Source organism: Geotrypetes seraphini, chromosome 18, assembly GCF_902459505.1.
Source record: "Geotrypetes seraphini chromosome 18, aGeoSer1.1, whole genome shotgun sequence".
Taxonomy (NCBI): Eukaryota; Metazoa; Chordata; class Amphibia; order Gymnophiona; family Dermophiidae; genus Geotrypetes; species Geotrypetes seraphini.
In genome coordinates, this window is record NC_047101.1 from 21690651 (window position 1) to 21830320 (window position 139670).

Here is a 139670-nt window from a genome sequence, read left to right on the forward strand (position 1 = left end):
TGTATCCAACAGGGGTCAACGCAGGTTCCAAGTACCTGGCAGATACCCAAATAGTAGCAACATTCCAGAGCTCAAATTGTGAGCTCATAATGACTCATTCCACCCGTGCCTAAGAGCCAACCTCATCAGTGATGTCACAATGCCTTGATTGTCCTATACTTGGCTCACATAAGAACACAAGAATTACTGAAGGTCCATCAAGGTCAGTATCCTGTATCCAACAGCGGCCAATCCAGGTCCCAAGTACCTAGCAAAATCCCAAAAGTAAAACAGATTTTATGCTGTTTATCCTAGGAATAAGCAGTTCCCAAGCCATCTCAATAATGGCCTATAGACTTCTCTTTTAGGAAGCACTCTCGTGGTTTATCCAAGACAATCAAATTCATCACTTGTAATATTTATTTTTCATAAAATACTATCTATATAGAATGACAAGGCAAAAATGTGTAGCTTCTACCCTATCTCGTTGAGCCCCACCAAGGCCTAGCTTATGATCAAGAGACCCAACAGCCACATGAAGTAGACTGTGATACAGGGTTCAGTGTACTTTGGTCATGTTTTGGTCATGACACGCTTGATTTATTTCTTTTGTACAGAATTTTTTTTTTTTTTAATGATGCATTGCAATTATCCCATAATTTTGTCATATTTGTAGAAAATACAAAACTACTTTGTAGAACTAAAGATAAACATTGAATCCAAAGATTCAATGGTCTCTTTCACCGTATAGTTAGTATTAAATTTCAAATATGCATATTTCAGTTTGTTAAATATTTTACATTATACACCCCTCTAAGCATAATCTGCATAATTATACACCCCGCCATAATTTCCAGAATCTACTTGTTCATAGCTGCTTGTAAGAAGCAAAAACCGGACCGAAATGAAGAAAAAGAGAGGAAAGAACAACCTTAAGGAGGAAAAACATTAACCCCCTCTTCTATGAAACCGCGAAAGCGGTTTCTAGTGCAGAGAGAGCACAGAGAGCCACGCTGAATGGCCCGCGCTGCTCCCGACGCTCATTGAATTCCTATGAGCATCGGGAGCAGCGCGGGCCATTAAGCGTGGCTCCCCGTGCTAGAAACTGCAAGCGCAGTTTCGTCGAAGAGGCCCTAAAAATGTCACACAGTAAATAGGATACCCAAGACTTTGACTAAAGCAAGCAGAAATACCACTGCGATGATTCAAAGTCAAAATAGAATATTAACATTACACAAACTCCCCCCTTTTACAAAAGCGTAGCACAGTTTTGAGTGCCTGCCGACGCTCATAGAATTAAGAACATAAGAAGTTGCCTCCGCTGGGTCAGACCAGAGGTCCATCTCGCCCAGCGGTCCGCTCCCGCGGCGGCCCACCAGGCCTGAGCAGTGGTCCCTGACTATTTCTTTAACCTACCTCTACTTCTATCTGTACCCCTCAATCCCTTTGTCCTCTAGGAACCTATCCAAACCTTCTTTGAAGCCCTGTAACGTGCTCCTGCCTATCACAGCCTCCGGAAGCGCATTCCAAGTATCCACCACCCTCTGGGTGAAAAAGAACTTCCTAGCGTTTGTCCTAAACCTGTCCCCTTTCAATTTCTCCGAGTGCCCCCTTGTACTTGTGGCTCCCCATAATTTGAAAAATCTGTCCCTGTCTACTTTTTCTATGCCCTTCAGGATCTTGAAGGTTTCTATCATGTCTTCTCTAAGTCTCCGCTTCTCCAGGGAGCATAAGAGCTGTTATCGCCATGGCTGGCACTCAAAACCGTGCTACATTTTTGTAAAAGGAGGAGGAAATGTGTCGCTACACATTATTCCAAAATTCCACTTTGTAAAATAATTTCAACACACAAACAATGCAAACATGCAATTCCATCAGCTATGAAAAATCATAGAAAAAAACCCAACTATAACCAACCAAAAATGCCTGTTGACATGAGCCTGGGTTTTGCTAGCGGGTTGTTTTCATTGGCATAAGCCTAAAGGCAGAGCAGGAAAAAGACTCTTCACTCTTTATCTCACAGTTTCAGCACTTGTATATGAACGCAGATTGTTGTGAATGAAGTATTGTTTCCATGTGAAAGTTCAGCTATTTTTTTAATTTTTGTTAAGCAATAAAATCTAATTTTTATTTATGTTCATTGTCATTTTTGTTTTAAATGTCAGTCCATAACTTCAGATCCATTCTGCTAACACTTGTGTTTTTTTTAAATTCAATGGTTGTAATGGAGCCAACGCTGGTTGTGATGTCTTTTCTTGGACAAACAGGTAGGGAAATGCAAGGTCATGCACGTGGGGAAAAAGAACCCGATGTTCACTTACAAAATGGGGGGAACACCACTAGGGGTCAGTAACCTGGAGAGAGACCTGGGAGTGATGGTAGACGCAACACTGAAGGCATCGGCGCAGTGCGCCACGGCCTCAAGGAAAGCTAACAGAATGTTGGGTATCATTAAGAAGGGTATCACGACCAGGACGAAGGAAGTCATCATGCCGCTGTATCGTGCAATGGTGCGGCCGCATCTGGAGTACTGTGTCCAGTACTGGTCGCCTCACCTCAAGAAGGACATGGCGATACTTGAGGGAGTACAGAGAAGAGCGACTAAACTGATAAAGGGAATGGAAAATCTCCCATATACCAACAGATTAAAGCAGCTAGGACTTTTCTCCCTGGAAAAGCGGAGACTTAGAGGAGACATGATAGAAACCTTCAAGATCCTGAAAGGCATAGAGAAAGTAGACAGGGACAGATTTTTCAAATTAAGGGGCACCACAAGTACAAGGGGGCACTCGGAGAAATTGAAAGGGGACAGGTTTAGGACAAACGCTAGGAAGTTCTTCTTCACTCGGAGGGTGGTGGATACATGGAACGATCTTCCAGAGGCTGTTGTAGACAAGAAAACATTAAATGGTTTCAAAGAAGGTTTGGATAGATTCCTAGAAGAAAAAGGGATTGAAGGGTATAGATAGATATATACCACTGCTCAGGCAATGGGCTTGATGGGCCACCGCGGGAGCGGACCGCTGAGCAGGATGGACCTCTGGTCTGCCTCAGCGGAGGCAACTTCTTATGTTCTTATACAGAAATAATGTAGAAAATGAACTTTCAAGATCACATACGTAATTCCTTTATTCAGATGAAGGGATCACAACATGCAAACATAAGAACTGCCATGCTTGGACAGACCAAAGGTCCATCAAGTATCCTGTTTCCAACAGTAGCCAACCCAGGTCCCAAGTCCCTAGCTAGATCCCAAGAAATAAAACAAATTTGATGCTGCTTATCCTAGGAATAAGCAGCGGATTTCCCCCAAGTCACCTCAATAATGGCCCCTTTTAGGAATTTATCCAAACATTTTTTAAACACTGCTGAGCTGATTTCACCATATTCTCCAGCAATGAATTCCAGAGTCTAATTACACATTGTGCGAAGAAATATTTTCTCTGGTTTGTTTTAAATCTACTACTTAGTAGCTTCATCGCTAGTCCTAATATTTTTAGAAAAACCTCTGTAATATCACCCCAAGCCATCTCTTCTTCAAGCAGAAGATCCCTAGTCTCATAGGGAAGTCATTCCATCCCTTTTATCATTTCCATCACCCTTCTCTGTACCTTTTCTAATTCTGCTATATAATTTTTGAGAACTTAGGGCGGAATTCATCAAGGGACACTAACCGATTTAGAATTCACTAACGATTAGCATATGCTAAGATGCCCATTCCATTTCTATGGGTGTCTTAGCATGTGCTAATTGTTGTGTGCATTAAGGGACGGATTCTGCAACCGGCGCAGGTATCAGTCGGCACCTCCACAAGTAGCACCCGTTCCAGCTGCAGAATTGCGGCCAGGTCAAACATAGGCAATGGAAATGTAGGCCAGGGTTTTGAATGCCTACATTTCTGGCACTTATGTTTGACGTGAATTACAGAATGACAATGGGACAAATTTGTCCCAGTCCATGCAGGAATTCAATTTCCCGGTGAGTTTTGTCACTTTCCTTGTCCCTGCCCATTCCTGTAAGCTCTACCTTACCATACAAGCCTTGAGCATTTATGATTTTCAAGTGTTCGAGGCTTGTGAAGATGAGGATGGAGCTTAGCCATTGGTGGAATGAGGCATTATGACATCACAATCTGAGCTCTAGAATGTTGCTACTTAGGATTTTCAAGTGTTTGAGGCTTGTGCAGATGAAGACGGAGCTCAGGCATTGGTGGAATGAGGCATTATGACATAACAGTCTGAGCTCTAGAATGTTGCTACTTATGATTTTCAAGTGTTTGAAGCTTGTGCAGATGAGGATGGAGCATGCAGGAATGGGGCAGGGACAGGAAAAAAACTCACCGAGATGGAACGGGAAAATGAGTTCCTGTGGGGACGGGGAAAAATTTGTCCCCATCATTCTCTAATGTGAATAGCATCAACAGAGGCGCCTATTGGCGCCTAAGGTCATTTCCGGCATTATTCACACCTCCGTTGACCTTAGGCACCAGTAGGCGCCTCTGTAGATGAGATTCCAGCACTGGAAATGTAGGAACTGGTGGGCACCTATCTTTTTTTTTATTAATGCAATTTTAATTGCTTTTAAATGACGCAGTCAATTACCACATTGTTTAAAGGCAATTAAACCAATTATGTTAGGCAGCGGTATGGTGCCTGGTACCACTTCCAGAATCAGGGCCTAAATCGTTAGCACCCTTTGATGAATTCCCCCCTTAGTCTGAGAGTTAAGCAAATAATGTTGAACATTCTGATGTTGGAATTGGTGATTATGAGATACATAGGGCTGGATTGATGCGCGATCGGTAGCCTTTTTTTTTTTTTAGGCGGCCGCAAATACCAACACCATTGGTAGAATCTGGGCCATAGTGCCTATCTGCGTGTGTTTGTTTTTGTACACTTGTGTAAATGCCTAGAACACGTCCTTGCCACCTAAAACTAGGAGGGTCCTTATCAAATCAATCCCTATGTGGGTTGACAGAAAATCAAACTATTGTTTGTACAGTGTAACTCTTCTAAGTAAATTGCTAGTTATTTTTGCAAAACCTCCTCTCTTCTACCACTGTTTAGTGGAAATAAACATATTACAAACTAGTGTTTAAGCCTGTTACATTAACGGGTGCTAGAATATATGCCTGTCTGTCTTTCTTTCTTTATGTCTTTCTCACTGCTCCTCTCTTTTTCTTCCTTTCTTTCTGTCTCTCTCCCTCCTGCTATGTTTCTCTCTCTCTCCCTGGCACCCTTTGTCTGTCTGTCTCTCTGGTCCCCTGTCTGTCTCTCTCCCTGGCCTCCTTTGTCTGTCTGTATTTCTTTCTGTCTCTCCCCCACCACCCCATCCCCACTTTCCTTTGCAGAAGCAGCAGCGGTATTTCCCTTCCCCTCCAGATCCCTGTGAAGTAGTAGCAGCATTTTCCCCCACCCCCCATTCCCTTCTCTTCCCCTCCCCCACTTTCCTTTGCAGAAGCAGCAGCGGTATTTCTCTTCCCCTCCAGGTCCCTGCTGAAGCAGTAGCAGCATTTTCCCCCACCCCCCATTCCCTTCTCTTACCGTGAGCTGTCCTGCTCCGTTCGACCCCTCCCCCTTCCCTTCCCACGGGCTAGCCTGCTGCTTTTTTCAAGTTTCAAAGTACCGGCGGCTCTTCTCACGATCCCCGTGGTGGCTGATCCTCCTGTAAAGAGCAGCCTGCGATGGTGTCCGGCTTTAGCGAACCTCGCAGGCCGCTCTCCAACTCGGTAGCACGTTCCCTCTGACGCGATCCCATGCATCAGAGGGAATGTGCTAACGAGGTTGGAGAGCGGCCTGCGACATTCGCTAAAGCCGGCCACCATCGCAGGCTGCTCTTTAGAGGAGGATCAGTAGCGGCGGCGGCGAGTTAGGGCAGGAGGTGTGTTCTCTGCTGAGGACACGGGCAGGGAGAGCTTGCCTGGCTTCCATGGTGAGTGAGGGTGGGAGGAGGGGAGTGGCCAGAATGTTCCCTGCCGCCGGATTGGGGGCTACGGATCAGAAATCATTGCGGCAGGGATCACGAAATTTCAAGAGCGCATGCACGCTCTAGGGTTTTATTATATAGGACTGTATTTTTAACAAAAATACATATTGTAATGGAAATAACAATTTGGGCACATGTATAGTAAACAAAAGTCCAACATCCTTTACAAGTAATCCCTCTGTAATATTTCATTTATTTCACCGTTTTACCTGTCCTTCCAACAAGATGAGGACAAGTTCCATGAAAACTTACATAAAATGTTAATACAAACAATTACAGACAACCATTTACAGCACAAAACATTGAAATAACTATCGGGAACATCTCAAGACATATAACCCTGTCTATTTACACAGATTCAGCACAATACATGTATTCGCCCACGCCCCGCATAGAATATCTGATTCTCAATCTTAAATTTTGGCAGCTTCCAAAGAGTAAAGCAGGGAATGGTACTACAGTATTACACATTTACATCTGGGTAAGGTAGGGCAGAGGCCAATTCATTTTGTTGCTTTGGGCTGTTACTTGTTCCACGTTTGCTTTTTTTTGGTTCTGTCAAACAGTTTGTTTTACCTTTTTTTTTTTTTGGGGGGGGGGTTGTGTTGGACTTGTAAAATGAACCCATTCCTGTTCTAAGCTGAGAGAAATGTTTGAAGACTGTCAATTTGTAATGCGAGATACTACGCTTGAGCTGGAAGGATTATTGTTCTAGGACAGTGAGGTTCCTTAAACTCTAGCAGAAATCCAGGATCCATCCCTGGATTTATGTTGATCAGATGCAGGAGACAGTGTACAGCCTCCTGGGAAAGAAACTCTTGTTAGGGCTACCCATGAATTGGCCATAACTAATTGCAGATTTCTACCAGGCTCTATGGACAGACCAGTGTGACAAAGGCAACATTTTAATAGCAAAATAATTAGTAAAATTAAGTATAGTAATCATAAAAAGAAAGCTACACAAAGAACCTTAAATGAAGTAAAAACTAGATTAGCTATTTATTAACCTGTAATAAAATAACTTGAGTTCCATCTACTTAAATAAAGCAATGAACATCAACATAGCAATACTTTCATTACACAAAATTTTAAAAAATATCATCATTAAATACAGACATACACACAGAACAATATACATTTATATCATATATACACAGTCAATGCCCATAAGAATCAAGATCAATGTTAGACACAGGGGAGTGAGGGAACAGCTACTGCAAACATCTTGAAGCTCTGCCTCGGTGGCATTAAACTCTGATTTTGTGAAAAGGGTCCCCAGCAATTGCTCTTCCCCCCACCCAAACCAGCCCTGCAACTAAAGAAAATCATTGAGCAAAAATATTCCACAAAACACCGATAGGAAGGTCTGACGCACTGTGCTTTTCTGATGTGTTGGGTTTTTTTTAACGTTACAAGCAAGGTCAACCGACACGTCATGGGCGAGACCTTTTTATTGGATTAACATTAAAAAGGCACCACCTACAACTTTATGGTTGGCCTAGTCTTCAAACTAACAGGAACACATTATTGTTGTGTTCCTTAGGAGCTGAATCAGCTGTACTTACGGGTATCTCGTTTGATTTCAGAGAATGACACGGTGACAAAATTCATCACCGTTCCCGTCCCCACGGATAACCGCGGGAAATAATCCCATGTCATTTTCTAGTGTCTATTTCAACCTTGGTCCTTCTATACCAGCATTCTTCAAAGCAAAGCTTGCGGGTCAGTGGTTGTGGCCATTCATACTCTGATTCTTATGTGAGCCAAGGATAATGAAGCCATTGTGACATCACTGATGTCATTGGCTCTTAGGCACTGGTGGAATGAGGCATTATGACATCACAATATCTGCTCTGGATACCAGAGACTGTCATTCTGTAGTGTCTGTTTCAACCTCGGTCCTTCTACGCCAGCATTCTTCAAAGCAAAGCTTGCGGGTCAGTGGTTGTGCCCAATTATACTCTGATTCTTTCCTCTCTCCTTAAAGAATGGCATGAAGATGGTTTCCCGCGGTTATCCGCGGGGACGGGAACGGTGATGAATTTTGTCACCGTGTCATTCTCTATTTGATTTTACAGTATCTGCAGGATCTAGTGGATCTTTTACTAAGCTGCACTGAAAGGTAGCCTGCATTATGGCTAGCGCAGGCGGTTCCCACGTGCTGAGGCCACTTTTAGCATGGCTGTAAAAAGGCCAGGTTTTCCTTTTCCCCTAATAAGGGCACACTTGCTATCTGTCCCCAAACACACACAGATGCCAAAACTAGTGCAGGATGCCTGAACATGGCCCGCGGTGGTGGTTTTTAAGCTGCAATAAACATGCATTAGTGCTTGCCGCAGTTTAGTAAAAGGGCTCCTTACTACTACCACTACTAATTATTTATATAGTGCTACTAGATGCGCTCAGCGCTGTACATAAAGCGCTCTCAAGAGAGGTGGAGGAGAGGAAAACGGTGACGGAGTTCAAAGAAGCGTGGGATGAACACAGAGGATCAAGAATCAGAAAATAATAGTAAATATTGAACTAAGGCCAGTACTGGGTAGACTTGCACGGTCTGTGTCTGTGTATGGCCGTTTGGTGGAGGATGGGCTGGGAAGGGCTTCAATGGCTGGGAGGGTGTAGATGGGCTGGAGTGTGATTTGACGGAGACTTAGGCAGTTGAAACCCAAGCACAGTACCGGATAGAGCTTTGGATTCTTGCCCAGAAATAGCTAAGAAGAAAAAATTAAAAAATTTAAATTGAATCAGGTTGGGCAGACTGGATGGACCATTCGGGTCTTTATCTGCCGTCATCTACTATGTTACTATGTAATATGAGACAGTCCCTGCTCGAAAGAGCTTACAATCTAGTTGTGACAGACAAAAAGGACGAACATACGCTGCTCAGGGAGGGAACTGCAAGTTAATATATTGTCATGAGAAATCCAGGATAACAAAATGCTGGTGGACAGACTGAAAATAAAACCAAAATATTATAAACTAAGGGCTCCAACAACAAGCGTAACAAGATCAGCATTTTCTAGAATGTTCTTTTTCCTTAGCTACAAGCATAATCTAATTCCACTGTGAAAAAAGGATGATGAGAATATGAAAAGAGGTGAAGAGAATGTCAGCTGGAATCTATACCTTGAGCTAATAAACTGAAAAGGACTCAAAATTCATTTTTAAGTAAATGTTCTAATTAACTAAGACCAGAAAGATGGGAACCTATGCAAACATATGGGGAAAAAAAAGTTGAATATACAAATTTTGATCATATCCTCTAATGCTTTGAAAGCTCGTTCAATTCTAGATTGTTATAGATTCTAGAATATAGCTGAGGATATGGCTGCCCTCCTGCTTTTTAAGAGCTAGCAAGGGGAACGACTTGAAAAATCAGAATACACATCTCCAATTCATTTCATCAATCATAGAGGGAGGGAGCTTTTACAAGACCATGTCTTCTGGTAATGCTTCCAGTGAAAGTTTTACTTTACTGAAATTCTTAATGTTCCTATATTTTTCAAATTACATCATTATCATTCTTTCTCTGCAGAACTATTTTACGGTTCTCAAGAAATGTAAGAACAGGTGGATTAAGGACTTTGGTTCAGATTACGTGTATGTCTCTCCCTTCTACTATCAGTTACTGCCCTGTGTCCTGTATGTTATTTAATACTGGGTCACTGTTAATAAATTAGATCTGATTAGAGATCTGGCGGATGATTCAAAACTGGGGTTGGCATTTCTAGATATAATTAATAGCTATGTGCTGTAAGAGTTAGAATGTTTATCCTTGGTATTAGTTTTTCTACCTCTCAATAGCAGGTAAATTTTTTTTACTAGTATGTCAGTCTAAGATTTCTTTGGACTTCTTTCAACAGGTGATAATACAGCATTCTTTAAATTATCAAATATAGTACTTTATGTGAGCATTTTCTCAGTTCTTGTATAAAACAAGCTTAAGGCCTCCTTTTATGAAACTGTGATAGCAGTTTCTAGCGCGGGGAACCACGCTGAATGGGCCACGCAGCTCATGACGCTCACTGAGTTCCTATGAGCAACGGGAACAGCGCAGGCCATTCAGCACGGCTCCCTGCGCTAAAAACTGCTATCGCAGTTTCATAAGAGAGGGGGTAAGCGTTTATTCTAAAATGTGTAAGCAAAGTATGCTCTTGGACTCAAATCCCCAGTAGGCTTTGCTTCTCCCAGAAAGCAAGGCTGCAACCAGAGAGGTTATGCCCACCCTTCTTTAGCTTCTGAGATAGAACAGCATCCATTTTGTAAGACCACATGGCTGCATGAAAACTTGGGTCTAGCATTGTCCTTTCACCAGTTTTCTGCCTTTATTTCTGTTAGCCTAATACAGCTTAGATTCTTATCTAAGTCTGGAGCACAGTGTTATTCCCCACAAAGTGTGTGGACACACTCCCAGCTTCCTTATACACTCCCAGCTTCCTTATACGCAAATGCAAGAAGCCTCATGGCCAAGATGGGTGAACTAGAGGTCGTGGCCAAGGGGGAGGACCTGGATATAATTGGAATTACAGAAACATGGTGGACAGAGGAGAATCAATGGGATGTGGTGCTGCCGGGGTACAAGCTCTACAGGAGGGACAGGATCCACAAGAAGGGGGGAGGCATAGCACTATATATAAAGGACTCTATCTACTCGGTCGGGATGGATATGGCAAAGAAGGCAGAGGGGCTGGAATCGCTATGGGTCAAATTGCCGGGAAACAAGGGTGCAGGCATAAAACTGGGGCTGTACTATCGCCCACCTGGTACGCCGGAAGGAGTCGGACACGACTTGGAAACTGAACTGAGACAAGAATGCAGGACTGGAAGTGTAACAGTGATGGGGGATTTCAACTACCCGGGGATTGACTTGAGTACGGATCACTCCAACTGCACTAGGGAAACAGGATTTGTAGAAGCTGTGAGGGACTGCTTCATGGAGCAACTAGTTAGGGAACCAACGCGAGGGAGTGCTACTCTTGACCTCATCCTAAACGGATTAGGGGGGCCTGCAAGAGGGGTAGAAGTGGGAGGACCACTAGGCAACAGTGACCACAACGCGATCAGATTCACATTAGAAAGGGGGACACCCACAGTAAGGAGGACCGCAACAACTGCGCTCAACTTCAGGAAAGGGAACTATGTTGCTATGAGGGAAATAGTGGGGAGGAAGCTCAGAAACATCCTTAGGATGGAGACTGTAGGAAGCGCCTGGACCCTATTCAGGGACACCCTGCAGGAAGCACAAAGAATGTACGTCCCCAGTTTCAGGAAAGGCGGCAAGAATAAGCGGTCAAAGGACCCGGTTTGGATCTCAACAGAAGTAAAGAGGGCAATAAATGACAAAAAAGTATCCTTCCGGAGATGGAAAAAGGACCCAACGGAGGAAAATCACCAGGCGCACAGGAAATGCCAAAAGGAATGCCACCGAGAGGTTAGAAAAGCAAAAGGGAAATACGAAGAGGGGCTGGCCAGGGAGGCGAAAAACTTCAAGGCATTCTTCAGTTACGTAAAGGGGAAGCGACCAGCGAGAGAGGAGATGGGGCCATTGGACGATGGGGATAGGAAGGGAGTGATTAAGGAGGATAAAGAGGTAGATGAGAGGTTGAACACGTTCTTCTTGTCGGTTTTCACGAGAGAAGACACATCTAATATACCGGACTCAGAGGAGCTCATGAGTGGGGAACAGGCTGAAAAATTGGAACACATAGAGGTAAGTAAGGAGGATGTCCTCAAACAGATAGACAGGTTAAAATGCGGCAAATCGCCGGGCCCAGACGGGATCCACCCAAAGGTTCTGAAGGAACTAAGACAAGAAATAGCGGGCACAATCCAGCATGTTTGCAACCTATCCTTGAAAACTGGAGAGGTACCAGAGGACTGGAAATTGGCGAATGTCACACCTATCTTCAAGAAGGGATCGAGGGGTGACCCCGGGAACTATAGGCCGGTGAGCCTGACTTCAATTATAGGGAAGATGGTGGAAGCTATGATCAAGGACGGTATTTGCGAGCACATCGAGAGAAATGGCCTACTGAGAACAAGCCAGCACGGATTCTGTAAGGGAAGGTCGTGCTTAACGAACCTTCTGTACTTCTTTGAGGGAATAAGCGGTCGGGTGGACAATGGGGAACCCATTGACATCATTTACCTCGATTTTCAAAAGGCTTTCGACAAGGTGCCACATGAAAGGCTGCTTAGGAAGCTGTGGAACCACGGGGTGGGAGGGGATGTGCACAGATGGATCGAGCACTGGTTGTCGGGTAGACTGCAGAGGGTCGGAGTAAAGGGACAATATTCTGACTGGCAGGGAGTCACAAGCGGTGTGCCACAGGGATCGGTGCTGGGGCCGTTACTCTTCAACATATTTATCAATGACCTGGAAAAGGAGGCAAAGTGTGAGGTTATAAAATTTGCAGACGATACCAAACTGTGCGGCAGAGTTAGGTCCAGGGAGGAGTGTGAGGACCTGCAAAGGGACCTGGACAAGCTGGAAGACTGGGCAAACAAATGGCAAATGCGCTTTAACGTGGAAAAATGCAAGGTCATGCATATAAGGAAAAAGAACCCGTTGTTCAACTACAAATTGGGGGAGGCATTGTTGGGAGACAGCAGTCTTGAGAGAGACTTGGGTGTGCTGGTGGATGCATCACTGAAACCATCTGCACAGTGCGCAGCAGCCTCAAAAAAAGCCAACAGGATGCTGGGCATCATAAAGAGGGACATAACAACCAGGACGCGGGAAGTCATCATGCCATTGTATTGAGCGAATACATCTGGAATACTGCGTTCAATATTGGTCGCCGTACATCAAGAAGGACATGGCAGTACTTGAGAGAGTCCAAAGGAGAGCAACGAAACTGGTAAGAGGGCTGGAACACTGCCCATACGCCGAGAGGTTGGATAGGCTGGGGCTCTTCTCTCTGGAAAAAAGGAGGCTCAGGGGAGATATGATAGAGACCTTCAAGATCATGAGGGGCATAGAGAGGGTGGATAGGGACAGATTCTTCAGGCTGAAGGGGACAACAGGTACGAGGGGGCATTCGGAGAAACTGAAGGGAGTTAGGTTCAAAACAAATGCAAGGAAGTTTTTTTTCACACAAAGGGTCGTGGACACTTGGAATGCGCTACCGGAGGAAGTGATCAGGCAGAGTACGGTACAAGGATTCAAACAGGGATTGGACGGATTCCTGAGGGATAAAGGGATCGTGGGATACTGAGAGAGGTGCTGGGATGTAACACAGGTATAGAAAGCTAACCAGGTAATAAGTATAGAAACCCAACCAGGTCGTGCATGTGCAAGACCGGAGGGTTAGGACTTCGATGGGAAGATAGGACTCAATGGGAAACCAAGGTGGCAAGGGGGCCCCTTCTGGTGATTCAGACAGGTCGTGACCTGTTTGGGCCGCCGCGGGAGCGGACTGCTGGGCAGGATGGACCTATGGTCTGACCCGGCGGAGGCACTGCTTATGTTCTTATGTTCTTAATAGGATGAGCTGGTAGAGTAAGAAAATTCTGTAACTGTTGGACTGCCTTGAAATCTTCCAATTGTAAGTGTTTATTCTTTATTTCAAGTTAGTAAAGAAAGTTTTTCAAAAACTACAGAGTCTGGCTGATAACACTAAGGTTACATAAGTAAGGGTTAACTGAAGGAGATCCTCAGAGAAGTGCCAATCTATGCCAGTGAATTCAATAGAGCTTGGCCCATAGAGAGTGTCTGCTTTTCAGTACAAAACTTGAGGAGGTTTTAGTGAATGAAAGTGTATGTGTGAAGACTGTTCAGTAAAACTGTTAACAGCACAGTTAAAAACTGTGGTTCCAGCACAATTATTAATTAGTATTAACTTCTTCATGACAAGGCACTATATGTGACTGAATATAGGGTTTTGAGGCATATTTAAAGATAGGGCTTCTAATCCTAGATGCTTTCGAATCATAAATGTACATGTTTATATTTACAACTAATTAGGGATTCTTTTAGTGCACAAAAGATCAGCAATTATCAGTATTTTCATGCCATGGATACTATTGCTGGATATCTTTTCTAGTGGAATCTAATATGTATGTCTGTGTCAGGAGTTTTCACCAAAGAAAAAGTGCAAATACTGAGTTATGAAGCGCCTACGTTTTCAACTGTTGACCTTGGAATTTGAACTTGCAGCCTCCTGTAAACTTTAGGCGTCATGTATGCAGGTAAATTAGGGAAATCCCTTTTCTTCAAATTCACTGAGCTTTGGAATAACCTCCCTGCCCCGCTGCGGAACCTAGGCTCATTCCAATTATTCCAAAAGCATCTGAAAACCTGGCTTTTCTCCAAAACTATTTAAAATGTAAAACTAGTTATCCTCTTCATAACCTCTAATTTCTTATTATGTCCTTCCCTCATTTATTGAATTACCTGTAAACCGTGTCGAGCTCTATCTTTATGGAGATGATGCAGTATACAAACTTAAGGTTTAGTTTAGTTTAGACTCTGGTGAGTTAAATGAACTCTTGCTGAACTAGTAAGAAAATCCCACCTACTGCAGCATGATTGTTCAAATCTATTCTTTTATGATTCTATCCCACAAATAATGCAATATTTTTTATCCCACTGGTGACTAGGATATGGGCCAAAGCATCTATATTTCCTTTAAAAGTGCAAAGTAACTTGTAAAAAAATTTAGATTTAATTTTTTAAACTTTTTTTCTAGAACAAGCAAGACTGCTTTAAAGGATATGCAATAATCTCAGTTTTAAAGAAGTAAAATGGTACCATGAAGAATCAATGGCTGCACCTTGAATACTGTGTGCAATTGTGGTTGCTGTATCTCAAAAAAGATATTGCAGAATTAGAAAAGGTACTGAGAAGGGCAACGGAAATGATAAAAGGAAAAGCTAAAGCGGCTAGGGCTTTTTGAAGAAGAGATGGCTCAGGGGGGGATATGATAGAGGTCTATAAAATAATGAGTAGAGTGGAAATGGGAGATGCGAATCGCTTGTTCACTGTTTCCAAAAAATACTAGGACTAGGGGACATGCGATGAATCTACTAAGTAGTAGATTTAAAACAAACCGGAGAAAATATTTCTTCACACAACAAATAATTAAACTCTGGAATTTGTTGCCGGAGAATGTGGTGAAATCAGTTAGCTTAGCGGGGTTTAAAAAAGGCTTAGATAATTTCCTAAAAGAGAAGTCCATAGACCATTATTGAGATGGCTTGGGGAAATCCATTGCTTCTTTCTAGGATAAGCAGCATAAAGTCTGTTTTACTACTTGGTATCTAGCTAGGGACTTGGGTTGGCCACTGTTGGAACAGGATGCTGAGCTCGATGGACCTTCACTCTGTCCCACTATGGCAACTCTTATATTCTTAACATGTAATCACTTTGATATTATCTCCATGAGATTTGTTTCTCAAGTCTCCCAAAACTAGTTTAGGAAAATATTCATGACAGTTCTTGAATGGTTTAGATTTGGCTCCATAAGCTGCTTTATAGTAAAAAGGAGGCTCCCTTTTGTGAAGAGTGATGATAGCACCATTATGATTAACATCTATTCTAAATTTACGTCCAACGGGTACAGATTACTCATTTGCTGCTTCTTCAAACACTTTACCATGAATTAAGCGACACATACAAAATGACTACAGAAATAATTTTTGAAGCTATATCAATACTATTCTAGGCACCTAAACTTAAGATATTTCAGGAAACAAAGTTTGCTGCCATTATTATAAATCTAATCCTGAAAAGCTGAACCAGGAATCTCAGACACCTTGAATCACAAGGCTTATAACCACTAATGCAACTCAGACCTCTGAGACTTACATCAAGACCTTGCTCTAAATGGATCCTGAGTATTTTAATTCATAACCCAATAATTAAAAATGCTATAGGAAAACTATACAGTTTCAAAAAATTGCATCATAACTAATAAATACTATTTAGTTATGCAGATGATTTTACGATCATCATCCCATTCGTTAAGTCTATCTCTGAAACTATTCCTAAAGCTTCAGAAGCCATAAACGTGATGGAGCACTGGATGACAACCTTTAGGCTCAAACTTAATCCAGAAAAGACAACTTTCTTCATTGCTTCGCCACATCCGCTTGACACCAAATCACCACTATGTATCAATAATCTTAATTACCCTATCCAACCTACCCTAAAGAAACTAGGTGTAACTTTGGATCAGTGCCTAACCATGAGAGACCAGGTGGACTCCTTGATCAGAAAGGGATTTTTCACTCTCTGGAAACTCAGATCCATTAAAGCTTATTTCGATACAGCGGCATTCAGAACCCTAGTCCAATCCCTCGTACTGAGTCTACTTGACTACTGTAACATCGCCTATTTAGCAATTTCCCAAAAGAACATGCAGCGTTTACAATGGATGCAAAATGCAGCGGTCATACTGATCTTTGGGCTGAGGAAGTTTGACCATGTGACACCCTACTACCGGCAGCTGCATTGGCTGCCAATGGAGGCGCGCGGAAAGTTTCAATTTGCCTGCTTCTGCTTCAAAGCACTACACGGACTTGCCCCTAAATATATATCTGACCTTTTCGTCTTCTCAGCCAACAGACACAAGAGAAGCTCACATTCCAACTTCGTTTCCCCCCCAGTGAGAGGTTGTAAACTGAAAAAGCACCATGAACGTCTTCTCTCGCACCAAGCAGCATCATGGGGTAAAGACCTAGAACAATTGCTTTCGCCCACTACTTATGAGGAATTTAGGAAACGTCTGAAAACACACCTGTTCCTAAAGTATCTAGACAACTGATCCTCTCTTCTCTCTCCCCTCTATAGCGATTAACTTGTTCTATTGATCACTCTCTCCTGTCCTATTAACCCTTTTTCTTCCTCCCCTCTTAATTTGTACCTTTGCTTAATCTTTGTAAACCGCATAGAACTTCACGGTATTGCGGTATATAAGCTGTTATTATTATTATTATTACTCCTTGAAGGCTGTCAGAACTTTACCAGACCACCTCAAAAACATAATTAAATATGCTCTATTCTAGATCATAAAAGGATCTTCTCTATACGGTTCTCTCAGGATAGTTAGATAAATCAATTCTTAGAATATACTACATTTATTCTTATAATTTTAAAGTATTACTTCTCTCTTATTTACAAATATCTCATTCATTCATACCTAATTACTCATTTACATAATTTCCTATCATCTGAATTTTGGGGTTAATCTTTCTTTTCTTTAAAACAAAAATCCTAGCGAAAAAATTGCCACTGAAAAGATGATAGTTGGGTTCTATTGAGACTTTGTTGTGTGACTGGTCCTTGAAGGTCTTGAGTTCAGACTCACTGTACTGATGGTAAAAAGGCACTAGTGATGTTGAAGCTTGTGTTGGCTTAACTTGAGGCTAGCTCCCACAGGGACACAGAAGTTCCTGCCGCGAATCCCAAAAATCCAACCAAACCGATCAGGATGTTCTTGAAGATGGCCCAACGGCTAATGCCTTCTGAGTAGTACGTGGCAATCTCCAGAAGGGGTGGAATGATGAGTGCCAAGACGCTGCTACTTACAGAGCCCACCAATGAGATCACAATGTCTAACCGAGGTATAAGAACAGCTAGAACACCTGAGGGAAATAAAAAACACTCTGGTCAGCTAATTATGGAAAGCTATTTGCAAGATTTATTAAATAACAGACAAAACATGAGTACTAATCTTCATTAGAAAGACTTTTCCGTAAAAAAAATGTCATTTTCCCACTTTTGTAACCCAAAAAGAACATCCAGTTCAATATATTATTCACCTGCTTACACAGATATCAATGAGATGAAGTAAATTTATCATATACAGTGGTGCCTCACACAACGAACTTAATTGGTTCCAGGAGCAAGTTTGTTATGCGAAAAGTTCGTTATGTGAAACGCGTTTTCCCATAACAATACATGTTAAAAAAAATAATTCGTTCTGTAGCATAAAATATGCTAAGATGACATAAAAAAAGATAAATTTTTGGTTATTATTTTTATTTAGATACATCTAAAAACATAATTGTTTTTTAAAACAACACACATTTTTTAAATTTAAAGACAGACTAAGTAGAGTCTAATTTTACAGTGAGAGAGGGCAGAGTCTCAGCGGCAAAAACTGGGACTTAACTGTTCATTTTTTTTTTTTTTTTCTAGCATCGGGGAAGCGGCGAGAGTAGCTCCGCCCCCCCCCAATGCATCAGCAGTAGGCGCCGGGCCCCTGCGAGCCGACGGTCCGCCACTGCACAGGGAGCCAGGCGGAGAGAGGGCAGTTAAGCGCAGTGCCTGCGCAGAAGGATGCAGCTCGGGCGACTTCGTTGTGTGAAACGAAGTTCGTTGTAGGAAGCAAGACATGAAGTTCGTTGTGCGCAGCGTTCGCTGTGCGAGGCGTTCGTTATGCGAGGCACCACTGTACTAAAAAGTTATTCTACACTTTAACTTTTTGGGCTCCTTTTAAAAAGCCACGCAAGTGGTTTAACACGTGTAATAGCGTGTGCTAAACCGCCGGCCACGCTAGCCGCTACCGCCTCCTCTTGAGCAGGCGGTAGTTTTTCGGCCAGTACGGGGGTTAGCCCGTGATGAAAAGTCACGCGCGTTAAACCCGCTAGCGCGGCTTTCTAAAAGGAGCCCTTTGTTCCATTTAATAGTATCTGAGACCACACTGGCTTTTAACTCTCTGAAAGTAAATCCAACAAGTTTATTTATTTCCTTCATGTCTATTCTCTTTAAACAGCTTCCTACAGATGAAAATTACAATAAGAGCAACCTTTTTGGTATATTTTCATATCCAATTAATTACCACTCAATAAAACTTGTGAATCTCACTCTCCACTTAAACAAAAAGCGCTGTCGCACAAATTTTTTCTTTGCACTCTCACAGGATAATTAGAGATTAACAGGGTTCTCAAGTGCTCACAGCCATGGATCAGAGATATTTTTCAAAACCAATGGCTGATACCGTGAGCTATCGTCGGTCCCGTTTATATTCTCTATATCTCTGATTCGTGCTTATTTATTTATACTATATATTTTTTTATTATTATTATTCAGTTTTGCCCTTCCCTATTTGGCTTTTTTTCTATTTTCTTTCTCCTTTTATTTAACTTCTCATTCGATTTCTTTCTTATAAATTACTTATAAAATATATAAATTAGCATAACTTAGTATTTTGCCATTCCATCTAATTCAATATAACTTAGCTTTTTTTCTGCTCTCTCTCATTCAACTTCTTATATTTCTACGGAAGATCTCCGTTTCGCCCCCAGAGTTTAACACGGGGCTTCATCAGGAACGTGCCAACAATCTCTCATTATTATCCATGGCACGAAAGTCCTAAAGGCTGAGTGCTCTGTGAGATGCACTTACTCTCAGAGAACCTAATCCTCAAAAGGCAACAAAGAACCCATAAACTAAAGACACAGCATGCACTAATATAGTTACATTAAAATTCTCTTGTAAGGCCTGGATTCATTCTGAAATAGGAATCCCAATTTTTATTTACTCAAGCAAGTTGTTTGATGTGTATCCTTTCTTTTTTTGTTTTTCCTTCTAGTCATAAAAGGTTTATAAACCCAGCTAATTTCTTGCCAAGCAGCTTTATGGAATACCGAATTTCATCTACATCCTATATGCATTTTAGAAAGTTGTTATCTTTTTTTCTAAATTTTTCTAAATATGTAAAACGTGCAAGTATTTCGTAATTCACTGATATTGTTCAGCTCTTCTCTATTTGGTAAATTTCATCGAACTGAAAGATTATGCGATTCACAAATACATTTTTATGTTATGTTATAATGGTATATCAATCGTTGTGTTCTTTTAAAGGGATCCCACATTAGTAATCTCTTATTCATGATTTCATTTATATTAGGACCTGGTATAAGCAATTATAGATTTTAAATGAGGCAGAAATACAAATTCTCTCAAAGATCGATACTGAATACTTGCAAAGAATAAAATTATTTTAATTTTAAAGTTTCTAAATGGTTACCAAAATAAAGGAGTAGAACCCAGTCCATTAAAACAAGCCATCAGGTACCTTTCAGTAGAGAAGTCAGCATCTGAAGAGATAGCTATGCCTCAATCTAGGCTTTAAATCTTTGGTCAGGAGAAGTCCTCCTTGTTAAGCTGCTCTACTACCAAAACCAAGCTTTAAATAATTTACCAACAGTGGGTAGAGCCAGCAGAATGAGATGAGAAGCAGACAGGTAACTCCAAGATGTAACCCAATGGACTGTAGAAAGTTCAATGGAGAAGCTCTGGCAGCTGACATGTACCATTGCTTGTGCTACTTAAGGACATAAGAATTGCCATACTGGGACAGACTGAAGGTCCATTAAGCCCAGTATCCTGAGTACCTATCTAGATCCCAAGTAGTAAAAGAGATTTTATGCTGCTTATCCTAGGAATAAGCAGTGGATTTCCCCAAGCCATCTCAATAACGGCCTATGGACTTCTCTTTTAGGAAATTATCCACACCTTTTTTAAATCCCGCCAAGCTAACTGATTTCACTACATTCTTCGGCAACTTCAATGTGTAATGTTTTCACGTAACACTAATAGCAGTGATAGTGCCATTTATGCAAACAAGAGAAGGGGGATCATAATTATGACTGTCACAGCACAGAAAAGGAGATGGTATCATAACTAATGAGTGGTGACAGGGGGGAAGCATCATAGCTGACAAGGGGCAAACTGCATTGAGAGTAGCCGCCATGGCTTAGGGTAAGGAAAATGTAGAGAAGTAGCACCATGGTTAATAGTGAGACATAAAGGGTGGTGGGGAAGATGCCTCATAATTACAAGGGAATGAGAGGTATGGCAGGGAAATAATGACCATCAGAGGGAGGAACAAGAGGCACCTCAACTTGGCTATGAGAGGGAGAGAGCTGAGAGGAAGCAGGGATACTGGCGCTGGAAGGAAAAGTGTTATGTTAGGGCTGACGAGTGTCCCATACCATTTTTTTGTGGCAAGAGACAGAAAAGGAGGTCTTATATTGGGATCAGAGAGTCCATGATGTAGCCTGGACCTGGACCTAGGATGTGGTGGTTGAGAAGAGATAAGCCTGAGGAAGTAGTAAACCTGAGAGATGGGTAAGATTGAAGGGGTAAGACTGGAGGGAGGGGGGAGATGATGAGCGATAAAGTCTGTAGGGGATGAAAGTAAAAGTACAATTATAGGGAGAATTTAGAAAAGGCAGACTGGCCTGGAGTGGCTATACTGCAGAAGGACTCTTGTTTGATCCCCGATTCAGGTGTTTTGCTCCGCAGATCTGATGGAAATTGGAAATAACTGTGGAAAGCAGTGCTCACAGCCTCCAGGGAAACGGACTGGGTGATCATTGTTTAAGCATGGCTGGATTTAAGATCCATGACTACAGGAATCCTGTAGTATTAACACATTTACGAGTTTATATTATTGAAAGTTTATGAAAGAATATTAACCTGCTGCCTATTTGGTTCGGTCATCATCTGAGGCTGAAAACTTTTTATCTGCTAAAACGGAGGTCATTTCAAGAAAAGTTTTAGTAGACTTAGTAGATAAGGGCATAGTAGACTTAGTAGATAGTAGATAAGTAGTAGTAGACTTAGTAGATAAGGGCAGGTTGTTCTCTAAAGTTGAAAGGGGATCGATTCTGTACAAACGTAAGGAAGTTCTTCTTCACCCAGAGAGTGGTAGAAAACTGGAACGCTCTTCTGGAGTCTGTCATAGGGGAAACCACCCTTCAGGGATTCAAGACAAAGTTAGACAAGTTCCTGATTGAGAGGGGACATGAACGAAACATTCAAGGTACTGAAGGGGATAGACTTAGTAGATAAGGGCAGGTTGTTCACCCTCTCCAAGTTAGGGAGAACGAGAGGACATTCTCTAAAGTTGATAGGGGATCGATTCCGTACAAACGTAAGGAAGTTCTTCTTCACCCAGAGAGTGGTAGAAAACTGGAACGCTCTTCCGGAGTCTGTCATAGGGGAAACCACCCTTTAGAGATTCAAGACAAAGTTAGACAAGTTCCTGCTGAACCAGAACGTACGCAGGTAAGGCTAGACTCAAATAGGGTTTATGCCGCCGCGTGAGCCCTTTCGGCATAAACTACGCCTATTTTGACCTTAGCCACTGTTAGGTGCCTCTGCAGACGCAATTGCGGCATCCTTTTTTGTAGACGGTTGCGGGCCCTGGTATGGTATAAATCACTGCATTTTTTTTCTACATTCTGCTTCAGTGTAAAAAAAAAAAAAAAGCCCTATTCAGTAGCTAGAATGAAGAGAAATAACAGCATAAAAAGCATTCTCGGTTGTCTTCACTGTACAAGGAAGATGAAGATGTTGATGGTGTAGGCACACGTCCTACTAAACCAATATTACTAATGGAAATGTAATTTACAAAAGAATATCTCTGTGACCCTATTTGAAAGGAAACTACAGCTACTCTCGCAAATAGCACTAATGATAAAGGTACAATCCGTTTGATACGACATCTCTTTGATGTAGTTTAGAACAGGATCTGCTGTAATTTCACTACTGGGGTTTTTCTTTCAAGAAACAACTACAAAATTGTTGTCAAACTAGTTTTCAGGCGAAAAATAAAGAAGCATTCAATCAGTCTAAAACAGAATAGTTGAAACTCTTCTCCCTACATACGTTACAATACAATGTGATCTGGACCAACATGATTCTAGTAATGTCGCTGTAAGTTAGGTGGCGGCAGGCGCCCTACCGCTGCCTAACTTAATTGTTTTAATTGGTGTTAATTGACACAGTAATTGACTACATCGTTTAAAACAAATTGAACTGTCACTATAAAAAAAAAATGTAGGTGCCCGCAACCGTCTACAAAAAAGGATGCCGCAATTGCGTCTGCAGAGGCGCCTAACAGTGGCTAAGGTTAAAATAGGCGTGGTTTATGCCAAAAATGACCTTAGGCATCACTCATAAGAACATAAGATTTGCCACTGCTGGGTCAGACCAGTGGTCCATCATGCCCAGCAGTCCGCTCACGCGGCGGCCCTTAGGTCAAAGACCAGTACCCTATTTGAGTCTAGCCTTACCTGCGTACGTTCTGGTTCAGCAGGAACTTGTCTAACTTTGTCTTCAATCCCTGGAGGGTGTTTTCCCTTATAACAGCCTCTGAAAGAGCGTTCCAGTTTTCTACCACTCTCTGGGTGAAGAAGAACTTCCTTACATTCGTACGGAATCTATCCCCTTTTAACTTTAGAGAGTGCCCTCTCGTTCTCCCTACCTTGGAGAACGAGAACAACCTGCCCTTATCTACTAAGTCTATCCCCTTCAGTACCTTGAATGTTTCGATCATGTCCCCTCTCAATCAGGAACTTGTCTAACTTTGTCTTGAATCCCTGAAGGGTGGTTTCCCTTATGACAGACTCCGGAAGAGCGTTCCAGTTTTCTACCACTCTCTGGGTGAAGAAGAACTTCCTTACATTCGTACAGAATCTATCCCCTTTTAACTTTAGAGAGTGGCCTCTCGTTCTCCCTACCTTGGAGAGGGTGAACAACCTGTCTTTATCTACTAAGTCAATTCCCTTCAATATCTTGAATGTTTCGATCATGTCCCCACTCGGTGCCTATGTAGGTGCGATTCTTGTCAAACATAAGCACCGGTAGTGTAGGCCTGAAAAACCCTGGCCTACATTACCAGCACCTAAGTTAGTTGTAAGACACAATTCTCTTAATGGCACCTATGCGTGATTGACACACAGCTGGCGCTGTTTTGGGAGGCGCCGTTGCTAGAATCAGGTTCCTAGTGTGCTAAGATGTAACAAAAAAAAAAAAAATAGAAAATTTAAAAATAAATATTAAAAAACAACTAGAAAAGATGAGTCTTCAGCTTTCTTCTAAATTGAAATCTACTAGACGAACATTCCAACATTTTGCTATATAATAAGGAATGGAAGAAATAAGTGAGGAGTACTTAACGCCCTTCAGGGCGACTGGTTCAGATGCCTAAGGCCCCTCCCATAGGAGGGGAAGGGGGATGGAGTAGCTCCAGTGGTTTTCACTGGTGTGGAGCAGGAGGACAACAGCAACAGTGGTCTTCAGAGGGGCTCGAATATAAACAGAGATCCCCATTTTTGGCCCATTTTTGGGGGCCAAAAATCTCGGTTTATATTCAAATATATATGGTATGTACAAAACAGAACCTATAAACTGACCTGCAACATTTCCAGCTGGGTAACAGCAATTATCATCGAGGATAGTGGGGAAGCAGAAACAGGGATCAGTTAATGGGCCACGAGTGGTTGCTGTCTATGCTACACTTTTGGTGACACTTGGTTGAGAACCACTGATCTAGGATGGATTTTGGGGAAAGTATTGCAATGATTTATTTGTTTTTTTTTGAAAACTGCATGTAGCAGGTGGTAATGGGGAATTTTTGGTTTGATCTCTTTCTGTTGTGGGGTCCTTATTAGCATCTTTTTGCTATCCCTGGAGGACATTACTGTGTTTCACCAAAAATAAGACCTAGCATCATTTTCAGGGTAGGTCTTAATATAAGCCCTACCCCCAAAATAAGCCCTAGTTCTGGGATTCACCGGCAACTCTTCAACCCAGCCCCCCCCCCACCGTGCAGCTTAACCCCTGCTGACCCTCCATCCTTCCCTCTCTGCTGACCACGAGCGAGCCCTACCTTCAACTGAAGCAGCGTTGGACCGGCAGCACTCTAAACAGGCTGCTTGGCCTTGTCCGTCAGGGATTTCACTCTGCCATGACATCATCAGTAATGTGGCAGAGTAAAATTCCCAACAGACAAGACCAAGCAGCCTGTTTAGAGTGCTGCCGGCCCGACGCTTCTTCAGATGAAGGTAGGGCTCGCTCGCAGTCGGCAGGGAGAGAAGGATGGAGGGTTAAAAGGGGTTTGGCTGCGCGGTGGGGGTGGGCGTGTGTTCAAGGGTTTTGCTGCAGAAGGGATGGGAGGGAGGGAAGGATAGAAGCTGGGTAAACTTCTGCTGCACAGGGGGATGGGAGGGGGAGGAACAACGCTGCACATGTGGGAGAGAGAAAGGAAAGAGGAAGAATTGGGGTGAAGGAGAAGGAGGGAGAGATGATCATGTGCATATCCCGAAAATAAGACCTAGTGCCTTTTTTGGGCCCCAAATGAATATAAGACACTGTCTTATTTTCGGGGAAACACAGTAGTAGAGAGTTTGGGATTTTGTTACTCTAGGGATGACAGAAAAGGGAGAGGGGCAAAGAGACATATGAAGGGCATCTGGTAGGAGCCTATTCTATCAAGATACACAGGTGACCACTTTCTTTGATAAAATACTAGCTTTAGACCAGGGGTGTCCAACCTGCGGCCCAGTGAAGTATTTTGTGTTGCCCCAGTCGAGGGCAATGCAGTGTTTTCCTTTGCTGCCCCTGGGTGTTTACCGTCTTGCTGGCTCCCTCCTGTGTCTTAATGTGCGGCCCCAGAAACTTTTTTTTTGGGCCAAGGCGGCCCAGTGAAGCCAAAAGGTTAGACACCCCTGCTTTAGGCTTTTGCCAGGAACTTGTGACCTGGATTGGCCACTGTGGAAACAGGATATTGGGCTAGATGACCCAGTATAGCAATTCTTATGTTCTTCTTACTGCAGCTACCCCTTTGCAAGAAGAGAAAATGCCTATTTACAGCTGGCCTGATGATACACTTTTTTAATTTTTTTTTCTTCACCAGATCAGTAGCATACAAACTTCCACAAGAGGTAGTATAAAGCTGTGTATCAATAAAGGCACTTTAATGCAACATTAAGACACAGGAGGGAGCCAGCAAGACGGTAAACACCCAGGGGCAGCAAAGGAAAACACTGCATTGCCCTCGACTGGGGCCACACAAAATACTTCACTGGGCCGCAGGTTGGACACCCCTGGTCTAAAGCTAGTATTTTATCAAAGAAAGTGGTCACCTGTGTATCTTGATAGAATAGGCTCCTACCAGATGCCCTTCATATGTCTCTTTGCCCCTCTCCCTTTTCTGTCATCCCTAGAGTAACAAAATCCCAAACTCTCTACTACTTTTTAGGGATTTTCAGACATCCACCTCGGTAATATAATTTATGGTGGCAGAGATCCTCATTGCTCCCAGCCTGGCATTTTATCGTTTTGACATTTTTTTTTCTTTTTATCATTTATCCCACTTACGATTTTCTCAATAAATAAATATTTTGTAATAAATATATTTTCCAGCAACATTAATTAAACTATAAACTAAAGCTAAGGGGTCCTTTTATCAAGCTGCAGTAGGGGTTTAACGCGTGTTAAACCGCCTGCCGCGCTAGCCGCTAACGCCTGCATTGAGCAGGCGTTAGTTTTTTAGCCGGCTAGCGGGGGTCCGACGTGCTAACCCTGCTAGCGCAGCTTGATAAAAGGACCCCTAAATTCTGCTTCATATGAATTAATGTTGCTGAAACATATTGAAAATATATTTATTACAAAATATTTATTTATTTATTGAGAAAATCATAAGTGGGATAAAAGATAAAAAAGAAAAAAAAAAAATGTCAAAAACGATAAAATGCCAGGCTGGGAGTAATGAGGATCTCTGCCACCATAAGTTATATTACCGAGGTGGATGTCTGAAAATCCCCAGAATGCCCGAGCATTGTGCATTAAAGTGCCTATATTGATACATAGCTTTATACTACCTCTTGTGGAAGTTTCTATATTTACAGCTGGGTCAGGAAACCCCGAAAAACATGTACTTACACGTGAGACACACCAGAAGAATGCGTACTGCCACGTTTACCACAACGGTCCAGCGCTCCCCCACCCGAGACGTGGCGGAGGGGATAATTATTTCAGCGGCAACATAGAACTGCAATGCATACGTGATGAAGATCGCAAAGGAGTAAAGCAGTTTCACGGACTGATACAACCTGCCGACAAGGAGAAGAGATAGTCCATCATATGGTGCCAAAAGACAGCCAAAGTGCTATCGCTATTAAAAATGATTACACGGGCCTCTTGCGAGGGCAGTTCAATAAAGGGGCGTCTATGACAGAATGTGGACATCTACAGCTCTCCCTTTATATTCGCAGGGGTTTTGGGCGCAACCCGTTCACAAATTGCTGTAAATTCACAATAAACTTCCCCCCTCCAGGTATTTGGGTTACAGCCCTCGTGAATACCGTTAAATTTGCTCATAAACATTCCCTAAATATTCATGGGCACAGATATGGCAAAGTAAAATTATGTAAACAGTTAGGGCTCCTTTTACTAAGCTGTGTTAGGGCTTTAAATCGCAGAATAGCGTGCGCTACAATGCCACGCGCACTAGACGCTAACGCCAGCATTGAGCGCTAATCTGCAGCGTGCGCTAAACATGATAGCGCACCTAAGTAAAAGGAGCCCTTAGTTTGCTAAAGACGTGCACAGTACGCACTGCCCTTTAGAATGCCACTCTCTTTGTCTCCAAACAAAGCAGCCTCACTCATGTGGTCTCATCTCACCCTCTTAAATCTCTTTGCTCACATCATTCCCAGGACCAAGAGAAAAAAAACATTTTTAAATAAAAAAACCAGAATCAGGTAGTGGAGGCTGGCACGGGACAATGCCCCTGGACTGCAGCAAAACTCAGTGTCACGCTTCTCCGGCGCTGGTCAGGGACTGGAGTCAGCTCTGTTCCGAACCTGACAACGCTGCCGCAGAACAGCCAGCTCTGTCTCGTGCGAGATGAAATCGTGTGAGGCTGCTTTAGCGAACTCTTATCTTTTTACAAAATTTAACATAACAGTACATTACTACGGCATTTATTGATGGAAAAATCACAAATAACCAAACCCTTGAATGTGGAGACCTGTACTTTCCTTTATACAATACTAGAGTAGAAGGGCAAGTATATATCTCTATTATAGGCGCAACTACAAACACCAGTCACAGAACTGGAGTAAATGCTCATGCCTAACTTGCTAAAAAGTGTGTGTGAATTGTAGTACAATACTCCCCACACCCGCGAATTTCAAAAAAGCGCAAATGCGGTTTTGAGTCTGTAAAAAGGCAGGAGAGGGCAGCTGGGGTGCCGGTGGATGCAGTAATTCATACCCAGTATGCACCAGAGGGAGAGGAGGAGGAATTGGTTTTACAGAAGGCTGATTGGCTGACTAGGGGCGGGGAGAGAGGAGGAGGAATCGGCTGTACAGAAGGCTGATTGGCTGATCGGGGGGGGGGGGGGGGGAGAAGAGGAGGAATTGGCTGTGCAGAAGGCTGATTTGTGGACTCATTCCCTGAATTTTCTGACCGGAAAAGGCAGTCAGAAAATACCGCAAATAACTAATTCATGAATTGCGAATTTGCGGGGGAACACTATATTCTATAATTTATACACGTAACCGTGTGGCTGTTTGGTTGAGGATGGGCTGGGGAAGGCTTCAATGGCTGGGATGGTATAGATGGGCTGGAGTGAGCTTTGACGGAGACTTTAGTAGCTTTGGATTCTTGCCCAGAAATAGCTAAGAAGAAAAAAATTTTAAATTGAATCAGGTTAGGCAGACTGGATGGACCATTCAGGCCTTTATCTGCCATCATCTACTATGTTACTATGTAACTGTGCGCTGTCTGCACTCCTCCCAGACTCCACCCATGAGTAATAATTATACTAATATGATTCTTATATTTATTTATTTATTCATTCATTCATTTAATTTAGTTTACATGAATTTATTCAGGTAATCAAGCATTTTCCCCTGCCTGTCCTGGTGGGTTCACAATCTATCTAGTGTGCCTGGGGTAATGTGGGGATTAAGTGACTTGCCTAGGGTCACAAGGAGCAGCGTGGGTTTGAACCCACAACCTTAGGGTGCTGAGGCTGTAGCTTTAACCACTGTGCCACTCTAGAAATTAAAATGTATCCTACATTATACCCTTAGGTGCTAGATTTCACCGCCACTAGTAAAGGATTAGCATACTCCAGCTCTCTCCTCTCTGCACTTCAATGTATTACTCCTGGGGATATTCTGCACAGAATTCTGTGCAGTCTACTTCCCAGCTGCCTCCCTCCCTATACTCTGAGGAGCTGCCCAGAAGTACATTAGGCTGTTTCCTGCTCTTCTACTGCCTTAGTCCTGCTGCATGGCTGTACAGAGACCCTTGTGGCTCAAAGGAACAGTCGGGCCCAGCAGAAGAACAGTAAGCAACCTGATGTGTTGCTGGCCAGTTACTCCTCGTGCCACACTGAAGATGGTGAGGGTGCAGGGAGGGAGGGAGCCATAAAAAAAGGTGGAAGTGGCAAGTGGGAGGAGGGGCTGGAAAAAAATGGATGGAGTGAGGCGGGGGCTTGGAGCATGTGGAGCGGGCAATGATAAAAGATGGATGAGGCATGTGGGTGGCTGGAAAACATGGAGAAAATGATTGGGGGGGGGGCTGGAAAAGGTGTGTATGTGTGCCATTGGAAAGGAGTGGAGGTCTCTAGAAAAGTGCATGGGGAACTGCTGAGACTGTGGGGATGGGGGTGAAGTATTTCATGCCCAAGGGGATATGGTAGTCCTTATAATGAGGGCAATTCTGTACAAGAATTCCCCCTGGAGTAATGTCTATCAACTATGCAGGCTTTTAAAAAAATCATCTAATCAGACTTTGTGTATTCATAGCAATTTGTGAATAAGTGCAAAAACTGTGGCTTCTTGTAGACTCCTGCCCTTTCCTCCTGGATCCTTGAATGAAGGACTCAAACCTCACCAGCAGCTGGGCAGGCTGAGAGTAATGCTTGGCCTAATTGCATCCCCAAATCGTAGGTATCCCAGGGTTCCCATGCTGATGTACAGAACTGTCACCAGTATCATTCCCACGTAGAGCACGGGCCGGAACTGCTGAGGGTACTGCATTTTGTTTTCCAAGGGGAGGATCTACAAAATAAAATAATACAAAAGAGTTTAGAAAGTTTATACATTTTGAATAATGGCGTTGGAACAATTTTGCATATGCTCTTTACTTTCCATGCTGTTTATTTCAAGAAAGAAAATCACTCATTATGAATTCATTCGTATCCTGTTTATCTCAGACAGTTTGTGTTTCCTTGAATTTAGATTTAAATTATTCACCCTTCCAAATTCAAACTCAGGACACATTACATTCAGGAGGCAGAACAAAAGCTCCCTGCACCGGAGGGTTTGGAATGTAACCTGCTAATTCTATCATAGGTCATGCAACAAGTACACACATAAGTTACAACAACTTTCCAAAAGAAAGTAAGCCTCACAGAAAGCACTTACACACCTTTACACCTGCTGCATAATAATAATAATAATATATTTTTTTTATATACCGCCAAAGCCTTGAAAAGTTCGAGGCGGTTTACAACAAGAAGCGCTGGACAATCAGCGAAGAGGTCAACAATTCAAAGAGATCTATACAATCTTATATAATGGAAGAAGTAGAAACTAGAAAGCTAAAAAGTTCTTAAGGTTAATGGTTGAATTTGCAGTGCTATGGAATTCTTATTTTGCAATCGATTGAACAAACTCGTTTTTATCAATTTCCCTGCTTATTTTATGAGTTAAAGAAGCAGAAGAAGTTTGAAGGTGCAAGACCTTCAATGGATTTTCTTTTTAAGAAATGCTCTGTTTTTAAGATAAGTGTTTGTTAGTTTTTTAGTTTTCAAGTGTTTTTCAAAAAAATTGAGCAAATAAGAAGGAAAATTCATTCATTCACACATATAATGATTGGGTGGCGCATCCTTCAATGGGGATTACATCCCTAGAAGAGCTTCGAGTCTCTGAGCATATGTAAATTATATCACATTAAGCATATAATATCTTATAGGGACGTTGGAAATCTTATACGTCAATGAGGGATTAGTTCACATTCTTATCTTTCTGTCCTATAATCAGGCAGAACCTTACCGTTCCAATGCCTTCGGCAGCAAAGATTGCTGTACCAAAGAAGAGTGTATAGGACCTCCCGTCAGTAACATAAGGCAGAGTACTTGGATTTGGAATATCCTATCAGTGAGGGAAAGAAGAGAAATGGGAACTAGAATGAGATTAATAACAAAAAGATCTTTTGAACCCCTTTATAACCTACGAATTCTGAATACCAGCCATAAAGTAATTACTTTAAAATGTATTGCATTTCTGACTCCAGACATCACACAGTTAAAGGACCTTTTTTCTCAGTTCTTCTGTGAACTACCTCTATGGCATATGATATTATCTTTGTTTTATTTATTAATATTTCATATTTAGTGTAGCTGTTCAATCAAAAATCGCCCAATTGGCTAACCAATTAATGGAATATTAAGCTGATTATTGAGGGGATTAGCTTTGCTGTTCTCCCAATGCCACCCCCCCAAGCCCCTCCAATATATTATCAAACCCCCTCCCAAAGGCACCCCTAAGAGCATCCCCCAAGAGTCCTTCTTGAAAGAAACCTGCCTTCCCCAAACCCCAGGCTTCCAAAGTCACCACTAAGACCATCTCTGAAGAACCCTCTGGAATAACCACCTCTCCCAAAGAACTCCCTCCTTCCAAGAGCAGGCATCCCTACTAACGACTACAACCCCCACCCCTTAACTCAGAACTGGCACAGGCAGGAGTAAATGGCTGCCCTACCCTAGACCATCAAAACATAATTAAGCCCAGGGAAGTGTACATGGAAGGGGTGAGTGCTTCAGGAGGGGGAGGGGGGCTCATCCAAGGGGAGCTCCAGAAGGGGAAATGCTTTGGGGTGAGCTTCAGGAAGAGGGGTATGCTCTTGGGGTGGGGGGGTCTTTCAAGATGGGATGGATGCTTTGGGAGGGGGTAGACATTCTTTAGGACAGGCCTCAACAAAACTAACTTCCTCAGCCTGTTACTTCTAACCAGGTAGTGAATTCAATATCACCAATTAACTGCCCTGATAGTGCCAAAGTGACTAGACAGACTATTTGACAGCACTATCTGGGCAGCAGTTAAAAAATTGCAATCAAAATTTTAAACAGGTGATTAACAGAGATTAAAATTTTTGATTAAGCAGCAATGATAATTTTTTTTTTTTAAATTCTTTATTCATTTTATATACATCATCAAGTGTAACCAATTATATCAATATATCACAACATGTATCACTTGAAAATCTTACATAAATAATCATAAAATATAAAAACTATCCCCCCTCCCACCCAATCTTCTTCAAGTACAACCAATAACCTAATTCAAATAAAAACAAACTTATTAAAAACAATCAAATTTTCTCCCCCACCCCCAATAAAAATATATATATCTACCAACAGGAAAATTATGTTCACTCATTGCAATAACTTTCTAATGGCCCCCAGATCTTTTTAAAATTATCATAACTACCTTTCTGCAAAGCAATTGCTTTTTCCATTTTATTGGCAGTATCAACAAAAATATCTTCTACTCAAGACATTTCTTTTCAGCAAGCTTTTGGACAGACCTCTTAGTGGTTTGTTTTATTTTAAACTACATTTTTTATTGTAAACTGCCTTGATGGGTCATCAGTTCAGGTGACGGTCTAATATAAAGTATATTTTTGTAATAATAATCATATAACAGCAATTTCATTACATAGTCTACATGTAATGAAAAAGATGAAACCATTGACCACTTGCTTAGTGGATGTAGCAAATTGACCGCAAACAAGGTCACGACAGGGACGCCACATTGATCCACTGGAGCCTGGGTATGAAGTATAATGTTGTTGTTGTTAGGTGCCATCGACTCATGTTCGAATCCTAGCGGCTTGATGAATTGTGGATCTAAAAAAGAAATCGGTTTTGTGCTAGTCCGGAAAGGTCCACCAGCGTCATTCCCAAGGTTGTTTTCAACGTGTCCAGTGATCTGATTGTAGGTCGCCCTCATTACCTGGTTCCTTTGATCTTCCCAAACATGATGTCCTTCTCCAGTGATCTCTCTCTACTGATGGTTTGACCAAAATAAGACAGTCATAACTTCATTATTTGGCTTCAAGTGACACAGCCGGTTTGATCTCTTTCAGAATCGATTTGTTAGTTCTTCTGGCGTTAGAGTCAATAAATACTGGTAAAAACCATAGTGTAGAAAAACTCATAGAAAATAAAAAAAGTCAACATTTTATGTGACCTTCAAATTCCAATTAACCAGAATTTGGAACATAACATGTCTGACATCACGGTAATCAAAACAATACTGTGATTTTCATCAACATTGCAGTACCACAATTGAAGACAAAGAATTGGAAAAGTTATCAAAGTATCAAGACCTGACAATAGAAATGGCAAGAATCTGGAACAATATAATAAATACACTTCCACAAAAGTGTATTTATGTATTCCACAGAAGTGTATGTATTCCACAGAAGTGTATTTATTATATTATTGAGTTTTCACAACTCCGAGTATTTTGTGAAGAATCTGGAACAAACCATGTTAGGTTATCCCTATTGTCAGAGTCTTAGGCAGCATTATACCAAGGTTGAGCAAATTTCTACAAAACCTTGAAATTTCATATTTGACAATGGTGGACTTAAAGAAAACAATTTTGATCAGTTAAAACTGCATTTTACAAAGAAACCTGGATAATTCCTAAACTTCTGGATGAAGCTCGAAATCTTCAGTGATACCAAATAAATCTTTGTTTGTGTTATGTGCCGTGCAATGAGGAAGTAAGAGGGGGCATAAGCCCCTGTCCTCCTTTCTGCCCCCCCCCCACTGCCACACATGCTACCCTTCCCCTGTACCTCTGTAACAATTCCTGGCATGAGCACCCCCAACCTGCTGTCATGCCAGTGGTGGCTCTTCCTCTGACATCACTTCCTGAACCCAAACCTAGGAAGTGATGTCAGAGGAAGAGCCAACGCAGGCTTGCTGCTCATGCCAGGAACGTTACAGAGGTACGGTGGAAGGGAAGCAGCGCATGTGTAGCAGGAGGTGGGGGGGGGGGCGGAGAAGAGAGTGGGGGAGGGGCACCACTGCCCCGGGCGCCTCTCACCCTTGCTATACTAATGGTGCCATATGAAATAATAATAATACTAATGAACATTTAAGAAGTAAAGATTCATTTTCTAATATCACTGAACTGGGCTGTTGTACTTACCTTGAGGATATACTGGTATATCATGATTACACTGACCAGCATAGCGATATTGGCCAGGAGGGAAAAGATGGCTAAATATTTGAGATTGTGGATGAAGACCAGCAGGATAAGGAAAGGCAGAAAGCACAGCATGTAGAGCCGGGAGTCCATGCTATTCGTGAACATCACTGTCTCATTGGAATGGCAGTTGTTGGTTGTACCATTGGCTGATTCAACAACCTAAATTTATGAATTGACAAAGAAAGCTTTATAAAAACAAAAGGGTTATATAGCAGTGCTTTGGCCGAGCAAAATAGCACGATAGATTCCTTGGTAGCAATACATTTGACAAGATTTAGACAAGTTGCATTGCTTGTATCAAGGACAGGCCATGTTAGCTAGCAGTTAGGTATTTTTTATCTGAAACCTCTTTATTATGTGTTATCAACATCATAAAAACAAAATCACACAATAACAGATAACAAAAGGCATCAGAGACTATATCATTCTAACAATTTGCTCCACTGTTCAATTAAGTCCCTGATTATTCTATAAAGTCCACCTAAAGTTAGGCACTGATTTAGGCCCCGTTTCTATAAAACTTAGGTGCCCATTATAGAATCACACTTAGCGTGCTTAGGCAGTGCTCAGCATCCTAACATTTAGGCATTCCCAATTTATGCCAGGGTTTTCTCAAGTTAGGCACTGATATCAAAGCCTAAAGGCTCCTAACTCTACGCCCATGATCCATCCCTAACTACGCCCTCTTTTAGTATAGGCGCCTACCTTTTATAGAATCGAGTTATCGAGTTAGGCGCCTAAACTTCAATGAGTAATAATAATAATAGCTTTATTTATATCCCGTCATACCTTTCAGTTCAAGACGGTTTACAAGAGAGGCTGCAGGAATGCATCTAAGTTACATCATGAGCATGAAGTAAGAGGAAACAAACAGGCGTGGAATTTAGTTATACAACAGGAGGGTTCATAGACAAACAGGTGCCGACATTTGAGAGCAGACAACTGAGCGCAAGACTTCAGCGCGCTGCTCTAAAAGCTTCTTTTAAAGGGCTCTGACGGGGGGTGTGGGAGGGAACCCCCCCCCCAGTTTACTTAATAGTGTTGGCGCTGCCATTGGGGGAGGTTTTGGGGGGTTGTAGCCTCCCCATTATACAGAAAACATAACTTTTCAAAAAAGTTAGGTAAAAAGTTAAGTTTTCTGTATAATGTGGGGGGGGGTTACACCCCCCACACCCCCAACACAGCAGCGTGAACACTAATAAGTAAAGTGGGGGGGGGTTCCCCCCCACACCCCACGGAGCCCTTTAAAAGAAGCTTTTATAGCGGCGTGCTGAAGTCTTGCGCTCAGTTGTCCGCTCTCAAATATCGGCACGCGTTTGTCTCGTGCGCTTTTGTCCCGTCACCCAACAGGAGGTAGGAGCATGCCAGAAGATGTGGAGGAAAACGATTTGTCAAATAAATGGCTTTTCAGTGATCTTCTGTATGACTGGTTTGAAAAATGGTTAAGGAGTAAGTCACTTAGGGCTCCTTTTACTAAGGTGCGCTAGCGTTTTTGGCGTGCGCTAACCACGCACTAAACGAAAAATACTAACGCAAGCTCTATGGAGGCGTTAGCATTTAGCGCACGCAGCATTGCAGCGTGCGCTAAAACCGCTGGCGCGCCTTTGTAAAAGGAGCCCTTACGAGTATTGTTCCAGATTCTTGCTTGGAAGGAAAGTGTCTTGTCGAGGAATCTTTTGAACTGGCATCCTTTGGGATTTGGGAAGACGAATCATAGTGTTCTGCGTGAGAAGCAGAGTTTGTCTTGCAGAGCAAAGTGACTCAGAAGGTAGGTGGATGCCGTGCCGAATAGTGTTTCGAAGCGTAGGCAACCAAATTTGAAAATTATTCTGGCCTAGACTGGGAGCCAGTGCAGTTTTTTTGAAATATGGAGTGATGCGGTCGGATTTTTTTTTCAGGTCAAAAATGGAGGTGTTTTGGATTGTTCTCAATCTTTTGGTAGTTTTTCCCCCCCCCCCCAAATTAAAGATGATTGTGAGATGTTAAGTGCCAATCCAAGCACTGATTAAGCCTATTGCTCAATTAAATTAGACGCTGATATTGGCGCCTAATTTTGGGTGGATTTTATAGAATGAAGGCCTAAATATCCATCAAATTAGGCCCAATAATTTTGCCCTAACTCAGAGCCCTTTTTTGTTTCCCAACCCAACCTCTCCTTATTTGTGATAAAGTCAAACATTATTCCACCATCGTTGCATGATTATATTAGCGGGTATCCTTCTAAGGTGTGAAATTTTTTTTATATCAACCACTCCTAGAAAATCAAACACACAATCTCCTATCAACTTTAAGAATAAAAGTCTGTCAGTAACTATGAAACAAACGTGTTTTTTTTTCTATTACATAGAGCATTCTGGACTCCAGTTCGTTTACAAAAGTTGGATAGCTCTAAGTCAATAGATGCTGGCATTGTAATCTCGAAGCAGGGACTTTAGATCATTTATTGTTCTATTGTCCATTAATTTTAGCTTTTTGGAAATCAATATGGGGCCAAATAAATTGTTTATTGGAAAATCCAGTGGCATTGTCTTATGATACTGTGTTATTTGGCATGTCAATGAGAGCTAAACGCCAAATATCATCTAAGAACAACAGGTTTTTATTAATTATGGCAGGAGTGGCCATACAACAAATTACGAGCAATTGAAAAGATTGGAACAGGCTTAACTATAGTTTTTGGTGGAATTCCTTGTGTCATATGTATAAAATGGAAAGAGCATTAGCCACTCAGAAAGGGTATTTTAAGAAATTTCAGGAGACTTGGGAACCATTAACAAAATATTGCAATGTCTAAATATTGGGGGGTTTTCTCCCTTTAAAAATGCACATCCGGGAGGGGGGAGGGAAGGGGTCTGGTATGATAATGAATTTCGGTATATAGATATGAAGTTCATGATAGATTTTTACGTGTTTAAAATTGTGATTGATTAGGGGGGAGGGGGGATTAATTCTGTAATGGACATTAATTGAATATTAAGTGTGGTATTTGAGTATAAAATGATGTATTTACTGTTACACTTATTGTAAGTTTTAAAAAAGAATAAAGAATTGGAAAAAAAATAAAAGTCTGCAATCTCATTGACAAAGCCAAGTCTGTTGTTTGTTTGATTGATTTTCTATTAGTCTGTTAGGTTTATTTGTGGTAAACCGCCCCAAATCAGCTAGACAGGTGAATACAAATTAAATAGAAATAAACCAAAATGTTCATATTGGCTAAGAGTATGACTAAAAGAAAAAAAATCTATATATTTGTTTTGGAATTCTTTTATTCCTATACATACCTGCTTCACGTTGTCAGCAAGAAAAACAAAGTACACACAGCAAAATCCTAGCTGCGTAACAATCAATAACAAATCAATAAGCCGTCTGCAATCAAAAACAAAGAAGAAACCCAGTCAGAGATCCATAGTTTAAATCTGTCTAAACTAGCTGTGATGTCTGTACGTAATAAATACCGGTAGATGACACTGACATTTCCTGGTCACAGGATCTTCCTCGATTCACTTAATTCACTTCCATTTTGCACCTTAATCACATTTTTTTTAGCTTACCAACACATTTTTACATTTAATCTCATGCTTCACATTTTACCCCCCCCCCAGGACCCATTAAGAAGGCTTTTTGCCGAAACACGGACCGTGTAGGGTCCATATTACACTACACGTCAGTGATTCATGAAGTGAAGATTATTTCATTTTGGATTTGTACTTTTATCTGACTTGGCATAATAAATGCCTCATCAAGATCATTGTATTCGTCTGTTCTTCTTTGGTGCTTTGGACTACATCTTCACAGAAATAAAGACAGATATACAGACAAGCAAATAAGGGGTTAGGATATGTCAATAGACAGACAGACAAAGAGGACAGATCTAATTATACTTATGTACTTTTATTTCTGTCTTTATTTCCGCTCCCTGTCCCTTGTTCACTCCCACTGGTCTTGTCTTTTACTTTTTATACTTTCCCAGGCAGCATGCCCCAATGGCTCAGGGACTGCCATTATTTAAAGCTTAATTAGCACATTCTCTCGCATTCAGTCTCAGTGCTGCTCATTGGCAGGCGATGCCTTCTCTTAAATCCTCTCTTAGCATTGCTCATTGGTTGGGAGATGCATTCTCATACATCCGGTGGCATAATACGGGAGGGCGGACCACCCCAGGCGCTGTCTTAACTGGGGTGCTGGTGCTTCCCCTCCTCTCCCACGCACCTCTTGAAATGTTCGCCAGAATGAGTCAGTATCTTCCACCTGCTGTTCGCACTGGACTTGGCTCCCTTCTGCCGTCACTTCCTGGTTGCAGGGTCAGGATGTGATGTCAGAAGGGAGCCGAGGCAGATGCGAGCAGCAGGTGGAAGATGTTGCTCGCACGGGAGAACGTTTCAAGAGGTACGAGGGAGGCAGGGAGAGGCGTACAGCGCGCCGGGAAAGAGCAGGGGAGCGCATGGCGCAGTGATGTCTGGCGCCACCACCCCAGGCACAAGCTACGCCACTGCTTATTCTGCTCTCAGCACTGTCCATTGGCTGGCAGGTGTTACCACAGCAGTGACAGTAAAGTTTCTCTGTCCACAGTGTGCCACAAATCCAGATTTCCTGCCCCAGGATAGACCTTTTTCCCGCCCCTTTCAACAGCATAAAATTTCCATTATAAAATACTAGGTTACCCCCCACCCTCTTTTACAAAATCGCACAAGAGGTTTTTAGAATCATCCAGCGTGCTGAATGCTCTGCGCTGCTCCGATGCTCATAGGAACTCTATGACCGTTGGCGCAGCACAGAGCATTCAGTTAGGCGTTTCTAGGCGAATTCAATTATGGCGCCTAACTATGGCACCATTTACAGAATCTGGCCCTAAGTGCGTGAGAGCCATGCCCATTGAGCAAGGGACATGACGCCTCTTGAAAGCTCAAGGTTTGAAAAATAATAAAAAACATGCAAAATGACACCTGCGCAAGGTTTTAAAAATTATAATTAAGATTTATTGAGTTATTGTTTCTATTTTTCCATTATGAGATTCAAAAGAATAAAGCATAATTGCTTGCATTAACAGTTGCGCTAATGGGAGATCGTTATAGTTACCAAAATGCTGGCTTTCTAATAACGAGCTCACCTCAGGATCTCATGACCCTCTATTATATACTTTTGGCTCAGTGACATCATCAGTTTGACAACCAATAAATAACATGGGTGGTCTTAAAAGTTAGACAAAGAAAAATTTTTTAGAAAAGTACATTTGTTTGCTTATAGTCATTTCTGAATATAAATCATAATTTTCACAAAAGTACAGTGGTGCCTCGCATAAAGAACGCCTCACACAGCGAACGCTGCACACAACGAACTTCATGTCATGATTCATACAACGAACTTCGTTTCACACAACGAAGTCGCCCGAGCTTCCACGATCGCTGCCGATGTATTGCATCCTTCCGCACAGGCACTGCAGGCAGTCGTTAGTCACTGCGCTTAACGCGTTTCACATAACGAACTTTTCGCATAACAAACTTGCTCCTGGAACGAATTAAGTTCGTTGTGTGAGGCACCACTGTATATTAAGAGAAATTATTTGTTAAAAAGATGCTGAAGTGTTCTCAGCCCTATGAACCATGCTGAAAATTAGTCAGCCTTAGAGGAAAAGAGAAGCTCTCCCAAAACTGACAGGTTTAAATTCCATAGCCATTACACAGAAGCCTTCCTAGAAAAGGAGGAGGAGGGGCTGGTCTCCCCCTCTCTTCACTAGAAACTGTTACTAGAGAATGACACGGGGAAAAAAATCTGTCCCCGTCACCGCCCCATCACCGGTCCACCATCCTCCGTCCACCGCCCCGTCCACCATCACCGGTCCACCGCCCCGTCACCGCCGTTCCCTTCACCGCCCCGTCACCGTCACCGCCATCCCTTTCACCGCCCCGTCACCGCCACTGCCATCCCATTCACCGCCCCGTCACCGTCCCCGCTGCATCCATATAAGCCTTAGTACTGTAATATTTAGCTTATTCCTTTCTTATAAATCAAAGTTCCTGCTGCTGAACTAGAGAAAGAGATGTTCAGCTGGCAGGGCTTTGTTTATAAATTTTTATCAACACAACTAATATACTATTTTATCCTAAAGCAAAAAATAAATAAATAAATATAATTTTTTTTTCTACCTTTGTTGTCTGGTTTCTGCTTTCCACATCTTCTCATTGAATTCCTTCCATCCACTGTGTGTCTTCTCTCTGCGTCTTCCATTTGCTGTTACTGTGCCTCTCCCTTAACCCCCCCCCCACAATTGGTCTAGCACCCATCTTCTTCCCTCCGCTCCCGCACAGTCTGGCATCTGTCTTCTTCCCACTCTGTCTTCCACATTTCCCTTGGGGGTCTGTTCCTCTCCACCCTCCTTCAAGGTCTGTTCTATTCCTTTCCACCACCACCCTTCCCTCCCTCCATTAGCATCTGTTCCTTTCTACTACCCTTCAGCTCCTCTCGCGTGGCCTATCTACCTTCCTTCCTCTTATTTTCATGGCACGTTACAATGTAATTTGTGCAAGCCACTGGAGCCTGCAAGCTCGGTCCCTGTCCCATCCCCACAAACCATCTCGCTTCTGTGCTCCTATTTTCTCCATTTCTAATATCTCCCCTATGTATCTGTCATTGCCCCCCCTGTGTTCATATACCATCCCCATGGCATGTCCCCTTTATGTCTCTGTCCCTATGCCCCATGCACATAATTTCCCCTCTTTCTGTTACCTTCCTGTGTCCAGATTTCCCCTATCTTCCTCTTCCATACCAGTGTGTCTCTTCTTTTCAACCCCATCTAGCTTTTTTCCCTCTTTCTTCCCCCCCCCCCCTGCTTCTAGCATCTGGCTCACCTGCCTGTCCTTCCCTTTCTTTCCTGCTGTGGGTTTTTCTTTCCGACTTCATCCCCTTGGCCCAGAATCATTTTCCCTTTCACTCCCTCCTTCCAATTTGAGCCGGGAACACTAGCGATCGCACGGTCCCCGCAGCCACTACCTGCCTGCCCAATCGATCCTAGTGTTTAGCCAACTCTCTCCCTTCTCCTCACCTTAGTTTATAAGTTTTCTTTTTCGGCGACCTGCACGCTTTCCCAAAGAGCCGTGCACGCGCGGCTGCTCAGTGTTCAATCTTCTGCTCTGCTGCAACTTCCTGTTTCCGGTTGCGTCAGAGCAGAAGATATGAAACTGAGCAGCAGCGGGTGCGCGGCTCTCTGATAGCGTGCGGGTCGCTGAAAAAGAAAATCTACAAACTAAGGTGAGGAGAAGGGAGAGAGCTGGCTAAACACTAGAATCGATTGGCCAGGCGGGTGTGAGCTGCGGGGACCGCGCGATCCTTCATGCCTCACTGCGGGGACAAGACCATTCACCGCCCCGCGGGCGGTGAAAGGCCTTGTCCCCGTCGCCGCAGCGACTGCTAGTTTTCTTCCCCGTTTTCGGCGGGTGACCCGCGGCTAAAATGCGGTGGCCGCGGGTAAACCGCCACCATGTCATTCTCTAACTGTTACTCATTTCCAGATGTTTTAAGATTTCTTTAGGTTGCAAAGATATATCATATGTTTTTTCAAAACCCATTATTTTGTTCAATACAGTCACACAATCACATACTTCAGTCATATTTGCTTGGCCAAGCATTCCATACATTCATAACTTGATTAATAACTATATTTAATTACTGTTATATCTTAGTTTGGGACACATTATCTTCCTAACCAGTCTAAAGCACATGTGGTATTAATTAACACCCCACAATGCTGAGAGCCTAAACAAAGACTTGGAAAACAAAATGGATTCCAAAGACTGAGAAGATATAGAAAAGACAAAGAACCAAAATGGAGTCCCTGTATCCTTTATGATTTCCTCTATGATCTAGCCTAACAGCAAAGTACACAAAAAGAACACCATTCTTTACCTTATATTAATCTGTAGTGTGTTTTTCTGGCTTTAGCTACATTTATATTTTTATTCACCAGTTTGTCGTACGCTTCTATTGGGTGTGGCCTTAACTAACACATATGCTTGTATCTAACTAGAATTACCCAGAATCATACGAAAAACAGGCACTTTTGTAGAAAAACTCCACAAAAATACTGCACTATCATGTTCTGATATCCATTCCATTACCGTCCCATAAACATCACCCCCTACTGGCCACGAGCCACTACTCCTCACCATGCCCCGCCCATTCTCCTCCCCCTTTGAATGCCCCCCCATGCAATTACGTGCAAAGGAAGTTGCACACTAAGGTGACAGAATATCGCTAAGTGCAGGCCCAGCAGTAATGTGCCTGTCACAGTCGTGCAAAAGTGCTAGTATTCTATAATTTATTGGAGCCTAACTTTAGGGGACCTCTTATAGAATGAGGGGAGAGAAACGCAGTTAACTGCAAACTGGATTTGGATCCGAGACAAAGACAGATGAGCACACTCGACCACCAGAAACGTCCAGTAAATGGTATAATTTTTCTTTATGTATTTCGCTGCTTTAGGTACTCCCTAAATAACATCAAGATTTTGGGAGTTCCGTGTTTCCATGGAGCAGTTTCTAGCACGGCCAGCTGATTCTGAGTCAACTAAAGCTGCAAACCAGAACCAAATATGATGCTGTGAAATCAGATCGTGGGGGTTCTGTCAGAGCTGTTGCCTTGTTTACCAGCCCAGCTCAGGGTTAGAACAAGAGCAGAAATGCTGATGTACACGCTCTCTCCATTCTGCAGCAGACAAGACGACCTGATGTACATTAAAAGACGCATAAAGACATTTTAGGGTCCCTGGTGTTATTTATTTAATGTATATGTTCTCCATTAGATTATTCTCAGCCATCACATCCTCGACCAAGAAAATTCTCTCTACTATCAAGATATTTTAGTAGAGAAACATATTCCAGGTGAGCCAGGAGGTTCCGTGTTTTGGTTTATATTTTAACCTTTAACATGAATGAAAATATCCTAAAGCACTTTTTTGCCAAAGAAATATCCAGCACATAAGGGGTAATTCAATAAATAAGGCATCAGCATTTACCAATTATATGTATGTAAATGCCTACTGTCTTTTTAATCCCTGTCACATATATTTTCTTGCCATTTATAAGAATTTGGTACAGTGATGCCTTGGAATCCAAACTTAATCCGTTCCAGAATCCCGTTCGAGTTCCAAAGCATTCGAGTTCCAAGACAATTTTTCCCATTGAGAATAACAGAAACTGGATTAATCCATTCCTGGGTCCCACAAACTCAAATTTTAACAGTAAATACACTGGATTTTAAGGTAAAATATTAACAAATATTCCAAAGCAGCATTCAGATTCTGGGGCAGAAACACACACATACAATGTGCAGGGCGTTCGGATTCCAAAGCAGAGTGAGGATTCTGGGGCAAAATTTACTACAAAAAAAGGTTCGGATTCCAAAACGTTCGAGTTCTGGGGCGTTCAGATTCCAAGGTACCACTGTATATTGTTAGTAATAACCAGGAAGTTTGCGTTTTTCAATTATCACTCCAGTTTCTTTTGTTTTATTTTACTTCTATACACATCTAATATGGCACTGGCATACACATGGATAGGACTCCCACTTATGCATATAATCTATTTAATACTATAAATTACAAGTGTTTCTCCAGCATTTAGGTCGAGCCCTTTCACTCTCTACAGGGCTAGGGTAAGTGCTCGAGTCTAACCACATACGCGATATATGCCCATTTAAGCTACTATTAGCAACATAGGTGCCATTTTCAAAATATGCTCCAGTAAGCACCCTCTAAGGCAATGTTTTTCAACCTTTTGACACCGGCGGAAATAAAATAATTATTTTGCGGACCGGCAGTTGGAGAACACTAGGCTAAGTCGTGCCCATCTCCACTCAATCTCTACCCCAGACCCCTCCCCCATAATAGTACAAACTATAACACCATTTTTCCATTCATTTTTCATATATACACACAATATAATTGTATTAACAACACATAATGAAAATAACAACCACAAAATGAAAATACACAAAGCACACTGTATGCTTTTTAACATTCATTCCTACCAGAAAACAGATAACCCCATGCAAATGCAGGACCAAAAACTAAAAGTACTAATATTTACAAACAAACCCTAAGATGCAAGACTCTGCAACTAGTACAACCCCAGAAGAAAAGAAACAAATGCATTTCTTCCTGAACAGACAAATCAATCACTAAATAAAAAAATAAAAGCAATTCCCCTATCGTTGTTGTCTCACTCCCTCCATGTGCTTTGCCTTCTGGCCTGCCCCCCCCCCGTGTTATCTTTGAGCTGGTCCACTTTGCGATCAATGCAGTGTCTTCGAGCCGGCTCCATGAGTACTGCATTGAACAAAGCTGTGGGCAGCGGCTTCTCGCACGCTTCCCGCGCCTCATCTGGGAGCCTTCCCTCTGACATTGCGATGTCAGAGAGAAGGCTTCCAGTTCAGGCGCAGGCCACATGTAGGAGCCTTTTCCCACGGCTTTGTGCACTGTAGCACTCAGGGAGCTGGCCCGAAGACGCTGCGTTGATCGCACCGTGGACCGGCAGTTGAACTGTTCTAAAATATTACAGAATTGTCCTCAGAGTGTTTGATGGCATTTTAGGTACTGTATAACCACCACCGAATAGCTTAGGGGTCAGAGCAGTGGCTAAGAATCAGAGACAAGCATAACAGTGGGGTTGACGAAACCCATCAGCGATCTACTGCAGATTTTATTCATGGACAAATGGTTTCTCAAGACACAACAGTACGCTTGTATACCGCTACAACCTCGCAGCTCTGCGCAGTTCACAAACAAAGAAGACTGCGCATATGCAGAGATATAATAATTTAGTTGCTAAAAAAGCTTTTCTTCAAAAGATAAGTTTTTAACAATTTCCTAAGCGACTCAAACCGAATCATGTTCCTGCCTCAGGAATTTAAAACCATAAATAATGCATTTAACCCTTGAATTGGCAGATGATGAAACGGCCGCTTTACGCAATTTGGTGCTGAACAAGAGCAACAGTGATGAGGTAATGGGCATTTGGAGATGCAGATCTCCCATAAGAGCCATAGAAGACACTTGTTGCTTCTGAGCGACAAGGCCAAATAAAGGGTTAATGAACATTAACATAGTAACATAGTAAATGACAGCAGATAAAGACCCGGATGGTCCATCCAGTCTGCCCAACCCTACATGCTCCATAAAAAATAATCATTTAATTAAAATTGTCCTTTTTCTTAAATATTTCTGGGCCAGAGACCCAGAGCCCTGCCCGGTAGTTTACTCAGGTTCTATCTACTGGAGTTTGCATCAAAGCTCACCCCAGGCCATCTTAACCATTTCAGCCATCAAAGCCCTCCGCAGCCCGTCCTCAAACTGAATGTCCACGGGACACATACCATACTAGACTGCCCGGTACCAACCCTAGTTCCTTCCATTATTTTCTCTTCTTTATATATGTGTGTGTATATATATATTTATATATATATTTTCATTTATGTACTTGAGGCAAATCTCTTTCATTTGAAAGGAAGCTCTAGAATGAGAAGGCATAGCATGAAGTTAAGAGGTGATAGGCTCAGGCGTAATCTCAGGAAACCCTTTTTTCACAGAAAGGGTGGAAGACGCATGGAATAGTCTCCGGGTAGAGGTGGTGGAGACAAAGACTGCATCTGAATTCTAGAAAGCGTGGGGCAGGCATGCAGGATCTCTTAGGGAGAGGAGGAGATAGTGGATGCTGCGGATGGGCAGACTGGATGGGCCATTTGGCCTTTATCTGTCATCATGTTTCTGTTTCCTGAGGCTACTAGCATTTTCTGGTAGATCGAGGGGCTAAACTTATAAAAAACATAAGTCATGATAAGACCCAGATTGCATGTCTGGACAAAAAGGTTTATGTTGTTCCTTCATTCAATGCTAACTCAAGAAAATGCAAGACTGCACAGAGTGGCTTGGGAAACGCAGCTCCGCAGCTATGTATTTGATACTTTGTTTGTATTAAGTAGTGATGCAAAGAATCTTGGCAGAATGGACTATACATTTCCGCTCTGAGCATCATCTTCAGCCAAGCATCAGTGAAAACATATTCTACGGTTTGACACGCTCAGGCAACTTAAAAAACTGAAGGTGGGGGGAGGGGAAAACAGCATACACAGGAAGGCAAAGAAAATTGTAACACAGTTAAAGGAAGGGGGGGAGGGAGCAACAGAAGAGTAAAGAGAAGAACCCACGTGCTGTACTGCTGTGGGTCAGAAAAACTGTTCATATGAGGTAGTCATGTGTGGATCTATACTGCATATTAAGCCCCTTATGGACAGATATAAATGCCGGCTTTTTAAAATTATGACAGGGACAGCTATGCAAATGATCACCCGTAACTGGAAAAATTGGGACCGCCTTAATTTTGCTTTCTGGTGGGCGAATTTATGTTTAAGCTATAAATATGAAAAAAATGAATGCTGATTTGTTAGGGAATACTAAAATATTTAAATTGGTATGGGGTCCATAGACGTGTTTTGTGGATTTATTGTAGTTTTATCTTTGCTGGTATAGTATTTCCACATTCAGGGGAGGGAGGGTGGGCATATTTTTATATGATTCCTTGATGTCATTTTGGTTGGTTGGGGGGGGGGGGGCATTTCTGGGTTATTGCTGTATTGACTCTGATTGAATGTAAGTGCTTATTTGTTCATGGTTATGATAAGTATATTATGTTGCACTTTTTGACAGGTGTGAAAATTCAATAAAGATTTTTTTTTTTTAAAAAAAGAAAAATTGTTCAGCAGCATAGAGAAGCAAGAAAAAAATAAAAAAGAGTACAAGTAGATCTGAAAAAGGTTAAAGGAACTACAGAGGGCAAAGGAGGGTGAAGGCAAAAAGCTTGAGTGAGAAAAGAATTACAGCGGATGCATCAATTTGGGGGGCACAAGTAGACAATGCCACAAAGAAAATAGATCTCTGCATGTTAACGTCATCTTAGCTTCTTGGTGAAAGTTAGCTGCCAATAAGACATATCGGTGCCGCAGTGCAATTAAGTAGCAAAAAATACTGATGAAATTCTAAGAATCAAATCTAATTCTTACCCTCTCTTCTATTAAACTGCGCTAGCAATGGCCCGCGCTGCTCCCGACGCTCATAGAGTTCCTATGAGCGTCGGGAGCAGCGCGGGCCATTCAGCGAGGCTCTCTGCACTAAAAACTGCTAGCGCAGTTTAATAGAAGAGGGGGGTTAAGTCTTCTATACCGAATCATCTCCTAAAAACAGGAGCTCGATTCGGTTTTCATAATTCGATCACAAAGAAAGATCCATTAACATTCATTGGCACTATAGCCTAAAAAAGCGACGAAACATAGTGGATTTAAGGTTTTGCGAAAGATCTGAAGAGATAGGTAGACAGAAAAATCTTCTAGTCATTTTTTCCCATGTGTTCTTTCATTCTGGAATAAACACCATTACAAATGTGTACTCTTCTTAAAGAGTGCACAGTGGGCCTGATTCTCTAGCCAATCTAGAGGCCTAACTTAATTTTTTAATTGGTCCAGTTGGCACTGTTAATTGAACAGCGCCATTAAAAAAAATAATTTAAAAAATATAATTTTCAGATAGGCGCCTAACTCGGAAGGCACAATATAGGCAGCTAAACCGAGGCACCTACCTGCACATACTCCAAAAGTGGACATAGTTAGGGACAAAGTTTGGGTGTGGAATGAGTTAGGCGCCTACCTGATCTAATATAGTGGCACCTAACTCAGCTTTAGGAACCACTAGGCATCATTATGTTTATTGAAAACTTTCTATACCGCATAACAGCCTAAAAAAGGATCCAAGCGGTGTACAATATATAATGCACATTCTCAACTGACCCTCCAACCTATAGTCATTGGAGGTCTTTGATGATCGTCTAAGCCTTCTTGGAGCGTAGACACTTTGCAACTCTTGATGGGGGTCCGGGACGTCGCTTTCAGATGATTTGGGAACACTTTTGGATGGAGCTTACTCCTCATGCCCAGAGTAGACTTTTGAATGTCTGACTTGGAGTAGTGATTGTTCTGCAAGCTCACGATCTGGATTTGTAGGGTAGTATGGGCGGAGGGAGGGGGGATTATATTATGCGAATTCAAGAAATCAGTTTTATATTGTCACCTTTGTATGCGTGCACTTTGATATTTAATAAATATATTTCAACATATAATACACGTTCATCAAGAAAGGAACTCCATTTAAAAATAGGATAGGACAGAGTAAAAACAAAAAATTAATTTTTTTTTTAAATTATTTTTTTATCCTATAATACTAAGCAATCATATAAGAACATAAGAACAAAAGCATTGCTTCCGCTGGGTCAGACCCGAGATCCATCGCGCCCAGCAGTCCGCTCACGCGGACCTGCACAGTAATCCTAACTCTCTATCCCCTTTTCCAGCAGGAAATTGTCCAATTCTTTCTTGAACCCCAGTACCGTACTCTACCCTATAACGTCCTCTGGAAGCGCATTCCAGGTGTCCACCACACATTGGGTAAAGAAGAACTTCCTAGCATTCGTTTTGAATCTGTCCCCTTTCAACTTTTCCAAATGCCCTCTTATTCTTTTATTTTTTGAAAGTTTGAAGAATCTGTCCCTCTCTACTCTCTCTATGCCCTTCATGATCTTATAAGTCTCTATCATATCCCCTCTAAGTCTCCTCTTCTCCAGGGAAAAGAGTCGCAGTTTCTCCAATCTCTCAGCGTATGAAAGATTTTCCATCCCTTTTATCGGCTTTCTATAATAATAATTCTAATTCTAAAAGCAATTCTAATAAAAACAGACAATCAAATCTCAGTAAACCACAATTAATACATACAGTTAAAAAATTGTTTTTCCATGTCAAAAATTAATCACTCTATGAATCCAGATTATAGTCCCAAACTCAAATATTCAATTAACAGCACCTAACTTTGAATGACATGGAACAGGTGCCATTTTCCTAGGCGCCGTTGATAAAATCAGGCCCAATATATGTAAAGAAGGTATCACTCCCATCGAAAAAATGTGAACTAGGTGCAGTCTGCCCGCATGCTCAAGGCCCGGCACAGGAAGCAGATTTTCGGGCACAGGACATGCTGATGCCGGCGATGCCGATGCGGAGGCTAACCTGGAAGTAAGAAGAGGGTTCGGGTGGGTTGGGGGATCTCAGGTGGAAGCGGGGGTGCCCGATGGCAGCGGGGGGGGGGGGGTGCATGATGGCGGCGGGGGGGTGCCGGATCGTGAGGGGGAGGGTGCCCGTTCGCGGGGGGGGGCCTTCGGGGGGAGCAATGCCGGTTCTCGTGGGGGGGGAGCAGCGCTGCTGGCCTCGGGGGGGGGGGGGGAAGGTTTGGGGTGGTAACATATCAAAGCAAATTTCCCTTACTTCCTATGGGGAAACTTGCTTTGATATACGAGCATATTGGATTTCGAGCATGCTCCTGGAACGGATTATGCTCGTAATCCAAGGTACCACTGTACATTTAATCATAGTAATTTACACCAGCCATTGACACGATGTAATCACCTTGGCCTAATGGTTGATGCATTAAGTCAGACTTATGTTGATATTCTTTAACAGCGTGTAATTGCCGATATAGAATCCAAGCACTATTATCACTAAACAACATTTTGTCTCAAACGACAGCCCTTCCCTATTAAATTCTCCCTCTGCATATCCGGAAATGAGCTTAGCGCGATGAAGCTAAAATTGTGCTCTGTTGTTAACCTTCCGACATTTTCTCTCAGAAATCACATTGGTAGTGGCGGTGGCAAAAGTGAAAGCCCTTCTGACCTCTAGAGCAACGCATGGAGCGCAATACTATACCTTCCCCAAATGGAATGTGCCCGAAGCCATGGACTAGGGGTCCCTTCCAGTGCAGACGCCACTGTGTCTCCATAATCCAGGAAAGGCAGTTGCTTCCTAAGGAATAAAAAGATCTAATAAAACTCCTCCTTTCACCTCAAATAGCTTTCTATTGTTTTTGAAAAAACCAAAACACACCACTGAATTACATCTAAACTTATACCTCAAAGCATAGAAGCAACAACTTTCCTTACAGAGAAGGTTCCCATTAATATCACTATAGCACAAATTTTTCTTCCACATTAATTTGGGCTTACACATCATTTGGCCGATTCAAAAGATCGTCTTAAACACCGGGTCTAGGACAATTCAACGCAGCCGTTTCACCGCTCTCGTTTCATCGCTGGCGAGTGCTTACCTTGCTGAAACTGCTGTTCCATCGGACAAATATCATGGTGAAGAAGGGGACACGTCAAAGAAAGCTTGCCCCCTCTACTGGTGCTTCATGTCCAATTGGACTGGTGAAAGAGGGGGGTACTGCCCTCTGCCCCTCCCTCCCACTGGTGCTTCAATAAAGTTATATGAAGGCTCCTGCTGTGGACAGAAGTGCTCCCCACTAGTGCTTCAATAAAGTTATCTGAGAAAACATGGGGACAGCATCTGTCAGACTCCTCACGAGCCACCTGCTATAGTCAGCTGAGAGGGGGATGACTCAGCATGATGAAATGGTTTCGATTAAACATCCCATACCCTTAAACACCTGCATCTCTTCGGTAAGCTTACCAGGACTCTAACAGGCAAAACGATTGTGTTAGCTTTCTATCCACATCAACACAAATATCACCCTTCTTCAATGAATTACTTCTCTGGGAAAGCATTTTTCAAGAAGCCAAAGACCATTAAACCTAACAAAAGGGGTTTTTCAAACGGTCCATCCAATGAATATACTTTTGTCCCCAGACAAGGATAAGCTACAAAAGAGAATAGTGCATCCAGTTCTGCATTTTCAAAATTATGTTTCTTTTTTTGTCAAGAAAATTACTCGCGGGAAAAATAAGAGGCAAATCTCTGCAGACAATTTTTCCTAAGTATGCTTCTAATTTCCTTTTGGGAACTAATGCAGACTCCAAGGATAAAGTGCTTGTGAACTCTGCCCCCGGCTGCAGAGTTTTCAAAATGGCTCCATATAAGATAAAAGGGTGAATATTGTTTTAGCTGCTGGCAGTGTCATTCCCAACTATAATTGTTTTGCATTTGCTGTACCCAGTGGCATAGTGAGGGAAGGAGATGCCCGAAGCGGTGGTGCCTGGCACCACCATAGACTGCACCCCCCCCAGCACTCTTCTCCGTTGCGTGTACCCCTTGCCTTTTATGTATCACTTCAAATCTTGATCGATAGCAAGCAGCACCTTTTCCCTGCTTACTCGCGTCAGCCTTGGCTCTCTCCAACGTCACTTCCTGGTCCCACTACCAGTGGCTTCAAAAGAGTCGAAGCTGGCATGAGCAGCAGGAAGGAGGTGCTGCTCACAGCCAAAGAAGATTTCAAGAGGTGGGTGGGCAGAGAGGACGAGAGATGGCAGTGTCGGTGTCCCTGCACAGATAGCGTCTGGGGCGGTCCAACCCTGCCCCCCCTTACTTTGTCACTGGCTGTACCTCCCCTTGAACCGTAGCCATAAATTGAGCTAAAAATATATAAAATAATGAATCCCACCCTCAGTCACTTTCTGATTTCTTTCCTCCTGGTTCATATTCAAGTGTCTAACTCAGGTTTCAGGCTCCACATCTCAGTAAGGGAAAGGGAAAGAGGACGAGACTTGATATATTTCCTTTCTGATGTTATAATCAAAGCGGTTCACATATTATAATACAGATACTTTCTTCTTTCTTCCAGGGGTAAAGCTACAGCTGGGCCTGGGGAGGCCTGGGCTTGCCACTTTCACCTCGGCCCCACCCAGCAGCAGTGCACCATTCCTGTAGCTGGCAGGGATCTCCCAAACCCTGCCAGAAGATCTCAGAAGCCCACCAAAACGTCAGAAAACTGTGGCAACACCGTTTCTAGAAACATAGAAATAAGAACAGAAGCGTAGTTGAGATTTTCCTACCTCCGACTCAGCTGGTGAGCGCATCGCACCAGCATGTCCATGCAGTGGAGTGAAATGGCGCATATCACCATCAGACTGAGAGGACCCAGCTAGAGCAAAAAGGAGAGACGGAAACACTTAGTGGGTTAAACGATGCAACAATACTACAATGTGTAGCTCAATGATATTTTAAATAGACAATAATGTCAAGCAAGCAGGAAGGAGGTTAGCAGTGCACAAACTTTACTGGCATAGGAAAGCATGGAACTGATGAAACAAAAACATACAACACTATTTGCATCCTAGGGAATAATAGATAGAAAAAGAGAGATCCACACCATGGCTAGATTCCAATTCTTTCAAAATACTATTTTTGGAGAGAGTAAACGAACGGTTCACATCTCCCCTTTCCACTCCACTCATCCACTATAATAAAACCCTTAGCGCGCATGTGCAGTTGAAACTTCATGCGGCCGTGAACCCTGATCCATGGCTCCATGTCGCCACATGCGCAGTAGAGTTGAACTCTGCCTTTGGCGGTTTCCCCATCGCCCACTCTCAGCGACACTGCAAGCGTCACGCTGCCGACCGCATGGGTCCCTGCCCCACCCCCTAAAAAGCTCACCGAAGCACCTGCGCCCACGGGAGAGTAGCCGGAGGCAATCAAAGGCCACGGCGCTATCCTGTCGGCTCTCAGACACAACCCACTCCTCCCGCGGCCTACCTGACAACCCCGGACACCAAGCTCCACAGACGCAGTGTAGGCAAACCAGCTCCCCGCGGCCCGGTAGAGGCCCCGCACCAAAGTGTGTCGGCACCCGATGCACAAATCAACTCCCCCGGAGCCCGAATCCCACCAGTGCCAGACGGAAATAGGGAAGGTAAAATGGGAAATGGGAGCCTGAATATGGGTAGGTAAAAGGAAGGGAGAAGGGCTACTGCTGGACAGAGGGAGCAGGGAAGGGGTGCTGCTGGACAGGGGGGGAGAGACAGAAAAAGAGAAAGAAAGAAAGAAAAGCCTAAGTCTACACATCTATTCTAGCACCCATTAATGTAACGGGCTAAAAAACTAGTTGTTTTATAGACCTCTATCATATCACCCCTGAGCTGTCTCTTCGCCAAGCTGAAGAGCCCTAGCCGCTTTAGCTTTTCCTTATAGGAAAGTCATCCCATCCTTTTTGTCACCCTTCTCTGTACCTTTTCTAATTCTGCTGTACCTTTTTTTTGAGATACAGCGACCAGAACTGCACACAGTATTCAAGGTGCCATAGAGCAAGGCAAAGGCATTTATAGCATTTTCATCTTTGTTTTCCATTCCTTTCCTGATCATTCTCGACATTCAAATTGTTTCCTTAGCAGCCGCCGCACGTTGAGCTGAGGGTTTCAACGTATCCTCACCAATGACCCCTAGATCCTTTTCCTGGACAGTGGCTCCTAACGGGGAACCCTGCATCACATTGCTAGAGTTCATTTTCCTATTTTCCACATGCAACACTTTGCACTTGCGCTCATTTAATATCATCTTGTTTTTATGATTAATGTTTTTACGTTATTTGGACACTTCTTAGATGTATTGTACACAGTAGGAGTCAGAGTTGGACAGTAGAAAAATCGAGGAGCTGGAATCGAAGGCTCGGTGTACTCAATCCACAGTCCTGTCTAATGCAGTATTCTGGGGCTTCCTTTTACCGTGTTGCATCATTCTTTTATTTTCCGTGGGTTGTCATGGTAATCGGTTGCTAAGCAGCTTGCGAAATACCATTAGTATACCAGAGCAGATATTAGCAACAGCTGTCTTTTGAAAGATCTCTAACTAAATGTTCTGTATCAGGGTATGTTCCACAGCAAAGAAGGGAGTGTGGCATGACACGTGTTTCTTTTCATCGTCACAAAAGTAGCAACACCAAGATTGAGACAGATTTCATAAAACACTCACACTAATTCTCATATATATAGTAAAAACAAACTTAAAAGAACAGAAGAGCAATCTTGCACATGTACACAGTTTGGACTGTATAATCAGACAGGGGGGTAATATGATAACGGGGCACAATTCAGGCAACCATTTTACACAGGCCGTAAGCCTACCCTATAAATGGCACACACGTGTGTAATTGCCATTATAGAATACTAACGTTAAGTTGGAACTATCACACATATTTGCACCACATAGCGCCTAGATGTTTATTGTTGATTGATTGATTGATTGATTGATTGATTGATTGATTCAAGGGAGCTCAGAACGGTTTCCATGAATTTATTCAGGTACTCAAGCATTTTCCCCAGTCTGTCCCGGTGGGCTCACAATCAACCTAATGTACCTGGGGCAATGGAGGGGGGGGGGGATTAAGTGACTTGCCCAGGGTCACAAGGAGCAGCGTGGGTTTGAACCCACAACCTCAGGGTGCTGAGGCTGTAGCTTTAACCACTATGAAGTCAATTCAGAGCGGTTTACATGAGCAGCTATGATGGAAATATGAACATTAACTCCAGTAGTGATGGTACAGTACTCGAGCTACAATATATGAACTATAGCCCAGGAGTAACAATACACTGCAGGAATTATGATTTTAAAAAGCCTAGAAATGGTGTCACATACAGAATTAGATTGTTTCTGAAAAATCTGATATACCTATATATGCACAAATCATTCACTTTAATCTTTCCTATGATTGACTCAACAATAAAGAATACTATAACCCTATATCCATTCATTATACTTAGTTATATCTTATACCTCTATAAATATACATACTAAATCTTAATCCCTAATCCCCCCTTCTTCCACTTCTCTCACCCCCCCCCACCAACAATATGATCTCTCCCTTTATTCCTTCTTATTGCTCTCCCCCAACCTGCTAACTCCAATGACTTATTCAACCCCTTCATGCTTACCTCAACGACTTCGCTGCTTGTAAATCTGATTAATTGTAATTCTTGTAAATCTGTTTAATTGATGTGAAACATAGAAACATAGAAAATGACGGCAGAAAAGGGCCATAGCCCATCAAGTCTGCCCACTCCAACAATCCTCCCCTAATCTACACTCTATCACTCGTCCCCAAGCTGCCCTCCTCTATGCTACCCTCATAGGGATCCGACATGGGCATCCCATTTATTCTTAAAATCTTGTATGCTGCTGGCTACGATCACCTGCTCCGGGAGCTCGTTCCAATGGTCCACCACTCTTTCAGTGAAGAAGTACTTCCTGGTATCCCCATGAAATTTCCACCCCCTGATTTTCAGCGGATGTCCCCTTGTGGACGAGGGTCCTTTTAGAAAGAAAACGTCGTCTTCCACCTCAATGCGACCAGTGATGTACTTAAATGGCTCTATCATATCTCCCCTCTCCTTACGTTCCTCGAGAGTATAGCCGCAACTTGTGCAGCCTGTCTTCATAGGAGACATCCTTGAGCCCCAGGATCATCCTGGTGGCCATTCGCTGAACCGACTCAACTCTCAGCACATCCTTACGGTAGTGCGGCCTCCAGAATTGCACACAGTACTCCAGATGAGGTCTCACCATGCTTAAGTTTAAGTTTAAGTTAAGTTTATTCGGATTTTATATACCGCCTATCAAGGTTTTCTAAGCGGTTTTACAATCAGGTACTCAAGCATTTTCCCTATCTGTCCCGGTGGGCTCACAATCTATTTAACGTACTTCTGTACAACGGCATAATGACCTCTGGCTTCCGGCTAACAAAGCCTCTACGGATACATCCCAGCATTTGTCTAGCCTTAGATGAAGCCTTCTCCACTTGATTGGCTGATTTCATGTCTCCACTAATGATCACCCCCAAATCCCGCTCTGCTGTAGTTCTGGACAAGGTTTCACCATTCAGTGTATGTGAACCGCCTAGAACTCCCTGGGTATGGCGGTATACAAAAATAAAGTTATTATTATTATTATTATTAAGTTGCCATTTAAATTTAAACAGCCTTAGTATTTCCTGCTTCACCTTATTTATTTTAAAAATGTATATACCGTTTAAACCTAAATCATAACATTATATACATAATTCAATAAAACAAAGAAAACCAAACAAACATATAATCATCAGAAAATCACGTGACGTGTCCATCAAAAGAACAACTGCAAAGATCAGTTCCTAGAAAAATGCATGAACAAATAACTGCATTTTTAATAGTTTTCTGAAATTACCATTAACATAGAAACATAGAAAAAAGCAGCAGAAAAGGGCTATAGCCCACCAAGTCTGCCCATTCTAAGTATCCCCTCCCCTGAATTTACTCCCTTAAAGATCCCACGTGAGCATCCCATTTTCTCTTAAAATCCGTCACGCTGCTGGCCTTTATCACCTGGAGTGGGAGTCTGTTCCAATGATCCACTACTCTTTCGGTGAAGAAGTACTTCTTGGAGTCGCCATGAAACTTCCCTCCCCTGATTTTCAGCGGATGCCCTCTGGTGGTCGAGGGTCCCATGAGCTAGAAGATATCATCTTCTGACTCGAGGCGTCCCGTGATGTACTTATATGTTTCAATCATATCTCCCCGTTCTCTTCTTTCCTCAAGTGAGTACAACCGCAATTTTTTTAATCTTTCTTAATACGTGAGATCCTTGAGCCCCAAGACCATCCTGGTGGCCGTTCGCTGAACCGACTCGATCCTCAGCACGTCCTTTCGGTAGTGTGGTCTCCAAAACTGAACACAGTACTCCAAGTGAGGCCTCACCATGGCTCTGTTCAACGGCATCATGACTTCAGGTCTCCTGCTGACGAAACCTCTGCGGATACACCCCATCATTTGTCTTGCCCTGGAGGAAGCCTTCTCCACTTGATTGGCAACCTTCATGTCCTCACTAATGATCACCCCTAGGTCGCGTTCCGCCATGGTCCTAACCAAGGTCTCACCATTTAGTATATAAGTTCTACGCGGGTTTCTCTTACCCAGGTGCATTATCTTGCATTTTTTAGCATTGAAGCCTAGCTGCCAAGTAGTTGACCATTGTTCCAGCAACAGTAGGTCGTGTGTCATATTATCAGGTAATAAGCTTTTGCCTACTATGTTGCAAAGTTTGGCGTTGTCGGCGAACAGTGATACCCTTCCTCTAAGCGGGCGCAATTCAGCATGTTTGCAACCTATCCTTGACAACTGGAGAGGTACCAGAGGACTAGAAACTGGCGAATGTCACACCTATCTTTAAGAAGGGATCGAGAGGTGACCCCGGGAACTACAGGCCAGTGAGCCTGACTTCAGTTATAGGGAAGATGGTGGAAGCAATGATCAAGGACAGCATTTGCGAGCACATCGAGAAAAATGGCCTACTGCGGACAAGCCAGCACGGATTCTGTAAGGGAAGGTCGTGCCTGACAAACCTTCTGTACTTCTTTGAGGGAATAAGCAGTCAGGTGGACAAAGGGGAACCCATAGACATCATTTACCTTGACATTCAAAAGGCCTTTGACAAGGTGCCACATGAAAGGCTGCTTAGGAAGCTGTGGAACCACGGGGTGGGCGGGGATGTACACAGATGGATCAAGCACTGGTTGTCTGGTAGACTACAGAGGGTCGGAGTAAAGGGCTAATATTCTGACTGGAGGGGAGTCACGAGCGGTGTGCCACAGGGATCGGTGCTGGGACCGCTACTCTTCAACATATTTATCAATGACCTGGAAACGGAGGCAAAGTGTGAGGTTATAAAATTTGCAGACGATACCAAACTCTGCGCCAGAGTTAGGACCAGGGAGGAGTGTGAGGAACTGCAAAGGGACTTTGATAAGCTGGAGGACAAATGTCAAATGCGCTTTAACGTAGACAAATGCAAGGTCATGCACATAGGGAAAAAGAACCCGTTGTTCGAGTATAAAATGGGAGGGGGACTGCTGGGAGACACTGGACTTGAGAGAGACTTGGGTGTGCTAGTGGATCCATCCATGAAGCCATCCGCACAGTGTGCAGCAGCCTCGAAGAAAGCAACCAGGATGCTGGGCATCATCAAGAGGGGCATAACAACCAGGACGCAGGAAGTCATCATGCCGCTGTATCGAGCGATGGTGCGCCCACATCTGGAATACTGCGTTCAATATTGGTCGCCGCACCTCAAGAAGAACATGGCAATTCTTGAGAAAGTCCAAAGGAGGGCAACGAAACTGGTAAGAGGGCTGGAAAACTGCCCATACGCCGAGAGGCTGGATAAACTGGGGCTCTTCTCTCTGGAAAAGAGGAGGCTCAGGGGGGATATGATAGAGACCTTCAAAATACTTAGGGGCATAGAAAAGGTGGACAGGGACAGGTTCTTCAGACTAAAAGGGACAACAGGTACGAGGGGGCACTCAGAGAAACTGAAGGGGGATAGGTTCAAATCAAATGCAAGAAAGTTTTTCTTCACCCAAAGGGTCGTGGACACATGGAATGCGCTCCCGGAGGAAGTGATCCAGCAGAGTACAGTACAGGGATTCAAACAGATATTGGACGGATTCCTGAGGGAGGTGCTGGGGTGTTGCATAAGTATAGACAGCTCACCAGATCGTGTAGGTGAAAGGCCGGAGGGTTAGGACTTTGATGGGAAGATAGGACTTCGATGAGATACCTAGGGGGCAAGGGGGCCCCTTCTGGTGATTCAGGCAGGTCATGACCTGTTGGGCCGCCGCGGGGGCGGACTGCTGGGCGGGATGGACCCGTGGTCTGACCCGGCAGAGGCACTGCTTATGTTCTTATATCTCTTATGAATAAGTTAAATAGAATCGGGCCCAGGACCGAGCCCTGCGGCACTCCACTGATCACGTCCGATGCTTCGGATGGGGTACCGTTCATCACCACCTTCTGAAGTCTACCGCTCAGCCAATCCCCAACCCATGTAGTTAGAGTGTCTCCTAATCCTATCGATTTCAGCTTGTTCAGTAATCTTCGATGAGGGACGCTATCAAATGCTTTACTGAAGTCCAAATATACCACGTCCAGTGACTCTCCGGCGTCCAGTTGTCTAGTAACCCAGTCAAAAAAGCTAATCAGATTAGAATGGCAGGATCTACCCTGGGTGAACCCGTGTTGGTGTGGATCACACAGTTTTTCTTCGTCTAGGATTGTGTCAAGATTCTGTTTGATCAGTGTTTCCATGAGTTTACACACTATAGACGTGAGACTCACTGGTCTGTAGTTTGCTGTCTCTGTCCTGCAGCCCTTTTTGTGGAGTGGGATTACGTTGGCGGTTTTCCAGTCCAAAGGGACCCTTCCTGTGCTTAGGGAAAGATTGAAAAGAACAGATAATGGTTCTGCCAGGACTTCCCTTAACTCCCTGAGCATTCTGGGGTGTAGGTTATCCGGTCCCATGGCTTTGTTTACTTTGAGTCTAGATAGTTCGTCATAGACGCTACTGGGTGTAAATTCGAAATCTTGAAACGGGTCTTTCTGGTTATCTCCCGTCTGCAGCTGTGGACCAGCTCCCGGCGCTTCGCGGGTGAATACTGAACAGAAGTATTTGTTTAGTAGTTCTGCCTTCTCAGAATCTGATTCCGCAAAGTTACCGTCCGATTGCTTCAGGCGTACTATCCCATCTTTGTTTCTTTTCCTGTCACTAATATAGCTAATTGACCGACAAGTGAGTTCCACAATTTCACCCCTGCACAGCAAAAGGCCATTTTGCCGGTCTCAGCATATTTTGGATTAGCATTTGTTTTTAATAACTGTGAAGTAGTGAGCTATTTCCACCATATTTCTACCCCTCCCCTCCCCTCCCCAAGTGATGATTCTTATATTAAATGAAGTAATCTGAGAAAAGGAAGGACTTCATTCCTTTCTTGAATTGTTCGGTATCTTTATGTCATATTTACGTGTGCAATTGATAAGTGTTCTAAAAGTTGAATACATAAAAGGTTGGCTTCATGCAAATTTAATAGATACTCCAATTTGTATTAAATGTAATAAAGATCCTGGCACATTATCTCATGCTTTTTGGTTGTGTCCTTTGATCAACTCATTTTGGTCTGCCATCCTATTATTTTTGGGTTCTTTATGGGGTAATTCGATAGTGGGTTGTCCTAGGGGAATAATTTTTGGTAAAGCATCAGCTTGTGGGGTTTTTGGACAACCAAAATGTCTTTTATTTCAGAAAGCCTGTATGATTGGGCATAAATGTATTATGCAATTTTGGTTGCAGAAAGAATCTCCAAGTTTTTGGGATTGGAGGAATCAATTACATCGCTTATTTTTATTTGAGAGTTGGGAGGTTCGAGGTTCGCCTAAAAAAACTCGTCTTTTTGTGGAGGTTTGGGATCCTTATATTCAGAATCTTTCTGAAAAATACGAAGTTTGATTATCAATGATTTATTATGAAAATTAGGTTTAATAATTACATTCCAGTTATTTATTTAAATTCTTTATTTTTGTCAACTTTCATCCAGGGTGAGGGATTTCATTTAGGGGAAGATAGTGGGTAGGGGATGGAATTAAGGGGGGTGTAGATAAGATTGAATTAATTCATATGGAAATTAAATTTGAAAGAATGATTTAAATTTGTATGAAATATTATTGTAATTCTTATTGTATTGAATGTATTTTTGTATTATCCTATTGTACTGATTATTTGATTCTTTCAATAAAAATTGTTATACATAAAAGAAGTGAAAAAAAGGTTGGCCCTGCCTTGGTCTCTGCCCCTCCCCCTGTAAACATCCCCTTACAATTATGCCATAAGAGGCCCTTTTAGTAATGCGCATTAAACACTTAACTGCTATCGCACTGTTATCACAGCGGGCTTGCAGTTAGCAGATGCTAATTCATGCGTTCACTACCAAATTTACGTTGAGTCGCGCACGCAACTTAATTAAATGAGTCAATTAGCGCCGATAATTAGCTTTTTAACAAGCCACTATCAGCATTAGTTGGATTTCATTTAAATATATGCGCAGCGCCAAAAAGGAGAAGCATAAATGGAAGGGTCATGGGCAGATCGGGGGCTAATAAACTTAGCTGAAACATGAAAAACCACATCGCTGAAGCACAAAATTGAAGCGCGCCAGGCAAACAGGTTCAACCGCGCTGGTTTCGGGGAGGAGCCCTTCTTCAGGAACCCAGGAACCCGACTGAGGAAAAAGAGTCGGCTAGTTTATTTTTTTTGTTGTTGTTGTTGTAACTAGTTTAGGTTTTTGGCAGCTTTTTGGAGTGTATTTTGTGGCCAATATAGACAGCAGCCTCACCGTTCTTAAAGCATATTTACTTTCTCGCCCTTTTACCTTCACCCATAATAATAATCTTCACTCTGGCTACCCAGAAGGATGCTCCACTGAAAGAATGCTATTTCCTTTAAAACTGGTCACAGTTATTAAGAAACGCTGCATGCACGTGCTATTTAATTTTCTAAAATTATCTCAGCACACTCGCATCTTTCCAAAGTCCGCTTTTCTTGGGTGGAGATACTATAAAGAAGTGCATCAATGATAAACTACTTGGATGTTCACCCAGAGGACTTTATGATATGTTGATTGTAAGTTGTTTTGGGGTTGTTTTTAACAGAAGTGATAAGCAAATTAAATAAAGGCTCGAAACAATAACACCTAAGTTCTTGTTCATACCGGTTTCACCTATTTCTATAATCATAGGGCTAAATTTTCTAAACAGTAACATAGAAACATAGAAAATGACGGCAGAAAAGGGCCATGGCCCATCAAGTCTGCCCACTCTAATGACCCACCCCCCTAACTTCTTCCCCTAAGAGATCCCACATGCCTATCCCATTTTTTCTTAAAATCTGGCACGCTGCTGGCCTCAATTACCTGCAGTGGAAGTTCATTCCAATGATCAACCACCCTTCCTGGTGTCGCCATGAAATTTCCCGCCCCTGATTTTCAGCGGATGCCCTCTTGTGGCCGTGGGTCTTTTAAGAAAAAAGATATCATCTTCCACCACGATACGGCCCATGACACGGCCCGTGATATATTTGAACGTCTCAATCATGTCTCCCCTCTCTCTCTACCGTAAGATAAGTGGTGGTAAAAAAAATCCAACAGGACTGTATTAAGTGTAAATTTCTATCTTCCTGTTCTTATTCAGTTAACATGGAAGGTTCCAACTCAAAATCGTGGCAAGCCCTTTGGGGTGTCCCCCAGGACTCTCCATTGTCTCCATTCTTACTCAATATTTACATGAGCACATTGAAACATTACAACTTGAATTCCTGAGAAACTTTGCTAACATACGCTGATGATATTTTTATATTACTTGAGGTTGACCCACACCTCGGTGATCTGATACCCAATATTAACCATTGCATTGCCAAGCTTCGGTCCTGGGCGACGATGGTCCAGATGAAATTAAATGCTGCCAAGACTAAGCTTTTATGGCTTGGCCCAAAGTTACATTCTCTCCCTTCTGCTGTGATCTTAGACTCAGGAGAATCTTTGAAAATTGAGTTAATATTGGGAATTGTCATTAATTCATCTCTTACATTCAAGGAATAACTAAATTTGCTTGTTAAAGTGTTTTTTCGGCCTCTGTGTTCTGAGAAGAGCAAGAGCACTCTTTCATCAACACTTTTCAGTATTGGTTCAATCACTCATTTTGTCAAGGTTGGATTATTTGGGTCTTTCAAAGGTCAGTCTGCAGAGGCTTCAACTAATACAGAATATTGCAGCTAAGCTTATTTTCGGTAAGAGTGAATTTGATCACGTGACAAGACTTTATTAGGAATAGGCAGTTGACAAATTTTTTAATTAAATATTTCAGTCAATTAACGTTGTTGAAATGTGGCCACCTAAGTGATGAAGGAACAGTGACCCAACACGGTCCGTGTTTCGAATAACACATCTTCCTCAGGGGTCCAATGAGTTCCTAAGCGGACCACGACAACGTACAAATAAACTGGAACTCACAGTAAAGCGTAAGTGCCTAGAACTGTGTGTCAACAGGCGGCTAATTGACGAACTGCCACCGAACTTAATTGTTTCAATTTGCTCAATCAACACAGGCCTCATATATCAGTCCCTTAAGTGCCTACATATAAATTAGTCAATTGCTAACTCCCTGAAAGCAAAGCCATGAAAACAGCTACTGAGCATTTGAGGCAGATGCTTTAGAAATAGTGAGATCTTCCAAATAATGCCATGGAGATTATTTGGATACCTTTATGCAATCTCAATCTTCTTCTTTTTTTTTTTTTTTTTGAGTTCAATAATTTTATTGAATATTATAAATAATATACAGAAAGCAGTTCAAGTACATGAAAATTGAATAAGAAATATTGATGTAGAAACAAAAGAAACCGTAATTGCATTCATTTGCATATAACAAATTATTAAGAAGCATTCAGAGTATTTGAAACTGCTAAGAAAAGAAATAGAAAGGGTAGATAAGCAGAGAGGATGAAGTAAAAGAAAAAAGAAAGTGAGGATGAAGTAAAAGAAAAAAGAAAGGTAAAGAAGGAGAAAGAAAGAGGGAGAAAAAGAGAGGGGTAGAAGTGTCTACGAGGCAGAATGAACATATGAATCCAAGAACGACCAAGGTGATTTATTTCGCATCAATTTTGTAGAGAAACGAGATATCATGTTTTTTTCATATGCATATGATTCGAATTTATGGTACATGCTCAAAGAGTTCCACCAAAAGGTGTAGTCTAGTAATGTAGATGATTTCCAATTTTTTAAAATGTGCATAAGAGCTGTCACAAACATGGTGTCAATGAGTTTGGGAGGACAGTTTGATAGTGCGAAACAAGGGTGTTGAGAACGAAGGATTATAATGTCCATGGAAATAGGTTCTGAACATTTGGTAATAGATTTTATGGTGTCCCAGATACGAATCCAAAAGGAATGAACCATAGTACAGTGAAGAAGCATGTGATCAAGAGTTCCAGGCTCTTTCAAACAGTTCCAACAGGTAGGATCTTGTTTCAGTTTCGCTTTCCACATTCGAAACGGAGTCCATACTGCATTCCACATAACAAAGAACATTGATTGCGAGACTCTTGAGGATAATAGAGGACGATTTGTAGATGACCAGAAGAGTTCCCAATCTATTTCAGAAAGCTTGGTCTTTAAGATAGAGCCCCAGTGGTTCATGGATTGAGGCGTAAAAGTGAAGGTGTGATCTCTTAAGATACTATAAAAAAGAGATATCGCCCTACCTTTCAGTAAAGCCAAGGTAGACCAGTGACGAATAGTTTGATGAGAGGTCATAAAGTCAGGGCGCATTTGCACATTAGATAGTATTCTAGTAAGCGTAAGCCATTGAGGATATACAGAGGATGGGAGTGAGTTTACAGAACAAAAAGTATCAAATGGGACAAATGAAGAGGAGGAGATCAATTGATGAACAAACCACACACCCGCCCGCTGCCACCTCTTCCATGAAAGGGATCTACCCTTATTTTGAATTTTAGAATTATTCCAAAGGGACATGAGTGGGCCTTCAGCAACAGAGATCTCAGCCACTGCATCTAATAATTGAAAAGCATGTTGTGTTGCGCTCAGCAAAGAATACTTTCTCAAGTGTCTAGGTATCGACACTGTAAGGAAGCAGGAGATGTGTAATGGTGCACATAAAAAGCATTCCATTTCAAACCATGCTGGTTGATCCTGTGGATAAGAGTCAACAATCCAGTGAGCTCCGTATTTGGCTAAGGATGCGATGTAATAATAATAAAAATCAGGTAAATTTAAGCCACCTTTAATCTTAGAGGCCTTCAGCTTGGCGAGAGCAATACGAGGTTTTTTCTTGTTCCAGATAAATTCAGAAATTTTCATATTAAGCCAATGAAATAACGGTTTATGGCAGAGAAGGGGAAGCATAGATAAAGTATAATTAATTTGTGGAGCTAAGGTCATTTTAATGGAGGCTATTCTACCCCACCAGGACAAATAAAGCGGGGACCAACGCGATGTAGTACTTGAAACCAAGTTTTTGATTTTAGATATATTGAGATCCTGAGCAAGTAATGGATCTTTATGTATTAAAATCCCCAAATATTTTACGGCTCCCTGTGACCATGAAAAAGGAAATTGAGCTAGATCTGAGGAGGAAATGTGATCATTTAGCGGAAAGATCTCTGATTTCTCCCAATTAACAGAATATCCAGATATTTGAGAATATTGAGAGACAATGTGGATAAAATGAGGTAAAGAGACAAGAGGATCCTTGAGAAAGAGAAGGATATCATCAGCGTAAGCTGCTAGTTTAATCTCTCGACTGGACGAGGGAATACCTTTAATTAAGGAATATTGTCGGATAGCTAACAATAGAGGTTCCAATGCTAAATCAAATAATAGTGGTGAAAGGGGACAGCCTTGGCGGGTACCTCTATGGAGGGAAAATCTATTGGAGAGAGAGTTGTTTATTAGGATACGCGCCGTGGGTTGTCTGTATATTGTTTCTATCCAGTCTGTAAAGAAAGAACCAAAGTTGTACCATTTCAGTACTCGGAATAAGAAAGGCCACTCCACTCGGTCAAAGGCCTTCTCAGCATCAATGGCTAGACCAATCACAGGATCCGACATTGATTTGGCGTGAGCATTGATATGATGAAATAAGCGAAGATTATCCCCTATGTATCTATGTTTGATGAATCCAGTTTGATCTCCATGTATGAGAGATGGGATCACTGTGGTAAGTCTTATTGCAAGTATTTTAGCCATAATTTTGTAGTCTAAATTAAGAAGAGAGATAGGGCGAAAATTTTTAACCAGAGTAGCATCTTTATCTGGTTTGGGAATAACTACAATCGTAGCCTCAGCGAAATTAAATTGTTTGTCCGGAGTGGAGTGGAGGAAATCATAGTATGTAAGGAGTTGAGGAGCCAATAGGGTTCGAAAGCATTTGAAGAACTCATTAGTAAAACCATCTGGGCCCGGAGCTTTCCCAGTGGGTAGAGAGGTTATAGCTTTTTCAATCTCAGATGTTGTTATAGGAGCATCTAGTTTTGCTTTAATGGATTCCGATATAGTCGGATGAGTTAGTGAGAATAGAAACGTATCTAAATCTGTTTCAGAGGCTGAAAATTCAGATTGATATATGGTAGTGTAAAATTTTTCAAATTGGGAAGAAATCAGAGATCTGGTTCTGGCTAATTGTCCTGTTGAGTCTTGAACAGCTGAGATGTGCAAGCGTTTTGATTTAGTTTTAAGATACCTAGCTAAAGGGCGACCCATAAGATTATCTCCCATGTAGTGACCAGAGTTGGAAATGAAAATGTCACGTCGGGCCGTACATGAGACTAGAGTATTGTATTCATATTTTAAGTTTTGAATACGTTGGGACATAGATGGATCATGTAAATGGGTGGCCATATGTTGTAGTTCTAAATTTTTAATAGAGGTTTCCAGTTCTTTTTCTTTTTGGATGGATTGTTTTTTTTTCCAGGAAGCAAGTTTGATCAATTCACCTCTGAGAGAAGCTTTGTAAGCTTCCCAAACAATAGAAGGACAAATTTCTGGATCTTTGGTGTTGATTTCAAAAAATTCCATAGTAAAAGATTTGATTTTTTCCATTATTACCTCATCTAAAAGCAGAGTATTGTTAAGTCGCCAAGAGGGAGATTCTTTACGTGGGGCAGAGATAGATAAATGTAATGAAATAGCTGCATGGTCTGTAAGAGTTATTGGGTGTATGAAAGTATTTGTCACGTCTTGAATGAGCGAAGAGGAGAGAAGGAAGAAATCAATTCTCGAGTAGGTATTATGTGGTGGTGAAAAGTGTGAATATTCTCTACCTTTGGGATATAGTAATCGCCATGGATCTACAAGAGAAAAAGTTTCTTTTAAAGCATGCAGAGCTGCAAGAGATTTAGATTTTGAGGGTTTGCAAGAGGATGATCGATCTATATAGATATCTTGAATTTGATTAAAATCTCCGCCCAATATTAGAGAACAAGAGTCATATTCAACTAACGCCATCTGAAGATCCTTAAAAAAATCCGGATGATCCAAAACAGGAGCGTAAATATTAAGGAATATAAAATCCACAGAATGCAACGCAGCATGTACCAGACACCATCTGCCATCGGAGTCTATTTTAACAGAATGAATAATAGGGGATAGTTTATCACTGAAAAGTATTGATGTTGGGGTTCCAAGATGGCTGCTGCTATCTGTTGCTGACAAGACGCTAGAGAGTGTCTTTCCTAACTTACCGAAAATGCCGAAGAGAAGAGGCAGAAGCGCTGGTGGAGCCTCCCAGCGCTCGAGCCCTGCAGTTCTAACAGTCGATGACATTTTCCGGCGTCTTCAAAGTGAGTCGAGTCGTTTGGGGAATCGCCCGTTGGGAGCGCCGGCTGATGGGAGTGTTTCGGCGGATATCCCTGGGCTGGACGTCACGCTGAGCCCCGACGTCAGGACGCCTCCCTTACAGCCATTGCCGCTGGGAGCCAGCTCTCCAAGGGATGAGAGCTTGTCCGAAGAGGCAGAGTTTTCGTCTCGAGAGGCCAGTGAAGTGGAGGGCTCGCTGCAGGGAACAGCACAGGGGGAATTTCTCCCTGTAAAAGAACCAGCGACTGGAACAACTGTGCTTAAGGGTTTACAAGGCACAGGGGAGGTAAAGCAATCGGATGAAATAATTAACAGTGCACCAACATTTTCCTTTACCCCTATTCGACCTCCAGAGGTTACACTGGAATCTTTATGGGACTTAGTATCTAGTCTGGGTAATTCCCTCAATCCCCAGATAAAGAATTTGGAAAAAGAAATAGAATTTCAGAAGGAAGAAATTAAAAATGTGAAACAGGATATTGTAGTTATAAAAACTGAGATACAAGAAGAAAAGAAGGACTTAAAAATGTTTAAGAGCAACCAAGACTTGATTGTGAAAGATAATCTTAATTTGAGAAGAAAATTAGAAGCACTTGAAAACAATAGTCGGTTTAACAATTTACGTCTGATAAATTTTCCAAAGATTGCTTCAATTCCTCCAGGAGAAATGATAAAACGGTACTTTTTGGAAAATTTAAAAATTCCTGAGAGTTCACTGCCATCATTGTCAAGAGTGTATTATTTGCCTACTAAAAAAAATCAGGACTCTCAAAAAATAGATGACGATGGTAGTCCACAGGAAAATCTTTTGGATGTTACCGCTTTATTGGAACAATCTGATAGAGAGGTGGCTAGCCCAGCCACTCTCTTACTGACTGTAGCCTTGGCTCCGGACAGAGATTGGATTCTTAAACTTTACTTTAAAAATAGATCCAGAGATTTCCTTGGCTTCCATATTCAAGTTTTTCCTGATGTTTCGAGAGAAACTCAGAAAAGAAGGAGGGAATTTTTATTGTTAAAACCAGGTGTGACCCAGATGGGGGGATTATTTTTTCTTAGATACCCTTGTAAGTGTGTAATAAGGTATAATTCCCTTAAATATATTTTCTTTGAACCATCTCATTTGACTGCTTTCCTCTCCATGAAACGCCTTGAAAGAGAGTAACATCGGCGTCTTAATTATTTAAGCTCTCTTTCAGCACAGATGACGTGTTTTGGTTAATTTTGTTATTGTATTAAATTCACTCCTAATTCCTGAATTTTGGACCCATTATGGAGGACTAGTGTATGATTAAGTTGGAATTACTACCTTTTATGTAATTTTGGTTTATTTTCATTTTGAGAATAATCAAAGATATGTTTTCTTGATTGTACTTTTCTGTACAAGATGGTATGCTTGTTAAAATTTTTAAAACTGTATAAATAAATAATAAAAAAAAAAAAAGAAAAGTATTGATGTTCCATTTTTCTTCCTCTGAGTTGCAGGGGAGTACAAATGAGTGGAATATCCCTTCAACTCAAAATAAGAGGCGGCAGCAGGTGGGAGATGTGTTTCCTGTAAATATATCACATCTGGATGTTTATTTAACATATAATTTGCTATCTTCTTCCTTTTAATAGGATGGTTCAAACCATTCACATTAAAAGAGATGATATGTAAATCAGCCATAGTCTATTGTATACGATAGTAAAACATAGTAAACATCATCTTTATAGGGAAATAACAAATGGTAAAACCAGGATACCAAGTAGACTCTACTACCAGAAGGATGAGAAAGAAAGAAAGAAAGCATAAGAATAAGAGCAAGTATACTATTGGTGTCAGCATATTGTAAGGTCAGAAAGTAGAGAGACCTTACTATCATGTATAAGATAATAGAGTTTAAAGGTGCTCCTGTGAGCACGGAGAAACTGTTCATATGGAACAATTTACTTAACTTCACACCCATTCAATTTAAGGAATTTAAAAGTGATGTGCTTATTCACAAAGACAATGAATTATATATTCTTATAGGTTATAACAAGAGAACGCAAAGGCAAACCAAGATATCAAGAGTTCAGCGTGTCAGTGCATTTTCAAAGAATCCAGGAATGCAGCCAGCTCCTCAGGCTCAGTGTATGATGTAGTGTGGTTGTTGTAAGTTACTTTCATTCTGGCTGGATACATAAGACCATATTTGGCTCCGATATCTTTAAGTTTATGCCGGTGGGATAGAAATGCCTTTCTCTTTAAGGCTGTAGTTTTAGCTAGATCTGGAACGATGAAGAATTTCTTGCCTTGGTATAGCAGTTGGGATTTAGATTTAGCTACTGTTAAAATTTGGAGCGTTTGCTGAAATCTGAGTAGTTTAACCACTATGGGTCTGGGAGAGGAGGCATTTGAAGAAAGGTGAGATGGCACTCGGTGAGCACGCTCTATTTCCAGAGGAGGTGAAAAGACAAGTCCCAGGGTAGTAGGCAAGAAAGTAGTAAGAAAGGAAGCCATATCAGATCCCTCTGATGATTCAGGCAGCCCAATGATCCTTAAATTGGATCTTCTGCTGCGATTAGAAAGATCTTCAAGGTTTCTTTGTAAAGTGGTGATAAGTTTGTCATGCTTAGTTACCGTTTCTTGTAATGAAGTTATGACAGATGTTTTTTCCTCCAGGGCTTCCAAACGATGTCGGGCATCTACAAATTGGGAGTTAATTGCCTCGATCTCACCTCTTAGAAGTTTGATTTCTTCAACCTGTTCCTGAATTATGCCTCGATTTGATCTTATTTCTTTCAGGAGTAGGTCTAGTGAAGCCTCATCGTTCTTCGGCGCCATTTTCTCTGGCGTGCTCAGATCAGGTTTCTGCTTCTTCCCTCCGATCAACGCAGATTCGTTTTTCGCTGATTTTTGAGGTGACATATGGACTCAGGCAGTTATATTCTGGGTAAATCGCGAGGTGTTTTTTTGTTTTTTGCAAATTAAGCACTTTTTAATCAGTTTCGAGTGTGAGTGAAGAGAAGCAGTTATTTCATGTTGTGGTCTCCACTGCAGTCAGACCACGTCTCTTAATGATGTTGATTTGGATTGAGGCGGTTGAAGTTTGTTGTCTGCAGGAGGTTTCCTCATTTAATGTGAAGTCTTGAATGATCAGTTCTTGTGGTTGATTTATAAGGTGGATTGTTTGTGTTTCACTTAGCCGCTTCGTAAAGGCGTGAGCAAGCTCGCACGCCCGGTTCAGTAGTAAGAGCAGCGTTTGTGTGACCTGTCTGTCTGGTTCAGGGTCGCAAGGGTTGTTTTCAATCAGCAACGGTCGCAGGATGGTTCCTCTATTTAAGCAGCCAAATTTAAAGTTTCCCGACAAGGGCTAGGGGGTAGAGCAAGTTCGCACGCCCGGCTCAGCAGTAAGAGCAGCGTCGGTGTGGTTGGCTGGTAGTCGCTGTGAAGAGGTGCCCTGTCAGGTTGGTTCGGGGTCGCGAGGGTTGTTTTCAGGTAGCAACGGCTGCAAGATGGCTCCTCTGCCTGAGCAGCCGAATTCAAAGTTCCCCGACAAGGGCTGAGGGGCGGAGCAGTTAACCCCGATGTGGTTGTTAGAGGGCGGGTTAGACTGTCGGTCTCAGGTTCCTCCGGTTCCTCCGGTGTAATGAAGGGGGACGATTCGATCTTCTTTCCCTTTCACTGTACTGTACTGGATCCTGAAGAAGAGAGGTCTTGCACTCAAAGTTCTCAAGAGGGCTGCAAGGGCAGACCGGTGCCGAAGTGGTTGTTGGGGGGCGGGGCAAATCTTCGATCTCAGGCTTCACCGGTACAGTGAAGGGGGATGACTCGATCTCCTGTTTCCCTTCACTGTGTTGGATCCTGAAGAAGTGAGGTCTTGCACTCAAAGCTTTCAAGATAGCTGCTTCGGTAGACCGGTGTCAAAGTGGCTGTTTGGAGGCGGAGCTAAACCGCCGATCTCAGGCTCCTTCGGTGTAAATCTGTCAGCCCCTCAACAACAGACTTGTAGTGTTACTCTTCACTATCTTAACAGTTTTTATCAGACTGCTAGTGAGCTTGAATATAATTTTTATGAGACAGTTTATTCATTAATTCATAACCGGCACACACACCTCTTCTGTTGTAGCTTGGAAAAATTGAGAAAATATTTTTTTTTTTTAGTTTGTTTTCAAATTACGCCAGTAATGAGCATCAGAGTGAAGGTAGATCTGTCAGTCCCTTATAAACAGACTCGCAGTGTTACTCTTCACTATCAAACAGTAGATTCCTCTCCTGCTCATTCAAATTGTCTCAACAGCTTTTTTCAAACTGTCAGCGAGCCTGAATATAATTTTGTATGAGACAGCTTATTTCACTATCATACATTCAGAATCGGCACTATCACCTCCTCTGTTGCAGCCTGGAAAACCGGAGGAAATGTTACTGGTTTATTTTCAAATCACGCCGGTAATGAGCATTAGAGTGAAGGTAATCTGATCTCATCAATCGACCCAGCACTCGCACTGCACTCAGGAGGAATATACATACAAATTGATACTGTTAGGCTGTCGTACTGTATTCAAAAGAGATATTTCTGCAAATGGATCCGTTAGAGTTGGAGAAGAGCCTTTTTTAAATTTAAAACATAGGCATTTGGGAGAGGAGCTCAGCGATCATCCTTCCGTCTTGTCTCACAGACAAGCCACGCCCCCCCTCAATCTTCTTCTTGACTGCTCCATTTTCTACTGATCCTTATTTATCCCATTCCCTCCTCCCTTTTCCTTCCTTTCTCTCTTTTCTTTTCCTCTTTACCCTCTCCTACTGCTTCCCTTTCTATCTTTTGGCTTAGATGATATCGGATTGTTTGCGATTTTCTATAGTAGCGATGAATATTCATCTAGCCGTCCAAGGCTTGGATTCTCTGTATATTTCTTATATCTCCTATTTAAACTAAACTAAACTAAACCTTGGGTTTGTATACCGCATCATCTCCATAGTTGTGGAGCTCGGCACGGTTTACAGGAATTGTAATGAGAAAGGAACTCCATGGAAGAGCTACATGAAGATCAGAGGGGAGAAGAATGTTAGAGGGCTAGGATGACAGAAGAGGGGGGAGTGTTAGGTTTTGGAGAAGAGCCAGGTTTTCAGATGTTTACGGAAGGGTTGAAGAGCACTCAGGTTTAGAAGAGGGGAGGTAAGGTTGTTCCAGAGTTCGATGAATCTGAAGGAGAGGGAAGTCCCCAGTTTTCCTGGGTGGGAAATGCCTTTTAATGAGGGGAAGGATAATTTCGATTTTTGGTTAGATCTGGTGGTATTAAGATTTGAGGAATTCCAAGAAAGTGGAATTAAAGGAGGAAGGATGCCGTGCACTTCTATTTTATTGCAAAACTTTAATAAAAAATTTGAACTGGTAGAAGTACTGAGATCATCTTACCACAATACCTGCATTCTTCACAGCCAGGGGAAGGCCCAATAATCCAGTGCCAATATTCCCCTTTAACAAATGTATTAACGTTTGATACCATCTGTATTGGAAAAAAGAACACAGAATTTATTTATTCATTCAATTTTCTATCCAATTAAGGAGATACAATATAGGGGTTAGCCAGACAAAATTGTAACCAATTAGAAAGTAATGCTATTACTTGTAATTAGGGTTCTCAGTATACAATATGGGAATACAGCCACACTGGCTGATGGCATCACTCAGTGACAGCGCAGTTTGGCTACAATCTGCCAATCATCAAATATTTTTTTTTTAATTCATTGCTAAAGATGAAGCTGCATTCCCGAGGCAGCAAGAGTAACCCCCAGTCAGTATTATTTTTTTTACTGTACGTAAAATGATTGCTTAGTACTTATTAACGGAAAATAAGCAGGATGGAGGGAGGGGGAGGGAAATGGAGATTGTGACCGCATTCCCCTGCTGTATAAAGAGAACCCCCATTACAGGTTTAAGCAGCTTCACTTTCTCAGTACACAGTGGGGAACACATGCACACTGGCTGGTGATTTCGTAGCCGAGGGTTGCTTTGTGAAAGAGGCTGCCCATAAGAAAAACTAATTTGTAGATATATTTAGGCAACAAAGAATAACTCACCCCTCCCCCCTCTTTTACAAAACCGTAACGCGGTTTTTAGTGCCAGCCACTGCGGTAACAGCTCCGCCGCTCACGGAATTCCGGTGAATGTTGGAGCTGTTACCATCGTGGTTGGCGCTATGGTTTTGTAAAGGGGGGAGGGGGTTATTAACAAAGCTCAAGGTGATAAATACAAAAATATGAGTTGACCAACAAACAACCCATTCAGGAGGATGGGCTAAATCAGGGATCTCAACGTCCCTCCTTGAGGGCCGCAATCCAGGATTTTCAGGATTTCCCCAATGAATATGCACTGAAACAGTGCAGGCACATAGATCTCATGCATATTCTTTGGGGAAATCCTGAAAACCCAACTGGATTCCGGCCCTCGAGGACCAGAGTTGCCCATGTCTGACCTAAACCCTTGAGTACTGCTGTAGGACAGGGATCTCAAAGTCCCTCCTTGAAGGCCGCAATCCAATCGGGTTTTCAGGATTTCCCCAATGAATATGCACTGAAACAGTGCATGCACATAGATCTCATGCATATTCTTTGGGGAAATCCTGAAAACCTAACTGGATTCCGGCCCTCGAGGACCAGAGTTGCCCATGTCTGACCTAAACCCTTGAGTACTGCTGTAGGACAGGGATCTCAAAGTCCCTCCTTGAAGGCCGCAATCCAGTCGGGTTTTCAGGATTTCCCCAATGAATATGCATTGAAAGCGGTGCATGCACATAGATCTCAGGCATATTCATTGGGGAAATCCTGAAAACCCGACTGGATTGCGGCCCTCGAGGAGGGACTTTGAGACCCCTGGGCTAAATAATGGATTAAACAAATACATTGAAATTAAGAACTGAAAGAACTATTCTATAAAGTTAGGCACACTGCTATAGAATATGCCCGATGCGAGCACAGCTTAGGCTCAATATTCGTAAGATGTAGAGATGCTAAGCAAGGTTTTATAAACTGTGCATAACTTTGGAGGTGTTTTATAGAATCTCACTAAACGCCGTCCTTTTTGGTACTGATTTTTTTAGGTATCATACAGGGTATATAGAATATGGCCCATATGCTAGTATTCTAAATTTATTTGCATAATGCATTATATAAATATTGTGCTTATTGAATGCTTCATAAGTATTATGTCTTCCTTTTAGTATGCATTATAGCTCTTAATCATATATCAATGCTGTTAAGTATATTTTTAAACTGTTTCATGGTAGTCCTATTATTAAGTTTCAATTTACTGATTTTGACTTTACCTCATTCATTGTATTTATGTTTACCGTATATACTTGAATATAAACTGAGATTTGGGTCTGGGTTTATATTCAGGTCAGCACTGACCTGCCCCCCCTCCCAAACCTGTTTGCAAGCTTCTCCTGGGCCTGCCATGAGACCTGGTGGTCCAGCAGTGGCCGGGACAGGAGGGAGCCCTCCCGTCGCCTGATTCTAATTATTTCTATCTCCCTCCCACCTCCCCTGCATACCTTAAGCATCCCTGGTGGTCCACTGGTGAATCGTGGAAGAAGCGACCTTCCCCGTGTAGAACTGCTATCTAATTGGCTGCCATGAGTTCTCAAGGAACCGCGAGAACTCGCAGCAGCCATCAGCTCTGCACAGGCAGGAGCGAAGGAAGGTCACTCCTGCCCATGCATAGCCGCTAAGAAAGAAACTCATCTAACATATTATTTTCAATTTGCTTTTTCCTTAAATGGGAGGGACTGAAGTTCTTTGATGCAATCTGCTTTGAAAAGTATGTACATGTTGATGAATGGTTTTCTTTTTGTTTTTAAATGACTTGGTTGGACTTTTTGCTTTACTTGTTTTAAATGGAGTTCTCTTCTATATTCTTAATTGAATTATTATTTAAACCGCTTTGATCTTGCTGTTTAGCTAAGCGGTTTATAAAGAATTTTAATAAACATAAACATAGAAACTCTCCAACCCCTATATGTCCTGTCTGTCTGTCCAAATTACATTTTAAGCTCTTCTGAGTTGGGACTCTCTTTTACATGTACAACGCTGCATAGTAGTAGTAGAAAGTCAGGGTGAACAACAGTGCTACTCCATCTGTACGAAACTGTGAAGCGCAAAGGCTTGAATTTCACAAGCTTCAAGTCAAGTACAATAAATCTCCTCCAAAAGCAATAGGGGCAGATATTGGAATTTCTGCTAGAGGCTCAAATTGAGGGCCTATAAAAGAAAGTGTGATTTAAATCAATGGTTCCCAACCCTGTCCTGGAGGACCACCAGGCCAATCGGGTTTTCAGGCTAGCCCTAATGAATATGCATGAGAGAGATTTGCATATAACGGAAGTGAGAGGCATGCAAATCTGCTCCATACATTTTCATTAGGGCTAGCCTGAAAACCCAATTGGCCTGGTGGTTCTCCAGGACAGGGTTGGGAAACACAGATTTAAATTCCAAGAAGGAACAAGGAGTTTGGTTAGTGTCTTGGTACTCAGTAAGCCACAAATAAATTTGGAAGCTAAGGAGTGAACGGACGTGGCTCCTCTTCTGTGGCCTTGTTGTAAGCAAAGACAGTTATCATATAAAATATATTAAAAACTGTGTCTTTGCATTCCCTGCTGTGGACAGAGAAAACGGCATGTCCTTAGGAGAGGATTTTCTAAAACATTTGACAACAGACACCAGCCTGAGTTCAGCAATGCAATGTAACAAAAAAAGCCTAACAGTAAAAGAGAAGTATCTGCTTACGTTGTGCCAGTGACTTCTCCTTGCTTCTCATAATCACTGGATTCCGAAGTAAGGCTTGAGTATTCATCGGTAGGGCTGACCTCTGTGGAACTGTAGCCATTATAATTCTCACTTTTCAACCTGGTGTGAGCCATCATGCTGGAAAACAGAAAGGTGCAATTTAAACTTACCTGTTAATTTCCTTTCCTTGAATCCTGTCACACCACTCAAGATGAGTGGGTTATGTTCTCCTGCCAGCAGATAGAGACAGAGAAAACAACTCAGAGCTTACTTCACCCCCTTATAGAGGGATGATACTGCCATATGCTCTTCTGTATATCCATGTCAAATTAAAACAATTTGTTGTTGTCTTTGAGTTTGTATTTGAGCTTCTGACACACCTTACAATCTATACCAGCAGCTGAAAATTGATCTCCTTGTTCAGTAACCTAGAGATAATACTGCAATAATACCACTGCACTTCATTTTCTGAACTTGTTATTCTGTGAATTTGACCCTGTGGCTTCCCCTGGTCTGGACTGGTCCGGGATGGTTCAAGGAAAGGAAGTTAACAGGTAGGCTTATATTTCACTTTCCTTATCATCCATGCCAGACAAATTTAAACATTAAAGCATTTAGCGCACGCTAAATCAGCTAGCACGCCTTAATAAAAGACCCCTTTTATGCAGGGCTGTGGAGTCGACTCCTCAGTTTTTTGTACTTCAGACTCCGACTCCGACACCAGGTACCCGAAATTTCCTCCGACTCCGACTCCTCAACTCCGACTCCACAGCACTGGTTAATTTTCAGATCGTTAAAATGGAATGTCAAGTTGAGAGAAATGAGCATTTTCGACACCACCTTCTTTTTGCTTTTAATCAAGGTTCTAAGGCCGCAGAAGCTGCTCGCAACATTTGTGCTGTGTATATAGTGGGTGCTATAGCTGAAAGAATCGCTCGTGATTGGTATGCCAAGTTCAAAAATGGAGTTGGTATATAAATGTTCCGACTCTGACTCCTCAGTTTTTTGTACTTCTGACTCCGACTCCAGGTACCCGAAATTTCCTCCGACCCCGACTCCGACTCCACAGCCCTGCTTTTATGTGTGTCACTTGATGTAAGAAAGGAAGACTCTACTGTTGCTATTTGGAAGTGATTGGAAACCTTTTTTTTTTTTACTGGCTTTTGGTATGTAGATACTTGAAATGCAACTGTAATACATCATGACGGCAGTGATATTGATGTACTCTTTTGAGCTTTGAAGGAGAGTCTATTTTTATTTGGTTTTAGGTATAGTGTTTATTGTAACAATTGTTTGTTAATTTGTTCATCAACTTGAGCTGTGATAAGTGTAAGTTTTTAAAGTAAAATAAAGAATTGGCGTTACCAAGTTTGTCCACGTGAATACATATGGCCTCTTTTACAAAGCCGCGCTAGCGGCTGCTCTGCGCTAACGGCCCCGAAGCCCATAGAGAATTAAAGGGCTTCGGGGCTGTTTCCGCGCGGCTGCTGCTAACGAGGCTTTGTAAAAGAGGCCAATATTAATATAGTATTAATAAATGAAAAGTATGCATTTTTCATTATAAACATTCCCTGCAAATTCATTCTTGTTGTTTAAACTGTTTTCATACTTTAAATGTTACAGAATGCACTTAGGGTGGTAAACAGCACATCCGTACCCTCAAAATCTGGCACCCAAAGGTAATTAGGAAACCTGGAGTTTTTGAAAACTATATTATTCTCTTTGGGAATGAATTAAGAAATAACCAGACTTGGATTCCTTTATGAAACTCTATTTTCGCCTATCAAAAGAACTGTTTTATGGTAAAAAGATATGGGTATTCCTGGATGTAACTAAGGTTACCCAGGAAAAAAGGAAACAATTTTTGTCTTTGCGACAGGAGACCAGGGCACTTGGGGCGTCCTTTTTACTGGCTTACCCTTGTAAATGCGAAGTAAAATTTGCTCAGGTTAAATATTTTTTTTTTTCAGCCGGAGCAGCTAAAATCATTTCTGGCGCTAAAGAAAATTGCTGTTGTTTAGTGGAAATTTATTATAATGCAGAGCATGTTATAGCCTTTCGTTGATTAGTTCTTTTTCCTTTGTGTTTAACTTCTTAATAATAATTGCCATTACTCCCCTTTATTTTTTTTGTGGTCTAAGGAAGCGAGAATGTTACTTTTATATCTGTTTATGAATGTGACATTTATTCCGGCTGTATTTCCTTAGCAAGAATCTTAGTTTCTTGTAATATATTGAAAATTTCAATAAATAATAAGTTAAAAAAATAAATAAATTTTAAAAAAAACCCAGAAACAGGAGAGGAAAATTAAAGTGTTTGGCTTGAGGCTTTCAGGCATGGGGTAAGCTTGTTTTCCAAAGATCACAGGTGATGCATGCAAACAAAAAGCTGAAACTGAACATGCTTTACCTTGCTTATGCATTATCCAAGTCTAGTCTGCCATGTGATTCTCGGATCAAAGCTAGAGTTGTATACAGCAACGGCTGGTTTATTATTAAAATAATCAATTGTATTCTTCACAGGAGAATGGATTCCAGCTTTTATAAAGAAAAACAACTGCTTTTACATACAAGCAGCAGCGACCACCAAGAGCCCACAGACCCGATCCTGCCAGGAGCGTGAACTCCTCCCCCTGCAGTCCATTGGAGAGATCAATCTGCCTGCTTTTAAATATCAGCAGCAGTGGAGATCAACTGCTTTTACACCTAAGCAGCAATGAGACCAGCCACAACCACCGAGAGCACTCAGACCCGATCCTACCAAGAGTGTGAACTCTTCCCCCCCTGCAATCCGCTAAGAAGATCGACTGTCGGCTCCAGGCGGCTTTCCCGCAGAGGAGAGAATCCTGCATTCACCGTGGACCTCATCTGGGGCAGCCTCCTTGGAGCGGCTGGGGCACGGGCAGTGTGTCTGGGAGGGAATGCATGGATGGGAGAACATCGCAGGGGAGGAGACATAGGCATCCTGGGACTGTCGGCCAAGTCTCTTCCCTGAAGAAGCTCTTTCTGGATACGTCAATCGCTCCTCCTAAACTTACTTGCTCCACTTCATCACTGACGCTGACCCATTCTGCTTCTATTCCTTTCTCTCCTCTCCTCTACCTTCCAAAGTATTTAGATCAATGCTGTCTTTTTAAAATGTTTATTTTATTTTTATTTTTCCTCTAACTCTACTTTTCACTTCTCTATTACCCTCCAGGTACTTTAGTTAGATTGTGAGCCTTCGGGACAGTAAGGGAATTTTCCAAGTACCTTTCTTATTTCTAATCTTAATGTATATTTTCTGTAAACCGCTTAGAACCTAACGGATGTAGCGGTATATAAGAAATGAATTACATTACATTACATAAAGGTAGCTCCAGAGTACTATGAACTTTCGAGCACCACAGGCACGCATAGGCCAGGATAGAGAAACGAAACCATCAGGTCTGAAGAACTATCTCATCTTCCCCCTGCAGAAAACCCAACATGGTTTGATTATTTGCAAAATGAGCATTTTCTGATCTTTCAGGAGACAAGTGATATTGTAGCTTACTGTTTCACGAAAGAGAGACTCATTTTGTTCATCTGTTTCCTGTTTTGAAAACATCATTGAATTGTTCATGGACCTAAGCCTTAGAAAGAGCAATTTTCTGAACGATCTTGCTGGCTAACCTTTGCGTTAATTAGCTAGAACAGGGCTTGTGAAACTTGTCCTCTGCTTAATAGGAACCTAATACAAATTACCTCTGATGAAAAGGAAGGAATTGTAGAGCTGAGCAGTTAACGTGGATGGACAGACTGAATGGTGACAGGTCAAATGAGCGCAAGACAACAGCACGCAGGCTCTTTATATGCTCCGGTTTTCTAGGGCTAGATTTTGAGCTAGCAGTTTCATATGGATATTCAAGCATCACATAACAGAAGCGCTAAATTTTCAGATAGCTTAGTGGCAATGCTGGTACTAAGAAATACCGTATTTTCTCGCGTGAGCGCGTTGTACAAAAATTTTTTTACATAGTTTCCCCCCCCCCTGAAGGACCGTTCGCACTCCCACCCCGAAGGACCGCTCGCACCCCCACAGCCTCCCCCCCTCCCCCATGGAGAAGCTGTCTACCTTGTTTCCGGATGCCAGCCCAGCTGCTTCCTCTGCCGGCAGTCCTGCCCCTTCTCAGAGCCCTGTGCTGCGCTGCTTCCTCTTCAGGCGGTCCCGCCCTTTCTCTGACATCAGAGAAAGGGCGGGACCGCCGGAAGAAAAAGCAGCGCAGCAGGCTCAGAGAAGGGGCGGGACCGCCGGCAGAGGAAACAGCTGGGCTCGCTGGCATCCGGAAACAAGGTAGACAGCTTCTCCATGGGGGAGGGGGGAGGCTGTGGGGGTGCGAGCGGTCCTTCGGGGTGGGAGTGCGAGCGCTCCTTCGGGGTGGGGGTGCGAGCGGTCCTTCAGGGTGGGGGTGCGGGTGCGTGCGAGCGGTCCTTCGGGGTGGGGGTGCGAGCGGTCCTGTGGGGGGGTGAATCGGACGTCGGGGGGGGTAGCATCAGGCTTTCAGGGTAGGGACAGGACTTCAAGGGGGAAAGGAGAGTCAGGGCGGGCGAAAAGAGAGTCGGGGTCTCCAGAGGAGAGTCGGGGCGGGCGAAAGGAGAGTCGGGCAGCATGCGCGGTATACGAGTGTACGCGGTATATAAAAATTTCTGTACATAAATTTGTGTTTTTCGCGCGCTATACCCGTGTGCGCGTTTTACACGGGTGCGCGTTATCTACGTGAAAATACGTTATCTACGTGTAATGGCAGATAAAGACCATATAGCCTATCCAGTTTGCCTATCCTTACCAACTAATAACCTCTACAACCCTTTCGTCTAACTTACCTCCCCCCCATTTATTAAGCCGAACTAGAGGTTTTTAGCACAGGCCGGTGAGGTAAGTGCTCCGACGCTCATATGAATTCTGTGAGCATCGGAGAGCTTACCATGCTGGCCCACATGAAAAACCTCTAGCTCAACTTGATAAAAGGGGCCCTTTAAGAGACCCTCTGTGCTTATTTCATGCATTCTTGAATTCAGATCCAGTCCTCGCTCTCACCACTCCTATGCATCCACTGCCCTTTCCGTAAAAAAGTATTTCCTTAGTCTATCCTTCTCACCTTCATCCTTTGCCCCCCACCTTCCAGAGCTTCCTTTCAAGTAAAAGAGGTCTGCCTCCTGCGTAGTGTTTAATGAAGTATTTTAATGCCACTATCTTCAGTTTCTCCAACTGTTCCTCTCTTTTATTCTCCTCCTTAGAGGTGGTGGTGGACTGGTTCCCTGTTGCGGCTCACGCCTTCAGGCAAATGCAGAAGCATCAGCAACCCTGTCACTACTCACCACTTCCTTTCTCTTCCTAGGATAAAGGCTGGGCTTCCCAAAGACCATCTTTCCCTTACTTAGCAGTAGGGTGGTCGGGGAAGCAGATGACAAAGAAAATGAATTCGGCCAGGGCTGAGGTTTTATACCAGTCACAATTTCCCTCCAAGAGAGATCTCCTCTACTATTATGTCACTGGTCAGGAGTTCCCTGGGAATATTAAACTAAACTAAACTAAACCTTAAGTTTGTATACCGCATCATCTCCACAGAAATAGAGCTCGGCACGGTTTACAGGAGTTGGTGTAGAAAGGAACTACAATGAAAAGTAGAAGGACTTAGAAAGAGAAGTTTAGAGGGACTTTGTATATCGATGAGGGAAGGGTCATTGCATTTTAGAGAAAAGCCAAGTTTTCAAATGTTTGCGGAAGAGTTGGAGGGAGGTCAGGCTCCGAAGCGGGGTAGTAAAGCTGATCCAGAGTTCGGTGATCCTGAAGAAGAGGGAAGTCCCTGATTTTCCTGCATGGGATATACCTTTTAAAGAGGGGAAGGATAGTTTGAATTTTTGAGTGGATCTGGTGGTGTTGGGATTAGAGGAGTTCCAGGATAGTGGAAAAAGGGGAGGCAGGATACCGTGTAGAGACTTGAAGGTTAGGCAGGCACATTTATAATGAACCCTAAGGATTACTGGGAGCCAGTGAAGCTTAGACAGAAGCGGGGAGACGTGGTCAAATTTGCTTTTTGCGAAGATTAGTTTAGCCGCAGTGTTCTGGATCCGCTGGAGTCTATGAAGGCTTTTCTTTGTCAGGCTTATGTAGATGGAGGTACAGTAATCCAGTCTGGAAAGAATGATGGATTGTACGAGGACAGCAAAGTGATGATGATGGAAGCAGGATCTCACTTTCCTTAACATGTGAAGATTGAAAAAGCATTTTTTTACTAAGGAATTAAGGTGGTCATTTTGAAGGACAGTGTGGAATCAATGATGATGCCCAGAATTTTGCATGAGTGTTCAAGCTGCAATGTGGTGCCAGAGGACAGTGTGATGAGGGTGGGTAGCTGATCTAATTTTGGGCCGAGCCAAAGTAGTTTTGTTTTGGTCTCGTTTAATTTCATTTGTACGGTGAGGGCCCAGGATTGGAGGTTCGATATACATGATGTTCTCAGAGAGATTGGTGAGGTTAGAGTCGGTCTCGAGGAGGACAAGGATGTCATCGTCGTAAGTGTAAAGTGTTTCCAAGGGGGACAGTTGGAGGAGTTTCAGGGAGGACATATAAACATTGAAAAGAATCGGGGATAGAGGTGAGCCCTGAGGAACTCCACAAATCGGTTTCCACGGGAGGGATGAGGAGCCATTCATGTTAACGAAGTAGGAGCGGGAACGTAAGAATTTTGAGAACCAATCTAAGACTGTTGAGTTTATGCCAGAAAGTTGGAGAATTAGTATATCATGATGGACCATGTCGAAAGCTGCAGAAAGGTCGAATTGAAGAAGAACAGCGAACTTATTGCAATATTGGAGGGCATTCACAAGTCAAATTCCATCGCTTTAACAAAGCCACTAGAGGTCTCTGCTCTCCACTTAGGGTAGAACCTTAGAGGTTTTCTACATACACAAAGTATCAAACAAATATTTGTTATCACTAAGTTTTCAAGTACTTAGCTGTTCACAGTCCTTAAAGGAGATAAACTAAGAAACCCTAACTAGAACAATAGCTCAATGCAAACAAAGACTTCTTAACTACAACCCATAATATGTGTCTGCTATGAATGAGAGGAAAAAGGATCAACCTGCCCTGAAATTGGCAATAAAGTCTCAGACCAGTTCTTTAGTGCCAATTTCTGCGCAGGTTTCTCAGATCGTTATAATCATTCACCCCAACATCTCAATGAGTAAAATAATTGTATCTGCTAAGCCTATGCATTCAAAACCTACAGCAAATATTAAATATGCATTTTATATATAATTTTTGAGCTATTATGTGTTCTACTACAGAAAACAAATCAAATAAAATAACGGCTCAGCAGACAAACATTTCTGAAAGGAGGGTCACACTTTTTACAGTGAAGGCAATTAAAAGACACTTCAGGAGAACCTAAGGACAGAAAATACCTGAAATTAAGATGACTAAACAATCTGAACCCAACTCAAAAGGATTTAGCAGACATTGACTTTCTCACCAGGCACAGGATTTTCAACTGTTTGCTGTCTCAAGTCCATACAGCTCACCACCTCCATCTATTGTGAGCTGTAATTGCATCTATAGACAGCTTGCAATTGCAAAGTTTAAACCCAGGGCAGGATCTGATGACTTACCTGGAAGCTTGTCCCAGAGATATTAAGCTATTTCAAAAAAAAAAAAAAAAAGGAGACAGATGCCACCTGCAACTTGCTGACTGATCCGGATATATCCAAATGGACTAACATGGGAATTGCAGTCCCCTATTTCACTTGGGCAAAGGCGTCTGAACCTCTCTCTCCACTTTCTGCTGCTATAGAGACTCACAGCTAGAAACAGCAGCTTCACTTTCACCCTCTCCCTCATAAAGTTACCTCCATCCTGTCTCCTCTTGCCTTTCTTCTCAGAGTTCTCCTGAATTTATAGCTCACGTTTGAGCCTAGAAGGCAGTTTTAAATCTCTAAATGCCTTTGCTTTCCCTCCTCACTGCACTCATTATTTTTTTTAACCTCGGCTTACGTATGAACATATCATTTTTAGCTATTATCTGGAAGCTCCTCCAGCCTCCGCCCCTCTTCTAGAACAAACTTGATTGTATTACTAGGTTAGCTTTGACACAAGCTGCAGCAACCAAAGCCTGGCAGATACAGAATACAACATCAACGGATAAGAAATCTTCCATAATCTAGTCACTGGATTTCAACAACCCAGGCTAATGCATTTATCAGGAATGCATTATCACAGTATGATGCAGGTACTCTGCCTGGACTATTAGCCTGCCCGTCGGACAGAGATGCTTCAGGCTTTTATAAACACAATTATATTGTCACTACTTCCATGATCTGTTCCTGCTCTTTAAACCTTCCAAATGTCAGCTGTTAATAGCATTGGATCTGGCTAACTACCTCAGCATTACCCTATATTGTTCAGATAATGGCATGCCCCCACTGTTTCAGTAATCACAGACTACAGAAGATCATGAGCCGGAGGTCATGGACAAACAAAGCAAGGGCCCAAGTATTCCACAGTCAGAAAATGGAAGTCCAGACACAAAAGAATAAAAGACTGTAGAATGCAATGATCTTGACAAGGCGTTTACTGAGACAAGTCAAATAAAAATAAAAAATAATCTTTTGCACACGCTAAAAACGTGTCAAACAACATGAAAGGGAGAGTTTCTTAACAGTCCAGACCAGTGGTTCTTAACCCAGCTTTTGGGATACCTATTAGAGAATGACACGGAGACAAATTTTCCCCATCCCCACAGGAACTCAATTTCCCCGGTCCCCGTGAGTTCTGTCCCTGTCCCATTCCTGTAAGCTCTGCCTTAACCGCACAAGCCTCGAACACTTATGATTTTAAAGTGTTTGAGGCTTGTGCAGATGAGGACGGAGCTTAGCCATGGGTGGAATGAGGTGTTATGACATCACAGTCTGAGCTCTAGAATGTTGCTACTTATGATTTGAAAGTGTTTGAGGCTTGTGCAGATGAGGACTGAGCTTAGGCATTGGTGGAATGAGGCATTATGACATCACAATCTGAGCTCTAGAATGTTGCTACTTATGATTTGAAAGTGTTTGAGGCTTGTGCAGATGAGGACGGAGCTTAGGCATTGGTGGAATGAGGCATTATGACATCACAATCTGAGCTCTAGAATGTTGCTACTTATGATTTGAAAGTGTTTGAGGCTTGTGCAGATGAGGACGGAGCTTAGGCATTGGTGGAATGAGGCATTATGACATCACAATCTGAGCTCTAGAATGTTGCTACTTATGATTTGAAAGTGTTTGAGGCTTGTGCAGATGAGGACGGAGCTTAGGCATTGGTGGAATGAGGCATTATGACATCACAATCTGAGCTCTAGAATGTTGCTACTTATGATTTGAAAGTGTTTGAGGCTTGTGCAGATGAGGACGGAGCTTAGGCATTGGTGGAATGAGGCATTATGACATCACAATCTGAGCTCTAGAATGTTGCTACTTATGATTTGAAAGTGTTTGAGGCTTGTGCAGATGAGGACTGAGCTTAGGCATTGGTGGAATGAGGCATTATGACATCACAATCTGAGCTCTAGAATGTTGCTACTTATGATTTGAAAGTGTTTGAGGCTTGTGCAGATGAGGACGGAGCTTAGGCATTGGTGGAATGAGGCATTATGACATCACAATCTGAGCTCTAGAATGTTGCTACTTATGATTTGAAAGTGTTTGAGGCTTGTGCAGATGAGGACGGAGCTTAGGCATTGGTGGAATGAGGCATTATGACATCACAATCTGAGCTCTAGAATGTTGCTACTTATGATTTGAAAGTGTTTGAGGCTTGTGCAGATGAGGACGGAGCTTAGGCATTGGTGGAATAAGGCATTATGACATCACAATCTGAGCTCTAGAATGTTGCTACTTATGATTTTAAAGTGTTTGAGGCTTGTGCAGATGAGGACGGAGCTTAGGCATTGGTGGAATGAGGCATTATGACATCACAATCTGATCTCTAGAATGTTGCTACTTATGATTTTAAAGTGTTTGAGGCTTGTGCAGATGAGGACGGAGCTTAGGCATTGGTGGAATGAGGCATTATGACATCACAATCTGAGCTCTAGAATGTTGCTACTTATGATTTTAAAGTGTTTGAGGCTTGTGCAGATGAGGATGGAGCTTGCAGGAATGGGGCAGGTGCAGGAAAAGAACTTGCAGGGACGGGAAAATGAGTTCCTGCGGGGATGGGGAAAAATTTGTCTTCCAATACCCATTATGAGTATTCAGGAGATATATTTGCATATGTTGGAGGTGATGCATGCAAATGTACCTCATGCAAATTCATGCTGAATATGCAGAAAACCTTACTGGCTAGGTGTGTCCTAAGGGCTGGATTGAACGTCATTGATTTAGAGGAAAGTCCCTTTTAGCATGGATAGCCCATGTCTCTGCCACTGCCTCCTGCTTGCGTGTAAGATAATGAATGCATTCTAAAATCCATGTCAGGGTATATGACTTATCACAGCTATAACTAGGTGACCTGAGTTCTAAGGGACAGACAGAAATGGAAATTTCCTATGCTGCATGAGAACTCCTTTTCAGTTTAGAGAGTATGTAATACATGTAGCCTGGCTAGAAATGCCACTGTAAATAATGGATTTGAGATCAAATATGATTAAAGGAAATGCAGCATAAACTAGAGTAAAGCCCATAGGCAAAAACAACTCGTTCCCTCCCCCCCCCCTCCCCTCCCCTCCCCTCCCCTCCCCCGCATCAACTGTCGCCGGACTTCACCCACCTCCTCTCCTGCAGGACCCGGCTCTTCCCGGCAGCGGTCACATGACCTCCCTCCCGTCACGTGCTCGGCGATTTCCGGAACCACCTCGCAGGCAGGGGAGGGTTCTCACAGCGCCCTCTGGTGCTCAAACTCAGCGGTTTTGCTCCGTATTCGAATCAACAGCGAGGGACGTTTTATTTAATGTTTTAAAAAAAATAATTTATATTCCGCATCTCCTACAATTCTCTGCGGATTGCAAATTGTTCAAGTCCTCAAGCAGTATTCCCTAACTGTCTCAGCGGGTTCCCACTCTAATGTACCCGGAGCAATGGGGATTGTGACTTGCCCAGGGTCTCAAGGAGCAGTGCAGGGATTTGAACCCACAACCTCAGGGTGCCGAGGCTGTAGCTCCAACCCCTGCAGCACACACTGCAGAGGAGGCTGGAGAACCCTGACAGTTCACCTCCTCCCAGAGAGGGTCTTGGAAAGTCTTGTGAATAATTAGTCCATTCCACAGGTTCTCATCCCTGTCCTTGAGACTTACCAGATCATTCAAGATATCCACAGTAAATATCCATGAGACAAATTTGCATGAGCCGCCGCTGCCTCCAGTATGCAAATATCTCATGCATATTCATTGTGGTTTTGTGTGTTGCCAAGACTGCACTGAGAGCTCTCTGGTGCATTTCTCCCTAACCCCCCAAATATATATTGTATTAAGAACATAAGAACATAAGCAGTGCCTCTGCCGGGTCAGACCACAGGTCCATCCCGCCCAGCAGTCCGCTCCCGCGGCGGCCCAAACAGGTCACGACCTGTCTGTATCACCAGAAGGGGCTCCCTTGCCACCTTGGTTTCTCATTTAAGTCCTGTCTTCCTATCGAGGTCCTAACCCTCCGGTCTTGCACATGCACGACCTGGTTTGGTTTCTATACTCATTACCTGGTTTGCTTTCTATACTTGTGTTACATCCCAGCTCCTCCCTCAGTATCCCACGATCCCTTTATCCTTCAGGAATCCGTCCAATCCCTGTTTGAATCCCTGTACCGTATTCTGCCTGATCACTTCTTCCGGTAGCGCATTCCAAGTGTCCACGACCCTTTGGGTGAAAAAAAACTTCCTTGCGTTTGTTCTGAACCTATCTCCCTTCAGTTTCTCCGAATGCCCCCTCGTACCTGTTGTCCCCTTCAGTCTGAAGAATCTGTCCCTATCCACCCTCTCTATGCCCCTCATGATCTTGAAGGTCTCTATCATATCTCCCCTGAGCCTCCTCTTTTCCAGAGTATTGCTGCCTGCACCAGTTTGACAGCTGTACTATGCCCAGTACAGGAGGGAGAGTACTTAGCTAGTCCTGGTTTTGGACGTAACATTCCAAAGCAATGTAATACAGTACTCCCCCACTTATTCGCGTTTCAGATTTCACACCTCCAGTCATTTGCGGTTATTTCATCCGCAAATTTCCCTCAATCGCAGTTTTTCTTGTATTTTCCTGACGAGAATTAATTTAGAACCATATACTGAACAGTAATTCTTATCTCTTATTGTCGTTACAGATACTGTACTCCCGATCGCTGCCTCGTTCTTCCCCATGTACCACACGGTCGTTGTTTCTTCATGGTGGCAAGGAAGGCTTTACTGTACATGTCTGAATTGCAGGATCAATGACATTTTTATTAACTTTGAGAGTCCAAACCTTACTGTCTAGGGATCCCATGCTTCAATCATCCATTGCGAGCTAAATTTACATATACAAAATGTCTGGAAGCACAGTGGCCAATCAGGATGATTGAAAAGGTTTGGCGGGAGTTTTGAAAGTAGCCAGTCAGAGTGTAGCTATCTCGATTGTATCACGAACCGGTGAAAGTCCTAAGATGCCACCCAAATGCCCTGCACCTTTAAAGGCCTGAGGCAATGAACCAAATCGCCAGAAGTGTATGACACTCCAGGAGAAAGTTGAGCTGCTGGATATGCTCCGAGAACAAAAAAGTTATGCTGCAGTAGCGCACCATTATGGCATTAATGAAAGCACCATACGCTACATAAAGAAGAACGAGGCAGCAATCAGGAGCACCGTATCAGTAAGTTTCTGTGATGTTGCCAAAAAGGTAATGACAGTAAGAAATAAGACAGTCGTTAGGATGGAATCTGCCTTGGCATTGTGGATCACTGACTGCAGGAAAAAGAACATCCCCTTGGACGGTAACATCATCCATAAAAAAGCTAGGAAATTGTACCAGCAGTTTGCAACGGATGCCATAGAACAGCAACCCGGATCGTCTACAACACAAGAGCCTGAAGATTTTCAAGCCAGCAAAGGATGGTTTGATCGTTTTCAAAAAAAGATTCAATATTAAAAGTATTTCTGTACATGGAGAGGCAGCATCTGCTGACAAAGAAGCCGCTGAAAAGTACCCCAAGACCTTCAGGGACATCATAGAGGAGAAGGGCTATAAGCCAGAACAAGTTTTCCACATGGATGAGACAGGCTTGTTCTGGAAGAAGATGCCGTCCAGAACTTACATCATGATGGATGAAACCAAAACTCCAGGGTTTAAGGCACATAAGAATTGCCGCTGATGGATCAGACCAGTGGTCCATCGTACCCAGCAATCCGCTCATGCGGCGGCCCTCTGGTCAAAGACCAGCGCCCTAACTGAGACTAGTCCTACCTGCGTACGTTCCGGTTCAGCAGGAACTTGTCTAACTTAGTCTTGAATCCTTGGAGAGTATTTTCCCCTATGACAGACTCCGGAAGAGCGTTCCAGTTTTCTACCACTCTCTGGGTGAAGAAGAACGCTTATTATGTATGGCAATGCTGCTGGCTACATGATGAAAGCAGGATTCATCTACAAATCAGCGAACCCTAGAGCCCTCAAAAACAAAAAACCTGCTGCCAGTTCCCTGGATGCACAACCCAAAGGCCTGGATTACCAAAATCCTAGTTTCAAACTGGTTTCACCAGTGCTTCATCCCTCAAGCCAAAGATTACCTCTACGACTTAGGCATGGGCTTCCAAGTGTTGCTCATTATGGATAATGCAGGCGGACACCCTTTGGATTTGTATTATGAGTGAGTCCAGATTGAGTTCCTCCATGCCAACACCACCTCCCTAATCCAACCTCTGGACCAAAGTGTGATCCGTGCCTTCAAGGCTCTTTATACAAGAAATTCTCTCCAACACCTTGTGGATGCAATGGACACAGATGATAATTTTACATTAAAGAGTTACTGGCATAACTTTACAATTGCAACGTGCCTGTCAGTCATCCAAGCTGCTCTTAAGGAGATGAAAAAGGAAACCCTCAACGCATGCTGGAAAAAGCTGTGGCCAGAGTGTGTCCATGACTACAATGGCTTATCACCAGAAGAAATTCAGCATGAGGCTGTTGATAAGGCTGTGGGACTGGCAAGGATACTAGGTGGCAAAGGTTTTGACGACATCACTCAAGATGATTTCAACAATCTCATTGATGCCCACTCTGAGCCCCTGATGGATGAGGATTTGTTGGAGTTAACAAAGTCTGCCAGCGAAGATGAGGGGGAAGCGACTGATCGTGAGGAGGAGCAGGAGCACGGTCTGACATTAGAACGTCTGTCCCAGATTATTAGGACAGCAAGGGAGTTACAAGGGATGATTGAAGCATGGGATCCCTATATGGTTTGGGCTCTCAAAGTTAATAATGGCATCGATGCTTCCATTCAGACATATAAGACCCTCCTTGCCACCACGAAGAAACAACAGCAACTTCCCATCACAATGTTCCTCAAACCTATGAAGGAAAGCCAGCACAAAACCACACCAGAAGAAGACCCGTCAGAAGATATGACTCCTTCTGATGCGCCCGAAGAAGAGATGCCACCCGAGGAGCTATAAATTCTCTGCTTTGCTGCTTTCCTGTCCATATCTTCATCATTATTGGTGACAACACACATTCTACTCTATTTAAATTTGATTTGGAGGGCATATTTTGCCATTTTAGCACCACATCCAATATTCGTGGATTTTCATAATTCGTGGGTGGTCTTGGAACGGAACCCCCGCGAATTTCGGGGGACTACTGTACTTGCACCTTTGATATCAATAAGTAGAACTGGGAGCTACAAGTCAATGCTTCTAATTACAAGAATGCCCAGCTCCACAGCTATTGCTGCTCACCCGCGATGGTAAGGATAAAGAAATGTGTATCTAGAAGTGTTAGAGGGGACCCTGCAGGAGTCAAGGTCCTCAGACAAAATGAGCCAGAGAGCCTAAAGGATATGTTAGCCCTCTACTATAGGATTATCAAATGGCTCAGGGAAAAGGAGGACGGATTGAGACATCTGGATTTTTCTTCCACTGAAAGCAATGGAAGTGCAACCCGGATGTCTAAATCGGTCCTCCTTTTTCTCTACACACCTCTAAAGTCCTCTCAGGAAGCATCACTATCTGTACCCTGTGGAAAAGCAACTGAGGAACTAGAATGCATTAGGCATCGTACTGATATTAAACAAACTGGGCAAACTGGCTGAGCCAGTTCTATTGGTTAATAATTCCTGGCATTTATTTCTTTTATAGGGGTTTATTAACTGACTATATTAAGAGATTCGCCCAAGGTGGTGTACAGCAGGTACAGTTCAAACTAAAATTTAACATTTTGTTAACAGCATAACAGTAGTAAAAATAAACAATATATAGTCAGATGTAAAATCCAGACCCCCAAGACATGCCCCCGCCCCATTATGCCTATGCCACACCCCAGCCTCACCCCCCTAACCCCGCCCCTCAACCTGCTCATCTTGGTCAGGAGGGCATCCGCGCTTGCACTGATGCCCCTCCCAACCCAATTTGCTTTTTAAAACCTGGACAAAGTGCCGGGTTTTGAAAAGCTGACTGGATGCAAGGAGATGCCCTATATCCGGGTATATCCAAACATCTGGTAACCTCTGCCCCCCCCCTCCCCCAATGTGTAGGTAGGTCTCTCTGGGCGTACCTGCATACCTGGTGGTTCAGTGGGAGGTTTTGGGGGCAGGAGCGCAGCTTACCCCTTCCTTACTCCTTTGTGGCGCTTTCATAAATTCACTCACATATCTGATGTGGGCCCCGACTGCTCTCCAGCACCATTCCTGACTGGCCCACTTTTTGGGAGCAGGTCAGAGCCAATTTTCAGTAGCACTGCTTGGTTTAATACCACTAAATATCATTGCTTGTCCACCGATAGGCAATTTAAGCGAGCCAGAACCTCTCTGGCCTGGTTAAATCCCTCTGAATTTCAATCCCAAAGAGAATCCAAAAATATCAAACTTACCACACAGAAGTTAAAAGTAAAAAAAGGTTTATTAAAAGTTAAGAAATTTTAAGTCTGGTTACAGCTGCACATTGAATTACCCAAAATCTCAGTGCAAAAAAAGCCATAAAGCTAAAATTTTCTAAAATGAACGCATGATTTGCAGAACAAATAATTACAGTTGAAGGCTCATAAAAGGTGAGGAATAATTGCTTTTAGACGTATGCACGGACATGTCTCTAAAGACCTGTACTAGGTATTCTTTGTTATTCTGGCTCATGTTCTCACTATTTTTAGTTTCTAACCTCCAGTGCCACTGCTGTTCCCATCCTGGCCCTATTCCAGAACTTGGCCCATTTTTAGATCTGAAGCTCCTTCCATAGTAGGTAAAAGCATTTTACCTGATAATATGACGCAAGATCTACTACTGCTTGAACGGTGGTCGGCAACATGGCAACTAGGCTTCAATGCTAAAAAGTGTAAGGTAATGCACCTGGGTAAGAAAAACCCGCACAGAACTTACATACTAAATGGTGAGACCTTGGCCAGGACCACGACGGAACGTGATCTAGGGGTGATCATTAGTGATGACATGAAGGTTGCAAATCAAGTGGAGAAAGCTACCTCCAAGGCAAGGCAAATGATGGGTTGTATTCGTAGAGGTTTTGTCAGCAGGAGACCTGAAGTTATGATGCCGCTGTACAGGTCCATGGTGAGGCCTCACTTGGAGTATTGCGTTCAATTCTGGAGACCACACTACCGGAAGGATGTGCAGAGAATCGAGTCGGTTCAGCGAATGGCCACAAAGATGGTCTGGGGGCTCAAGGATCTCACGTATGAAGAAAGACTGAATAAACTGAGGCTGTACTCACTTGAGGAACGAAGAGAGAGGGGTGATATGATTGAAACATTTAAGTACATCACGGGCCGTATCGAGTCGGAAGAAGATATCTTCTACCTCATGGGACCCTCGACCACCAGGGGGCATCCGCTAAAAATCAGGGGAGGGAAGTTCCATAGCGACTCCAGAAAATACTTCTTCACTGAAAGAGTGGTGGATCATTGGAACAAACTCCCACTGCAGGTGATTGAGGCCAACAGCGTGTCGGACTTTAAGAGAAGATGGGATATTCACAGGGGATCCCTAGGGGAGTGAAACCAGAGGGTGGGTATTTGGAATGGGCAGACTTGGTGGGCTATAGCCCTTTTCTGCCGTCTTTTTCTATGTTTCTAATCTCTTATGCAGAAACTGCAAGTTTACCGATTAGAACCTTCATGGAGTAGGCCGACACCCAACACACACGTTTCACTTGGGAACTTAAACTAAACTAAAGCTTAACTTTGTATACCGAGTCATCATTCTGAGAAGGCTCGACTCGGTTTACAGCAATTAAATAAACGGGGACTGATTTACAAATGATAAATAGAAGATAATAGCAAAATTTCAAAAGAAATAATTTTCAAAATGTTTGCCAAATAGAGTAGTTTTTAAAGATTTACGGAAACATTTAAATGAACTGGAACTCCTTAAAAAAAAGGGGAGATCATTCCAGAGTTGAAAGAGTTTAAAGACCAAAGATTGACTGAAGATCTTGACTCCTTTAATCCCTCTTTTTAGAAGGAAGGGAAAGTTTAAATTGTTGGCTACCTCTTGCAAAGGAGAATCGGTAAACATTCCAAAATAAAGGAATAAGAGGATTAAAGATACCATGTAGAATTTTAAAAGAAATACAAGCGCATTTAAATTGAATTCTAAAATAAACTGGGAACCAATGAAGACTCTGAAGCAAAGGGGTCACATGGTCAAATTTACATTTTCCAAAGATCAGTTTCGAAGCAGTATTCTGAATTAATTGTAATCTATGAAGACAAATTTTTGTAATGCCGAGGTAGATAGCGTTACAGTAATCAAGACGAGATAATAAAGAAGCCCTTTCTGGAAACGTCAATCGCTCCTCCTAAACTTACTTGCTCCACTTCATCACTGACGCTGAAACCGTGGATTGAAGACAAAGTTTTATTTTATTTTTCTTTCCAGCTTATGATTTATCTTTAATCTTATCTATTGTTTTGCCTTTTGTCTTTGTTTTGTTCTATTTCTATCATTTAAATTTCTCCAGAATTCTACTGTTCAACGGCTCCCCCTTCTGCTTCTATTCCTTTCTCTCCTCTCTTCTACCTTCCAAAGTATTTAGATCAATGCTGTCTTGTTAAAATGTTTATTTTATTTTTATTTTTCCTCTAACTCTACTTTTCACTTCTCTATTATCCTCCAGGTACTTTAGTTAGATTGTGAGCCTTTGGGACAGTAAGGGAATTTTTCAAGTACCTTTCTTATTTCTAATCTTAATGTATATTTTCTATAAACCGCTTAGAACCTAACGGATGTAGCGGTATATAAGAAATAAATTACATTACAATTACATTACATAATATAATTGATTAAACTAAGATAAAAAAATGACGGTGATGAAAAAGATGTCTAACCTTCCTCAGCATTCGCAAACTAAAGAAGCTTTTCATGACCAAGGGATTTATTTGGTCATTAAGGGAAAGAGAGGAATCAAAAAGGACTCCCAATATCTTGGCAGAGAGCTCAATTGGTAAGGAGATCTTTGAAAATATTTTTCTGTTCTAAATGTTATGGGCCTGAATAGTCAGACCACAGGAGTTAGCCGGGCTGACTCTTGCAGTCGGCGCTGAGCCCGTATATTCAAACGCCAGACTGTTTCCAGTGACTGACATTGAATATCCAGTCTATCTTTCACCGGCTAAATCGATAGTGTGTCTTGGCCAGCCAGCTAATTTCATAGCAGCCCAAGACAGACCAGCTACACAAGCGGCCAAATTTGGCCACTAACTTTAGCCAACCAGCGTTTTAAATTTTGTGGATAGTCAGCTATATCAAGCATTGTGGCCAGCTAGTCACTAAGGGGCTGATTCTTCACGCAGCGCCTGCCGTGGCAAGTGCCTAGAATACGTGCATCTGCCCCATGTCAATCATGGCCAGGTGCCACGTCCAGAATCGGGGCTACCGGTGCCTAGCAAGCCGACGAAATGTAGGCCGACATCATTAACACTTCAGAAACTAAGCAGGAGTACCTGCACTCTGAACACACCCCCTAATACTGAAATGGAAGATTTCAGGGTCTGTCCAGTCTTCTAGTAACCATTGTGAGAAATAAGGCTGACTGGTCAAGCACCTGTGCAATTCTGTTTTGCGGTTCATATGGAAAGTTTTTATAGTAAATGTTTATAATCCCAGGTCTGCCTCTTTGTTCTTTATCAATGGACTGGATGTCACAAAGAGCAGGGCACCAGAAACCACCTTCATGGAGAAAGCAGGGAAGGAGACGGCATTATATGACACCAGCTCAGTAGTGAATATCAATGGGTCCAGTTCAGACTGAAAATAAGATTTGCCGCTGGACACAAGAAACATTACAGTGATATTGATTGCATGTACAAGTGGAAGAATAGAAATATTGCTTGTGATGGTGAAGTGAATGCTCCCGGATCAGCTGCGCTCGCCACGTCTCCTCTTGTCTTCTATTGCCACCAGTGCTAGACGGAATTCGACTTGAGGGAGAAATATATCTTGGCACAGGTAACCTCCTGATCGCCGCTGCTCAGGATGAACATCATCCAATAGTTGCCGTTGGCAGCCCAGGACGGCAAAGACACTCCAGGAATGTAGAAGCTACTCTCTGGCACGGAGTAGACACCCTGAAGGGTTGAAAACAAAGAAAGTCATGACATCTGGTTTAAAATAACAGCAGCAAAGAGTACAGGTTGACCCAGTGGTTTTGTGCATGGCCCTGCCAAGAGGAAGCGCTCACAGGGAGGGAATCGTGGTTATTGCTTACGGATTAACTAGCAAATATCTGGGAAACTCAGATGATTAATTCTGGCAATCCAATATACTGTATATGTTCAAACTATAATCACCATGTGTGATAGGCTCAGACCCACAACCAAACCAAATAGCACTAACTCAAATGAAAATCATAAGAGAACTCATAGCGTTGGTTGCCATGGAGACCATCGGTGCCACACCCAGTCTTCTACCACCTGTATTGATTATATAGGATAACAGAACATCAAACAACCACTTATCTGTGTATCCACGGTGGTGAAGATTTATTCAGGCAACCCTGCTGGTATTCCTTCCCTTTTACCAGCATTAAAATGTGATTACATATCACTGTCTCAATGCTCCCAGCCCCCCGACTCAAATTTTGCAGGGATGAGCTTCTTCAGGTGGGGACATGGACTCCTCACTCCGAATCAACAGACAGAAAGAATTGCTTAAAGATGACATCTAGTGGTCGTGACTGCAGTGTTCTAGAAGGCACCCTGGCTCAGAAGAGGATATATAAACCAGTTGCATAGCTATGGGTGGGCCCCTACCCACCCTATATCGACTCAAGCTTACCTAGGATGAACACAGAAGATTTAGAATTAGAAAATAATATTAAATATTGAACTAGGCCAGTTACTGGGCAGACTTGCACGGTCTGTGTCTGTGTATGACCATTTGGTGGAGGATGGGCATGGGAGGGCTTCAATGGCTGGGAGGGTGTAGATGGGCTGGAGTAAGTCTTAACAGAGATTTAGGTAGTTGGAACCCAAGCACAGTACAGGGTAAAGCTTTGGATTCTTGCCCAGAAATAGCTAAGAAGAAAAATTAAAATTAAAAAAAAAAATAAAATAAAATAAAATTTAAATTGAATCAGGTTGGGCAGACTGGATGGACCATTCGGGTCTTTATCTGCCGTCATCTACTATGTTACTATATGTTACTATGTAGTCTCTCTCACAGTGCAAGGACAAGGTGGCACTAGAGTCAGGCTGCAGCGCCGCCTCTCCGTGCAGCCCTGTGCTCTGCCTCTGACGAAAGGCGAGTTGCCGCCCACCACAGCCATAGCTCCGGAGGTGCGGGGCATAAAGGGCTCAAAGGCACGCTCGTGCAGGTGCAACCAAGCTCCTCAAGGCCCGCCCAAAATCGGCTGGCTATGCTACTGATATAAACCCCCTTGAAATTGAGAATGTAAGCTCATGGCTTCAGATCCCAAGTTCTGGCTCCAAATGAGCTGAGTAGAAAAAATCAGCAGGAAACTGTTGGATTCAAACTTTAAAAAAAAACCCAAAGGGGGTCCAGCAACTCTAAAGCATATCCTTAATGATCTCATACAACGAGAGAAGTGTAATGTGGATATTCCACACGAGGGCCACCAGTGCTGCATGGATTCCGCCAAGCACACCCCAGCAAAGACTGACATTTACATAGAATTTCCTATGTTGCCCACTCCCCCAGTCCCCAGAATTTCCTATGTTGTCCATCCCACCCAGTCCAGAAATCGTGCATTCAGAGGAGCTGATATGGAAAATCATGTGGTAGGGGATCTTTGCTAAAACTCAGCACAAGATTTCTTAATACACCCATACAAGAAAAAAATGTTCCCCGATGCAGTGCACAAACAGACTGCAAATGGGCTATTTGCAACCCCCCCCAAAAAAAACAAAAAAAACAAAAAAACACGTGGGAGAGCACACCAGACATATGTGCACACAAGTCTGTGCTAGCAGCAGCTATGTTTTGGCCCAAAAGAAAACTGTGTCAGAACTGCACACACATAGGGGTACCAGATTTCCCCGAAGGAAAATCTGGACCCATGGCCACACCCCCCAGGCCCGCCCAATTCTCCCCGTCACACCCCCCCAGACAGCATTCGCTCATGCGTGGACGTGACGAAATGACATCATGCTCGCGCATGCACGGAGGCCCCTTCCCGATGCGATTTTGAAGGAAGCTTTTCAAAACCCAGACAAAGTGCACAGTTTTGAAAAGCTCTCGAAAAGGACGACATGTCCAGGAAAATCCAGACATCTGGTAAACCTACACATACATATCTGTGCATGTGGCTTAGAATGCTAATCTGGGCATGTAGTTTTGCTGTGCCAGAGGATGTGGTAAGAGCAATTAATGTAGCTGGTTTTAAAAAAGGTTTGGACAAGTTCCTGGAGGCAAAGTCCATAAAGCCACCGCTTGCCCTGGATAAGTAGCATGGAATGTTGCTACTATTTAGGTACTAAAAGGCAGGACATATTCTCCGTAGTCGCCCCTCAGCTCTGGAATACTTTGCCTATGTTATTAAGAGGTACTGTAACTAAAGTGTGCCGGACAAATGCGCACCAACAATCCCGCGATAACATTTGCGCACAGGATAAATGCCCGCCACCATTTCCTGGGCTTTAAGGCCTTTCCATTTGCACTCTGAGTGGGGCTGTGGATGGGGAACCCCCCAGTAAACTTACAAGTGTTCGCACTCGCGTTGGAGGGGTGTTTAGTGGGGGGAACCCTCCCAGTACAGTGAAAACTCACATTTTTTCGGTCATCGGGAGTTTTCAGTGTAGGGGGGGGGGTTTTCTCCCCCAACAGGAGCACCAGTACTGGTTTATAGACAACCCCGCGAAAGACAAAGGCGCGCGCCGACAACTGAGCGCAAGACGGAGGCGCGCGCCAAAGAAAATTACAGTTTTTAGGGGCTCCGACGGGGGTTTTTGTTGGGGAGCTCCCCCAGTTTACTTAATAGAGATTGCGCCGGCGTTGTGGGGGGCTTGGGGGGTTGTAACCCTCCACATTTTACTGTAAACTTAACTTTTTCCCTAAAAACAGGGAAAAAGGTGAAGTTTTCAGTAAAATGTGGGGGGTTACAACCCCCCAAACCCCCCACAACGCGGCACAATTTCTATTAAGTAAAGTGGGGGGGTTCCCCCCACACACCCCCGTCGGAGCCCTAAAAACAGTAATTTTCTGCGGCGCGCACCTTCCACACTGCGCTCAATTGTCTGCGTGTGCCTTTGTCCCGGCGCGCTATTGACCTGACTCCCCAGTACTTGTAGGTTTAGTGGGGGGGGTGGCCCCCCCTCACAGCATAAATAGAAAACCCTTAAACCCCAGGAAATGGCAGCACACATCTGTCCTGCACACAAATTTCACCGCGGGATTGTCGGCGCACCTTTGTCCGGCGCACTTTTGACGGGTCACCTATTAAGAGATTAAAAAAACCTTGACCATTTTAAAGGCCATCTCAAGTGTCACCTATTCAAGGAAGCATTCGACACATTGGGCTCCTTTAACGAAGGCGCGCTAGCGGGGTTTACGCACGTGACATTTTATCACGCGTTAACCCCCACGCTGGCCTAAAACTGCCGCCTGCTCAAGAGGAGGCGGTAGCCGCTAGCGCGGCCGGCGGTTTAGCACGCGGTATTACGCGCGTTAAACCGCCAGCACGCCTTCGTAAAAGGAGCCCATAATTTCTGCTTTTTCCACTTTAGTTTTATCCATCATAATCAAAGATCTTCTGCAACCCCATTACCTTTCGTTTTTTCCCTTTAATTGTTCTTCTTTCCTATCTCAAATTGTATTTCTACCCTTATACCTTTGGTGTCATGTTAGTCATTTTGGTTTTATTTATGACTATTTTTTTAATTTTGTAAAATTTTGACTGTACTTTTTGGTGTTTACTCCCTTTATTTTACTTGTAACTCGCTTAGAAGTCCAGATAAGTGAATGCATCAAATTTTTATTAAAATTACAGCGTCTTCATCTATTAGACAAACTTGGTTTTTCTTATTACATAGAGCATTTTGGACCCCAGTTCGTTTACAGAAATTACATAGCTCTAAGTTGAATAGATGCTGGCACTGTCATCTCGAAGCTGGGACATTGGATCATTTACGATTCTATTGTCCATTGATACTTAGCTTTTGGAAATCCATTTGGGGCCAAGTAAATAATTTACTGGAAAACCCGGTGGCATTGTCATATGACACGGTGATTTTCGGTACATTAATGAGGGCTAAGAGCCAAATATCTTCTAGTAATAATAAATTGTTGCTTATAACGACAGGGGTTGCCATACAGCAAATTAGGAAACATTGGAAAAATTGCGATCGATTAAATGATAATTTTTGGTGGAATTCACTATGCCATAGTTTTAAAATGGAAAGGTCACTAGCCATACAGCGGGGGCATTTCTAGAAATTTAAGGATGTTTGGAAGCCATTAACAACTTATTGTGCAGAATGAATAGTATTTTCCCATTCGTCACACGCGTCCAGGGTAGGGAGGGTGGGTGGGGATATTTGATATTTTCTTACGTCCAAGAACTAATGTTGTGTATAAAGGGGGGGGGGATATAGAATGTGAAGTATACTTTGATGGAAATATTAAGTGATACTAAAGTGTAAAGTGATTGTATTGTATTTTACACTTATTGAAAATTTTAAAATGAATAAAGATATATATATATATATGAAAATTAAAAAAATAAAACTTCTTTTTTTATTTTTATTTTTTCATTCTTTGATGAGAAATTAGGTTAGGAATGTCCATGTCCTAATTTAGTAGGGAATGATTTGGGTTCATGGGAATTCAACCCATTTCTTTGTTTTTCTTTAAAACTAAGTTAGTAAATAAGCAATATGTTTCCCCATTTTGTGGGCTTGTAAAGGATTGGGGGTTTTTTTGTATTGTTTGTTGTATTGAAAATTTGTATGGAAACCTTTTTTTCCTTGATATCTTTATGATATTGTAAATGTATTCAATTCAAATAAATAAATAAATAAATAAAACTCGAATCTTGAAAATCCCAGCATTAAGGAATCCTGTGCTTGGTGTTCCACTCTTCTGCGCACTTCCCTGCACTGAATACACAGTTGGCTCTTTTTACGAAGCCGCGCTAGCGTTTTAACGCGCGCAATAGCGCGTGCTAAACCGCTGGATGCGCTTGCCGCTACCGCCTCCTCTTGAGCAGACGGCAGTTTTGGGCCAGCGCGGGGGTTAGCGCGTGATGAAAAGTCGCGCACGTTAACCGTGCTAGCGCGCCTTTGTAAAAGGAGCCCTTAGTGTGCGAAAGCTAAGTTAACCTGCACGCAAAGCCTGGTGTAGTTTGTTACGTCCACCTGAGTTAGGAGCCAGCACTCCCCCATCTGGTTACTATACCAAAACACATTCAAATCTGAGCTTAACGCATTTTACTATAGGAGTTTCCTGTATGCTAAGCTCAGATTAAACGTGGCAGTATTTAGGGCTTTTTGAACTCTTTTTTTTTCCCCCTTTGCCGGTCCTGCGCTAATTTTTCCGTTAGGTTGGAGGACCTACAAAAAATTAACTCTGGAGCACCTTAAGGCACGCTAATAGCGGACGCCTGGCGATGCCTAACTAACTCCCTCCTTTACAAAGCCACGTTAGTGTTTTTAGTCCCGGCCCGCCATGGTAACAGCTCCGAAGCTCACAGAATTCCTATAAGCGTCTGAGCTGTTACCGCAGCGGCTGGCACAATAAACGCTAGTGTGCCTTTGTAAAGGAAGGGGGTCTATGAGCGTCGGAGCTGTTAGCACGGCGGCCGGTGTTAAAAACGCAGCGCAGCTTTGTAAAGGAGGGGGGTAAAATCCGCAGGAAACCCAAATCCTGTAAATTAGCTTAAATGGCGAGATAAGTGCCCACGCCACTGAAGTTAGTTGAAAAAAACAAAATTAAAAGTTGAGCGCAGAATTCCGCACGGTGCCTAAGTCAAGGTGCCCTCCCATGCCTAGCAATGCCTACCTGAAAAGTAGACATGGTTCTAGGTAGAAAATAGCATCAGAAGGTCTGCGAGATAGGCCCTACAAATCCTGGCACCTAGCAGCTGATTGACAACCACGCAGACCGGCGCTTAAACTTTAGATGCAGTTAGGTGCCTTCTATAAAATCTGGCCCTTACTGCCTTCTACCAGTAAGGGTAGGGTTACCAGAAGTTCGGATTTCCTCGGACGTCTTTTCAAACCCCGGCATTTTGTCTGGGTTTTGAATAGCTTCTGGCAATGAACGACATCGGGATTAGAGAATGACACGGTGACAAAATTCATCACCGTTCCCGTCCCCGCGCATAACCGCGGTAAACCATCTTCATGTCATTCTTTAAGGAGAGAGGGAAGAATCAGAGTATGAATGGCCACAACCACTGACCCCCAAGCTTTGCTTTGAAGAATGCTGGTGTAGAAGGACTGAGGTTGAAATAGACACTAAAAAATGACATGGGATTATTTCCCGCGGTTATCCGCGGGGAAGGGAACGGTGATGAATTTTGTCACCGTGTCATTCTCTAATCGGGATGGCATTCGCGCATGCGCAGAGGCATCACGTTGACGTCACGTGCACGCACGCAATGTCATCGGGTCACACTAGCGCATGAGCGAATGACGTCCGATGTCGCTTGTTGCTCGTGCAGGTCGAGGGGGCGGGGATGGGATGGGGCGGGCCCTGGGGGTGGAACGGGGTATGGCCAGCCTGAATGGGGCGGGGCCATGGTTCCGGGTTTTCCATTTGGAAAATAAGGTAACCCTAAGTAAGGGCTCCTGCATTAAGTGAGAATTATCCAGGTAACATGTGCGAATGCAAAAGCGCTAACTGGAAAAAACGTCCACGCCCATTCCCCCATTGTGATACACGCCCTCCCAAAAATATTTATTTAAAACACAGGATTAGCGCATTGCAAATTGGCAAATTATTGCAAAATGCTTTTAACACATTTTGCGGTAAGACTGTTTTTTTACAAGTGCTTAACGTGCACTAGGGTTAAACGCCCTTTAGTAAAAAGACCCCCCCCCCTAAGTTCGGATAGATGGGCAAGCATCGGGACTGACCAGATATAGCAAGAAGAACATTCCATGTCATAAATCGGGCCATTCAGTGCTTTGCATTTGACAACACGGAACTGGTTTTTTAAGATCCATAAAATCAATCAGCTTTCCTGCCCACACAGATTTTCACTACCCATTTGCTACTTTCACTTCGCTCTTCTCTGTTTCCGCTAGGGTGGTTTTATACTTACTGCTTTGAAGGGGCAGCGACAAGGGATGCCATAGCTTTTAAGCGGCTCTGGACATGGCTGTCCTGGGGGGACCAACATATCCAAGTAGTTACAGATGTTGTCATAAGTGCAGCTTCCAACATTATCCACACAGGGAATCTCCACCCACAGAGTCACAATTTCCTTCTTCAGCTTTATGGCAACCTGAAAGGTAAAATATTGTGAGCATTACAGACACATGTATGAGTGAAATGGAGAGAGTGGATTTCCCTGGACATGTCCTCCTTTTGAGGACATGTCCGGGGGTCCAGACGGCTTTTCAAAACCAGGCACTTTGTCCAGGTTTTGAAAAGCTTGGAACAAATCACTGTCGCAATAAAGAATTAAAAAAAAAAAAAAAAAAGAAGAGAGGGAAGAATCAGAGTATGAATGGGTTCAGCCACTGACCCTCAAGCCTTGCATTGAAGAATGCTGGTGTAGAAGGACTGAGGTTGAGATAGACACTAAAGAATAACAGCCTCTGGTATCCAGAGCAGATATTGTGATGTCATAATGCCTCATTCCACCAATGCCTAAGAGCCAATCACACCGATGATGTCACAATGGCTTCATTAGCCTATACTTGGTTCAAATAAGAATCAGAATATGAATGGGCCCAGCCACTGACCCACAGGCCTTGCATTGAAGAATGCTGGTGTAGAAGGACTGAGGTTGAGATAGACACTAAAGAATGACAGTCTCTGGGATCTAGAGAAGATACTGTGATGTCATAATGCCTCATTCCACCAATGCCTAAGAGCCAATCACATCAGTGATGTCACAATGGCTTCATTATCCTCGACTTGGCTCAAATAAGAATCAGAGTATGAATGGGCCCAGCCACTGACCCTCAGGCCTTGCATTTAAGAATGCTGGTGTAGAAGGACTGAGGCTGAGATAGACACTAAAGAATGGGACCTGGGTTGGCCACTATTGGAAACAGTATACTGGACTTGATGGACCTGCAGTCTGTCCAATATGGCAATTCTTATCTTCTTATTTCAGCCAAGTCTAGGATAATAAAGCCATTGTGACATCACTGATAAGGTTAGTTCTTAGGCATTGGTGGAATGAGGCATTATGACATCACAATCTCAGCTCCTGTATGTTGCTGCCATTTGGGTTTCTACCAGGTAGAGAATGACACAGGGATAGACTTCATCCCCATCCCCATCCCTGCAGTTAACTGCGAGAAACCATTCCCTGGTCATTCTTTAAGGAGAAAGGGAAGACTCAAAGTATGAATGGGCACAACCACTGACCTTCAAGCCTTGCATTGAAGAGTGCTGGTATAGAAGGCCTGAGGTTGAGATAGACACTAAAGAATGACATGGAGATGGTTTCCAATGGTTATCCTTGGGGACAGGAGCAGTGATGAATATTGTCACCATGTCATTCTCTATACCAGGGATGCCCACACTTTTTGGGCTTGCGAGCTACTTTTAAAATGACCAAGTCAAAATGATCTACCAACAATAAAATGTAAAAAACCACAAAGCACACTGTACCAGAGAAAATGTTAATTATCTTTTATATTCTGTGGGTTTCCAAAGAGGTCAAGGCAGCTGACTTTATGCAATGTCACCTCAGTAACACCTATACAAAAAAATAGACAAATATACCCCCTCCCTTTTTACTAAACCGCAATAGCGGTTTTTAGCGCAGGGAGCTGCGCTGAATGCCCTGCGCTGCTCTCGATGCTCATAGGCTCCCTGCGCTAAAAAACACTATTGCGGTTTAGTAAAAGGGGGCCATAGTGCAAAATATAAACAGCAGATAAAAATTCTCTAAATGGACATATTTTGATCACTAAATTGAAAATAAAATCATTTTTCCTACCTTTGTTGTCTGGTGATTTCATGAGTTTCTGGTTGCACTTTCTTCTTCTGACTGTGCATCCAATATTTCTTCCCTTCTTTCAGCTTCCTGTATGCTTCCTCTCCTCCAAACCTCATTACCTCCACCAACTTTTTCTTCCTCTCTCCCTGTCCTCCTCCCCTTTCTTTTTTTCTCTCTGTTTTTCTTTTTGTCTCCCTGCCCGTTTTTCTCTCTCCATGCCCCCTTTCTGTCTGTCTCCCTGCCCTCCCCCAAGCCACCGCCGCCGCCATCGCCTTCAGGGAACAGGCCATCGCCATAAAGAGGACACTGAAGCTCCAGGTCGACCAACCTTCCCCACCCGACGTCAATTCTAACGTCGGAGAGGAAGTTCCGGGCCAGCCAGGCAGCGTTTGGCTGGCCCGGAACTTCGTCTCCGATGTCAGAATTGATGTCAAGTGAGGAACGTTGGTCAGCCCGGCGCTTCAGCACCTCTTTACAGGGTCGGGAAGCAGGTAGAACGGATGGCAACGTGAGTCTATCACGATCGACCTTTTGGGCACCCCTGCTCTATACCTTTGCATATTGATCCTTACACTAAACTAACCTGGCAATGTAGAGAACAGTGCTGTCCCAAGAGCTCTGCTATTTCTTTGGTTGGCTACTTCACTCTGCTCATGCCTGTCACTCAAACACAAAAGGGGAAAACCAATTCCGAAATTCTGACACTTCAAGAGTGTTTGAAGATCCCAAAACTGAGAAACTTTACAAAGATCTGGGGGATCAGTCAGATGCTGACACATGCTGTGATTCCCCTGTACTTACTTTTACGGGGGAGGTTAGAGGCACAGAGGTAGAAACTTGAACCTTCGCCTTTATGTCTCCTGGAATAGTGATGGGATCAGGAGTCAGCGACAGATTGAGAATTTTCCCAGGGAACTTTCCCTCACAATTGCTCCAAGAAAAGTCACTGACCTACAGGGAAAGAAACAGAGACACATAGGAGATGGCAACTGATGAGAACTGCAAGAAGCGAGAACAAAAACTCGGTGGAGATGGTGATGATCAAGATGCAGGCTTTATTTTAAAATATACAAGTTCATAATCCACATAAAATACAGTACTCCCCCGATATTCGCGGGGGTTCCGTTCCAGGAACCCCTGCGAATCTTGAAAAACCGTGAATACGGTTTTTCATGGGGGAGACTGGAGAGGGCAGCAGGAGAGAGCAGCCGGAGCGCCAGCGAGTCCTGGAAATCACTCGCTGGATGCCCCGACCGCCTCTTCTTGCACTAAGTCGGACCTTACCAATCAGGAACTGCGTGTCAAAGCAGCTCCTGATTGGTAAGGCCCGACTTAATGCAGGAAGAGGCGGTGGCAGCATACAGCGAGTGATTTCCTGCACTCGCCGGCGCTCCAGCTGCTCTTTCCTGCCTCTCCAGCTGTCCTCTCCTTGTCGGCGGTTCGAGGTAGGAAATACCACAAATGACTGGGACCGCGAACGACCGGGGGAATACTGTATATCTAGCACCCAAACCTTTGGGAGCTATGGACCCAACACGGTCCGTGTTTCGACAATGTTGTCTTCCTCAGGGTCCCTAAAAGGCCTGATATAAAAACACATGGATAAAAACTAAAAAGAGTAGTGAATCATAACTCTGCGCGAATGAGGAACACTCAGTGCACTTCCAGTTAGGCAAAACTAAACCTGGAAGGAAACGGGAGCGCTTTAAAGAAAAAAGAAGCACAAAGAGGAATATCTCAGTCAAAAGTTAAACTTCACCGTCAGCAATTTTTTAAAACTCCTATAGGGCAGCCTGAACATAGCCAAGCTAATAATGGACCCTATAGCAGAGAACTATAAACTCAGCACACTGATGAGCTCATGCCATCGCAGCTTCAGTGGGATATATGTAAAGATAGTAATTTATAAGAAGAGGGAGGATTGAGAGTGTATTGAGAGTGAAGTCTTATTCATTCCAGTGAGGCAGGGATAGTTTAAAACTTTCACCTCCGTTGATCAGTAAGAGAACAAGAGCGATGACATCAGCACATTACTCTCAGCTGATTCTTTACGTGGGGTGTTAAAAAGGGAGTTTACCCAAACCGCCGCCATCTTTACTTACATAAAGTTGTGGTCAAGACTGATGGCGTTTCACTACTAGGTGGGTGATAAAATACTTATATGGTACAAAAAATAGTTTTTGATGTGTGCCCCGTTAATTTAGCGGTGTTTCCTTGTAGGGACCCGGCCTTGAAAAAGCGTTTGTCACGAAACATGTTGGCAAAAGCAGTCCCTAAGAGTGACCACAAAACTAAAGCTAAGTACTTAGAATTAAGAATAAATTAAGAAATAACTATTTAAGTTAATACAGTATTTAAAGTTAGAAAAATGAAATTGATCCAGGGAAGATTTTGCACATCAAGCTTAGTGTGATGAAATGGTTTGAACGTGGAGTGGTGCATCTGAGGATCAAAGTTAGCATCCAGTTGGCTTGATTCTAAGGGGGATCGGGTCTGTCCGAGGATTGCAGCTTCCTCAACACTCGAGAGGGAATAAAGATGTGTTTGTTCTTTGTTACATTGTCGATGTGCCGTGAAGCCTAAGCAAGCACACTCTCAGGGTACAGACCAGGTTTGAAAACCATCATCTGCAGCTCTTTGGACACATGCATTCCCACAAGTTGTCTTCATTAAATGCACTCTGTAATTCTGGCATGCAATTTACGTCTTCACTTCGAGGGACCTCAGAACGCCACCCAAATCAGCATGATTGGCGTGGCAGCACTCCTCACAGGTTCCCTTCTTTTTCCGGAGTATGATTTCTTTATCGAAAATTTTTTAAAAATATATATATATATATCCTCTATAAATAAAACCCTTAAGTATGCATGCGCACTTACAATGTCGTGATCCCTGACAGCGTGATTTGTAACTCCGTGGCCGTATTCGATTTACGGCGTGTGGCAGCTTGCGGCGTGTGCGGCGGTGAGAGCAACAGCAGGAGGGTGTCCTTCGAGCTGCTGCGAGGCATCCGGCTGCTACTGTTGCACAGGGAAGAGGAGGAGGGAGAGGGAAAAGGGGCTGCTTTGGGGGGAGGGGTGTGCTGGGGGGCAGGCAGAAATCTTGGTTTGCTCGGGGGGGCCAGAGAGAGATAGGCAGGGGGCCAGGGAGAGAGACAGAGAGACAAACAGACAAGAGGCCAGGGAGAGACACAGACAGAAAGAATGATAAACAGGCAGGGGGCCAGAGAGACAGACAGACAGCGGCCAAAGAGAGACAGAAAGCAAGATAGACAGACAGAAAGCGGCCAAGGAGAGAGAGAGACAGAAAGAAAGAAAGACAGACAGACACATCTATTCTAGCACCCGTTAATGTAACAAGCTTAAAGACTAGAATTTTTTTAATTCATTAATTTAAACGTTATTCTTCAAACATTTCACATCTACTACTTCTATTTGAGTTTTTTCCTTAAACTGAGTTAATTAGAGGACTTAGCTGATGTGCATTTGATCCATTAAGCAGTTTCTTGATGTATAAGTTCAATGCACATTTGTACGTGATCTGGTACTTTCTTGGCTAGAAGATTCCTAAACCATTAAATATGGTCAACAGATAATAGGATTAAAGAGATAAGTGTCTTTAATATTTTCCTGAATTAGTAACGTGAGTCCTGTTGACGTAAACACAGTGGCAGATTTTTCCAAATTTTGGGGCATTGAAATTCAAAAGTATATCGATGTATCTTTTTCCAGACAAAGGAAATACTAGAAGTGGAAGTATAGGAGACACAGATAAATGGAGATGCTGATCATGGGGAAAAATACAAACACAGAGATGGAAGATGGATGGTGAGCTTGGAGAAAGATGAAATGTCAAATGGGCAGGAGAACTTGACGAGTGAGTTACGAGAAAGAAATAGAAACCAAAACCTGAGACCCACATGAATAGAAAAATAAATAACCAGACAAAAGATAGAAAAAAACTTTTATTTTCTATTTTGGGATTAGAATATATCAGATTTGAAATGTGTATCCTGCCAGAGCTGATGCTAGATCTGCAATTTCTAGGGACCACAAAGCTCACTACCAGGCTGTGCCTTCTTCAGTTTCTAGCAGGTACCATTCTCAATTCAAAAATTTAGCTATTTTGATTCACAGTTTTGTCTGGGTTTTGAAAAGCTTCCTTCCGCTTATTGTCACCTTGACTTAACACATTCATCAGTCTATAAAATATTGAGTGGAGTGGAAAGGGTAGATGTGAACCACTTGCATACTCTTTCCAAGGACTAGGGGGCATGCGGTGAAGCTACGAAGTAGTAGATTTAAAACAGACCAGAGAAAATATTTCTTCACACAACGTGTAATTTGTGGTGAATGTGGTGAAATCGGTTAGCTTAGCAGGGTTTAAAAAAAGGTTTGGCTCATTTCCTAAAAGAGAAGCCCATAGGCCAATATTGAGATGACTTGGGGAAATCCACTGCTTATTCCTAGGATAAGCAGCCTAAAATCTGTTTCACTGCTTGGGATCTACCTCCAACTCTTACACAACCACAAAAGCATTTTTTAGCGCCGGCCAGCGCACTCAATGCTCCGCGCTGCTCCCGACGCTCCTAGGAACTCTATGAGCATCGGAGTAGCACGGAGCATTCAGTGCGCTGGCCGGTGCTAAAAACCTCTTTCGCAGTTTTGTAAAAAGGGGGGGGGAGGGGCGCTAGTCTTGTACTTGGGACCTGGGTTGGCCACTGTTGGAAACAGCATTCTGGACTTCAAGGACCTTTGGTTTGTTTCAGTATGGCAATTCTTATGTTCTTTCTAGTCCCTACATTGTGAAATACACTTCCTTAAACACTTTGAACAGAACTTTTATACAGGAAGTTTAAAACAGCTCTGAACTCATACGCTTTTAACACTGGGGGTGGGGATGGATTGGGCCATGCCTAAGGTAAACGAAAATAGGAACCACTGTGCTCTTTCTTATTGCGTGACTTGGCTGTGCGCCCTTTGACTTTTCTAGATGTGCTGTCCCATTCCTTTAAATCAAGTTTCAAGTTTATTAAAATTTTTTATACCGTTTAATCAAATTTCTAGGTGGTGTGCAATGCAAAAAAGTTCCATAAAAACAGATTAAAATTAGAAATACTAAACAAGACCAGGGTAGGTTAATAAGACACATAGCAAGACATGTAAACTTATGTCACACAAATGGGGAAAAAGGGCAAGAACTACACTCTTTAAAGAAAAGAGCACAGTTAAGAGGGAAAAACAATAGGTGAGGGTAAAAAGCGTTTTGGTCCTTAAAGGGACAGTTATTGTCCAAAAGCATCCTGAAACAAGAATGTTTTTAATTTTGATTTAAATTGATTTCATGTGTGTAATGGTGTACTTTCATTTTATTTACCCTGAATGCTCTGCGCTGCTCTCAAGTTTCAAGTTTTCAAGTTTATTATTTTTCTTGATTAATCGATTAATCCGATTCTAAGCGATGAACATGTTAAATATAGTCTAATAAGGACAATACAATACAAAACAAACTTTAAATAATAACATTGGGTAAAAACTAATACATAATATTTTATACTTATGACATAGGGTAAGATAAGGGTTGGAAACACAATTGATAAAGAAAAGTAAAACAAAGGAAAAATACATTAGGGGAATCAATTAACACATAGCATAACACAGTAAAATAACATCACCAAATTAAGAACTATTTAATTAAATATTAAAAGCATCTTTAAAAAGAAATGTTTTCAAGTTGCTTTTAAATTTTCCTAAATCCTGCTCATTCCGCAGGTAAATGGGAAGATCGTTCCAAGTTTGAGGAGCAGTTACAGAAAAAATAAATTGACGTCTAGTGTTAATAATTTTAAGTGATGGAATGGTTAATAGGTTTTGCTCATTAGACCTCAAAGTTCTATTTGAATGATAAGGAATTAAATGTTTAAATATGAATGCTGGGGTCTTATGAAGAAGAGATTTAAAAACAAGCAGACAGAGTTTGTACGTTATCCGATAATTAACTGGAAGCCAATGTGCATCTATCAAAAGGGGTGTAACATGGTCGTATTTTCTAGACTTAGTGACGGTCTTAGTACTGTGACCGTACATATTTAGGTCAATTTTATCATTTTGGGGTCCATGGTGTCTAGGAAACTTCTACCTTAACTGCATTCAGCTTCCTGTTTCTCTTCTTCTCAGGATATATCCAGGATAGATTACTGTAACGCACTCTTCAAAGGCATAGCTCAAAAAGAAATCAAACGTTTACAGATTATACAGAATACCTCGGTCAAGCTTATCTTTAAAGCCAAAAAATTCGACCATGTCACTCCACTGCTTAAAGAAGCCCACTGGCTTCCTGTTACTCACAGAATCATTTACAAACTCAGCTTGCTTACTTTCAAATCTTTATCTCTCAAAACTCCGTCTTTTATATATAAATCATTAATTCCTTACACTGCGATTAGAACATTAAGATCTACTGATCAACATCTACTTTCAATTCCATCTCTTAAAATTATAAATACAAGACGCCAATATATCTTTTCCGTCACTGCTCCCCAAACCTGGAATTCTTTACCTTATCACTTGAGACAAGAAGTCAATTTAGAGAAATTCAAAAGTAACCTGAAAACCTTTCTATTCAATGATGCCTTCTTAAATTAACTATTAATTTTATCATAAATCAATTTCAGGACCAAGCTTCACCCATTCCTCATGTTCCTTCCCTAAATGTGATTCCCATCTTTATTTTATATTGTAACTTCTTGCCTGCTCTTTCCCTTATGTTTCCAGTATTGTCATTTTTTGTCTTAAGTCTAGTCAACTTTTCTTAATGTATTACTATGTTTTAATGTAATTTTTAATGTACATCGCTTTGAATTAAGAAATAGCGATTAATCAAAATTGAATTAAACTTGAAACTTGAAACTTGCCTAACCGTAACTTCCTTAATATCAGCTGATGGAAAACTGATATTATTTTAACTCTTCCCGGAAAACGTTCTGAGAAGAACTGAAACCTCTAGGGTTCTAGTCTTCTTTGGCCAGAATGGTTATAAGTTTGAAATGCAAACTAGGGTTTGGGGAGTTCAACTAGACAGAGTTATTTGATACACCACAATTTTTAACAAAAAAAAGTTAAGTCAAAGTGGTTTACAAAAAGTAAAAACAATAGGCAATGGTTTAAAATCAATATAGACAGACAGGGGAAATAGACACTGACAAATTAATAAAACTGGACACAAGTAGGCAGACAAGGGCTGGAAGGCTTCATAATACCATAGGGAAAAACAAACAAAAGGAGAGTGTCAGGTTAATTTACCCCCCCCCCCTTTTTACTGAACTGCGAAAACAGTAATTGGCGCAGGGAGCCTCGCAGAATGCTCCGCGCTGCTCCAGACGCTCATAGAGTTCCTTTGAGTGTCGGGGAGCAGCGCAGAGCATTCAGCGGTAATGGGGGTTATATATAACCAAGTAACAAAACTCATACATCTATAGAACCCCCTACAATTCCACTCAGTACTGCCAAATAATCATACACCACACACTAAATTCAAAACAGAAACAGAAGGAAAAGGAGCAGAAGAGAACCAGAAAAGAAAAAGAAAGTGGAGAAAAAGCCTCATCCCCGGTGCCATTGGGCAGTGATTGCACTAGCAGTGATATCTTTGAATGTGTCTTTTGCAAGACTCCTGAAGCAGCCTCAGCGAAAAAAGGAAGTTCCCTGCCGGGGCCTGCATGTGCATGTTTGTTTGGGGGATCATGGTAGGCCCCTACCTGGAATACTGCGTCCAGCACTGGTCGCCGTACATGAAGAAGGACACGGTGCTACTTGAAAAGGTCCAGAGAAGAGCGACTAAAATGGTTAAGAGGCAGGAGGAGTTGCCATACAGTGAAAGATTAAAGAAACTGGGCCTCTTCTCCCTTGAAAAGAGGAGGCTGAGAGGGGACATGATCGAAACATTCAAGATAATGAAGGGAATAGACTTAGTAGATAAGGACAGGTTGTTCACCCTCTCCAAGGTAGGGAGAACGAGAGGACACGCTCTAAAGTTAAAAGGGGATAGATTCCGTACAAACGTAAGGAAGTTCTTCACCCAGAGAGTGGTGGAAAACTGGAATGCTCTTCCAGAGGCTGTCATAGGGGAAAACACCCTCCAGGGATTCAAGACAAAGTTAGACAAGTTCCTGCTGAATCAGAACGTACGCAGGTAGGGCTGATCTCAGTTAGGGCAACGGTCTTTGACTTAAGGGCCGCCGCGGGAGTGGACTGCTGGGCACGATGGACCTATGGTCTGACCCAGCAGCGTCAATTCTTATGTTCTTAAGAGGCATAAGATGAGCGGCAGCTAAGTATCTGGTTTTTTTGCCATCTCATGCGCCAAGTTGAATCTGTGCCTGTTAGTGATTCTGGAACTTTCCCTGCATTTTCCAAGCGGGTAAGCAGCAGTCCTGGTTGAGCAAATGCATTGGTGGAGCTATGTTGTCTTATGGTGCATTTCAAAAAGGAATTAAGTCAGCGCTGTTTGACAAATTTAATTTCCTAAATGTGGGTACTATTGTTAGAAAAGTTTTACACAATGGGGTTCATAATAAAAATTAAAAAAAACTTGAAACCAAACTTTTTGCCTGTTTTTTAGGGGAAAAGTTCAGTTTTAAGTATAATGTGGGGGGTTACAACCCCCCAAACACCCCACAACGGCAGCGCAATGTCTGTTAAGTAAAGTGGGGGGGTTCCCCCCCACACCCCCTGTCGGAGCCCTTTAAAATAGTGCTTTTCTTCGGCGCGCCGTCAACCTTGCGCTCAGTTGTCGACGTGCCGTTGTCTCGCATGATTTAGTCCCGTCACCGATTGCGGTGGTGTATTTCCTCTATTTGTGAGTGATTATTTGGCAGTACTGAGTGGAATTGTAGGGGGTTCTATAGATACATTTGTTTATAGAGTATGAGTTTTCCAGATAAGCCCCGCCAAAAAAGTTAACCCCCGCCACCCAAAAAAGATTATAAAAAAGAGGCGCGATGTGTATAAAGTAAAGTGGGGGGGTTCCCCCCTCCACACACCCCCGTCGGAGCCCTTAAAAAAATGGTCGACAGTTTATCCTATTTTTTAATAATGTTAAGTTTCATATCCTCTTTTTTATAATCTTTTTTGGGTGCTCCGACAGGGGGCGTGGGGGGGAACCCCCCCCCACTTTACTTTATACACATCGCGCCGCGTTGGGGGGGCGTTGCGCTGAGAACTTCACTGGTTAAGGTTGCGTGCGCTGGCAAAAGGTGGCGGGGCTTAACTTTCGGTGCATGCACTTTTTCCATTAGTGGCGGGGCTTATCTGGAAAAGATCCGAGTTTTGTTACTTGGTGATTTTACATACTCTTCCCTATTAATTTGGAATGGTTATATATAACCCCAGCACCGTCCTCTTGTTCCAAATTTGTAGTTCCCATTAAAGCTCTCCCCAGCCCATTCTAATAATAATAACAGTTTATATACCGCAGTACCGTGAAGTTCTATGCGGTTTACAAAAGATTAAAAGGAGGTACAAAATGATTGAACTTAACCCTTTCAGGACCATAAGGATCGTAGGCCAATTTTTGTGGTTTTGACGACATTTTTATGGTAAAAAGGGCTTGCAGATGCCAAAAAATTGATTTTTTTTTTTGTGAAATATCTTTTTTTTTTTTTTTAAATCACACTTCTGGCTTATGGACAGTGTGGCAAGTGAATCTTCTCGTCAATCTGGCAACGACGCTAATGAATGAATGTCGGAACCAGTTTGTTTACATAAAGGCAGTATCATATGGAATCCGTACATATCAAATTTAGAACTGTAGACTATCCCAATCAAAATTTATAGGATTTTAAAGTTATGGGACAAATATGTCCCTTGGTCCTGAAAGGGTTAAGAGAGGTGAAAAAGAGTGAGTAATAGGTTAAGAAAATCGTTATTGAGGCGAGAGAGATGTACGGGTCAGTTGTCTAGATATTTCAGGAACAGGTATGTTTTTAGGTGCTTCCTGAATTCCTTGTAGGTAGCGGGCGAAAGCAATTGTTCTAGGTCTTTGCCCCATAATGCTGCGTGATATGAGAGAAGGTGTTCATGGTGTTTTTTCAGTTTATAACCTCTGACTGGGGGGGAAACGAAGTTCGAATGTGAGCTTCTCTTGTGTCTGTTGGTGGAGAAGGAGAAAAGGTCCATAACGTATTTAGGGGCTAGTCCATATAGTCCTTTAAAGCAGATACAGACTGTGCAAGTCTGCCCAGTATCGACCTTTTACCTTCAGTCGCTGTCCTAGTAGTGTAAAATTGCCTCTAGATATCCTACAAGTGCCAGCTTTGAGAAGGTACTGCCAGCTCTGCTTACCTCGGTCAGCTTCCAGATGTTGTTGCCGGGCATCACCATTGCTGCCTTTAATGAGGGGAAGCCCAGCAGAGCACAAAATGCTAGGAAAGCGACCACCATTGCCATCTCCCCCTGAGGCTAAGGCTGTTGCAGGCCCTATATAAACACAGAGGCGAGAAGGTGAGAAGGAAAACACACAAGATTTTCTTCTGGTCTGTAATAAGGAACTGGGGAGGGCGAGAGAGATCCACAGCAAGCATCCAAAGCAAGATCCACAGCATGCAAGTTCAGAGCATGCCCTCCTTAAGTGTGAGCTGCAAATTACCTATGAGGAAGTGAATCAGTCCTCAGTCCTCCTCTGCACACTGCACTCTGCATCCAGCATCGCCCTCTCTTTCTGCTTGGTGGGGGAGGTATTACCCAAGCAATAACAGAGCTGAAAGGCAATAGCAGTGTTGGCAATGGTTAAAAGTGGTTTCAGTACCCTCTGCTGGCTTGGATGGGATATGACAGTAACAATCTTTTTTTCCTTTTAATTTAACATTTTTGTAAGCTTTACCTCTTTGTTGTCAGTTGTCTCTTAACTGCAGCGGTGTTGCCATTAGGGTATTAGGGTTAGCAGATGTTCGGATTTCCTCAGAACATGACTGAGGATCCGGACGGCTTTTCAAGACCCGGCACTTTGAGCGGGTTTGGAAAAGCTTCTGGCAACGAGCAACGTCAGGATGGCATGCGTGCATGCGCGGATGCAACGCGATGACATCACGCCTAACATCACTCGTTGCTCGTGCAGGTCAAGGGGGGCGGGGCCATGAGTCTGGATTTTCCATTTTGAAAATCTGGTAACCCTATAGGGCAGTGTTCTTCAACCACCGGTCTGTGGACCGGTGCCGGTCCACAGGGCCAGCACGTGCATCAGGCCCAACACAGGCCGGTCCACAGTGCGATCGATGCGGCGTTATCTTCGAGCCAGCTCCCTCTTCCTCACTGATTCAGTGCACAAAGCCACGGGCAGCGGCTCCTACGCACGGCCTGTGCCTGAACCGGAAGCCTTCTCTCTGACGCTGCAACGTCAGAGGGAAGGCTTCCTGATGAGGCACGGGACACGCAAGGAGCCGCTGCCCGCAGCTTTGTGTACTGCATCAGTGAGGAAGAGAGAGCCGGCCTGAAGATAAAACCGGGGGCGGCATTAAACGGCCAGGCGGGAGCAGGCCAGAGGGTAAGGCATAGCATGGAGGGAGGGAGACAACAAAGGTAGGGGGGAATGATTTTATTTTTGAATTTAGTGATTGAATTATGTCAATTCTGAGACTTTACATCTGCTGTCAGTGTGCTTTGTGTAGTTTAATTTTGTGGTTAACCTTTATGTGTTGTTAATAAGATTATATTGTGTATCTGTGAAAAATGAATGGAAAAAATAGTGTTACAATTAGTACTATTATGGGGGCGGGGCCTGGGGTAGAGATGGGCGGGGTCTGGCCCACGACTTAGCCCAGTGTTCTTCAACCGCCGGGTCCACGGACTGATGCCGGTCCACAGAATAATTCTTTTATTTCTGCTGGTCCATAGGTGTAAAAAGGTTGAAAAACACTGCTATAGGGTATCGAGCAGGGGACAATGCCACTACATTTTTATTATTTTTATTATGCTCTGCGCAATGTAACACAATGTATCCATTAAATAGATAAAAAATAAGTGTAAAGTGCTCCGTTAACTCCACCAGGTCATTGCTAATGCAGTTCTGACCACGATAGTTTGGGCACCATCACAGCACATTACCGTTCCTTTGCCTTCTTTTCAATTTTGTTAAACAATATTGGCTCTGTGCTATGAATTTCCTGCAGTTCACTTCATTTAATGCTCAATCTAACCACTACTGATGTTAATCTCACAAGTTTCAGTACATTCAGAAGAAACCCCCCCCAAAAAACTTGGTACTTATCTTGTTTCTAAGGTCCTGTTTGTATGCAATATCAGGTCTCCCACTACCCTGTCACATCAACTGCGTCGTTATTCCAGTCATGAAGAAAGTGCCTATCCAGTGACTAATTTAAAATAGTTTCTCAATACTCCAGTTCAAAGTTCTTGAACCAGTTTTAGTTTCTTACTGCCCTCTGACCCTAGCCGGGTTTCACAGTCGTCCTCAGGGAGAGCCAGGCCTAGGAGGAATTCTCGTTTGGCCGATTAGCCGCTCCTGGAACTCCAGTCCTTGGTTTGTCGAATGTAATGTCCCAACCTAAGGTTAATCCAATGCACAAAAATTGGTGAACAAATAGAATCTCCTCAACTGGCCCACCAACAGTGAATAACCGTTTTGCACCATCAGCTTAATTCCAAAATAAGGAAAACATTTCAAAAAAAAATAACTAAAAACTGTGGTAATCAGTACAGGGCCAAACTCTCCCTTCGTGGACTTTTATGTGGCTGTATGACAGTTTTGAATGGCGATTGGGACATGTTTGACTTTTTTTTTCATCTTTTTCACTTGATTTTCTTTTTTTGATTTGTATTTAAACTTTTTGGGGTTTCTTTATCTTTTGAATTTTGGGGTGGAAGGCTTTTCTTTCACTTCCTTTTTCTCACTCATAGTTTTTCCCCCCTCTGGTTTTCACCTCGGATGAATGTTTGCACCTGATTTTTATCAGCTTATTTATTTGATTAGGTGGCACAATGATGTACGGGGCAGGATTTATTGAGACTGCGGTCTAAGTGCTTGTCACTTCATGAACACCTGCCCGGGGCTATTGGTTACCATGAAGGGAGAGAACATAAGAACATAAGAATTTGCCTCCGCTGGGTCAGACCAGAGGTCCATCGTGCCCAGCAGTCCGCACCCGCGGCGGCCCATCAGGTCCATGACCTGTCATGTTATCTTGATTTAGCCCTATAGCCCCTTTGTTTTTATCTATACTCTTTCCATACTCTTATCTACCCTTATCTGTATCCCTCAATCCCCCTATCCTTCAGGAATCCATCCAATCCCTCTTTGAATCCCCGTAGCGTACTCTGCCCAACCATTTCCTCCGGGAGCGCGTTCCATGTGTCCACAACCCTCTGTGTGAAGAAGAACCTCCTGGCATTTGTTCTAAACTTCTCCCCTTCCAGTTTATCCGAGTGCCCTCTTGTGCCTGTGGTTCCCCGTAGTTTGAAGAATCTATCCTTGTCTACCTTCTCCATGCCCTTCATGATCTTGAAAGTTTCTATCATGTCCCCCCTAAGCCTCCTCTTTTCCAGGGAGAAGAGCCCCAGCTTGTCCAGCCTGTCAGCGTATGAACAGTCCTCCATGCCATTTATCATTTTCGTAGCTCTTCTCTGGACCTTCTCAAGTATCGCCAAGTCTTTCTTGAGGTACGGCGACCAATATTGGACGCAGTACTCTAGATGCGGGCGCACCATTGCACGATACAGTGGCATGATGACTTCCTTCGTCCTGGTTGTAATTCCCTTCTTAATGATGCCCAGCATTCTGTTAGCTTTCTTCGAGGCCGCTGCACATTGCGCTGATGATTTCATGGTTGTATCCACTAGCACACCCAAGTCTTTGGCCCTGTACTGATTACCACACTTTTTAGTTATTTTTTTTGAAATGTTTTCCTTATTTTGGAATTAAGCTGATGGTGCAAAACGGTTGTTCACTGTTGGTGGGCCAGTTGAGGAGATTCTATTTGTTTACCAATTTTTGTGCATTGGATTTATCTTACTATTGGTAATTATTTTAGGTTTTTTGAGGCCAACCTAAACGAAAATCCAGACCCATGGTCCCACCCCCTGTTTGCACAACGGGATGGCATCTGCACATGCGCTGGTGTGATGTGAGGCAAGTGACATCATCGCGATGCATCCACGCGTGCGCAGATGACGTCCCGACGTCGCTCATTGCTGGAAGCTTTTCAAAACCCGGACAAAGTGCCAGGTTTTGAAAAGCCGTCCGGACTCCCGTAAATGTCCTCGAAAAGGAGGATGTGTCTGGGGAAATCCAAGCATCTGGTAACCCAATCCCCACCGCCTATACCTTGTCACACTTTTACAATCTTTTTAATCATCATCTCCTATATATATACACAATGTACTTATCTTTAAAGTGTGACAGGCGGTTCTTCACGGCTTGCCTTGCCACCTGGACATTAACACGCAAAACACAAACTTTCTCTTACTAAGCTGTGGTAAAGGTTTCTATTGTGGCCCGTGGCGCTAAATGGTCCAACATTGCTCTGATGCAATGGGCTTAGTTAAAGGGGGGGAGGAGTAAATTAAATTAATGGAAAATTATATATATTATTAGGAAATTTTCATACAAACAAAGAACAAGAGACATAAGAACATAAGCAATGCCTCCGCTGGGTCAGACCTGAGGTCCATCATGCCCAGCAGTCTGCTCACGCGGCGACCCAACAGGTCCAGGACCTGTGCAGTAATCCTCTATCTATACCCCTCTATCCCCTTTTCCAGCAGGAAATTGTCCAATCCTTTCTTAAGCCCCAGTACTGTACTCTGCCCTATTACGCCCTCTGTAAGCGCATTCCAGGTGTCCACCACACGTTGGGTAAAGAAGAACTTCCTAGCATTCGTTTTGAATCTGTCCCCTTTCAACTTTTCCGAATGCCCTCTTGTTCTTTTATTTTTCAAAAATTTGAAGAATCTGTCCCTCTCTACTCTCTCTATGCCCCTCATGATCTTATAAGTCTCTATCATATCCCCTCTAAGTCTCCTCTTCTGAAGGAAAAAGAGTCCCAGTTTCTCCAATCTTTCTGTCTCTCTCTCTCTCTGTCTCCCTTTCTCTCCTTGCCCTTCATGATCTTATAAGTCTCTATCATGTCCCCTCTAAGTCTCCTCTTCTCAAGGAAAAAGAGTCCCAGTTTCTCCAATCTTTCTGTCTCTCTCTCTCTGTCTCCCTTTCTCTCTATGCCCTTCATGATCTTGTAAGTCTCTATCATGTCCCCTCTAAGTCTCCTCTTCTCCAGGGAAAAGAATCCCAGTTTCTCCAGTCTCTCAGTGTATGAAAGATTTTCCATACCCTTTATCAGACGTGTCGCTCTCCTCTGAACCCTATTGAGTAACGCCATATCCTTCTTAAGGTACGGCGACCAATATTGGACACAGTACTCCAGATGCGGATGCACCATCGCCCGATACAATGCAGGATAACTTCTTTCATTCTGGTTGTAATACCCTTCTTGATTATACCTAGCATTATATTTGCTCTCTTAGACAAATAGAGTAACAGAATTAGTCCATGTATTTATGGACAAATGATGATAAAAAGACAGGCGCTTGCTATGAAGATCAGAAATTTGCCCTTGGTTGAAGTCCTTTTGCAATTTTACATGTGAATATATTTGCATGTTTTGCAAGACAATTTAATGGTGTTCGATGAATTAAGGGAGAGTTTAGTAAAAGGTTTCAGAAATATCGGGTGAGCAAAACTTGGGATCTAAGTAGCAGTAGCTTATTTATGCATAAAGTTAAGACGGCAAAAAGGCTGTCTTAACTTTATGCCCTGAGTTAACCGGATACTGGTCTGAATATCGGCTGGAGGCCGGTTAATTTCTGGGTCAGAGCATGTATCTGGATCAGTAGCGTAATAAGGGGGAGGGGAAGGGGTTTCACCCCAGGCGCCATCTTGCTGAGGATGCAGGCGCCCATCCTCCTCTCTGCCCATCCCTGCTCCTTCCCCGTCTCCCACTGCCTTGTGTGCATGCCACTTCCCTTCCCCGTGCCTCTGTAACGTTCCTGGCGCGAGCAGCAACCCCCAACTTGCTGTCGTGCCTGCATCGGCTCTTCCTCTGATGTCACTTCCTGGACCCGCCCCCACCACTTTGGCGGTTTCCTATATGACTGGTCCTTCCTTGTACGTGATTTTAGAAGAGTTAGACACCATTTAGCCTAAAGGGTAGTGCAGTGGATTGGGGATTTGGGTTTAAATCTCACTGTGGCTCCTTGTGACCCTGGGTAAATCACTTAACCTAGTGATTCTTAAACCTGTCCTGGGGATCCGCAGCCAGCTGGGTTTTCAAGTTATCCCTAATGAATATATAAGGCAGATTTGCATATAATAGAGGTGACAGGCATACAAATCTGCCTCATGCATATTCATTTAAGAACTACTGACTTAACCCTTCATTGCCCCAGGTACAAAACTTAGATTGTGAAAAAAGTATCTATACGTACGCAAGTTTCCAAAATCTTCCATTTACATATATGCAAGTAGCAAAATTTGCACAGATGTGCAAGCCGGCATTACGTAGGGGTGCAAAGCCCCCAAAGCAATAACTCCTATTTTTACACCCTCTTTTTTTGCTAAACGGTTCTTCAGATGCGTACTGCATTAAATACTAGAGATGAGCAGGCCAGACACTTTCCTTTTGTGTTTTTTTCCCACAAGTCGCTTCTGGAAATGTTCATTTTATTCCCTTTCGTTTGGCCTTTGGTTGCATCACAGGACCACAGTTGTTGAGTGCTCACTTTTTTTTTTTGAAAGCAAGTGCACTATAAACGATGCCTGAAGTTGTGCACTAACGCGTGGTGGACACCTGGAATGCTCTCCCAGAGGAGGTTATTGCGGAATCCACCGTTCTAGGATTTAGAAGCAAACTAGATGCACATCTCCTTACAAGAGGCATAGAGGGATATGGGTGACTAAAATTACGCCAGGTGTACACTTGGCTGGGCCTCCGCGTGTGCGGATCGCCGGACTTGATGGACCGAAGGTCTGATCCGGAGACGGCAGTTCTTATGTTCTTATGATGCCTCATTCCACAGTACCTTAGAGCCAACCTCATCAGTGATGTTACAATGGAGTAGCAACATTCCAGAATCCCAAAGAGTAACAAAAGATTCCAGAACCCCAAAGAGTAGCAACATTCCAGAGCTGAGATTGTGACACGGACAAGAGGACATGGACTGAAGCTATGGGGGGACAAGTCCAGGACAAATATCAGGAAGTTCTGCTTCACGCAACGAGTGGTGGACACCTGGAATGCTCTCCCAGAGGAGGTTATTGCAGAATCTACCGTTCTAGGATTTAAAAGCAAACTAGATGCACATCTCCTTACGAGAGGCATAGAGGGGTATGGGTGACTAAAATTACGCCAGGTGTACACCTGGCCGGGCCTCCGCGTGTGTGGATCACCGGACTTGATGGACCGAAGGTCTGATCCGGAGATAAGAATATAAGAAGTTGCCTCCGCTGAGGCAGACCAGAGGTCCATCTTGCCCAGCGGTACGCTCCCGCGGCGGCCCATCAGGCCCATTACCTGAGCAGTGGTCCCAGACTATCCCTATAACCTACCTCTACTCCTATCTGTGCCCCTTAATTCCTTTATCCTCTAGGTTGTTATGTTCTTATGTAAGCATACAACTTAATTGTTAGGCCTGATTGTCACCTATAATTGGCAATTAATACCTCATAGCTGACTTAATTGGAGTTAATTGAAAGTTACGCACAAAAATTGATGCAATCCTATGAAAGTTATGCGTTGGTTCGAGTACGTGCAGCTGAAAAGGGGGCGTGGTTAGGGGCGGATCATGGATATTCTTTCAAGTTAGGCAAAAGTTTATAGAATATGCATTGAGGTGCACACAACTTAGGTGCAGGCATTTAGGCCTGATTTTGGCCTGATTTAGGCCTGAAGTTTGGCCTAATTTAGGCCTGAAGTTGGCATAAATAGGTGCGCCTAAAGATTATGTGACACACAGGTGCTAAGTGCGATTTTACAAAGTGTACATGACTTTTATAGAATCACGTCACACCAGCGCACGCGCGAATGCTGTCCGATGTTGCTCGTGCAGATTGAGAGGGCTGGGGCCTGGGGGTAGAACAGGGCATGGCCACCCAGAATGGGGTGGGCCTGGGGGCAGAGCCATAGGTCTGGATTTTCCATTTGGAAAATCTGGAAACGCTATAGGGTATGCCAGTGGTTCCCAAACCTGGGTCCTGGAGGCACCCCAGCCAGTCAGGTTTTTAGGATATCAATCAATATTCATGAGAGCGATTTGCATGCAATGGAAACTTTTTTTTAGCACCAAACTAATCAGTGCCAATGTTTTATCCGTGATTTATAGAACTGGGCCCTAAGTGTGTGTATATGGTTTGCACATGCACAGTGGGTGTCCTCAGTATTATAGTAAAGAGGGACAGGGGCAGACCACCCGGGGTACCATACTCGGGGGGGGGGGGCCTGAACTTCTCCTCCTCTCTGCACCCCCACTTATCTCCTTAAACGCCACCCCAGAAACTTACCTCCCTCACTATGCCACTGGGTGTCCTTTTTGCAAACAGTGAGCGTTCTCACTGACATTGCTCATATGATTCCAAAGAAATGCCCATCTCTACTAAATATGCATCATTTTTCAGGGCACTACACATATTTGCTAAAAAGTGGCCCTTTTACAAAACAGTATCTCATTTTTACTTAAAATGGTACGGTGGCCGGATTAGTCCACTTTTAAAGGTAATATATAGAAAAAGAAAAACCAAAGGAAATAAGGTGATGCCTTTTTGATTGGACTTACAATGCATTTTTTTTATTAGCTTTCAAAGGAACGCAGAGAGAGGGGTGACATGATCGAGACGTTCAAATATCTCACGGGCCGTATCGAGGTGGAAGAGGACATCTTTTTTCTCAAAGGTCCCACATCAACAAGAGGGCATCCGTTGAAACTCAGGGGTGGGAAATTTCATGGTGACACCAGAAAATATTTCATAGTGACACCATGAAGTATTTCTTCACCGAAAGGGTGGTTGATCGCTACAGGTAATCGAGGCCAGCAGCGTACCAGATTTTAAGACAAAATGGGATTGGTACATGGGATCTCTACATAGGGGAAGGTAGGGGTGGGTCATTGGTGTGGGCAGACTGGATGGGCCGTGGCCCTTTTCTGCCGTCAGTTTCTATGTTTCTATATGTTTCTAAGCGAATCCAAAAATGCATTAAGGGCTCCTTTTACTAAAACGCAGAAGAGCTTCTTACCCCGGGCCAGGAAACTAAATGCTCCGACGCCCATTCTATTCCTATGAGCGTCGGAGCATTGACCTCGCCAGCATGAGGTCATGAAGCTATTCTGCGGTTTCATGAAACCCAGTGTGAGTTATTCCAATAAAAAAAAAAGGTATCACCTTATTTTCTTTTTCGTTTTGTTTTATTTCTACATGTCAGCTTTGAATGAATGGATTTAAATGTCTATTTTCTGACCTAGACTTCCTAGGCAAAATTTGACTCTACATCTCCTGCACTACTTTTCCTGTCCTTATGGTATTTAGCAGAAACAGCGCTGAGCAAATGGCCACGTGTCCCGTGCGTGTGTCATATGTAACTTTAATTTATCACAGCAAAGAAAATATTCATTCATCTGGAAGGTCACCTAAATCTTCCATAGGAATATATTTATAGAAAGTACCGTGTTTCCATATTTAGTCATGGGGCAGGACCGTGAGAGAGAGAGATGTGTACATGGACCATGTCACACAGAGTATTCTAGCCTTGCAAAGACAACTGCTTCACTTATCAGCCTTCACCACATGGCCTTCAAAATGGATTAAAAATAGCTTCTGCACCCCTGAGCCGGCACGTTCTTCCCCACCGTTGGCAGCAGCTCAAACTGTAGGTCACCTGCAGTAGATTCGTTTTCACTCTTGGCTGACCTGTGAAGTATTGGGGAATCCATTTACTGGCCAGAGAAACACCCTGGAGAAAGAAAGCGCAGTGTAGACAGGCTGGATCAGAATGACTACTCCAGACCCGTAATTCTATACAATTTATCTATTCGGTTTTATATCCCGTCCTCTCAGAAGAGCTCAGAACGGGTTACAAGTTTACACACATAATAAAACATAACAGCACGCAAAATTCTGTATCTCGTGTGTAAAGTTGCATGTGCAATTTATAGGGCTAGATTCACTAAGCAAACCGATCGTGTACCGATCGTCTTGCGACCCAATTTTCCTCTGACCCAATTCACTAACCTCTGTGCCGATCCGATTCCAATCCGTGCATTCAAATGAGGGGAAACGACATGCAAAGTAGGCAGGCAGCGATTCACTAAACAAATCTGGGACACCGACTGGGCTGGCCGATCAGCAGAAGAAGCGACTGCGCGGGACCAGTCGCTCACGTCCTCGCCGACTGTCCTGCTCTTTGTTGCCCTGAATAAACCAATCAAAAGCTCCCAGTTCTCTGCTGCCCTGCTCTGTTAGCCCAGTGCAGGATTCCTCTTCAGCGACCGAACTTCCCGCTGCCTGCTCAGAAGCCCTCTCTGCGAGCCCGTGCTTTTAACCCACAGTTTTAACCCACGGGTTAAAAGCAAGGCTGCATTATGGCGAAGATGTTTTCACAGTGCCGGAGTCTTGAACGACTGCAAAGGAGCCCCTTGCACTTGCAGCTCAGTCTGGAGGGGGTCGGAGAGAGAAGGTGAAACTTTAAAAGCCCCGTTTGCCTCCAGTCACCGCTGGTGGAGCTCTGCCGTGCCTCCTGGCTTTTCCCAGGACGGGGAAAAACTTGAGTCCCAGCTCCAGCCCGCTGTTCCCGGGCTCGGCTTTTCAGAGGCACAGCTCAAAAACCAGTTAGGTAACCTCCCGGGCGCGCTTTTCCTCCGCCAGACCGATCGGGAGCTTAAAAAATAAGTTAAAGAAAAGTTGGGCTACAGAGGGCAAACACATGCGCAGACCATCTACAGGCAAAGAAGATGGTCTGCACATGCTTCAGGATCGCTCACTAGCAGTTCGGGTGGCCGGTGGGAGGCGTTCCTCCGATCGCCCCCATTTGCGTGCTGACCCGTCGTGGATCAGCCTGCCTGCCGCGGATCGGGCATGATTGGGCAGGTTAGTGAATCTAACCCACAGAACCCTATCAGTTATGTGCACAACTTAATTTAATAATTAGCTGCTAATTGGTGTTAATCGCTATAAATGCTGTTGGTGCTAATTGGGACGACTTAGTCAAGATTCTGTTAAGTTGCAATTGCAACATCTATAGTGGCCAATTGTGAGGTGGGTGAACCTTTGAGATGAACGGGCGCGTCCGATACGTAGTGTCCACATCTTGTAGAATACAATACTGCCTATAGTTAGACGTGAGCATTTACACCCGATGGCGTAGCGAGGGCGAGTGGCGTCCTAGGCGGTGGCGCTCCTTCTCCGCCCTCTCTTCCACTCCTGCTCCTTCCCAACCCCCCTGCTGCACACATACCTCTTCCCTTCCCCCACACCCAGGGCAGGATTAATCAATAGGCCAAGTAGGCATGTGCCTAGGGCCCGAAATGGTCAGGGGGGGGCCCGATAAAGGAGGGCATCAACATTGTTTTTTCCAAACGGCGATGGGCCCCTCCAGCATCGATCAGCAATGCAGGCCCTCCCCTGATTGGCAACGCGCCCCCCCATTGACGCAAAGTAAGACAAGCAAGCAACGCGGGTAAGAAAGGCAACGGGAACTGTAATTGTGCAAGCGGTGCTGCTTGCCCAAAGCTTCCCTCTGACGCAGCTTCCTGTTTCCGCCTAGTTGTATGGTGGGGTGGGGCGGGGCAGGGGGGGCCCAGTGTACTTGGGTGCCTAGGGGGCCCTCGACGAATTAATCCTGCCCTGCTCACACCGCTTTCATTTTCTCAGCATCACAAACCTACTGCCCGCGGACAGCAAGTTTGTCATGCTGCTCACGTCAGGAAAATTAAAGAGGTACGGGGTAGGGAAGGATGCGCGCTCATGGCAGGGAGAATCAGAAAGGAGCGGGGGGGGGGAATGGAGAGGAGGATGGGTGCCAGCGTCTAAACCAAGATGGCACCTGGGGCAGACCACACACCCCCCTCCTCCCCCTTGCTATGCCTCTGTTTACACAGCCATTAGATGTGTAAATGAGGACTTATGCTAATATTGTAGAATGGCAATTGAGTGTGCAACCCAGTGCCGTAGTAAGTGGGGTGGAGTGGGGGGGGCGGTCTGCCCCAGGCGCCATATTAGTAGGGGCGCCGGTACCCCTCCTCCTCTCCACCCCCCCCCTGCCTTTTCTCATTCCTCCCCTTGCCACATGTGCGCCCTCCCCCCCCCCCTCTTCCATTGCTCCCGTCGGCTCTCCCGCTGACGCCACTTCTGGGTGCCAATTGTATGAAGTGATGTCAGAGGGAGAACCGACGGGGTCGCGAGGGGCACATTGTTGACCTCAGCGAACAACTTCGACTAGAGATTTGGGGGAAGGGAAAGGGGGGGCGTGCGCAGCAGGCAGAATCGTGGAAGGAGTGGGGGGGGGGGCGGAGACAAGGGCAAGAGAGGCGCACCAGCACCTCGGGCGCCTCTCACCCTCGATACGCCAATGTGTGCAATATATAGAAATAAAACAAAACATAAAAGAAATAAGGTGATGCCTTTTTTATGGGACTAACAATACATTTTTTGGGGGGTTAGCTTTGTAACCATTGTAAGCTCTTCTGAGCAGGGACCGTCTGTAATGTACAGCGCTGCGTACGCCTCTCAGCACTATAGAAATAATAAATACAGTAGTAGTAGTAGTTATTCAGATCAGAAATAAGCAAATGTGGACAAATACTTAAAACTACTTTATTTCTAGAAGCTTTTCAATGAAAGATGTGTTGTTTAATGCTGGTTTTAGGATGAATTCTACTGTGAGGATCTATTAAATTACGGCTTTTTAAGATGGCTGTATAAGTTTTATCTGTATGTTATTTTTGTAATGCCACCTAGGAACAGGCGGTTGATACATTTTTTTAAATAAATAAATAATAATAACAACAGCTTATATACCGCAATACCGTGAAGTTCTATGCGGTTTACAAAGATTAAGCAAAGGTACAAATTGATTGACTTTAAGAGGGGAGGAAGAAAAAGGGTTAATAGGACAGGAAATCCATTTTTGAGGAGAGAGTGATCAATAGAACAAGTTAATCGCTATAGAGGGGAGAGAGAAGAGAGGATCAGTTGTCTAGATACTTTAGGAACAGGTGTGTTTTCAATAAATATTCTTGTGTAACAAGCTACTTTGTTCAATCATTTTTTTCTAATGTTCTCGTTTTTCAAGATTCCTCTTCTGGCGAAGGACATAAGAAGACTTGAGGCGGTCCAGAGGAGGACAACGAAAATGATAGGAGGCTTGTGCCAGAAGACGTATAAGGAGAGACTGGAAGCCCTGAATAGGTATACCCTAGAGGAAAGGAGGGACAGGGGAGATATGATTCAGACGTTCAAATACTTGAAGGGTATTAACGTAGAAGAAAATCTTTTCCAGAGAAAGGAAAATGGTAAAACCAGAGGACATAATTTGAGGTTGAGGGGGTGGTAGATTCAGGGGCAATGTTAGGAAATTCTACTTTACAGAGAGGGTGGTGGGTGCCTGGAATGCGCTCCCGAGAGAGGTGGTGGAGACTGGAGAGTAAAACGGTGACTGAGTTCAAAGAAGCGTGGGATGAACACAGAGGATCTAGAATCAGAAAATAATATAAAAAATTGAACTAAGGCCAGTACTGGGCAGACTTGCACGGTCTGTGTCTGTGTATGGCCGTTTGGTGGGAGATGGGCTGGGGAGGGCTTCAGTGGCTGGGAGGGTGTAGATGAGCTGGAATAGGTTTTAAAGGAGATTTCGGCAGTTGGAACCCAAGCACAGTACCAGGTAGAGCTTTGGATTCTTGCCCAGAAATAGCTAAGAAAAAAAAAAATTTAAATTGAATCAGGTTGGGCAGACTGGATGGACCATTCGGGTCTTTATCTGCTGTCATCTACTATGTTACTATGTTCCTTGTAAGTCTATCTCAGAACTACATAAGAATAGCCTTATTGGGTCAGACCAATGGTCCATCATGCCTAGTAGCCCATTTTCACGGTGGCCAATCCAGGTCACTAGTACCAAATGGTTATTTTTGCACATACTGTGACAGGAATGAACCTCATTCCTAAGTATAGTCTCTGTCTCTCAAACGTGCTGCCAGTGTTCACTGTAAAACTTGCATGGTGCCAAAAGATGTAACATATATAAGCAAAAAGAAACCAAACCAAAACTGCTGGACAATGTACAGGATATAAACAACATATATAACCAGCCAATCTAGATGTGTTTGAAAGTTATTTTTGATCAAGCCTGTGGCACCCAAAATGATGGAAAATATTTCTGTATCTTTCTGCTACATTTTTTTGTGGTTCTGGACTGCATTTTTTGGTGGTTGAGGATCTTCTCTCCATGAGATTTATAGAATAATCATTTGAGACTAACATCTCTATAATTAATGCCATTCTGGTGTTTTTCTCCTCTTGCATCTGGTGTTTTTATTGGTTGGGATTGGGGTGTCCTAGGGTGATCTTAGCCTCTTAAGAACATAAGAATTGCCATACTGGAAGAGACCAAAGGTCCATATGATTATTATTATCAAGCCCAGTATCCTGTTTCCAACAGAAGCCAACCCAGGTCCCAAGTACCTGGCAGAAACCCAAAGAGTAACAACATTCCAGAGTTCAGATTGTGATGTCATAATGCCTCATTCCACCAATGCCTAAGAGCCAACCTCATCAATGATGTCACAATGGCTTCATTATCATATACTTGGCTCACATAAGATTTTTATGCTGCTTGTCCTAGGAATAAGCAGTGGATTTTTCCAAGCAATCTCAATAATGGCCCATAGGAGTGGCTTTAAACAACCTAGGCCAATCAAAGCCTTAGGCCAGTGTTCTTCAACCACCGGTCCATGGACCAGTGCCGATCCACAGAAATCCACAGGGCCGGCATATGCATCAGGCCCAAAACAGTGTTCTTCAGCCGCCGGTTCGCGGTGCGACTGATGCGGTGTTGTCTTCGGGCAGGCTCCCTCTTCCTCACTGACTCAGTGCACAAAGCCACCGGCAGTGGCTCCTACGCACATCCTGCGCCTGAACTGAAAACCTTCTCTTTGATGTCGCAACATCAGAGGGAAGGCTTCCGGATGGCCCACGACTTAGCTCAGTGTTCTTCAACTGCCGGTCTGCAGACCGATGCCGGTCCATAAAAAAATTCTTTTATATCTGCCGGTTCATAGGTGTAAAAAGGTTGAAGAGCACTGCCTTAGGCCAGTTCCAAAATTTCTGCAGTGCTGTGACATTACTAGTGTCATTACTGTTCTCACAGCCGCTTCAAGGAATAGCAATGATATGCCATTGCTGTTGAAACGGCCACTAGGCCAGCTCATCATTCCTAGAAACGTATAGACACGTGCAACACTGTGGAGGTACAGATAAGAGAGAGAGCCCTGCTCCATGCAGCTTACAAGCAGCTCAAGACCGCATGGACCTGACCAAAAGGAGATTTTAGGACACATACAAACGGCAGTAAACATGATTCATGTCAATAAAGAGCTGCAAAGATGATTTAAAAGTGATCTAACAAAGGTGAAGTTTTATTGGCTTGCATTTTGTAAAATATAAGCAAATACAAATCTTTTTTTTTTTATCGGGTGTTATCTAAGCAGTAGAATAACACATGAGATAAAGTCAAATCACCAATCGTAAAACCACAAACTGATGAAAGCGCAAAACCGAGTAACATCATAAACCAATACAAATGCACTTAAGAAATAACTCACCCCTCTTTTACGAACGCAAAGCGCGGGTTTTAGCTAGGCGTTCGTAAAAGAGGGAAGGTCAGTGTAAAAATATACACTTATTTCATCTTAAAATGGAGAGAAAAAGAGACTTCTGCGACCTTAATGAAAGACATAAAATATTGTCTTACATATATAAGGTTCAAATGTCATATCATTAGTCTCACACAAAAAAACTCTCCATTCATCATTAGACATTATAATCATCTCATTATATATGTATATTTTTTTTCAATTGAGCTTTATATATAAACTGATGAAGAACTTTATTTTTCTAAATTGAAGAAAATTTAATATAATGAAATGATTATTATGTCTAATCCAAAAACAACTTAGGGCTCCTTTTACAAAGGCGCGCTAGCGGTTTAACGCGGGTAATACCACGTGGTAAACCGTCAGCCACGCTAGCCGCTACCGCCTCCTCTTGAGCAGGCGGTAGTTTTTAGACCAGCGTGGGGGTTAGCGCGTGATGAAAAGTCACGTGCGTTAACCCCGCTAGCGCGGCTTAATAAAAGGAGCCCTTAGAGCCTTAGAATGAAAATGGCGTACAATGAAAAGTACTAGTGGAAGAGCTAAAAATGATGATTTTCCAGAAAAAGCCCAATAACCTCTAATTCGATTTTTTCCTAAACAACCCCAATACCTAGTCAATATCAGGGTAATTGAAGTCATCAATTATTATTGCCTCGCTATAAGTGGACGCCTCCGTGTTAGAGAGTTGCACAGGGACAGAAATCCCACCCATCCCCGCCCGTCCCCGCCAGAATCCTCTCCGTCCCCACCCGTCCCCACCCATCCCCACAAGGAATTACCTCCATCCCCGCCCGTCCCCCATAAAAAGCAGCAATTACTTCTGACAGGATCATCAATTCCACAGTTTCTTTTGTGTTTGCGCTGCTGTTTTCCTTGTGGAATCTCTTTGGTGAAACCCTTTTTTTGTTTTCTGTTCAGGTAATTAACTTATAAACCCCCTCTTTTACTAAGGCTGACGTGTCCATTATATTATATGGATGAATCCTGCTTCCAAAGCCTTCCGTCCCCGTGGGAGTCCTGTTGGCTAGAGGGGGGTCCCCGTGGGAGTCTTGTGGGCCAGATGGGGGTCCCCGTGGGAGTCCCATGGGTTAGGGGGGATTCCCACGGGATTCCCATGATCCCCGTTCCCGTGCAGACCTCTACTCCGTGTAGGTTCCTCTGAGCATGTGGCAGGAACTTGGGTACCCAGATTCTGTTAGAATACCAGCCTAGTCTGGCAGTGGCCTAGCGAGGGTGAGTGGTATCCAGGACGGTGGTGCCCCCTCTCCGTTATTTCCTGACACCCCCTTTCCCTTCCCCCGCACCTCTTTAATTTTCCCGGCACGAACGGCATCACGAACCTACTGCCCACGTCGGTGTCGGCTCTGCCTCTGACGTCATTTCCTAGACGCAGGACCCGTAAGTGACATCAGAGAGTGCTGACGCTGGTGAGAGCAGCGGGTCAGAGTTGCTGCTTGTGCCGGTGAAAAGCTAGGTGGGAGGTGAGGAGGGGGAAGTGAAGGTGCACGCAATGTAGGGAAGAGGAGGGGGAAGTAACAGGGAACGGAGAAGAGGACAGGTGCTGGCAACCCCACGAAGACGGTACCCGGGTCGGACCCCTCCCCCCTTACTACGCCACTGTAGTCTGGTATCCGCACACCTAATATTTACACCAGCCATAGAGCGGTGTGAGTGTGGGTGATTAAATGCATGAGGGGCACATATGTTTATGTTTATTTAAGATTTGATATACTGCTCCTGCATTTTACTGACCTAAGCAGTTTACAAAGTATCAAACTAAAATTAAATTAGGTACTTGAGAAAAACTCACAAACTAGCTAAAGTGCCTGATTAAAATAAAAATATGTGATACATTTCCAAGATCAAAAATCAAAGAAATAGAAAGAATGAGAGAAGACAAAAAATTAAAAATAAAATAAAACAACTTTAAGAGATAGAAAAGTCTCTGAGGCGGCTTGATAGTAAGTTCAGTCTGCAGAACCGGCCACCACCACAGAAGCAGGACCAGGAGCCACGCCAATGAAGACCACCATGACACCAGTCACCGGACAGGCAAGGCCAGACGCCACTGACAGCAGACCCCTGAAGGGAAGGCCAGATTCCCTTCGATGTGTCCAACAACGCAGCTGAGGAGAGGGCAGGCCACAGGAGATCCTCCGACGCCAGCATCAATCCACCGCTGGTGACCACGTCGGGGCCGTGCTGCATTGCACCGATGGCTTCCCTCTTCTGCTGCTGGACAAGAGCTCAGACAGGGAAAGCTGTGTTGAACCAGTGAATAGAATCCTCAGGAAGAGCAGCAGTCAGGAGAGATGAAAGAAAACACAGTTCCCTCAGAACCTGGTGTGCTTTTTCCAAGTGACTTGGCACCAGTGGACAGCCCCAGAATGGTCCCTCCGCCCCCCGCTGCCGTGTCGAACCAGCCAACAGAATCCCCAGGGAGGGCAGCAGTCAGGAGAGATGAAAGAAAACACAGTTCCCTCAGAACCTGGTGTGCTTTTTCTCAAGTGACGGGACCAGTAGACAGCCTCAGAATGGTCCCCCCATGTTGCCGTGTCGAACCAGCCAACAGAATCCCCAGGGAGGGCAGCAGTCAGGAGAGATGAAAGAAAACACAGTTCCCTCAGAACCTGGTGTGCTTTTTCTCAAGTGACGGGACCAGTAGACAGCCTCAGAATGGTCCCCCCATGTTGCCGTGTCGAACCAGCCAACAGAATCCCCAGGGAGGGCAGCAGTCAGGAGAGATGAAAGAAAACACAGTTCCCTCAGAACTTGGTGTGCTTTTTCCCAAGTGACTTGGCACCAGTGGACAGCCCCAGAATGGTCCCCTCACACTGCCGTGTCAAACCAGCCGACAGAATCCCCAGGGAGGGCAGCAGTCAGGAGACATGAAAGAAAACACAGTTCCCTCAGAACCTGGTGTGCTTTTTCCCAAGTGACTTGGCACCAGTGGACAGCCCCAGAATGGTCCTCCCCCCCCCCTGCCTCCCACTGCCGTATCGAACCAGCCAACAGAATCCCCAGGGAGGGCAGCAGTCAGGAGAGATGAAAGAAAACACAGTTCCCTCAGAACCTGGCGTGCTTTTTCCCAAGTGACTTGGCACCAGTGGACAGCCTTAGAATTTTCAGTAAATTGTGCATGTAAGAGGGATAATTCCTTTGTTGGGGAATATGGAGTTTGTGATACAGAAATGGAGGTGCAGAGTTTATTTTGAGTTTCTGTCCAATCCTGTAGAGCAGTGTTTCTCAATTCGGTCCTGGAGTACCCCCTTGCCAGTCAGGTTTTCAGGATATCCACAATAAATCTGCATGAAAGAAAGTTGCATAGAATAGAGACAGCGTATGCAAATTTCTTTCATGCAGATTCATTGTGGATATCCTGAAAACCTGACTGGCAAGGGGGTACTCCAGGACCGAGTTGAGAAACGCTGCTAGAGAATTCTGCAGTTCCTTCACAGAATTTGTTTAAATGATGTTATCAGAAGGTTTCTTTATGCACAGAAGGTCCAGTGTCTTATATTGTTGATTAAAAAATAATAGTGTGGGGGGGGGAGGGGGTGTGATGGGAATGATGCATGGACATGTTCCCACCCCAAATATTTCTGTCTAGTGCAGAGGTTCTCAACCCAGTCCTCAGGATACACCAAGCCCCTCAGGTTTTCAGGATATCCACCATTTTGAATTTTAGTGTTCCGTAGTTTTGATGTTTAATTCTGATATTTTAAATTAAAGGGCAACTGCATAGCTGCCCTTTAGTGAAACTTTTCATTGGCCGCTGTGTCTTTAAGAAGGGAGTGGGGGGCGGTTCTGTACAGTGAGATGCAACCTGATGCAGCTGGAGGGTGAAGATTTGAAAAGGTTTTTTTTTTTTTTTTTTTTTAAATAAACGTGTGTTGTAACTGAAGTCGGGTAACCACAACATTCAGTATACTGTATTATGCTTCTGCAGCTCAGGGTAGAGGAAGTCCAGGCCCATCCTATCAACACTGAGAGCAAGAGATCGTATTGCAGCTAATACAGGTCTCAGAGAGCTGTGAAAATGTTTACCAGGCTTTTGAGTCCTTAGCGCCAGTGTCAAGTTTATTCCCAGAGCTTTAAGTAACCTGTCTCCTGAGACTGCCATCACCGTAACTAAAGGATCTCACAGCTTAAAACTCATTCTTTAGGACTTGATTTATCAAAGGTCTTTTCCTTAGTCCCAGAACAAGAGGGGAAAAAAAAAGCATCAGCAAACCAGACCTTAAAACTGAAGCCGCGGGAGACAAATGTTGACCTTGCACTTGCAATAATAATCTCTCTCTCCTTCTCTCAGGGATGATATCAGAGGCCTATGTTTAATGTTTTGTTAAAAAAAAAAAATTGCTACCCTTTTCCAACCTTCACCTGCTAAGAACTGCCCGACCCTGACAGGTGCATTTGAAAAGGAGATTAAAATAAGGCGAATGGCTGATCAGAGTGAAATTGTGTGCGGCGATACTATGCCACTTACATTCCCTGTAACTATATTTGTCTGCCTAGTGAAGAAAGTTATTTCTCATAACCTTTTCCCTCTGATTATTGTGGCTTTTTCATTTTTATTAAATATACAGCACTGCGTACAGTGGCAGAGTAAGGGGGCGGGGGGCGGACCGCCCAGGGCACTGTCTTGGTGAGGGTGCAAGCACTTCTCTTCCTCTCCACACACACACCCCCGGTACCTTTTTGACTCCTCGCCAGCGCGAGCAGCATCTCTAACTTTTTGCCTGTGCCGGCCTCGGCTTTCCCTCTGAAGTCACTTCCTGTTTGCGGGACCAGGAAATGACATCAAAGGGAAAGCCAAGGCTCGTATGCAAATTCTGGTGCTAGTGTCCAATTATTAGTGCCGATTGGCTTTTGCACCTATGCGCAATGTCACCCCATGGGTTATGTGCCTAAAAGTGTGCAGGGTGACAAAAAGGTAGGCACTTTTGCCTGACCTGCATGTGGTCACAGTGGTCTTCATTAATTTTTAAGCAAGGACCACTGGGTCCAAATGAGCTGAAGGAGAGCCACCAAATGTCTTCCCATGCATGAATGTGACGCTACTGACCAGTATATCAGTACAAAAAAAGAGCAAGTGTGATGTTCAATCTAGCCAAACAAGTCTTTATTGTGTCTTTACAGTCGTAAGGTGGAAGTCATTATGCCATTGTATAGATCCATGGTGAGGCCCCACCTGGAATACTGTGTGCAATTCTGGAGGCCGCATTATCGCAAGGATGTGCTGAGACTGGAGTCGGTGCAAAGAATGGCCACCCGGATGGTCTCGGGACTCAAGGATCTACCATACGAAAAACGGCTTGACAAATTACAGCTATACTCGCTCGAGGAGCGCAGAGAGAGGGGAGACATGATCGAGACGTTCAAGTATCTTACGGGCCGCATCGAGGCGGAGGAAGATATCTTCTTTTTCAAGGGTCCCACGACAACAAGAGGGCATCCGTTGAAAATCAGGGGCGGGAAACTACGAGGTGACACCAGGAAATTCTTTTTCACTGAAAGAGTGGTTGATCGCTGGAATAGTCTTCCACTACAGGTGATTGAGGCCAGCAGCGTGCCTGATTTTAAGGCCAAATGGGATCGGCACATGGGATCTCTTCACAGGGCAAAGGTAGGGGAGGGACATTAAGGTGGGCAGACTAGATGGGTCGTGGGCCCTTATCTGCCGTCTATTTCTATGTTTCTATGTTTCTATGTAAATGCAATAATCTAATCTAATCTAATCCTTAGGTTTGTATACCGCATCATCTCCACGTTCGTAGAGCTCGACGCGGTTTACAGTAGGAGAAATAGGAAGGAACTACAACAGAGTATGTACAATAATGTACAATCCCAACTAGGATCCAACTTTCGGCAGACTAAATTGCCTTCTTCGGGGGACAAACATGCTACAGCCAGTGCTGGTGTTTCTCTTTGTGCCCCCAATCAGTGAATTGATGTTTTAGGTATAATAAAATCCACCCTGTGGGAGTCCTAGCTTGGTCTCTCAGCTCCTGAAGATGCTTTTGGGTGAAACACAGGCTGGTGTTAAGCAGGACGTTGATATGTGTAGTCAAAGATTAAAGTTGGAGGTGGATTTGAGCATATTTTAAAAGGACTTGATAAAATATCTACATTTTGTGAACATTGGAATACATCTGTTCCTTAACCGGATCAGATTGTCAATGGACAACTGAGGATTTCATCAAATAATAAGTGGACTATGGGGAATTTTTTGTTTTTTTAGTATTATAGGAGGGCTTTAACAGGGTGGGTAGATGAAAAGTGTATTAGAAAAAATATGTGTTTATTTATAAGAAATATAATATATAATAAATACATTTTGAACTTAAGACTATAAGAATAACTTTGCTGGGTCAGACCAATGGTCCATCAAGCCCAGTAGCCCATTCTCACGGTGGCCAATCCAGGTCACTAGTAACTGGCCAAAACCCAAAGAGTAGCAACATTCCATGCTACCGACCCAGAGCAAGCAGAGGTTTCCCCATGTCTTAATAACAGACTATGGACATTTCCTCCAGGAATTTGTCCAAACCTTTCTAAAAACCAGCTACGCTATCTGCTTTAACCACAACCTCTGGCAACACGTTCCAGAGCTTAACTATTCTCTGACTGAAAAAAATATTTCCTCCTATTGGTTTTAAAAGTATTTCCTTGTAACTTCGAGTGTCCCCTAATTTTGGAATTTTTGACAGATTGAAAAATCGATCCGCTTGTACCCGTTCTACTCCACTCAGGATTTTGTAGACGTCAATCCTATCTCCCCTCAGCCGTCTCTTTTCCAAGCTGAAGAGCCCTAACCTTTTTAGTCTTTCCTCATACGAGAGGAGTTCCATCCCCTTTATCATCTTGGTCGCTCTTCTTTGAACCTCTTCTAGTGCCGCTATATCTTTCTTGAGATAAGGAGACCAGAATTGAATGTAATACTCCAGGTGAGGTTGCATCATGGAGAGATAAGTATAAGTATTTAATGCAATTCATGAGACAGTTAAGTAGCTTCTTTTTCTTATTGTCCCAATCAGTGAATGAGATCTTTAATCTGAATTTGAAATGTCTTCTAGGATGTGATATGACAGTTTACTCTTCAGAATCTTTGGCCCTGCTACCACATATCGTATTTTATGTACATCTCCCAACAATAAAGACTTTTTTGGCTGGATTGGACATCACACTTGCCCTTTTTTTGTACTGGTTTTCTTTGTAAGACAAGTTATACTTCCTTTGCTTGGCATTATAAGTCAATGGCATCCATCCTTACCAGCAACAAAAGGAGAAGACCCAATATTTCCACAATAAGATAGGAATCCAAACAGTAAGCGAAACTGTAGAAAAAGATGTTCTTGATACAAAAATTTGGACAGTAACAATCCACTTGTATCTTGAAGATAAGGACCCAACACGGTCTGTTGTTTCAGCGAACACATCTTCCTCAGAGATCCTATGTTGTTATTGATCTAGAAATACAAGGATGGATATTAAGGAAAGGGATATAGGACTATACGTCGATTAGCACTGCAAAGCAGAGGTTTTTGCAGTACTAATCGACGTATGGTGCTATAGCAGGACACCCTCACAACCTCAACATAAAGAAATCTTAGAAGCCACTCATACAAGGTAAATTTAGCACCCAAAAAAACTGGCGCCGAAGAACACTGACTTTTCCCACCTTAAAGAGTTTAAATTGATTGGACAGAGACTAAAAACTTTTCCTGCCCTCGAGAAATTCATTGGACAGACATCAACCAATGTAGATTGAGAACCACTACATTAAAAAAAAAAAAAAAAGCCAGTACACAGACCTACTGTAAAAGCATCATCATGAAGAAAGTCACAGCAAAGTTGGTCAAACAACTTTGGGTACAGCTGCAAGAACCAAGAACTGTCATTTATTTTCTTGATAGTGCTTCTTGGGTCATGTTAGGAAGCCTTAATTCATACAAATATGCTAAATTTCTACTGCTCTTATATAGCATATATTATATTAGCTTGAGGTTCTCTCAATAATGTATCTCCTTAGCTATGTGAATGTAAACTTAACTACCAAAACCATCAAGAGAGCAGACTGATACAATATATTCTAATTATTCAGACCTCATACACCCTGGACATTACTCAAATTACTTTCATGCCCACGGGGCTTAAGTTAAGTGCTTCTTCATATTTACACTATTTTGAATGCATATCTTTTTGCTAATGTACAATAGACCGGTGATGAACACGCCACCCCAGCAATGGGCATGAAAGTAATTTGAGTAATGCCCAGGGTGTATGAGGTTTGCTCTCTTGATGGTTGTGGTATTTATTATTTTTTTGAGCGAGCTTGATATTTTCACTTTAAGTCCGTATGTAAACTTAACACCACATATCAACCACTACAAGCATTATGGGCTCAGAAAAGAACCTCAGCGACACCCCTCCTCCGGCTCAAGCCGTTCATAGCCTTAAGCTTGACGTGTATTTTCGTCGTCGGCTCTTTCCTTTAAGGTATAGAATGAGGTGAAACTGGCTGTGAAGACGTGGGTATGACGGTGCACACCTGAAATTTTCCAAAGAGGATTCGAGAGTTGGGTTCAACAACGGCGCAAATACATCACTTGTGATGGAGACTACATTGAGTAATACCTATTTATTTATTTATTTAGATTTTTATCCCGTTCTCCCAGTAGCTCAGAACGATCTACAGATAAACATGCACAATGGAGAGTAATTAGACAAATAAGATGTACTATAGGTTAAATGTTTGGACATACAGGACTGTGAAGTAGTTAAATACAGGGAGTATACAGCAAATTAAGAGTAGAGTTTAAGTATAAGTAGTTTAGTTTAGTACAAGTTATTTGAGTTTAGATACAATTTATCCGAGTATAGACTAAGCGAGGACTATACTGAAATTTAGGGAGAAGTTAGACAGGGGAGGGAAGAGAGAGGGGGGTTTAAGGGGGGTGTGGACTGAGGGTGACCTTTAGTTGAAGAGGAGGGTCTTTACCATTTTACGGAATGTCAATAATGAGTTCTGTTGTCTGAGTTGAGGGGGGAGTTGGTTCCAGAGATGTGGAATGAAGTGGCTGTAGGATCGTTTGCGGGCAGTTTCTGAGAGGAGGGACCTTCCAGGGGGAATGCGTAGGCGTATTTCTGATTTTGAGCGGAGGGTGCGAGTGGGTGTGTAGATGGGAAGCTTGGATTTTA

At 43.2% G+C, this 139670-nt stretch overlaps 2 protein-coding genes across 4 annotated transcripts; both read right to left on the reverse strand.

Moving 5' to 3' along the window:
- Window positions 1-16787: 16787 nt before the first annotated feature.
- LOC117351497 (proton-coupled amino acid transporter 1-like) lies at window positions 16788-86674 on the reverse strand. Of its 3 annotated transcripts, XM_033926828.1 has the most exons (11): window positions 86571-86674; window positions 75801-75938; window positions 72433-72523; window positions 51882-51970; window positions 49801-49896; window positions 37290-37374; window positions 33949-34167; window positions 30778-30876; window positions 29615-29781; window positions 26648-26817; window positions 16788-17550 (listed from the first exon to the last, which is right to left on the reverse strand). In XM_033926828.1, the coding sequence occupies exons 2-11, from the start codon at window positions 75935-75937 to the stop codon at window positions 17321-17323; spliced, it is 1383 nt and encodes a 460-aa protein (XP_033782719.1). In that variant the 5' UTR covers window position 75938; window positions 86571-86674; the 3' UTR covers window positions 16788-17320. The 3 variants fall into 3 exon arrangements, with proteins under 3 accessions (XP_033782719.1, XP_033782720.1, XP_033782721.1); XM_033926829.1 differs by lacking the exon at window positions 86571-86674 and having other exon boundaries at window positions 72441-72523; window positions 75801-75823; XM_033926830.1 differs by lacking the exons at window positions 16788-17550; window positions 26648-26817; window positions 29615-29781; window positions 30778-30876 and adding an exon at window positions 32331-32793.
- Window positions 86675-94122: 7448 nt separating this feature from the next.
- On the reverse strand, window positions 94123-115299 carry GM2A (GM2 ganglioside activator). Its single transcript, XM_033927719.1, has 5 exons — window positions 115195-115299; window positions 114891-115025; window positions 105352-105501; window positions 102694-102876; window positions 94123-95539 (listed from the first exon to the last, which is right to left on the reverse strand). Exons 2-5 carry the CDS (start codon window positions 114993-114995, stop codon window positions 95378-95380), a joined length of 600 nt encoding a protein of 199 aa, XP_033783610.1. The 5' UTR covers window positions 114996-115025; window positions 115195-115299; the 3' UTR covers window positions 94123-95377.
- Window positions 115300-139670: the final 24371 nt, after the last annotated feature.

What these genes read in the sequence shown, in the direction of transcription:
- LOC117351497 (XM_033926828.1), bottom strand. Translation starts at nt 75,937, where the DNA reads ATGATGGCTCACACCAGGTTGAAAAGTGAGAATTATAATGGCTACAGT. An exon ending in GCACATTCCATTTGGGGAAG is followed by an intron (nt 37,375 to 49,800) that starts GTATAGTATTGC and finishes TTTTGATTGCAG; the next exon opens with ACGGCTTATTGATTTGTTAT. An exon ending in TTGCTGACAACGTGAAGCAG is followed by an intron (nt 34,168 to 37,289) that starts GTATGTATAGGA and finishes TCATAAATTTAG; the next exon opens with GTTGTTGAATCAGCCAATGG.
- GM2A (XM_033927719.1), bottom strand. Translation starts at nt 114,995, where the DNA reads ATGGCAATGGTGGTCGCTTTCCTAGCATTTTGTGCTCTGCTGGGCTTC. An exon ending in ACATCTGGAAGCTGACCGAG is followed by an intron (nt 105,502 to 114,890) that starts GTAAGCAGAGCT and finishes CTTTCCCTGTAG; the next exon opens with GTCAGTGACTTTTCTTGGAG. An exon ending in GTCGCTGCCCCTTCAAAGCA is followed by an intron (nt 95,540 to 102,693) that starts GTAAGTATAAAA and finishes TCAACCCTTCAG; the next exon opens with GGTGTCTACTCCGTGCCAGA.